General features: G+C 41.2%; 8 protein-coding genes and 1 long non-coding RNA gene across 20 annotated transcripts in view; 4 read left to right on the top strand and 5 right to left on the bottom strand.

The window, feature by feature from the left end:
• The window catches only part of sec63 (SEC63 homolog, protein translocation regulator), a 14,128-nt gene extending 821 nt beyond the window's left edge, over positions 1–13,307 (bottom strand). Inside the window, exons 1-19 of the mRNA XM_044049261.1 lie at positions 13,042–13,307; positions 11,564–11,663; positions 9,418–9,532; positions 9,221–9,333; positions 9,064–9,125; positions 8,652–8,710; positions 8,436–8,486; positions 8,212–8,320; positions 7,906–8,000; positions 7,658–7,790; positions 6,883–6,975; positions 6,483–6,628; positions 6,250–6,397; positions 5,985–6,067; positions 5,738–5,806; positions 5,487–5,642; positions 5,217–5,390; positions 4,462–4,662; positions 3,035–3,139 (exon numbers count right to left, since the gene is read on the bottom strand). Of these exons, the coding sequence (XP_043905196.1) occupies positions 3,035–3,139; positions 4,462–4,662; positions 5,217–5,390; positions 5,487–5,642; positions 5,738–5,806; positions 5,985–6,067; positions 6,250–6,397; positions 6,483–6,628; positions 6,883–6,975; positions 7,658–7,790; positions 7,906–8,000; positions 8,212–8,320; positions 8,436–8,486; positions 8,652–8,710; positions 9,064–9,125; positions 9,221–9,333; positions 9,418–9,532; positions 11,564–11,663; positions 13,042–13,165 (2,136 nt within the window). The 5' untranslated portion in view covers positions 13,166–13,307. The remainder of the gene's footprint in view (positions 1–3,034; positions 3,140–4,461; positions 4,663–5,216; positions 5,391–5,486; positions 5,643–5,737; positions 5,807–5,984; positions 6,068–6,249; positions 6,398–6,482; positions 6,629–6,882; positions 6,976–7,657; positions 7,791–7,905; positions 8,001–8,211; positions 8,321–8,435; positions 8,487–8,651; positions 8,711–9,063; positions 9,126–9,220; positions 9,334–9,417; positions 9,533–11,563; positions 11,664–13,041) is intronic.
• Positions 13,308–15,329: 2,022 nt separating this feature from the next.
• On the bottom strand, positions 15,330–18,868 carry iyd (iodotyrosine deiodinase). The gene is made up of 5 exons (XM_044048630.1): positions 18,610–18,868; positions 17,927–18,133; positions 17,655–17,814; positions 16,661–16,817; positions 15,330–16,312 (listed from the first exon to the last, which is right to left on the bottom strand). Exons 1-5 carry the CDS (start codon positions 18,746–18,748, stop codon positions 16,130–16,132), a joined length of 846 nt encoding a protein of 281 aa, XP_043904565.1. The 5' UTR covers positions 18,749–18,868; the 3' UTR covers positions 15,330–16,129.
• A 2,853-nt stretch (positions 18,869–21,721) lies between these two features.
• Positions 21,722–37,227, top strand: ppp1r14c (protein phosphatase 1, regulatory (inhibitor) subunit 14C). The gene is made up of 4 exons (XM_044049728.1): positions 21,722–22,061; positions 33,859–33,942; positions 34,850–34,882; positions 36,313–37,227. Exons 1-4 carry the CDS (start codon positions 21,825–21,827, stop codon positions 36,385–36,387), a joined length of 429 nt encoding a protein of 142 aa, XP_043905663.1. The 5' UTR covers positions 21,722–21,824; the 3' UTR covers positions 36,388–37,227.
• An 8,192-nt stretch (positions 37,228–45,419) lies between these two features.
• Positions 45,420–67,439, top strand: map7b (microtubule-associated protein 7b). 6 transcript variants are annotated; one of them, XM_044048773.1, is made up of 19 exons: positions 49,117–50,324; positions 55,815–55,979; positions 56,107–56,184; positions 57,131–57,294; positions 57,732–57,849; positions 58,759–58,869; positions 59,527–59,622; positions 61,010–61,129; positions 62,092–62,267; positions 63,150–63,283; positions 63,482–63,720; positions 63,809–63,959; positions 64,057–64,216; positions 64,315–64,419; positions 64,522–64,572; positions 64,666–64,699; positions 64,838–64,952; positions 65,062–65,243; positions 65,916–67,439. In XM_044048773.1, exons 1-19 carry the CDS (start codon positions 50,156–50,158, stop codon positions 65,924–65,926), a joined length of 2,379 nt encoding a protein of 792 aa, XP_043904708.1. In that variant the 5' UTR covers positions 49,117–50,155; the 3' UTR covers positions 65,927–67,439. The 6 variants fall into 6 exon arrangements, 1 of the variants encoding a protein (XP_043904708.1); XR_006362105.1 differs by lacking the exons at positions 49,117–50,324; positions 65,062–65,243; positions 65,916–67,439 and adding exons at positions 45,420–45,514; positions 58,226–58,327 and having other exon boundaries at positions 64,057–64,419; positions 64,817–64,841; XR_006362101.1 differs by lacking the exons at positions 65,062–65,243; positions 65,916–67,439 and adding an exon at positions 58,226–58,327 and having other exon boundaries at positions 48,902–50,324; positions 62,116–62,267; positions 64,057–64,419; positions 64,817–64,841.
• Positions 67,440–67,449: 10 nt separating this feature from the next.
• armc1l (armadillo repeat containing 1, like) lies at positions 67,450–70,380 on the bottom strand. The gene is made up of 7 exons (XM_044048776.1): positions 70,304–70,380; positions 69,858–70,012; positions 69,311–69,402; positions 68,976–69,159; positions 68,759–68,875; positions 68,247–68,321; positions 67,450–68,043 (listed from the first exon to the last, which is right to left on the bottom strand). The coding sequence occupies exons 2-7, from the start codon at positions 70,008–70,010 to the stop codon at positions 67,849–67,851; spliced, it is 816 nt and encodes a 271-aa protein (XP_043904711.1). The 5' UTR covers positions 70,011–70,012; positions 70,304–70,380; the 3' UTR covers positions 67,450–67,848.
• An 82-nt stretch (positions 70,381–70,462) lies between these two features.
• mtfr2 (mitochondrial fission regulator 2) lies at positions 70,463–74,639 on the top strand. Of its 2 annotated transcripts, XR_006362106.1 has the most exons (9): positions 70,463–70,642; positions 71,288–71,470; positions 71,757–71,861; positions 71,944–72,068; positions 72,156–72,364; positions 72,464–72,794; positions 73,208–73,391; positions 73,925–74,122; positions 74,296–74,639. XR_006362106.1 is itself a non-coding variant. In XM_044048775.1 (8 exons), exons 2-8 carry the CDS (start codon positions 71,399–71,401, stop codon positions 73,976–73,978), a joined length of 1,080 nt encoding a protein of 359 aa, XP_043904710.1. In that variant the 5' UTR covers positions 70,463–70,642; positions 71,288–71,398; the 3' UTR covers positions 73,979–74,639. The 2 variants fall into 2 exon arrangements, 1 of the variants encoding a protein (XP_043904710.1); XM_044048775.1 differs by having other exon boundaries at positions 73,925–74,639.
• Positions 74,640–79,147: 4,508 nt separating this feature from the next.
• Positions 79,148–106,734, top strand: LOC122784442 (cAMP-specific 3',5'-cyclic phosphodiesterase 7B-like). Of its 3 annotated transcripts, XM_044049721.1 has the most exons (13): positions 79,148–79,492; positions 83,419–83,479; positions 93,418–93,510; positions 94,463–94,626; positions 94,726–94,789; positions 94,920–95,015; positions 95,979–96,079; positions 96,525–96,656; positions 96,772–96,863; positions 96,979–97,123; positions 97,453–97,549; positions 98,400–98,480; positions 98,608–99,304. In XM_044049721.1, exons 1-13 carry the CDS (start codon positions 79,472–79,474, stop codon positions 98,790–98,792), a joined length of 1,332 nt encoding a protein of 443 aa, XP_043905656.1. In that variant the 5' UTR covers positions 79,148–79,471; the 3' UTR covers positions 98,793–99,304. The 3 variants fall into 3 exon arrangements, with proteins under 3 accessions (XP_043905656.1, XP_043905655.1, XP_043905654.1); XM_044049719.1 differs by lacking the exons at positions 79,148–79,492; positions 83,419–83,479 and adding an exon at positions 87,525–88,233; XM_044049720.1 differs by lacking the exons at positions 79,148–79,492; positions 83,419–83,479; positions 98,400–98,480; positions 98,608–99,304 and adding exons at positions 87,518–88,233; positions 105,660–106,734.
• Positions 106,735–119,952: 13,218 nt separating this feature from the next.
• On the bottom strand, positions 119,953–121,402 carry LOC122783825. The gene is made up of 2 exons (XR_006362093.1): positions 121,020–121,402; positions 119,953–120,892 (listed from the first exon to the last, which is right to left on the bottom strand). It is a non-coding gene; the product is annotated as an uncharacterized LOC122783825 (long non-coding RNA).
• Positions 121,403–130,036: 8,634 nt separating this feature from the next.
• Positions 130,037–137,983, bottom strand: myb (v-myb avian myeloblastosis viral oncogene homolog). 4 transcript variants are annotated; one of them, XM_044049854.1, is made up of 16 exons: positions 137,870–137,983; positions 135,915–136,032; positions 135,693–135,764; positions 135,405–135,497; positions 134,367–134,587; positions 134,035–134,263; positions 133,861–133,929; positions 133,645–133,749; positions 132,953–133,228; positions 132,640–132,816; positions 132,290–132,402; positions 132,072–132,186; positions 131,878–131,973; positions 131,672–131,770; positions 131,489–131,572; positions 130,037–131,378 (listed from the first exon to the last, which is right to left on the bottom strand). In XM_044049854.1, exons 1-16 carry the CDS (start codon positions 137,890–137,892, stop codon positions 131,268–131,270), a joined length of 2,001 nt encoding a protein of 666 aa, XP_043905789.1. In that variant the 5' UTR covers positions 137,893–137,983; the 3' UTR covers positions 130,037–131,267. The 4 variants fall into 4 exon arrangements, with proteins under 4 accessions (XP_043905789.1, XP_043905788.1, XP_043905791.1 ...); XM_044049853.1 differs by having other exon boundaries at positions 130,037–131,381; positions 137,870–137,982; XM_044049856.1 differs by lacking the exon at positions 132,640–132,816 and having other exon boundaries at positions 130,037–131,381; positions 137,870–137,981.
• Between the last annotated feature and the right edge of the window lie 4,251 nt (positions 137,984–142,234).

The raw sequence follows: 142,234 nt of genomic DNA, 5'->3' as shown, positions 1-142,234 counted from the left end.
GGAAAACACGAGGGGACACAAAGTTTAAATGTCGAGGCTACGTTCAGATTACCAGACTGAAAGAACAACGTGTTTCGTATAAATCATAAGACACTGACACAGTAACACTTTTAGGTATGCAATAGACTTTTATTTTATTTGGATAAAGCAGATATTTTAAAAAACACATAACTGTATTATAACGCAGCATGAAATCAGCTTTTTGTCAAGCTAGTACACACAAGACTGTAAAAGACAGCGTTAGAAATTAATAGACATTATATTGACTTGAATTCATTTATTTGATGTGGTCTTATCCACAAAACTACCTTAATGGCAAGGTGACGATTCTTCTTAATATTGAGAATTAGTTTTAAAAGGAAAACATGAAAGCCCTACGTCCCTCTCCATGGACACTGCAGAACGAGTGGAATTGTCTTCATCAATCTACTGGCTTTTATCTGAGAGACTGCTGATACAGGAGTCTTCCCCGTCGCCGCAAGTTAAGTCATCAGACCACCTCAATCCCAGACTACTTATTTCCACATCATCCTCTTCTTCACATTGTTTTGGGGATCCAACAGACGGAGGGTTATACGGTTCACCATTTTGGTTGACTTCCACTTCAGCCTCAGCATCTAAGAATTGTAGTATGTCGCTGTCATCAGTGACGTACGAAAAACTGCTGCTATAGCAGTCGCTGGAGTTCTCCTGGTCGCCAACAACAGATTCATCCTGCCACATAAATCCTGAGCTACTACTTTCCTCATCCTCATCATATTCTCCTACAAAACACTTGAGGCATCCATGAGGCAGTGGGTCGTCCTGCTCAGCTTTCACGTCGACTTGCACTTGAACCTCGGCATCTTCTGGGGATTGTTGTACTGCATCGTTGTCACTGACGTGTGAATACCCACCGACATCGCAGTCACATGAGTTTCCGCTGGCACACGAAAAACTGCCGTTTTCCTGGTCGCTAACGGTAGATTCATCCTGCCACATGAATCCCATGCTTCCATCCATGCTTCCATCCATGCTTCCATCCATGCTTCCATCCTCGTCACATTCTCCTCCAAGACCCCACATGTGAGGCAGTAGTTCATCTTCCTCGCCACTCACGTTGACTCGCACTTCCACCTCTACAACCTCCTGGGAACTTTGCACTTCCTCGTCATAACTGGCACACAAACTGTTTTCCTGGTCGCTAACAATAAATCCTTCCTGCCACATGAATTCCATGTTACTACTTTCCTCATCCTCATCATCACATTCTTCTCTGAGACGCTTTCGGCACATGCGAGGCAGCAGGTCATCCTGCGCGCCATTCAGGTGGACTTGCGCTTGAGCCTCTGCAACCTCCAGGGATTGTTGCACTTTGTCGTCATCACTGGCACATGAAAAGCTGCCGTTTTCCTGGTCGCTAACAGTAGATTCATCCTGCCACGTGAATCCCACGTTACTACTTTCCTCATCCACATCACATTCTCCTCGAAGACGCTTTCGGCAGATGCGAGGCAGTACGTCATCCTGCACGCCATCCAGGTCGACTTGTTGCACGTCGATGTCACATGAACATGAATAACTGCCGACACAATCACTGTCAGAGGAGTTGTCCCAGTTATCTGGAAGTCGACCCCACCCACTGAATTCCACTTGATCAGCATCTTGGAAATCCGAACTGAATCCACGACTGCAACGTCTGCAGTGTCCAACGTGCTTGATGTTCCTCTCTTCAACTACGGCAAATGGAACAGTATTCTGATCATGGCGATTGTCGACGCCGTCACCATTGCCATTACAGTTGACGGAAACACTAAAAAGTTCATGTTGCACACGAACAGTGAATTGACGATGAGATTGACCTCTTCTCTCCATTGTAGGCTCAAAAATCTTTAAAAATTGTGCATGGGTTTGAGGTATCTTGTTTCTTTCTGCATCCAATCGTCCAGTACACTAATCTTCTGGTAATGTCCAGGCTGTAGACTGTCCTCTACAGTTTAAAGTTCTTGTCTTCTTGGTCTCTATATACCCCCTTCTTTATTACACTTCAAAGGAACAAAGACAAAAAGTGCTTCAATTTGTCTTTGAACTATATTTTATGTGCAATAATGAACTGAGAAGGGCAGTATTACGCCTCAAAGTGTACAGAAGAAGAGGTGAGGGCAGTATTTCACAGATCAAAGGACACAGTTTAGTTTAGTCCTTATGTCCGTTATTTAATAAAACAAACAACTGTGGCGAATAATTTCATACTGTTTAACTGTGGCTTGAGAGCTTCCAACTGTGAAGGCAGCATTACACCTTTTAGTGCACAGCCTGCCAGATATTATTAGGAATTTAGCACAAGTCACTTTACATTCAGATCCCTTAATCACCTTAAATGTTGTGGTCCCTCCTTTCTAGTTTGCCTTGCTGCATCAATATTTTTTAATGTTCATAGTCTGTCAGCCTATGCTGCTTCTCCTTATTTGTTGATGTTGTTATTAAATACTAAAATACTAAATACTTATTATTTTAATTACCTTTTCGTTTATGTATTTGAATGTTTCATCATGTTAATCAATCTATGGCTATAATCTAGCATATGTACACATTGAAATAAATATGAGTTAGTGGTGTTGTATGGCAGTTGGCATCCATACTGTTGCATTACTGCCCTTCCAATGTGAACTCAATCTATAATATGTATGTAAATATATATGTATTGTATATATACATATATATATTATATATATACACACACATATATGTATACACACATCTCTCTCTCTCCCTGTATATATATATGTATGTATATATATATATATACATACACACATACATACATATACACACATACATATACACATACATACATACATATATATATATACACACATACATACATACATATACATATATACATACATACATACATACATACACACACACACACACACACACATATATATATATATATCCTGAACATAGTGACTCAATGCTGCCGATGGTGCTCAACTCCATGACGGTGGAGAAACACACACCGGTCAACTTGCTCACACACAAACACACGCACCTTCAGTGGTTTGATCTGGTCCAGTCCCAGGAAGGAATCAGAGCGAAGGATGACAGAATACTGGTAGTTCCCTGTTTTGGAAGGAGCTGGAAACTTCAGCTCTACCTGCAAACATGCACACGCACACATTAGATCTTAATTAGAACTGGCTTACTGACACTACTCCAACTACACTTGCTTTGTGAGCACTGTCACCAAGCAAACCATGTATCCTAACATAGACCCAAGACATTGTTGCCAACTATGTTAATGATCAATTTATTCATCCCCTACATGAGGGTTTCTGGAGGAGTTAATCCCAGCTGACATAGGTGGGGTACACCCTGGACAGGTCGCCAGTCCATCGCAGGGCCTTAAATCTATTTAATTAATCACGGTTATTAGTCATTGCAGCACCACTAACATGTAAAGATGATAAATGATTTAGAAAATAAATAAATAACTCACTGATGACACATAATCTAGCTGCACCTGGATGTAGTGAGGTAGGTTATTAGAAATTACCCACCGCACAACGATCCCAGCTGTAAATATTAGACCAACATAACCCCAAGCTGTGATTACCGTGTCGTACAATTACGTATCACAAACATCCAATTATTAGCACAATGGTGCTAATTATTATGCAGTGTGAGTGAGGGGAATGAGCACAGCTGCAATTTACTGCTCTGATTTATTTATGAAAGCAGCCCGTCTGTCTGCCCTCCCCAAAAACACATCAGTCAGACGCAGCACATGAGCAGTCGTGCGAACACAAACAGAAGGAATCACTGAAGTCACAGCAACGGACTGTGAATACGTAACATATGTGCGGGTCACCTCTCGCTATTACACTCCTTCAGAGCAGGAACAGCTCGTCAATCAGAGCAGGCCTTTATTAAGCTTTTACCTCACAGTCAATGCTTGCTGTTGCTGGAGAACAGCAGGATCAGCGGTGCAAATTAAAGACACACTTGGGTGTGTGAGAGACTATGAATTAAGCGGAAGAATACTGTATTGATTCTATGAAGTGCAGTATTCATATGGAAATATTCTCGACAGTGGTTATGTGTTGTGTTTAAACCTCCAATCACTCGCTGGCAAAAGGCTTTCAAGCACTTGACTCTCTCCCCCTCATTCCATTCCTCACACAAGACAAAGAAAGCATTATATTATTTATGCCTACAATTTGGTCATTTTTACAACAGGTTTTTCTTTAAACAGACTATCTTAGGAAGAAATATCGTAATATGAAGCCATTCTTATAACATATTGTAATGTCACCTGTACATAAGGGTATGTTAACAACATTAAAAAAAGAGATGATTTAATCACAAATTATAATGCCAAACTGTACCAATAGAATACCGATCGTCAGTCAAGTCAGTCTACTGCTAAGCATCAACCTGTCCAAATAATTTAGGGATCTAAAAACTATACACACTCACCTCCTCTGAGTCTTTAAGTGTGCAGACATGGTAGGGAACAGAAACGAGGGTCTGATCCCGGCGGTCAGCGATGTAGAGCCACCACCACTCCTGCTTCTCCTCGGGGAAGTAAAGGCTGTAGACGGGGTGCGTCACCTTTGATTTGGTCTCGAGCAGGGCCCTTTCTCGCCGCTGAATGCTTTGCTGCAGTGCTTCCCACTCCTGACAAGAGATGCGAAAAGTGAAGGCTGACTTTCTTTTCCCTTTTCCACTCTGGGTTATATGTGAATGACAATCGCGAGTAATGACGCATTCAAAAGCAGCAACAACGACGACAAAGAGTCTCATTATGATATGACATATAAAAGGGGACCATCATGGCCTTACATACAGTAATACTACACCGCATTCATAGCGTGTACACAATCTCCAATTGTCCGAGCTGTGATTTGACTGGTGCCATGACACTTTTGCCATGAACAAGAAATTCACCTGCACACACCTTGGATGATACTAGCTGTCAATTACACTGATGTCCACTCATATGTTTTTACCATCTGTTTTCCTCTAAATGGGAACATCATTTACAAAATTGACATGATGTTCTATTGAAGAAGACCTGAAACCACAGGTTGGGAGAATTAACTCCTCAGGAAAAAAGTAGGATGATTTCAACAGCAGAATCAGCCCCTGTCGTCTAAACCGGACGACCTCATCCCTTTTTATGTACAATATATGACTACAGTAAAATGCACTCCTATATAAAGTTCCCTGACCTCCTCGTCGTCACCAGCAATCTCATCCACCTCTGTGTCGCTCTGCTTGTCACTGTCCTCATCTCTTTCACTGGGAGAGTCCTTGTTAGTTTCGCCCTCGTCTGACTCGCTGCCTTTGTCTGAGGCATCCTCCTCCTCCTCCTTTGCTGCTGCCGGCGTTGCTGCTACGCTGTCCTGCAACATTAACGTGGACAGTAGGAATTTATCAAACAGGCAGTGAGTGTTTTCTGATTATATGAGAGTCTTATCGAGTTGATGCTGGACACGTACATTTCCTGCCACGTTGCCGTTGGCCTGTTTGGATTTGGCAGGCACGGGAGTTGTCTTCTTCTTGGTTATCTTTTTCTTCTTTGACTTGGCTGTTTTCTTTGCCCCTTTGCCCTTGTTCTGCCACACTTTGGTTTTGGCTTTATTAGCATCTGCTTGCTTCACATAAACATACAGACATACACAAAAAGGTCAGGAACACTAAATGACTGAGCTGTAATATGTGTGTGTGTGCGTCTGTGTGTGATCCTTACTGCTTCCTCTGTAGTGGCGGCCTCCTCTCCTGTACATGGTGTTGAATCCTGCTCTTTTTCAAACATGTCCTACACACAGAGAAGCAAAAAAATAACAGTGCACTGTGTTAACTGTGTTAACAGTGCACTCTAGCGGTCAACCATGGAAATACATGCACAGGAGAACAGTATTTTTGTTTCATATAAAGACAAATAATGCTTTATTTTGACAAAATGTCAGCGTTAACCAAATCCAAACATTCCTTACCGCCATCCGTTTTCTGGTTAAGGTGACGGTCACTGTGACGATAGAGCCTGCTGTGATGTTATTGCTGTCTTCATCATCAAGGACTGCAGAGAGAGAGAGAATAAAAGCAGCTTTCACAGTTTTCAAACTTGTCTTCATGTCCTAAATTATTCAACTCACATCAATAAGATCTTCACCATACTTTATAATTAACCAGTAGCAGCAGACTATCTGTGCAAGTGCTGATGAAGCTGAAAGAGTGCTATGTGTGGATTCTGGGACTAACCTTGCAGTTTCGTGTCCATGTGGATGTGAGGGAAGCTGCTCAGCACAGCCATGACCTCATCGTACTTTTCTTCCCCCAGGTAACGCAACATGCTGCGTCTGTCAGAGTCCTTCAGACTCACCAGATCCTGAAGGCTTCGAACTTTATACTGGAGGAGTGAAGAATAACAAACATTTATTATAAAGTTCGCCGTCAAACAGTATGTGTGCACCAGGCAGGTACGGGACAGGTACCTTCTTAGAGATGCAGTAGCGGAGGTGCTCCTCCTCAAAGTGGGGCAGCTGCAGTAGTGGTGATTTTGACTCCTGCAGACCCTGCACTATCATCTGGGTCAGCTTCATACAATTCTCTATGGTGACAAGTCGAGGAGCATGGAAACCTGAAACAACAAAGATTAGCATTAACAGAGCATCAAATCTTGACTCTAAAGAAACACCAAGTTCAACTTTTGACACATATTTTCGTCGGGAAGCCTCTTTCAGATGTACTTAAGTGGGCAAACTGGTTGACAGTAGTATTGCAGATACACGGGAAGTTGCATGTTTATTTGCCACCACCAAATGTTTTTAAAGATTCAAATTTGTGACGATCCTATTGACAGGATTTAGATATATGTTTATAAAGTGCATTTACCTCCTCTACTGTTGGCCATCATTGTGAGCTGACAGCCAACGTTGATCATCTCCTGCAGGAGAGCCGGACTCTTCCTCACCACAAACCTCTGATCTGGGAGCAGAAAGACACATGCATACCATGTTCTAAGTAACCTGTTGACTGACCTGCAGCTTTTAAAGAAAGAATAAATATTTAGAAAGATTGTGGTTATGAAGAAATCCTAGGGCTACTGTCTCAACATTCATTTGGGGCTGTGAAACCATGACATGGATTTGAAACCACTTTGTAAATATAGCTCTGAATGCATTCTCCCCATAAATGAAACCACAACCGGATGGTGCAGACTGAATGACAGGATGACTTCTTCTTTGTGTGTTTACATCCTTAAAAAGTGGGCTAATTAGCATCTTTTATAGTATACAAAAAAAGGACTTGTTTAGACAGCTAGTAATAGCTGAGCTGCGGGGACTTTTCCTCTGTATAGCAGTACTCCTAAAAAAGTAAACAAAGGTGATTGTGTATGTTTTCTCGAAAATGCCTGTGCAGCAACTCTGGAAAAGTAAATGAGTTGTTCATCTGCAGCCTTGGAGAAGTACAGCATCACATGGAGCTACACATGCAAATTTACAGTGAACACATAAACACACAAGGTTTAGAATTCTGAGGTAGACTGTTTCAATAGACACTGTTTCTGTTTCAAGAGAACATGTTTAAATTTATCAGCTAGTGCCAAATATTGCATGAAGACTTACAAATATAAATGGCAAATATCTATTTATTTTTGGTCTCCTACCTTCCTCCAACTCCTCTGATATATCCATACGAGCCAGGTGAGCAAGCACTAAGACCCTGGCCTTTAAACTGTAAGGATAACAGAATGGAGGCTCCTTCTTCTTTACGTTGATATTTCCTAATTCTCGGATCAACTGCAAAAAAAGGCAGGACAGGTTTGGATTAAATGCCCTCTCAAATGATTTACTTTTGATTTGTGGACACACAGACGCAAAAGTCGAAGCACACAGTGCTGGTGTTGTAAAATACCTGTGGCACTTCAATGTTGTCCGTTGGTCGTATGGTGGCTTCTTTATTGCTGCGGGGGTCAAACTCAAATGCTGCTGTCAACACCATACCCAATCCTGTGGTTCATATAAAGTCAGAAATTATGACAGGTTCCAAGAGGTTGACAAAGTAAGAGAAAAATGTCACGTGTAAAGTGGATCTCAAGCTTTCTGACAAACACAATAATTATATTATTCCTAAAGTAAACCACTCTGACAAGGTGATGATTAACAAATACAGTTCTAATCAAAACTAGAATTGATAATCAAATTATGAAATTAAACTCACGCTTCATGTTCATGTTTGGTGTCTTGTACATAAAGTGCATGAAGAGCTGAGTAGTATTGATGAGGATCTGGTCTCCACTGTAGCGGATGGAGCGGTACCACCATGTGCCCTAAGGTGGGAAAAACACACCGGAAAGCCGACAAAAGATATGAGGTATAAGAAGAAAACTGGGAGCTATTGAGAACCTTCTGTTGTATGGAGACTAACTTTAAATCATGACTTACCACAACAACAGGAAGGATGACCATAAATGCTAACCCATACACCAACAGAACCTGCAAAGAAAACGAAAAGAACCATCAGACCAAAACCTGAATTAAATCAAACTCAAATCAATGTCCACAGTGATCCAGGAATCATTAGTGTCTACTATTCAAATACAAAATTTAGGCGAATGAAGGAAATGTTCAACTACAATGACATAATCAGTGAATACATACCAGCATTGAGTTCTTCTGGTCAACAATCCAGGCGGGCAGGGCAATACCAAAGCTGGTAGCTAGAAAAAGAGACACAAGAGACAATTGACCAGAAAATCCTGATAATGTACAACTTAGTAATAAATAAGCTGCAGTGCTTCAGTGCATCTGCAACTGTTAAAAGCAACCATGGCTATAAGAGGTTGAGTGACTAACATCAAGCACAGGAGGTGTGTCTATACATTAAAATTTGGAATCAAACAATACTCAGTATCAGTATTGGTCTGGCACTGAACAGATATTAGAAAAGGAAAGATCACATACACGTTCCACTAATGGCAGATTGTAAAAATGTAAATTAAAATGGTGTCAGATGATAAAGATGCAAACATCATCCCTAATAAAAATGCAAAATCCAACTCCCACTACTTACCTCCTGGACCATCAGGGTTACCGTGAATTTGCCAGTTCTGACGCGACTGTTCATTGGTCAGACTGTGGAGGGGTGCAGAAAGTGATCACTGTGATTACTGAAATCAGAAGCAGTTTGGCTGTCCAGATTATGAAGTCACGACATGAATGACACTTACGCAGCATGGGCTTTGCTAATTCTCATGAATGTGGCCTCATCACCACCTTTGTCAGGGTGGAACTTGAGAGAGAGCAGACGGTACTGCTTCTTGATTTCTGACAGAGACGCACCCTGGAGATACAAATAATAAGATAATTACAGCAGCTCTACTGACAGATGCAGTCAAATCCAACTTTTTTTTTTGAAGGTCTTTACCGGGTCCAAGTTGAGGACCTCATAAGGATTGTACTCCTGGTACTCTCTGTCCAGCTTGGACACCTTGTACGCAAGCAGCAGGAACACGGCCCACCCAAATAGCAAGGCTGCTTTCCTGAGAACAGCAGCACACAAACAGGAAAGAAAATGTCACACACAAACATCTGCATGCCTCATTTTTGGTAGACATGTTCTTGCTGCGGTTCAAAGATAAGATACTGCTAATTATTCAGCAGAATCCACAAGCATGATGCTGTAATTTGATCGCAGATTAAGAAAGCTCATCATAAAGATACAGGCAGGACAGTTTCATACTGTTGTTTAGTAAATTCATCCAAGTTGATCTTGTTTCCATGACAATGGAAAAATCTGATGGCCTGCTCTGCAGCGTCTGTTGCCATAACAACGGCACTCTAGAGTTGTCAAGAGTATCTTAACCAGAAAACACAGGATAGATGATCACCATAATTATGATACAGCTGTGAAGAGAAAAACCATACCAATACGTTTTATGATCCAAAGAAAACCATGTTGATTCATACCACTGAATAAACATGACACACACGCTTCAGTCAGAAATGCAACAATTTAAAGAAACATTTTATAAATAAAATAAGCAAATGACAGAACCAGAGCAGAAAGTGGATGCATGAAGTGACACAAGTGACAAGGATAGGCACAGAACAAAGAGGATACTCAGACAGACGCACTGTAAAAGAAGGCTAATGAGTGAGAGAAAACAAGCAGAGCACTATAACACCCACACTTACATTCTGTAAGGAAATGGGGTCATGTTAAGTGCAACATTGAGTTTACACCAGCACCATGCGTCAATGTAGAGGTTTACACAAGAGAGTAACTCAAGCCAGAGGACTATGCACAACATGAACAGCATGGTCTATGGCTCATCTTCACACCACATTGTCACCTCTTCATCACCTGGGAACACACACTGAGACCATGTTCATAACTGAGATTAACATCCGTCCTCAGCTATGCCATCACAGCAAAATGACACTGTACAGGTCTGAACAGTCCTAATGTGTCACAGAAACCACATTCCTAAACGCCCTTGCTTGTGGGCATGCAAAAATACAATCGGTCCTAAGGATGGATTATAGACCACCTCCTCAGCTGCTGTCGCCTGACCAGAGGTAATTTCACTGTGTTCTTACTCTAATCTATTTGCAGCCTCAACATTAGCACTAATTGCCATATGATTTGTTTTTTCAAATGGTTAAAACTGTTTTCAGTGTCAGGAGAGTTTGATTAACTGCAGCTCTTCTCCTTGCACACACACAAAAACACGTCGACATCAGACACGTTTGTATGATCAGACTTAAAATCTTGCAAACAGTCATTGCATCAGTGTGTATTTAAAGTAAGGGCATGGGAAGTGTTAACAGGAGACACATTCAGAAAGCATTTTAATGTAAACAGTCATACTTGGCGTGACATGGCCATGATCGGATCACACATGTTAATACCAGATCTGAATTGTGCCTGTGTAATGTGTTGCACAACCAGCAGCAGCTCCAGTGATGAGAGGAGGATCACTGAGATTTCACAGTGCAAACAAACAAAACAAGGCAGGTCTCAATCAACAGAGGTGACGTGATGTTTGGCAACAAATGAGAAGGAACCAAACCTGTTATTACACTGAAAAGTGAGCAGAGGCAAACCACTCAAATTTCAAGTGGTAATCCATCCAAACTTACACTTTAATTAGATCTATCGGGTGAACATTGTTCCACAAATACCTATAAATAATGCAGGGGCCATATCAACTCAATTGAGTGAAGCAAAATTAATGCTGCTGTCAGCAGTGCTGTATTTTGGCTAACTCTATGCTAACTTCCTGTCCATTGCTGCAGCTAGCATTCTCCTCCTTCATTCCTATGTCATACCATTAATGTGTTTAGTGAATTGAGGGTTTTTTTAGCAACAAACAGCCCAACTTCAGGTGTCAAGAACACCACCTCTTTGTGAAGTTCTGGCTCCTGATTGGACGCAAAGCAGGGCCCAAGAGTGCTATGGAAGAATTTTTGAGAAAAGGAACCCTACGATGTTGACAATCATTCTATTTCCCAAAACCAGCATGCATCACGTATAATTCCACAGCAAACCACAAATTAACTGGACTTACTTTAGTGTTGGGACTATACTCTGCTGTGACTTCATTAACCTGAGACGGTACCACAGACATCTGCCATGTACCCTCCTCAGGCTCTTTAGACGTAGTTGTTCTGGAAAGGAAGGTGGATGTAAAGAGATTATTCACACACACAGTCAAACCAGTCAATAACCTAGAAATGTCTTATGTTATAAGCAGCTAAATAAGCAGCATAACTCATAAGCATAAAAGTAAAGGATGGCTTTAAATAAAATGTTCTGGGGATTTAGGTTATGGCAACGGGAAGAAACAACTACATTTAAGCGACAATACGTATCAGGATTTTTTATAAACCATTTTTAACCTCGGAAGATAGGGAAGTGTAATATGGGGATAGCCTTGATGGAGCTTTGCAATCTCTTGGTGCTTCTTCTAATGTGGAAGTGCAGTTTGAAATCAAGGTAAAAATTACATTTCTACCGAGTTGTGGATATACGTTACCCAGGCAGGATGAGGAAAATTACTTCTTTCAATAGTAAAAAGTAAGTCAAGAGATTTGAATACATTTGTTCTAGATCAACTTGAGAGAATATGTACTGACACAAAGTCATAGATTATGATTTAATAAGGCCCAGAACCACAAGGCAGGCATAAGGAGGTTTAGCCCCCTTAATTGTATTTTCAATACATGATGTGACTACAGCACTGTACTGTGCCTGTGACTTCATTTGTAATATTTGAAGTCATGTTCCAATTTAATATTGCTGTGTAGATCCAAAACATGGATTAACCCAAAATATACATTTTATGATGTAATGCAATGGTGAGAATTTAAAGACATGAACTGTTAATAATATCAAATGCTGACCTGGAACAGAACACTGTTGTGCAGAGACACAGCAGATGACATAGGAGAAATGGGAGTTGCAAAAACCTGTTTGTGCTATGCTTTCTGACTTTGACTGAATTGTCACCATTAATGAAACACAAGGCTTCGACTGTATTTTGGTGCTTTTGTAAGTAGCTTATACTCCAATTAATCTGTATGTAACTTTGAAACACAGATCTCATTTTGCTTAGCCTTTCCAAACCCAATCTGTTACATAACCCATATTGATACGTTCAATTGTTGACAAACAGATGACCACATAAAAAGATAAAGGCATATGCTAAAGCTTTACTGATTATTTAAACAAAATTGATATGAAGGGAATGTGTGAGTTAAGGTAGGTTGATAGCTGATAGTGGGTAAAGCAGAGTGTCAACATTGATTGACTTGTTTTAAGAACATCAGTGAGTGAGTCGTGGACTGGCTAACATCAAGTTAGTACATCATCTAGTTTAGCCGTGTAACCTCCGCGTGAAGCAGGCAACTAACCAGATTAACAAACAACGCTGTGGTGAGCTTGGACGAGCCATTGTGTTGTGTAAACACTTCACGGTGGCACTGGCTGGGGTTAGTTAGTCAGTGAGTTTAGCTACGTTAGCACAGACCAGACATTGGGCCTTACCAGCATTCTGATCCCGGGGCCAGATGTAATATGTGGCTGGGATCACAATAAGTCCGACGAAGGACGTTAGAAAATAGAAAAAGGTGTTGCCGCTGTCGTCGTACTGGAACTGTTGCCCGGCCATTTCGTAGCGGGGCTTGGGTCTCCCTTCTTCTCCACCACTGCGCTTCCCCTCCTAACCCAATGTGTGCGACTTGACAGACCGTTAGCTAGCCAGCTAGCATCAAGCCAAGACCGCTCTGTCTACTCAGTGGTGTACGTGGTTTACGCAGGCGCAGTGTGGATATTCTTCTTCGTTGTTGGCCGATTCACCTCTTTCACCCAGTCGTGCTGACACCTAGAGGTGACGAGGAAGACTGCAACGTCATTCTTATTAATCAAAACTACAGCTACGGATATCTGCAATTCAGTTTTTACTGGTCAAAATGACGTCACATATATCCGTAATTCAGTGTTTACTAGTCAGAATGACGTCCCTTTTGCCATTCATGTTTATGGGCTTTGTCATTCTATCTACAATTCAGTTTCAGATATCTACATCGTTATGACTAGCCATAATTCAAGTTCAAGATGTATTTAACTCAATTTATCCTCAATTGAAGATATCTACATTGACCTTTTTATTTTGTGTTAGGTGAGGGGGATTATGATTGTGTGTTGTAGGCCTTGGTTGCGGATTTTGAGGCCTTCAGGACGGGGGTAGGGGGCTGACAAATTTTGACAAAACCGACAAATGTAACGATTACTGTATGCATGGCCACGATATAAAATCTAAAAATTAAATATTACAACTAAAAGTAGCCTCCTGACTAAAATGGACTATGCAACGATGAAACAGTCAAAAAGAAAATTAACAAAAACAGAAGATGGAACTATGACTACACTAGTGTAAGGACAAGAAAAGATAACAGAATAAGCCACCCCCTTTCTATATCTTTTTCAAGTAATTTCATTTCAAATGTTAAGAGGTTATTATGTCCAGTTATTATGTATCGTATATGTATTGTTCTGTGTAGCAGAGTAGCTCACAAAATAGTATCCGTGCTCCAGTTTCTGTGATGAGAAGTAGCACATACAGAGAGGTGTGTTTTCTCCTGTTGGCCACAAGGTGGAGTATCTGCTAAAGTGAGCACTGCTCAGGAGATAAGCACACGTGTATGGCTTAAGGGACTGAGTACTTCCACCTGGGACTGAGGTGATGAGAGGAGTTTAAGAAAGAGGAAGAATCCAAATGGATTAAGGAATGAGGATGAGAATGTAGGAAAACCTTGAGCTGCAAATGAGAACTATGGACAGCAATGAAGAAGGATGGGAATATGCTGGGACAGAGGAGATAAGAACGATAATAAAGAACTTCAAACTGTGGAGGGCAGCATTACACCTCTGTTTACAGCCTGTTGGATATGATTAGAAAAAGAAAGATGGCCCCTTTAATTAATTGAGCAAGACCATATATATAATTTCTAAAACACATGAACACAACACATGAGTATAAGAATAAGGTGGATTAAACGGTTGCCATGATGTTACATCACTGCCATGTCTTCTTCATTCCAACTCGAAGTCTCTGGAACTGATTTTGTTCTTTTGATCTTCTTTGTTGTGATTTCTCAGTTGAAAAATACCAGTGAAAATGGCTTAGTGCTGCACTGAGGAACTTTGAACTGCACTGAAGGACTCTGGACTGTGATGACGAAACGCACTCAGCAAACAGTAAATGGCAAAAGGACAGTTTCAGGGCTTCTTACAATGTATATGATTATTAATATGTGTTAAGTGCTAATTAATAAGTGCTAAATTGGCTCAAATCTTACTTAGAAGATTGTGACTTCTTTGTCTCACTGGGTACTTATGAGGGAGCAAAAATGACATGTGGGGTCCCCCAAGGCTCCATTCTTGGGCCACTTCTATTCAACATCTATATGCTCCCACTGGCCCAGATCATGGAGTATCATAACATCTCCTACCACTCGATGATACACAACTCTATATTACAGTGTCACCACATGAATACACTCCATTACAGTCGCTGTGAGTGTATCCAACAAGTCAATCAGTGGATGAGCCAGAATCTTCTCTAGCTCAATGCAGAAAAGACAGAAGTCATTGTTTTTGGTCCCAAAAATGCAAGGCTTGAGGTCAATGACCAACTTGACTCAATGACACTAAAAACCACAGACCAAGCCAGAAATCTTGGTGTAGTTATGGACCATCACTGAAGCAGCCTATTATCATCTCAAAAGCATTGCACAAATTAAAGGATTTCTGTCTAAACAAGACATGGAAAAACTTGTTCATACATTTATTCTTAGTTGGTTAGATTATTGTAATGGTGTCTTTACAGGTCTCAGTAAAAAATCAATCAAGCAGCTGCAGCTCATCCAGAATGCTGCTGCCAGCGTCCTGACCGACAGCAAGAAAATGGACCATATATCATTGCACTGGTTCCCTGTGTGTCAAAGGATCGAGTTTAAAATCCTGGTCTACAAGTCACTGAATGGTCTTGGGCCTAAATACATGTTAGAGCTGCTTGTTGGTATGAAGCATCCAGACAAATAAGGGAGGGCAAACACAAAAAAATGTAATGCTTTAAATTGTTTTATTTCTATACTTGATTTTTTAAAAATTGATTTTGTTTTAATTTCCAACGTATTTACTTGCTTCTGTAAAGCACTATGAATTGCCTTGTGTAAGAATGGCGCTATACAAATAAACTTGCCTTGCCTATAAAATAAATTGCTTAAAGGAGCTATCATGTGACTAAATGAATCCATTACATGCCAACACGACAAATCTTTTGTTACTGAATTATAGGATATTGCTGTTCAAAAGTCATATTTTTTTCCTCATATGAATCACTGACTCCAAGTCAAAGTGGAAACTATTGCTTCATTAGACAAACAGCACACACATCCTTTGATTTTAGATGGATTTTAGTGCATCCTAACTTTCAAGGGAATATTCATATTTCAAAAGATTACAATTTTTTTCAATAGCTTCTCGACCCACCGAAGATTACAAAGAAGAATTTATTCAGCTTTTTTTTTCATTATACTTCATCCTATTTCCTCTGCACAGACTGAGTCTGTCACATGTACACGCTGATTTCATCCAGAGGCTTGCGTCCAAAATCAGGCACGGTGGCATCTTGTGCAGGGTAGCCAACAGGAAGCAGCATCAGCAGCTTCTCATTGACTGGCCTCTTGAGGAGCAGCCTGAGCCGGGGACCACAGTTGAGGGGAGTTGATGTGACAGTCACAAGACCCACATTCTAATGCACAAATAGAAATAAGAGGTAGTCATGTTTCATGTGTTCCATGATCTTAGGGACGGAGCATAGTAACAAACATCCGTATACAATATACAATACACAGAAGCTGCTCCCTTGGCTTGTGATAACATATACATCTTTTTTTTTTGACAGACAGACAGTAAAACAATTCACACGCTCATTTAAGAGTGGCTCATAAAAGTTTAGTGGCAGTAAAATGTAAACCAATGTAAATGTTGGTCTGAAGTGCATGGCATGCACTGCTTTGTACAATATATGGAACACATTCATGACCAATAAAACAGAGATAAAATGACCTTTGTTTTTATGTGTGATGTACAATAATACCTGCAGCGCAGCCAGTAGTATTCCGCAAGATATGGAGACACTGATTTCATTGTAGTAGTGCGTCTTTTTCTTGTTATTTGGTAAAATGCCGTATGTCTGTTTGAAGATGAGGATCAGGTACGGTGCAACATCCAAGTACTCCTTAACCCAGTTTGTCCTGCACAAGTAAATCAAGATGTGTGAAATTAGACTAAACTAATTATTTAGTAATATTAGTCTAACTACTTTACGTACATTAAAATTCACTTTTGCTTCCGTGTGTAACTTCTGGTAGCAGGGCCCCGCTCACACAGAAGGAGCACACGTTTATTGACTCAAAGACAATAAACGTATATATCTGATAGCGTCTCACCAGTTACACAAGCTGCTAGGAGTAAAAACAGACATGAACTTGAGCTTCTGCAGTGATTGACAGAGACGCTGCTGTGAGGAAGACACATCTTTTTCCTGATGCAGCTTTGTGAGAGGGGAGAGGCAGAAGCTGTGGCAGTGGCACAGCCTGAGGCTTTGGACTTGTCAGCCAAGAAGGCGGCAGTGACATCAGTCTTTCCTCAGATAAACCAGCAAGTCTGACTCCAGTCCGACTAAACGTATCAGATTATCAGATTAACATGTTTACATGACATTAAGAAAACCGCATTATTGTCTTAATCCGACTAAAATCTGACTTTTAACATGTACTGAGTGTCTTTGCCTCCATCCTCCCTCCATCAGTTGTGACTTAAAAACACATCACGCTGTGTGCAGCATGGGAATGTCACCACACACACACACACAAACACAAGGCTGCTATGGTGAGAAACACAGAGAAAGTCGTGTGGCGCTCAATCAGCATTGCGTGAACTCACGTGACATCAAATATTCCTGCAACTTCCATGACCAGTTCATCTTTGTATATGCATAGGCAAAGGTTGCGTAAGATATTTTGGCCACTGAATGCTGTGAGTCAGTGATGTCAGTGCAATAACATACAAATGTGTGGAGTAAGTCTTACTTTATTTTGGCCAAATCATGGACCCACTTTTCCCCCATCCTCTGACGGTAGTTCAACTCCTCCTCGTCCTCCACAATCAGCCTGATCTGGTGCTTCAAGTCTGCGTCGGATACCACGACAAACGTCCAGGGCTGTGTGTGAGCTCCACTGGGGGCGGTACCTGCCCACAGGAAAGAAAGGTGTGCAAGGGGAGTATTTAAAAATAAATAAATACACATTTCAGTATTTATCTCAGGTTATAGCACATTAACAGTTATTTATTTTTGATGTGCCTGCAGTGCGGATGACATTGTCAATGACGTCTCGTGGGACCATCTCTGGGCTGATGAATCGAACGCTCCTTCTCTGTTTCAGCATCTTGTAGAAATCCTTGCTTCTCTGCAGCATCGTTTCCTCAGAGTAGTGTTGCAGGGAGTAGGGCACCTGTGGATGGTCCTCCTCGCTGCCTTGTGAGTCCACACACTCGTCTTCCTCTAAAACTGATGACAGACAGAAAATACATACCCACAAACAGTATCAGCATTTTCAGCCTAATATTATGAGTTATCAGTTATTAGTGGGGAGTCTGATACACAATTTAAACAGAAAGATTATTTTATCAAAGGCTTTTAAGTCCATCGCTGCTCCCAATTGTACAGCCATGGAATATTGGTGGGTTGTCACTATTTAAAGTTTGTACTTTGTTCTCCCAGTGAGTCTAAACATTGCAATCTGAATGGCTTTGTTGACTTTGTTTGTTCTGAACATTAACATTGATTTACGGTGCACTGGACACAACTTTCCTGATGGACCAAGTCACTGTAGTCATATTATGAGTAATCTAAAACCTGAAATATGGCAGTTTATTCTGAAGGTGTCTAACTCCAGATATGGTCAATACGTCATGCATCAACATTGATTAACCGAACTGCAGCTAAAAGGATTCAACAACAAAAAGTTCCTGCTCTGCTCTTACCGTCGTCTCCATCCTGTAAATCGTCATCCACCCACGGTCTCGTGTCTGTCTTTGTCTCCCGTGGCTTCACCAGCATGAAGCCGATAACCATGCACAGGATCAGGAGCAGCACCGGCGTGAGGACGGTGAGCAGAGCCATGACTGTCTGCGGTACAGTCAACTGCTGTTCGGTCGAACAGCCGCGGTTGGATTACTGCTGCGCCTCTAGTAGCGTAAATGTGGTATCTATGAGGTCCTTAAAGGTACATAGATATACACAGACCTTCCTGATTTCTTATTTTTTAGCATGTTTGTTGTCACACTTAAATGTTTCAGGTCATCAAACAAATTTAAATATTAGTCAAAGACAACACAAGTAAACACAAAGCAGTTTTTAAATGAATGTTTTTATTATTAAGGGAGGGACAAAAAATCCAAACCTACATGGCCCTGTGTGAAAAAGTGTTTGCCCCCTAAACCTAATGACTAGTTGGGGAAAAAAAAGCAGTAGCGATAACTTGCAATGAGTCTTTTACAACACTGTGGAGGAATCTTGGCCCACTCATATTTGCAGAATTGTTGTAATTCAGCCACATTGGATGGTTTTCGGGCATGAACCACATTTTTAAGGTCATGCCACCGCATCTCAATAGGATTCAGGAAGTCTTCATTTTGTTTCAGAAGTGGACTTGCTGGTGTGCTTCGGATCATTTTCCTGCTGCAGCACCCAAGTTTGCTTCAGCCTGAGGTCACGAACATTCTCCTTCAGGATTTTTTGGTAGAATTCAGGGTTCCATTTATCACAGCAAGTCTTCCAGGTCCTGAAGCAGCAAAACAGCCCCACACCATCACATTACCACCATTACACATGCGGTGTTACTTTTACACCAGATGTAATGGGACACACACCTTCCAACTTTTGTCTCGTCAGTCCACAGAGTATTTTCCCAAAAGTCTTAGGGATCATCAAGATATTTTTTTGGCAAAATTGAGACAAGCCTTAATGTTCTTGTTGCTCAACAGTGGTTTTCGTCTTGGAACTCTTATGGTGGAGTCATGAACACTGAGGCAAGTGAGGCCTGCAGTTCTTTAGATGTTGTTCTCGGTTCTTTTGTGGTCTCTTAGAATAGTCGTTGCTATTGGGGTAGTTCTTGTCAGCTGGCCACTCATGGGAAGGTTGCCCACTGTTCCATGTGCATTGCAACAACGATAACAACAACAATAATAAGGTACAGCATCTACCCTCATCAATTGTTGACAACGAGCCTACATTATGGAAACATCAGGTTACTTTTTTATCTGCGCCGTTCTTTTTCTGTAGCCTCTTCACTTGGGCCAAAGGACAATTCTGTTGCACAGTAAAAAAAAACATTTCTCTCGGTGCTGCGCCTGCCAGCTGACCTGTATTATATCTACGAGTAGACCTATGCTCACTTCCACTATTTCTCTACTTTTCATGTCCAGATAGGCAGCAGGCAGCCTGTGGAGATGATCTCCCCAGAGACCCCAGTGTACTGTATGAGTGAGTGACAAATAAACACTCTCAAATCTAAAATCCTTTCTCCAGTATCCTTCTTAAGAGCAAGTACAGTAAGCAACACACTGTATTTATCATTTATTTATTCAAGGCTCCAGGATATAAAGGGATATTGCTCAGTATAGTGGTGTTATTAAGGGCTTGCATGTTTGTATGTACATCAACGAGTTGGCACAGTATCTATGCGCGGATTATAGTGGGCCAGTCTGATTGTCCTGAACAGAATATAGCTTGCATAAAGGCACAACAGCTCAACTACAGAGAAATGTAGAGAGGATGGGGGGGAAAACTATGCATCTTTAAGGACCTTCGGATCGCTCAGAGGTGGCCACTACCGTATTTTCACTACTATAGCAGCAGCAGCAGCAGAAATCCAACTGCGACTCCCTTTACCACGTGCAGGTGAATAACGGCTCACTTGAGCATTTAAGTGCTGGATATGCTTGCAGGAGAAAGTGTGTTGTCATAACACCAGGGTCAAAACCATGACACAGCATTAGATAAGAGAGTTTGTCTAACAAAACATTGTACCATGTCATTAAAAAAAACAAAAAACAATTTAGGTTTTTTAAGTGGAATACTCCCTATAACCAACAGAGGGCGCAAAGGTACTGGGTTCATATTAAAAACATCTTCTTAAAATGTGAATATTTTCTGGTTTCTTTGCTTCATATAACAAAGAAATTGTGGACAAAACAAGATATTTGAGAGCATCATCATTTCCAGGTCTGGGAAACAACAATCAACATATTTCAGTATTTTCTGATATTTTATGGACTAAACAATTAATAGATGAATCGAGGAAAGAGTCAACACATTAATTGATTATGAACATAATAGTTGCAGCCCTTTTATTATTATAAACTATTGTACACTACATTATTATTGCATTATACTTATTAGAAACAGATTCAGAGTTGTGATTATATCCTCCTAAAACACTGGGCCTAATCTTAATCTGATTAGAAAATTGTGAGTTGGGGCAGCCAATGACTTAGTGGAAAGGGAACTTGCCTTGTAACGTGAGGGTTAACAAGGTTGGGGTACCTCTGAGCAAGGTATCCAATCCCCACTGTTCCACCATTGATTGGGTTAAATGTTCACGCTAAAGCAGAGGTGTCAAACTCGTGGTCCACGGGTCACATGTGGCCCTCCAATTGATTTCAACGAGCCTGCTACTTAATATTAGAGTTATTTCTGTATGATTTTCTATTAATATTAATTTTGCATCATAAATGCATTTTTATTGTAAACTAGTTCTGGATCAGCAAAAGTGCTTTTATTTTGAAACGTTGCTTTTTCCAATCACTTATTTCATTAGACTGGTCCCCTACAGACCAGACTAGATGCTCAGTGGCCCTCAGGCAATTTGAGTGTGAGACCCCTGCTCTAAAGCCACGATGGGGCCTCATCAGTGTACTTTAAATGGGAGGATTGCGCCAGGAAGAACATCTATATGCGGATCACTGAAATATATTCATTTTTGGGGAAACATTGACTGTAATGTGTCTGTTGGTGGCGCTGATGCCCATTTCTTGCAGCGTTAACTCCGCCTTCTGTCTCCGGCGCTGCGCTTTAAATAGCAGCTGTTTAAAAGCAGCTCTCCACTCTCTTGTCTGCAGCCGTACAGAGCGCACCGTCTGTGAACGCTGCAGTCCACGCTCATTCATCTCCACCTAACAAGAAATCACGTCCCGCAATGTCGGCCGCCAGCACCGAGACTAGTGCCCCGCTGTCCACAGCCGGCAGCCGCGTCTTCTTCCAAGGTGCGCCCGGGGTGGGCTGCGTGGGCTCCGGCCCCATCACCACCGCGGACGACCCGGTCCAGAAGAAGCAGGGCAAGGTGACGGTCAAGTATGACAGGAAAGAGCTGCGGAAAAGACTCGTCCTGGAGGAGTGGATCATCGAGCAGCTCAGCGAGTTGTACGACTGTGAGGTGAGTGGAACTGTCACAGACACATTTAAGACCTTGGAGACAGGTGGGGGAAAAAACTGGTGCTGATTCCTTTGTTTTCTGTCAGTACCTGAATCAGGACTGCAGCATGGCTTTAATGGACCACAGCATCCTCCGCTGCAATAACATGTGTTCTTTGGTGTATTGGCGTGTCTTTGTCCTGCATGTGCAGCACCGACGGTCTGTTTGCTGCTGACTGAATGGAGCAGAGGAGTCTGAAGCGACACAAAGCAGTCTGGTCGCTCTTTGGACTCAGATGCACTGTGTCCTCTCCTGCCTTGAAGGCAGAGAGAGACAGAGAGAGACAGAGAGAGAGAGATGATGATGATGAATGGCTGGTTCAATGAGGTCGAGAGAAACCGCATGTTTGCGCGCTTTTACGCACCAACCTTTTACGTAAAATACAAGACTGAGCTCGAGAGAAACCGCATGTCTGCGCGCTTTTACGCGTTTTTACGCACCGACGTTGAACGAAAAATACAGGATGTGAAAACATTTAACCTTATTAATTTAAATACTGCGTCGTCGTCCTCGACACTAAAAGGTTTATTAAACCTTTAGCGCATGACAGTATTGGAATTGGCTAATCGTTTCTTTGGCGGATTTATGACCTTATTAAAGGAGGATCTGTCGCCAGACAGTATTGACAGCCTAATTATTTTTACGCTCTCACGTTCACAGGTCGTATTCTTTAACATTTACAGAAGGGGAGAAAGAGGTAGTGTGTGTGTGTGTGTGTGTGTGTGTGTGCATAGGCAGCATGCATTGGCAATATGCTGCCAGAGCCAAGTGGGGGGAGGTGTTGGACTGGAGGACAGAGAGGAAAGAAGGGCAGTGGGTTAAGGATGTGCTGATGCTGTGTGACTCTCTGCACCAGCCAATCATCTCCTCTGGCTCTGACCCGCTTCCTTGCAGCAGAGGGTCTGCACAAACACTCACATATGTGCACTTACACACACATACATTACTACAGTGTATGTATGCATCCACATGTGCATGCGCACACACATAAACCCATCAGACTATGCTGAGTTGACGGTTATGCTTGCAGGGATATGCATGTGAATGTACACTGGAGAGAGTCTCAGCCTCAACATACACACTAGTGTTCATGTGGTTATTTATTTATGTAAGATACTGCATTTCTAAACCACTGCAGTGAGTGTGTGTGTATGCAGAGGGGAATTACCTGCACAAATCACAGCAGGACACTGCGTGTCAACATTGATTGGAGGGCACATTAGTGTCTCAGTAGCTTGTCTCTATAAAGCTTTAAATGCACATTTCCATAAACACACTTTTCAAACCAAGCCTGGTGCTCCAAACGGCATCCGTCTACTGGAACACCATCACCAGGCGTTTAACCCTCAGCTGTTGTTTTTGCATCGTTCTTTCTTTCGTCCTCCTCCTTACTTTATGGTCCTGCGGCTGTGGCTCTCACTCAAGTTGAAAAGAGCTGTATAGCCTGTCTGAGAGTATGAGAGTGGACTGGTTTACATTTCAAAGCTGGCTGGGCTCTTGGCCGTATATTGGTCGGTTGTCAGCAGGTGTGCTTGATCTACAAGTCGACCCCCCACCCAACCCCCCCCCCGACACACACACACACACGGTTGGACTGCTCTGTTTGATGTTTCAAAGAGAGCTCTGGAGTGCACCAGCCCAATGTTGATTTTCAGACGGTCACATCCCCAACCGTGCAACATTAGCTTTTCTCTCTCAGTGGATGAATGGTTTGATATAGCCGGAGGTGATTTAACCGAATTAAATTAACATTGATATTTAATAACTAAAATCACAAGATTCTTACCGTGCGGTGGTTTCCCAGATTTACAAAAATCAATCTTTTTATGTCACTTTTGTAACATTTCTGATCGCTGTACTCCCCTGTAGTGATGGGAATTCTGTCGTACATACTTCGGTATTGATATTCCCAGCAGCAAGATGCCTCCTCATGTCGTGTCTTTTACACGACATATTAGATAATAGTACATGTAAAAACCCTTTCCTCTGTGGTGTTGTTATCAGTCTCACAGATGATCTGATATCATGCTGGATGCTGAAAGTGGCACAGCGCTGTTTGACAGTAGGAAGACAGGATGGCAATGAAACAAGTACATTGTTAGTTTGAAACCTCGCCGCTGTGGTGGATTGTTGAAGATTGTCTTTTATCTGTGCAATGCCTCAGTCATGATGTTTGGTCACGTGATGCGGAAATCACAGCCACTTAATGTCCTTTAACACCTCTATGTTTAGACTGTGTCATATCTGCCAAACAGCAGCTGAATATCATCAACCCGAAAAAGCAAGCATGGCCTTAAACACACATCCAGTTACATCCATAGACACAGACATGAACACACACACACACACACACTATAGGCCTGAGGGCAGTGCACGCTGTCTGTGCTTGTACACATGAACAAGCTTCAGTGAGCGGGGCTCCATCAAAGCGGAGGCATCGGAAAGTAGGGCATACAGTGTCTCTCTCCCCTTATTCTGCATTTTCCACCCCAACAGCACACAGAAAGCCGTGGAGTTAGTGAGTCGACATCAGATTTACCACTCCATCCATCGCTGCCACTATAGTTCTCTCTCTGACACATACACACACACAGCAGCCTACATCGATTGCGTTGTGCTGCGCTCTCAGACAGACAGACTTATCAATGCGCTGACACATTCTGCCTTTTAATCAGCTGGACTTGACCTCAGCTTTAAAAGCAGTCGTTTACAGTCTGATCCAGACTCTCACACTGGGAGAGGGGGAGTGGTTTTTAGTCGCTTTTCAGTCCCAGAATTCCCACAAAGCAGTGAGACGTGAGGGACGTGCTTCAGCTAAGTGGCAGACTAAAGGTACATTTACATGCCAATATTCTCACGCTAGCTTTTAGAAGTAAAGTGAAAAAATTACCCACTTAAATTGTAAAATGGAGGAGATAAAGTAAAGCCAAGAAGAAGAGACAATAAGATCTGTTTTTCCTATTTTTTACTGTATTTGTCTAAGAGCTGTGCTGGGAGCACTTGGTTGCTTGGTTATCACTCTTCTTCCCCCTTTATCTCACTCTCTCTTTCTCTTCCTGAGCAGAATCCCTCTCTCTGTGTTCTTAAAAGCAAAATGAACAAGAGACATTTCCCAGGAGAGCAGAGGGGCATCCATCTCTGACACACCTCACCTTCTGCTGTCCTATAGCTGAGAGAGTGACAGAGAGGTTGCTCTGAGTGTCTGAGTTCGAAATCAAAGTTCCGTCCACAAATGAAACGCACCATCGATCTCATTTCCCCCCTTTGCCCCGACCACTTAGCGCTACCTCTCATATGTGTGCTTAGGCTGTCCCAGTACGTGTGGAAGTAAAGACGTAGGATGAAGTGTAAGTGGCCCTTTAAAGACACATTTAACGGAGGGCTAAGGAGATATTTCGCAGAATGAAACAAATTCATGGAAACTAATGTTACATAACTGAAAGAAGCAGAAGGATACTGGACTGAGGGCGACCTGGTCCTGCTACTGTTGGACTAGTAAAGATAAAATGTTTGCTCTGTGTCAGTCCGTGTTATTGAAGCATCTCGTAATGTTCTCTGGTATCAGGTTTTCTCATGAAACAGATACAGAGACTGGAGACAGGCAACCACAACACAGTCAGTGTGCATAGTTGGAGCAAACGGAAGTGGTGATCATCACGACCATCTTCTCGTGCATAATCCTGCTTGAGTTGATCACATGTTATGATATTAATCCGAGTTTGCAGATTGGTGGACCTCGGGATGCTACCAACTACACACTTGGTTCAATAAATCGATCCCCCCCACAAGTGCATGCACACGAGGACAAGATCAGTGGTTCAAGTGAACGCCACAATCCTGCTACAACCATAGTTCAAGGTAGTGAGTGTGTGTGTAGTGGACAAAGGATGCTGAATTCTCCTTAGTAGGAAACAAAAATGGGCATCTTCATCTCTTTTTTCTTGCCTATATCTCCCCCACCCCCCATTCTCACTCTCTCTCTCTCTCTCTCTCTCTCTCTCTCTCTCACTCTCTCTCTCTCTCTCCTATGCCCTTGTCAATAACCTCTCCCCTTGCTCGCCTTTCATGTTTCTTCTTGCTGGGAAAGACAATGGAGATGTATCATGTGAACCTCACTGGGTAGCAGAGGACGAGCAAACAGTGCAATTCAAGCCAAGTCATTAGCAAACGCTCAATAGGTTTAGAAATAGCATGCAAGGGAATGAGCACAGCAGCCACAGTGACACGCACACGGCAGATGCCTAATGTTACCATTGAGGTTACTGGATATACTGTACAGTTCTGTGCATATATACTGCAGACACACAGGTGACACACAGCCCATGCTTAATGATGTGCTAATGTTGCAGGTAAATGGGAGTTGTCATGTGCATCCATCACCGCTGACAGTTGATGGATGTGATCAGTCGAACAAATCTCACATTGATTGATGCCATGAAGTAGGGTAAGCTTGATTACGCTGTCCATTTTAAGATGCACTCTGAAATAAAAAAAAAAAAAAGGATTCAGAATGACGACCATTATCTAGGCATTGGAAAATTTCAACCCTGCTGTGTTTACGGAGCTGGTGGCGACGGAGGTCATTGCAGTTTGTTGCGTATGTGCTTTGGAAGGCACTTTATCTAACCAGCCATTTAAATTGCGGCGACAGAAATAGTGACTTGCTTCGGCGTCCGGGCACGTGTTGACACATTTCATGTCGCACCTGCAGACACATGCGCGTGCTGCTAAACAAATCCGAGGTGTTGACAAGACAGCCTCTTAGTGAGCGGATACCCAGCAGCTGCTGAAACAGACATCTATAAAGAAACAAACAGTGGAAAGGTGTCACATGTCTCTCTTTTTAATAAACAAAACCAAGGACACACAGTTGCAATGTTGTTCACTCCCTTTTTTTGTCGTCTCCTTTAGTTTTGCCATCATTCGCTGCTCTTTTCCTCCTCTCCCTTGTCTCAGCTTCAGCCTCTTCAAGACACCCACTCTCCTGCTCCTTATCCTCCGCCGCCGCTCTCATTGTAATTTCCCCTCCAGCATTTGTCTGTCTTTCTGTCTGTCAGTGTGACTTTCACTGAAATGTAGATCAGACGTCGTTTGTCTGTTGTTGACGGTGCTAATCAAACATGACGAGTGGCTACTTGGGCTGTGAGACATTAACCAAACGTGTCCATATCAGTCAATATCAATTATTATCATAAGGGTCAAACGGTTCACTGTGCTTGTTATTATGTCGATATATACACATTGAATTCCTGCTATTTTTGCCATTGAGGAAAAGTATTCAGTGGTGATTTTTTGTTATGGTTTTATCAACTACTGAAAAAAACACAAAAGTACCACAGTAACCAGGAGTGAGGTGAGGTGAATCGCAACTGTAAAAGACCGTAATCGTGAGACCACATTTGGACAATCTGCATTCTCCATTGCCAACCAAAATCAAATTAATATCAGAACTAAAACTGTTTACAACGAAGGTTAAGTGCTGGCTAAAAGAAAAACAGACCTATAAGTGTAGATATTAGCAAGTTGTATCATACTTTATTGTAGTGATTTATGTTTATTTAAGTGTTATTGTGTGTACTGTAGTTTAGCTTGTTGTTATGTGTATGGATTTACATTTTAATGTGTTATATAATATTAGCATGTAACTCTGTGTTTGAGTGGAGTTTTAACGTGTTTGATCATGTATATGTTATTATACTGCTCATGTAAAAGCCCAACTAGGGACAAGAGTTACATTATTTGTAATGAAACTATGTTAACTTTATTGTCTCTGTTCTATTCTATTATATCATATTATATTCTATATCAGTCAGCCCTAATTCTAATATATCCATTACATGTCTACATGGATAATGTGACAGACAATTGATCAACATTTTCTGAAATGAAATGAACACTTTCCGCTTTTATCTCTCGCTTCTTGACTCTTCCTGTCTTCTCTTAGACCTTTGTGGTTTCCCACTCTATTAACCCTGCATGCTGTGTTTATGGGCTTAGCTGGACTGGTGTAATGCTTGTCATAGTGGTTGTAGATATTACTGCCAACCCTGGGGAGGCTTATGGGTCTGCCTGCTGCCAATTGGATAAAGCAAAAGAAAACAAAACCATGATATAATGGTATTTTGTACTGTAGTTCCCTTTTTGTCCTTGTGAAATATTCTCCTCACATATTTCATGTGGGATGTCAGCTACAAAGTTAAAAGATTGATAGAAAAAAAACAGTCCAAGAACGAGCTGCAAAGTGTGTAACCAGAGCTGCAGAAGCCACCGAGCCTGTGAAAGAGGAGATGTTGACGTTTCACACTCACACACTGATTTTCTTGTCTTCCTATGACATCTCTCCCCATCCTGAGAGGAACCAGTTAATCACTGGTTTCACTGTCACAGTCCATAAACTGGCTGTGCACAAAACACTGACTCACTCTCTGTGGCTGGTCACTGTGAAAAGATGTAAAACACAGTCTGCATTCACACGTGTCTGAGAGAGGGGGAGAGAGAGAGAGAGAGAGGGGAGATGAGAGAAAGACGGAGAGTTAAAATGATTGTTTTGACTTTCAAAGTCAGAGGGGTGTGTTCAGGTCAGGGTGTGTTGTTTACTAGTGAACGACCTCTTTGCTTGCGTTGAGTGACTCTGCACATTGTGGAAGTGATCTATTAATGTCTTGAACCAGTTGTCATGTTTGCTGAGTGACTGAGAGACCAGATTGGCTCGAGCTGTGGCTTGGCAGAGGGCAAAGGTCAACATGGTCACCAGCTATCAATACATCAGCCTGAGGCGGACACTGTCTGGTAAATAAACAGTGAAAATCTGTTTCTCCAAAGACGAAGGAGACAATTTCAACTTATTTGTATAGTGGCATCCATATTCTTGTATTCCACTGTAGAAACAGAAACATTAGATGCAAAGATTGCCATTTTTATATCATGAATTGGGTCATGATGGTTTGATAGCATTTTTAAAACTGCTCTAGAATGCAGCTGAATCAGCGTGGGAACGACCTTGCTGCCGCAGCTAACTGTAGAGAAGCCACTGCATCAGTGTTGTATGGTTTCAGCAAACTGCATTGCTGGAGGGCCAATGGGGAGGAGCTGGGAGATGAAGGAGGTCGGGGTTTAAAGAGGAGGTAAAGAGCTCATGAAACACATTTATTTTTAAAAAACATTCTTTGCCCTCTTGGTCGTTGTAATCCTTTGAGCCTCCCATCGTTTGGGTTGTCTTGTCCCATCCCCATCATTATTTGTCATGTGTCACTTTCACACCCTCACCCCACTCCTAAGAGCACTTCATCCAACCTTGAGCTCCTCTGTGCTTTGATGTGACACAGCATTGGTGGTGCAGAGAGAGAGAGAGAGGTAGAAAGCTGAGCTGTGAGGATGTGCTGCTTTTGCACAATCCTCCTCTTCCTTCCTCTCTGCCTCATCATCACAGTGACACACGTACCAGTGTGCTCCCCATCTCCCTTTATCTCTATGTTCTCCTCTTACGTCGTCCAATTGCTGCTCTCTTTGTTTCTTTTCACTCCCACTTCCTCTTACCTTCCCCATTGATCTCATATCTCCTTTGATTGAGTAAATCTTTCCCACTTTTTGTTTACAGTAGCTTCCTTTCTTTCAAAATTCTCCTCACATGTCCCCGTCATATTGCGATGATCCTAAATTCCAGTTCACTCTTCTTTGAAACTGTATCAGCCAGTATTTTCTCTGTCGCGCGTGGGATCCGTCAATGTCAGCTACATTTCTGTCCGTACGCTGAGATACAGTCCGCTCGACTCAACGTTCCTGCTCGCATGAATTAAACGCGCACGCAAACGCGTGCATGCGCAGAATGACCGGAGAGAAAATGACATCTAACTGACAGCAGTATCATCGGCTACACCTTGACACTTGACAGCTGCCATGATCCTCCTGACAAAACCATTTATCTACAGTAGCTCACACACACACACACACACACACACACACACACACACAGTGAAGCTACAGAATCAGGGGGGTGGCTCATGGCCTAGTGGAAAGGAAACTTGGGTTTTAACTGGAGGGTTGCAGTTCAAATCCCGACAGGTTAAGGGCTAGTACAATTTGGTTTGACAATTTGTGGCCGTTTGTCCGAATAGACTGCGGGCGTTGAAGAAACACCGGTTGCAAGGCAGTGATGCTTTTCTGTCCCCTAATCAGCTGATTATCATGGGTTTAAGCTCCACCCATACCGTACCGTACCATTACACTGGTACCCTAAGGGAAGGGTGCCGAAGAATTAAACGGTTGAGGTCGGTTATCTTGGTACTATTCCTAATGGAAATGCTTATACAGTAACGAACTGTTCTACTTGGGTGGAAACACGCCATAAGATACCTCCCCAATGATTGAATGTACGCCAGCATACTCCAGTATACTTCTAGTTCTGGTCCCAAGCCCGGATAAATGTGAAGGTTGCATCAGGAAGAACATGTGGCATAAAGATCTCCTCCAAATCATGTATGTGGATGGATTGCTGAAAAAGCAGGTGATTTGCTGTGGTGCCCTCTAGAGAAGAAGAACAAAACGGTAGAATCACACTGAAATAGTAGTATAATTTCTTACAGTATAATCAGTGTAATTCCAAGTTCGAAGTGGTTCCAAGTGGTGGACATGTAGAACGTTATGCTACAAAAGAAAGCGGTTGCTGATCTAAGAGTCTTGTTATAACTGGTATTTCTGGTCATATAGATTATAAATAGGCTGCAATAATAAATCACTGAGCCAAGTGAAACCGTTCCCTGTCACGAGGGGATTGCCTCTTTGTTTCAGTGGAGTGTTTGAGTACAGTTTGTGGTGAGTCACAGGGTCAGGGCTGTTTTTACATTCGTTTTCATTCACCTCGTCTGATGAACCAGACTGAAAACGCTGCCGGCTCCTCAACTGTCGGTGAAAACAAGTCTAACACACACACACACACACATAACAGACACACTGGATGACTCTCTTTTTGCTTGTAGACATGGTCTAAAAACAAAGTCACTCTCATTGCAACAAACACACAGCTCCTTGTTATCTCTCGTGCACACATTATCCTCTACACATAACACACACACTATCTCTTTTCCTGTTTTCATCACTATGTCTTTCTTCTGCGTATAAACACACACACATTTGCCTTTCAACACACAAACACTCATTGCTTCCCACTCTCACACTACAGCCACATAAACGAAACAATAATGTTGATAGATTTCTACTTCCATTAGCACACAAATACAACGATATTTTATTATTCAGTACTTTCTGCCTTTGAGTAGCATCTTTATTTCACCGTGGACTAATGTGCCACTACATCCCCCTTGAAAAAAGTATTGTTTGTCCTAAGGGTAGCATTTTTTAAAAATAAATATAATGTTATTGCACTATAAATTCACCAAAACACAGGTGACATTTAAAAGTAGTTTTCAGTTTCTTTATATCTGTCTGGATTACATTGTTTTTTTTTCTGTATGCTGCCTCTGTAACGTTAAAACAACTCTGTTTTTTAAGGGTGTGGTATGTGTATGATTTGTATCTGTAACTGTCTAAAGAGACCGGTTTCAGGGTAAGGTAGTTAAAATGTGATAAATATGACATTTAAGAGGGGTAAATATTGATAAATATGTGTGTTAGTGTTAAGTTCATCACCAGTCTTAATGACAGAGGGTTGATGGACTGCATGCTGATGAAGTGGAATCGCCAATAACACAGACAGACAGAAAAATTTATGTTTTGTTTTGTTTTTTTTTAACATGCACATTTAATGTTTCAACCAATGTCAAAAAAGAAAAATAGCATGTACAATTCATTGTGTGTTATACTCATCATTTCCTTCCCTTAACCCATTTTTCTTCTCATTTCTCTTTTCATCTCTTCGCCCATTTATCCCTCTATTCTTTGGTTTCCCCTCTGATGTTTCTCATTTGCATATATGCAAATTCCAGTCCTCAGGATGCACACACACACACACACTACTAATACTAATAGTTGACAGGCTCTGATTTGTCCTGTCACGTTCCCCCTCTTCTCTCAACCTTTTCGTTGGTGATTCCTTAATGCGCTGTGATTTCAGAGCAGAGACCCCTTCACTAAGACACAGAACAAGAGGTGGAAGGGGACGCTAGACTTGTCTGCAGAGACACTGAGACGTTTTAAATGCCAGTCGTGTAAATGCCACTTAAAAAGGCTCAGGAATATGATGTGTGCGTGTGTGTGAGTGAATAAATGCAGAAGAGATGATGCAGGTTTCACTGATGTCAAGTAAAAAAGGTTTGGTCTCATGATTGGACTTTTATGCTTTATTTTTATTCTCATTGTTAATGATTTGCATGAGAAACTTTATTTGCACTCGGTATAGTTCTGTAGTCTTGCTGTCCAATACACATCACCCTGCAACTTCCTTACATTTAGTACTAGCATTTCGTCCAAGATGGTGTTGGTATAGCCCATATGGGTAATGACCATTTAATGTTCCAGTATTAGATACCATACAGTTTAAATGTATATGAAAGAATTGCAAAAGCACAGGAACAGCTTTAGGTTTCAGCTGAATTCATGTGTTTCTTTCTCAACACTGTTGAGTAATTCTAAAGTCGACTGTCACTGATGCTCGTGTTTGTGACTCTACGCAAACCATACTGGGCACAATTCCTTGTTATCTTCTCTTTTAAAAAATGGGAAAAAACGGAAGTCATGATCTTTGTTCCTTGGATATCTTGAGATTTATTGTAAGTTTCAAATGAATTAGGGAAAGCTTTACAGTCTAATCTTTGACGAGGAATGAGTTTCAAACTGTGTTCATGTGCAGGTTTTAATGTTATTATTTGTTAGAATTTTACTTGATCTTAGTGGGACTAAACTGGTTAAATGAAGGCTTATAAATAAATGAATGAATAATTAAATAAATAAACATTTCACACATTCTCTCAATGCTGTAATCAGTGAGTTTGTTCTTTGGCAAAAATCACTATAAAGTTGTAGAAAATTGCTTGCAAATGAACACTGGCTGCAGTAATACTAATAAAACTCTTTTTTTCAGTTAGGGAAAAGACTGTGACTCCTGTTAATAAAACAACAGACGTCAGTTACAGGCCTGAAGCAATCTGTGGTTTGCTGCATTAAAGTGTGATACAGGGATACCACCCACTACCCTGACTTTCACACCATATGTTGGCGTTGGACTTAAATTTTGACGCACACTATCGTCCAACGTGCAGATTTGCGAGTTGAACTTGAGCAGTATGGTGTAGTTAAGCTGTTGGTCATCACTCGGTCACAGAAGCTGCACTTGCACGGGAATGCTATGGCTTCACTTCCTAGAAAAGAAGAGTATGGAAGATCCGCAGTAGCTGGGAGGGAAGGCTTGATCCTCCCTGCATGCCTCTTCTGCACACGCCTGTGGTGGAATAGAATGAACCAAGGAAGCACAGGACCTTTGAAGTGGGTTTGAGCTGAAAACAGCCTCTAACCACTGAGCCACTAAGTGGCCCTGCCCTGGCGCAATGACATTTCCATATGATGCCTGCTTCTAATAGGCAAATATATGTTTGGGCACTTCGGGAGCTTTGAGTGCAGCGATTTGAGAACAGTGTTTTTAATACAGACTTGTGCTGAGATGTGTAATTGGATTTGGAAGGGGGTTGGTGTCGCATTAAAGAAAAAAAAAAGATTATTATAATATGTGCCAATGTTTAATAAACCTATTGTCCCCAAAAGAAAGTGCTTTAGCAACTCACTAACCAAGAGCATCTTTATGTTCCAGGAGGAGGAGATGCCAGAGGTGGAGATAGACATAGACGACCTGTTGGAGGTCACCAGTGATGACGAGAGAGCCAGCAAATTACAGGTACTGTACACCCCTGTGACTGTGTCTGTCTTCATACCTCATACTTCATGTTTTTTATTTGGAGGAGCCACTACAATATAGAAGTGTTAATGTATTTATTGGGGAGAGGAAGGAGTTATAGTTTAATTCACCAAGCCGTAATGTTTGCTGTTCATAGACTGTATGTGAAAATGAACGGACAACAAACTCCTGCTCCTGAAATTTGCTATTTCTGTATCAGTTTTTGACGTTCACAGGTGACAATGTCCATTTGTATCTACAGTCTATCGTGCCACTAAGAAGAGGACGATATGATCGAGTGAAGCCTCCCCTATAGTTTTACATTTATTTCCAGAATATTAACTTCCAGCAAACAGTTGTTCCCCCTCAGTGGGTGGTTTCAACCACGAGTAGAGAAGGTTACAATAAACGGTTATAAAAGTGTGCTCAGACAAAACATGAAGCAGTACATTTTGTGTTTATCTAACGACTAAAGACTGCACGGACGTCAATCAACTCCTGTCTTCTAATCGACTCTGCACATGCGGTATCTGAATTGTGCTTCTTGTTTTGCCTTAACACACCTTAAGAGCAGCAGGTTTTCCGGACATGCATGGTGAGTCAGTGAAAGAACTGGTAGCACTGGTATCAAATTCTGTAACGCTTGTTGTTTTGATTCTATTACCAAAGTCTGGAACAACTCAGGAGTCAGACAAGTTAACCATTTACTTTCCTTTTGCTGTACTGGACAATAACGTGGAACATTTATTTGCCATTCAAAGCTTCCAATTGTAATTGAAAGCTGTTGGTAAAAATGTAGATTTTTACATAAACTACTAACAAAAAAGAAAGTCCTGCTGCTGCAGAGACAAGCGTGAACATGTCTAATCCCCTCAACAACAACTTTCTGTTTCTCCTCTTTGCACAGGAATCGTTAATAGACTGCTACAAACCAACAGAGGTTAGTATGTTTCATGTCTGTCATCCATACATTCAGTATCTATGACCTAAACATTATTGATGGACTGCATGTTGATCCACCGTGACCCAGATGACACACACTCTGATCACAATGCAACTTGAAAAGACTGAAACCTAAACACACCGTCTGTTTACCCGTTAAAGGACTTGAGTATTGTTCATTGTGCGTGTGTGAACGGGTGTGTTTTGCATGTGTGTGTGTGTGTAAAAGTGTTAAGTGTTTGTATTGTGTTGAAGTGAGGAGATTATAGGTGACACACACACACAATTCACATTACCTCCACATACGGCAATGTTGTCCAGCCTGGACTCCCCCATCTGTCATCTGCGTGCGTGTGTGTGGCATTAGGTCAGCCTGTTACATTACCATTACAAGGTCATTCAAAGTGTCCAGCCAGGTTGACAACCGCTGATAGCTGTCACAACTACACACACACACACACACACACACACACAAACTGTGATCCCCTGATTATGGAGCAACACAGACGCCATGTTGAGCTTTTGTCCACAAAGTCGGCATCAGCTGGGGGATAAACAGTGAAAGACAGACACTACGGAGAGAAAAGATGAAGGTGGCGAAAGACGAGGCATAACGAGAGCCATGAATGAAAACTGTACACTTCAATGGGTGCTGATGGGAGTTATGTTGGATATAGAAGCCATTATAGAGAGAAGGGAGAGAGGGATTCATATATATATATATATCTATATATAAAAGGACAACTAGATGGAGAATGACAGACCATAGTAACGGAGGCTGTCTATCAGTAATTGGGTCATGATGAGCAGTGTCCCTGCGGTGTAATGAGTGGGATATTTTCCAGCACATTCTCCACCATACAGTCACTAGACTCATTTGTCCTCATTCGTACCGTCATGTTATTTGCTTGTTGCTGTATGTGTTTATTTTCCTGCTCTTCCAGTGTCCCTTTTGGCTGTTTTTGTACATGCACGCAGCACAAAGTGGATGTTTCTGAGTAAAGACTGCCCCCTCCCATAATTCCCTGCAGTGGCAGCAATGCCAGAACATCTCTCTTTTTTTTGGCTGGATGAAGAATGAATTAGGGGCTGTTTTGTAATGGGTTATTTTTGGACGTGTCTGGCTTTTGAAGTTTCCCTTTCAAAGGAATAGTTAAACACTTTAGGAATCATCTGATTTCTTCCTGAGAATAGAACGACATGAGGTCTGCCAACTGTACAAAAGAGTGTTTCCTAAAATATAAACTCTTAATGATCTCTACATTAATGGCCGCACTAAATCAAAACTAAATAGAAACTAAGTCAGGACTGCCATCTAAAGACTTGGCGCAGTATTTAATAATCAGTTTTGATAGCTTAATTGTATGTCATTAACTCGTAGTGAGTTTTTTCTCTCCGTCTAACTGTTTATGTCTTTCCTCCCTGCAGGACTTTGTCCGTGAGTTGCTGGGCAGGATAAGGGGAATGAGAAAACTCAGCGCACCAACCAAGAAGGGCCTATAATGGCTGTCACGCCCGCCGTCAATCAAACATAAACGACATCATCCCGGCTCCACCTGCTTAACCCACTCAACATGGACTGTCGTCACATTAAACAGCATTAATAACTACTCTGCAAACCACAATCATGCGCCATTAAATCCATGCACATAGCCCCACAAGGTGAATTATAATATCAGACTGTTGAAAGGTAGAGAGTAACAAGAGTCACAAGAAAAGGTCAAACCCAGCGAGTTAGAGCAGCAACTGTGCTTTACCGCCTAATCCCACATTTCAGAGCCATTTTTAAGTCTTTTCAAGCTGATGCTATAATCTCGACAGCCATACAAACTTAGACACCAACAAATCACATAAAGGGAGGTGGTTTTAAAAAATATTTGTACTGAAGTAGGTGTGAAAATTTGCTCTAGCACTATTTAACCAGTGCTTCATGATTTTGTCTTTTTTTTTTTTTACTGATGTGTTTTGCTGTTACTTTTTTTAAAAAAAGGGTACGTGTTGTAGTTGTTTGTTGTTGTTTTTTTTACTTACTTTTGCATTTTAGTCTTGCAAATGTGAGGGACTAGTTTCATTTTCAGCACAACAACTTTGTCCTTTTGTGATGTACAGTATATACATTTCCGGGAAGAGTGGTGACCATTTTAGCAAACAGGGGCAAAATAGTGCGTGATGTGTTTTGCTTTTTACCCACTGCTCAACTTCACCTCAACCTTTTCACCACAACAAGGCATGATGGGTGTTGCAGTTCTCTGTATGACGCCTGTATGATTGGCAGCCTTTCACGTCTCACGTTATTGCGGTTCATTGTCCCTCAGAATACATATCAGTTGATTTAAGCACAAAGCCCAAATATTGTTGGTTGTTTTTCCTCACACAGGGTTTCACTCTGCAAACTGGCCTCTTTATTATATTGGTTGATGTTGCCTTTAAGGACATTCAGGATCAGTTCCCCTTTTACTCAGCACTGAACCTTAACTACTGACAACCAAAAGGCAAAAAAAGTCAGAACCTGAAGACAACTTGAAACACACACCTATCACATCCTGTAAGTAAAGGTGTGCCAAAACCGGTAAGTGGAGTATGACATCTTACATGTTACATGTAACAGGGGCGTTAATGTGTGACACAGGGATTGCGCGATTAAACTACCTTTCGAGTGGGTGCAGACAGAGTTTTAGGCTGTTTGAAATGTCCTACAGAGTTGCAGAAAAGACGTTGTTATAGTATATTCCCATGTTTACGAGCTGTATTTAGTTAGTTATTGTTATAAATTACCTATACAAACACACACACACCGACACACAAACCTTTACACTCTGGTACAGTCATGACTCTGTTACAGGGTTGGGTCCAGTGAAGCAACTGGAATGGGGCAGAGATAAATCTCCACTTATATATATGTATAGATATATATATATATATATATATATATATATATATGTATATACATATATATATATATATATATATATATATATATATATATATATATATATATATATATATATATATATGTATATACATATATATATATATATATATATATATATATATATATATATATATATATGTGTGTGTGTATATATATATACACATGTATATATAAAGCCTCAGCTGCCAAAGACAGAAACAGGCCAATGTTTGGTATTGACACTTGCAAACCACCCGCCTCGCATGCTGTCGACAGATAAGATAAAACACTGATGAAGAGTACATATATATTATGATGTTATTAGCTTATAATCAAGCAAAAAAAAAATACTTTTTTGACTTAGCTACCATATATGACTTTGTAGAACCTTTTATGTTGAAACAACGACGTGATGGTCACGTTGCAGAGAATCCAGGAAATAAAAAAAATAAATAATTATAATAATAAATGGTGCTGTTTTTGATGTTCTTCCCAGGGTTTTGGTCGTATATAAAAAGGTGTTTACACTGTCGATTGACTCCGGATGAAATGTGTCTGTCTTTACTGATGGAGTGCATTCAGTGTAAAGTGGCAGCCTCTTAGCATTTCCTCAGCGCTAGCCTGGTGGATTTATTTGGAAAGTCACGCATTTTCTGGATCACTGAATAGGGAGGAGAAGTTAAAGAGGAAGCCATTACAGCCAGCTGAGATGCATCCAGCATTCATGTTGAGGTACTCGCAGAAGTGGTTCAGTTCAAAAGGCTGAAATTTTATAATTTATGGGGTTTTGTGTGTTTCTGGAAGTGTCCATACTAGAAAGCTTTACATTTGCATGCGTTTTTAAAGTAGCATGTCGAAGGGAACATTTTGTTTGCCCAAAGGTTTTTATTTACAAAGTAAAACATTTTTCCTTTTTATACCTTTTATTATTACTGTTATTACCAGTAGAATTATTATTATTGTTATTCAAACTAAAATATTTGTTTTTTTGTTCATTTTGTTTTTTTTTCTGTACATCCACGATAAGTGTACTTGTTTTTAAAATGTAATGTGACGTGTGGTTTGTTTTTGCTGATAATAAAAATGCAGAACGACTCTGTACTGTTTGAACACATGTCTGCTTTTCTTTTTCATTCGTTTTTGTGGATACAGGATAAGTTCCCTAAAATAAACTGCAGATATTTGTGGCAAGAGTTAGATGAGGAGAGCCAGGTAAATGAACCCGTACATTAGAGCAGCCTGGTAATTGTAACCCAGTGACGATACAGGGGAAACATTTAAAGGAATACCTCACCAATTTGCATTTAGCTTTGTATTACTAGAATAGGGGTAGTATTTTTGAAAAATTGTGCTTCCCAACCTCAGTTTCCCCTGAGGGTAACTGTCTTTGTTATGTGCCCACCAGTGACACTTGGTCCTGTTAGCGTAACTGTTAGCAAAGCTGGCCGACACTGTTCACATTCTGGGAATGATGTCCCGCCCCCCTACAAGTGGGTCTAAAAAGTGCACAATTAGCGTTGCCATTTTAAGCCTCAGACCAAGGCTCGGCTCAAGTGTCATTGGTGGCCACGCAACAAATAAAAGAATGAAAAAATGTCTCAACTCAGGGGAAACTGAGGTTGGGAAGCACAATTTTTCAAACCCCATATTCTAGTAACACAAAGCTAAATGCAAATTGGTTAAGTATTCCTTAAACCTTGCTGTGTCTGTATGCAACAGTACATCTAGCTGACTATCTCCAATTGTATATCTAGTTTTATCGACCCCTTAATATGTAAAAGGTTGAAGGACATGGTTTGATTCCCCACCCAATGGCCAACTATTCCTTCAAATAAAGCAGGAAGATTTACAGATTTTTTTGTGTGCCATTACTCAGATGTGTTGACATTTGTGTGCATGTGCTTACACGTGCCCTGTACGAAGGCCATAGTGAAACATGATGGTTGCCAGTGTGCTCCCTCTCAGTGCCACAGTGTGGCAGTGGCTTAGTGGGACACTGTTAAGAGCTCACCAGAGCATGACATGATCGTTTCATGTATGCATGAGTATTTTCCCTGCAGCATGTCTACTCTCATATGGAACCCAACCTACTGTACGTCGTTGCTAGGTAGAATGCGTTCATTGATCCGTTGCGCGGGCCTTTGAGAGAACAATCATAATGACAGTTAATGCTACATGATCGCTGATCTGTGAGGGAACAAGCGAACCTCAAAGCAAAACAAAGCTTGTGTGTGTTTTTTTTATTTCTGAAGGCAAGTCATGTGGAAGAATAGAGGCCAGTTTATAGAGGAGACAGACAGACAGACAGAGAGACACTCAGAGAATGCACCCCAGGTTTCATTCCCACATAGAATATGATAATGAGTGGCTGTTCATTTACTGACACACTCCCAACCAGCCTTGTGACAAAATTGCACACACACGCTTCTGCTGCTACCATGTTTCGGACGGAAAGGAAAGCCAAAACGGTGGCAGTGTGACTGTGGAGCATGACAAGGCTGTGTGTGCCTTTAAATTCCATGACCCACTTTTCACAGCTGGAGCTGGCGGGCAGTGAGCGCTTGTGCACGCTGCCTTGAATAATTGGAACTGCAAGGTGAATGTGAGCAGAATGGCTGAGGGTGGGAGCTGCCTCGCCGTCAGCCATCAGTTTGCCTGGTTCAGTCAGCTGGCTGCAAACCAGCGAATCTAACACCAGTGCAGTCCTCGAGCTGCTACTGGTCTGGTCATGGTTTTTTGAAAGAACGTGAATGGATGTATGAAATCAAATCAGACTGGCAGGAGTGAGGAGTGATGAAGCCACTGGAAAATTCTTAATAAAGCAGACATCATATTTCTCTATGTGGAATCGCCCGGCAGATCCTACTGTAATTTTAATGTGTTCCCATCCCCCTCTTCATTTTGCCATTCCATCTCTTGATCATGTATGTTCCTCTCCACCCCCATACTCTCCTCATACTTCTCTCTTCCCCCCCTCCCTTGTGGATGAAGTGATCCATCACTCCAGTGCTTCAGAAGCAGCAAGAGAGGGGGAGCATCTTGAGAATGTGAAATGACAGACAGATACTGTATATGACCAGGGTGGTAAAGACAGAGACATGAGAGTTCCTTCAGCTGGAAGAGAGATCCCATCTCTTCTCCACTGCTGTGGAACCCAAATGCAGTATCAGATAAATGCTGGGGCGACGTGTCACGCTCCTGTAGCCTGATCGTTCATTCACATGACAGGCAATTCAGCCATACAGCATCACTTATTAGAGAATAAAAGAAGGGAGGAGATGTTGTCGTCTGTCACCTGCCTGACACCGGGGTGTTTAAGCTGCACACTAGACCTGCTTGCTTTGAGGACATGGCACACACAGTACTGTCTCCCTACTATCTCCAACATAACTGAAGCTGAAGTACAATGGTAGTAGCATAGAAACAAACAAACAGAAAAATAATAAATTTTCAGCTTTGGATACTTCCTGAATATTATGCTAAATATCTTAGACTGTATATTGCACCTTTATTGGCTATTTTTTTTTACATTAATTTTGCACACATAATGAATTTATCATGTACATAACGTTTTAAGATGTTGGGTAATATAATTAACTTGTTATTAATGAAACAATTTATGCTTCTTAGTAGGAATGTTATACACGATATACATCAATAGTAACAGACTCAAATTTTATGAATTATTAGTGGTTATTGATGTATATATAATGTTCTCTAGACAGAGCGTATATTAGCAGGCAGTTATACTGAGCCTAGTTGTTTACAGTTTATCTGGCTCCTAAACGTTACAACACAATAAATACATGGATATCGGACAGTAAACCCTGTTATTATAATCCCTGTGCATCACTATATCCACTAGCAGGATTAATAGAAGGGGTTTAGCATTGAATATGATAGCACTAGGTACTTGGGTCACAGAAACATATGTCTGCTGGTCTGTTTGTGCATCAGTGTGTGAGGTTTGTATTTTCTCCGTTGTAAGTGGTGCACACCCAGAGGGTTAGGTTGGTCAGAAGTAAAGGGTATCATAGCTACAGCATGCACAGGCGTGTGTGTTTGTGTCTGTGTGTGTGTGGGTGTGTGGGTTTGTGTGTGTGTGTCCATTTAGACAACATTAAGTCTTTCTCTGCAGGGTGCACGTTCAGATTCTCCATAATGCCATCTGTTTTACTACTAAATTATGAGATAATTAAGAGGCTATTATCAATAACCCAAAGCAACAAAGCCTACACGACAAGTGCCTCACATGTGTACAAATAAAACCAGAGGTGTGTAACGGGAGACATGTTGCAAATTCAGCGAAAATAAATAGGTAACGTTAAAGTAACTGACCTCAGCTGTTTTCTCAGCAGCCTGCTTCTGCTCCTGCTCCTACACACAGAAAGAGATAAAAAATATATTATATTAATATTCTCAAAATCAGAGGCATTAAATACAAGAAAAAAAGTGATGGGAGTTGTGTGAAAATTCACAGTTAAGCTGTGAGTATCCACTGACATCTGTTCTGTAGGTGATGTCAGTACAACAACTTCTCTCCACAAGCTGGTTTGAAATGCATTGTCAGCCTATGTAGTGTTTAGAGAGAGACCACATCACTCCTGCAGTATGTAGTGCTCCCTCCACTCGCTTCCTATTGGTTTTAGGATTGATTTTAAAATGTTACTGTTGGTTTTTAAAGCTCCTAACGGTTTGGCACCATCTTCACACCCCATCCTGAGCTCTGCTTTAACATGTGCCAAAATTGAACCATTGAAGAATAATAGTCAGCCCAGATACTTCTATCTATTTTTCTGTTTTAGTTTTCATATTTTTAATTGATTATAAGTTGTATACCTTTTATGTTGCTGTGCCTTTAATCCTGTAAAACACTTTGGTCAACCTTGGTTGTTTTAAAATACATTTCTAAACCTCATTACCTCCTGAAACCTGTGTGTTTATATCTGCTCAGCATCACATTATTAGTTATTAGCTGCTAAGATCCCTGCAGATGGAGGAAATGTTGCAATTATATGTACATGGGATGACAATAACAGTAAGCACATGGAAACCAAAGATATATTCTGCTTCAATGTTTTATGATGCTTTAATGCAAGAACTGTCGCATATTGCTGCTGATTGAATCAGCCTGCTTAACTGTGAGACTCATCTGATCTCCACCATGGTGTCTGCTAGCCTGTGCCTTGGATCTAAATTAAACAAAATGAACCAGCGAGGAGCAAAAAGGCCACTTGTCCTCAAAATCAATCCATTCCTCGATCTGCTTATTCGCCAGCAGCCCACCCCCACTCTTACTTGATTATCATCTTTCACGAAGGGCCTCCAGCGTTAATCAACAGAGGATCAGCATCCCAGTGTGCATACGTGTGACATTCATTCACCTTCACTCTTGTGTACGGTTAGATCAAGCAAAAAAATATCGTCTAGATTCCTCCATCACTTACTCTGTGTATAAAGTGAATAACTATTGATGAGCAATCAAGGCTCTTCTTCAGTGCAGGGAGAAGCCCGACGTCTAATTCCCCTGGGATCCAATTACATACAGTTGGAGAAGGGTTTCATCATGCACATATGAACACACTTAAACACACATGACCCTGAACCTCAGCCTCCACCCCCCGGCTTAACCACCACCCACTGATTTAACCCCGCACCAACCTCCATGACTGACCTTCAACGCTTCTGACACAAACAAAACAGCAAAAACAGTCATAAACACAAACAAAAAGAACACACAATGAGAAGATAAAGCAGGGGGTGGATTTGTCTGGGGTTTTTTGTTATTTCTAATTGAAAAACAATTGATGTCCAGAGGAGTGAGTGTGTATCTCTGACTTTCTGCTTGTCAGTATTTGAGAATTACCTGCAGGCTAGTATCTCCTCAGTGGAATTACCAAACTGCTGGTTGCCATGGTTGCAGGTTCCTGAGCACCAGTCATTTGGTGTGTTACTGGGGGTCTGGGAGTGAGGGGTAAAACCTGCACAGTCTGGTAAACAGAAACGATTGGAGCAGAGATTAGCAGACATTTAGCCACAAACAGTAAATCCAGGCTCAGATATAAGTGGGTTGTGAGTTGAAAAAACAACGATGTGTTTAATTATTGAGTCACGTGTTATTTGGTATAATCGAAATTCTGTCACTAATGTTTATATTTGGGAAGAAACGCTGTTCATATTTTTACATTTATTCACCCTGTTATTTTAACTAAAAATACAGACTTTGTACCACATTAGTAGTAATTTGGAGTAATGCACGTTCTAGTTATAAATAATAATACTCTTATAGTTTTTAAAATTTCTGAAATGAGTTCAATCTTGTTATTAATGTATGATGATAATGTACATTAATGATGTCTCCTGAAAATGGATCTGGACCACAATACTGGAATGTAGTTTTAATGAGTCAAATATTTTGAACGTGTGAAGATAGCTCCATCTGCTGGTAGAATGTAATAATACAGAATACAAAATGAATGGAGAGTTTGCAGTGAAAAGGTGTGTTCTTTAGTTTTTCCATATGCCTGTTTGTTACATCTTTTTATGTTGTAGGTTTGCACTTTTGTGTGTTTGAAAGACAGCCTGGAAGTTTTATTTGTATTAGTGGCCAATAAAACATATTACATATTAGTATCAGCATTTCCTGTATATTTACCAATATGCAGATATTATTATTATTTTGCAATGGGAAACTTTGTCATTATTTCTTATTTATTCTATGTTTAAAATGGGTATCAGTACAACATTTACAAAGGTGTTTACTTTGCAGAAAAGAAGTACATTTATGTTTTTTTTTGAAGTTCATCATGTGTTTGGTCATGCTTTTATTTTCATTGTATTTATACAGTACAATACTGTATTCATAATACCATGGTTATGGTTGAACTGTAAAATATCACGCCTCAGTAAGATTTATTTGCCATAACATTGATTTGATAAAGACTTCTCATGATTGTCAATAAAAAAGTAAACATTTGTGCTTTTTTAAACAGCAAATACAGTATATTGATTTTTTACTGTCTTCTCTTAATACCTAAAATGTAGTAAAGAAACTAAGTCATAATTATGAGATATTAAGTCCTAATTTGAAATAGTATATCACAATGATGAGATTCTAAGTCATTATAATGAGATACTAATTCATCATTTGATAAAGTATCTCATAATTGAGAGATTCTATGTAACTCTATCTTCTATCTAGAAAACACACACATTGTTATTGATCTTGCTCAGATACCAAATTAATAGTCAACTGACTTCACATTACTGTTGTAGTCTAACTGCCAGTAGATGTCAGCACAATACCTTTAAATGGACCTGAGACCCAAACTAGTCTTTAGAGGTCAATAGAATTGAGCTCTTGTGGTCAGTTATAATAAATATTCTTAAGTTTTTATTTTGTATTCATTATCTCATTTATTTACCTTTTAGTTTACAATAATTTGTATCGTTTCTAAAGTTTTTATAGTTTTTCCACTTAACTGTGCACAGTATTGTAGCTTTTACGTGTCATTTGTCCAGCATGAATGTTGGTGTTGGTGTTGGCCCGCGTCGTCGTCCTCCCACCTGACCGTGGAGGGAGGGCCGGTGTCCGGCCTGCGGTCAGGATCAGTCCCGCTGCTGCTGCAGGTTCCTGTCTCTGATCCCTCTCAGGTGACGTCACGTCAGGAGACATGGCGGACCAGGATGGCAGCGACTCATCTCCTCCCGGGTCCCAAGGTGAGTTGTTGACACACTCGGGAAACTTTACTTGGACAAACTTTTGTTTGAAAATAGACGAAGACGGAACGACGCGGTAACTTGTCAGTAAGTGAACTTCCTGTCATGTTTGTTGGTGGTTTGAACGCTGAAATACAGAGCGAGAGAAACTCAAGTCCTCGGAGCCGGTTGGTCACGGGAGCGGGATTAACGATCAACCGACTCACTCACCCGGTGGTTTCGCGTATATATAAACTCGACACGGACTTTAAATCATGTAAATACAGTTTTAGTTTTACCTTTGTTGACGTTGTTTATGGTCATTTCGAGCTCATCTCGTGCTTGCCCTGACACCTGTTGCTGACATTTTGTCGAAACGCTCCTTTACTTGATGTGACAGGTGAATTCATGTGACTGAGCAGAGGCTAAAAGGAACTGTGACTTATTTATCTGGCTTTTACAAACAGTATTATTCCCCCTCATCTTTTTATCCGTGTAATTGTTGACTTTTTGCCTGGTTTGCTATTTTCCTTAACTTTTCCATAACGTAGTGTAACCGGACACCTGTGTGAACTCCTAATGGTGTCGACTGTAAATGACAGCTCATGTAGCTTTAAAAAATTGTGTCGTATTCAAAAGTCTTGTTAGGCCTTGTGTACAAATGTTCCATATTCTTTGTTTTCTAAAATAGTACATAGTGCATTGCTTCCACAGTACAAACAAACTTAAACTAAATATAATAACATAAAATAAAACAAAAACTGTTATTGTAATTCAGTACTGCATTTTAACTGGCCTAGTTTACATTTCTTAAGGGGTTTAAAATTACAGGTGTATTTGAACGTTTCACCTCTGGCCACACCTCCAGTTAATGATGACACCACAGGTGTTTTCCATCAGCTGTTATTGATGTTCACCACTAAGTGCTTTTTCAGACTTTCAGGATAACATTTTCTGGTTTGTCCACATTTGTCTTTGAAAGCATGAATAGAATAACAAATGTTATCCTTTACTGTGTTTTAAACCCCATTTGGAGGGGCTTTCATCTGGTATGTCTGGACCTAAAAATATGATTTCATGACTTGCAATTAATGGCTATTAACATTTAACCTGTCCTAATCATCAGTGCAGTGCAGCAGACTGTTAATGTCCAAATTAATGTGGCATTATTACTTTAGATACTTTCAAAGCTGAACTTTATCACTCTGATTAAATGTGGTCAGTATTGAGGATGTCCACTTTACAACACATTTGTCAAACCTAATTACCTCAGTAGCGATAGATCGAAAGGTATTTTGAATATGCATGAAAAAAACAGGTAAAAACAACACCACTTATTCTCCTTTCCATTGGAATTAGCAGTTGAAATTGGTGACTGTTCAGATTCAGAAATATGAGCTCAATGGTTGAGTTCATGAATTCAACTTAATTTAGTGGCTTTTTCTCTCTCTTGTGCAGGAAATGCAAATGTTGTTTTCTCTTGGCATGTTGTATTAGGCTAATAAGGGTCACAGAAGTAGAAGGAATGGTTAAAGAACATGTCAGGCAGTTTTTCTTTCCTTCTTTCTAGAAACATCACAGTTTAGAAATAGCTCCACCGTGACATGTTTTACTCATTAGTTTAAAAATTGTGAATAGTTATAACCGCAGGGGAATCCAGCTGTTTGACAAGGTGTCACTTACAACGTCCACTAAATATAAGCCAGCTCTTTTACCTTCGGGGCAGTTGTCGTTCAAGGGAAACTTGGACTTTTTAAGTTGTTAGCAATGTTAGCGACGTTCGATGTGGCTTAAAGTGACAAAGGCGATTCAAATTGAAGCGTTGTGAGGGGACAAAAGTGGAGCACTGCTGTGCACAGCCTCCATGAAATTCTATAATTCCTCACTAAATGCTCTTGGTAATCTCTGCATTGTTGGCTGTCAGTTTACTGGAAATAGTTGGGCTGTTTTGTTGAAAACCATGAAGAGGCTGTGCATATAGTCAATTGGGTCGGCTTCAAACTCAGTTTTCATCAGCAAGTGTAGTTTAAAAGGAATTATACTCTCGAAAATACATACGGCTTTTACACTTGTCTTTGTACCCTGGTCATTAGTCTCGTTCCTCATATCTATCCCCACAATTATCGTTTACCTTTGGGTTTTCCCATTATTGCTTGTTTCACTTTAAATTCTACTAAATCTAATCTGTAACACTCCCTCCACGTCCACTTTTGGTTGTAACATTTTTGGCATAAAGCCAGTTTCTTTTTCGTCAGCTCATTGGTCTTGAGGTGTGATCTGTATTGAGCCCTCAGTCTCTGTACATCTTCACAGTAAAATGGTACTCTTGTGTCCTATTAGTGAAAAGCACTGCCTTTACACCTGCTGTAGCACCATGATATTGTTGACTCACCTGGAAGGCTGAGATGTTTGGTCCTCACAATTGGGTCATCCTGTGCACATAACCCTAACCGTGACGTGTGCTGAAAACCGGTTTTAAACTAATCCCAGGGATGTTATTATTAACATAATTATACAAACACGACTGGATTATTAAAAGTTGCCATTAATCAGCTGATACATTCCTAAATCTGAAAAGGTCAGAACGTCTGAGCTTCTGCTTTGAAAATAATTCAGTTTCAAGTAACTCAAAGCAGTCACAGATCTAGTTATTTAGGGGCTGCAGCCAAACGACAACGTGTATTAATTGTAAAATAGTCTAGTCTATGTTTTTTTGAAAATAGCAGGAAATGTAGACGTAATAATGTACAGTATATATACTTTATAATTTCTAACTGTAGTCAAACAGGTTCATTTGTTCCCATTTCTGTGTCTTGCACACATTGAATAGGTGTGAGAAGGGTGTGTTGCCAAGCCTATCTGGTTAAAGTCTGAGTGTAGGATTACTCTATCCTGCAGGGACAAAGATCAGATTGCTCTTGGATGAATATGTGTGTGTTTGAACAACATGTGCACCCTGGGGAGATGAGGCAGTAAGTGTTTTCCTGAAGTCCTCTATATATTAAATATCTCTTTATTGTTATATGTAAATAGTATGTTTTTCTATTATTTTGCACATGTAAGGCCAACTATATGTAATGCATTTGAGAAAAGGAGACAGTCGGATGCTTTGTCTCGAATACTTTAGTCTCCCTGATGTTACGAGCCATAGCTTTTATGTGGCTTTATGATTTCCAGCTGTCATGCTGGTTGTTTAATCTCTGTGTGTATTTGCTCTGGTGGATGTGAGATAAGCGTACGCAAGCTCACACCACGAGTAAAGGTTGTTCAGGCCGGTGTTTGTGTTGTTAATGAACAGACCTCCAATAGCTGAGATCATTTCCCTCCCTTTCTATGGCACCTGTCTTCTAATGTGTCAATTTTCCCACTTCTGAATAACCAGCCATATTTGCATATAATTCAAATTAGATTAATGTTTATTTGATCAATGAAATAATTGTTACGTGCAATGGTAAAAGCGACATATGTGTTTTAGAACATTTCCAATGTTATAAATCACAGAGAAGTAGCAAAAGCTCATGCTGGTGAAGAAATGCTGGTCGGTGTTTTGTGTTTAATTGAACAATTTCACCACTAATGTAGTGTTCTCCCGATTTACTGTTAACATGTGTCCTATATTTGTGTCACCCTCCCTTTAAGGACATGTTGGGTATAAACCAGTGGATTTCCATATTTACTGTACAACTGTGGTGGCACTTTAAGAGAGGAATAAGGCGGAGACATATACCATGTGCTTTGTGGACACACCCCCTCTACGGATACTGCTGTAGTGTGTGTGTGTTTGTGTGTGCGTGCTCTCTGGCTTCCACTCTCCCACTGCGTCATTGGTCCATGTGCTACTGTTGTTAAGGAAACCCTTTACTGGTACCGGCTCATGTTCCACCTCTGGATTCCCACTGAATATTTTAACAATTGTGCCACCATAGTTAAATGTGTGCCTGAGTGATGAAATTCTGTGATGACAGTTTGTATCTATAGAATAGGATGTAACCACAGAGCATTGAGGATGGAGAGTGGCACTGCAGCAACAGTAGTGTCAGCAGCAGCAGCAGCAGCATCTCATAAGGAGTGAGGGAGTCAGGAGAAGTGCAATCCTCCCAGCTCTCCACCGCGCCAGTCTTGTGGATTAAGTCTTCTTTTCTAAGCCCAGAGTAAAAGAGCTCATCCTCACTCTGTCGCACTCTCGCTGTCTTTCTTCCTCTTTCCCTCTCTATGCCAGGCAGGCACTACCATCACAGCCAGTATGGACGTGGCACAGTGAGCTTCTCTGTTTGTCTCATTCATTCTCTCCTTGAGCATCACACTCTACCCAATTATTTGTCCATCATCTTTACCTTCAAACCTTTCACTCTGCCACATTTCGTTTCTTCCATCTCTCCAACTGTGTTTGTTCTGTCCTTCCCATTCCCTCTTCCTGTCTGCCGTCAGATACAGAGCTGCAATGTGTGGTCGGAAGAAATAAGCTTTTAGTGTCAGCTATTAGCCGATTGCACTCTCCATCCTCTCTGAGAGCAAGGCTCTTAGTAAGGTGACCTCGTCATCCACCATCATCTCTGGTCCATCACTGACCTGCTTCCCGTCACTGCTCACCTCAGGAGGTTGGGATGGGCAGGAGGGTGGGTGAGTTAGCCAAGAGCTCAAGGGTTAGCAATAGTGTAGGTGATGCCAGAGAGTAAAGGAAGAGGAAAAGGAGGATGTACAGGCGGATGCTCACAGGGCAAGTGGAAGCTGAACAAGGGAGGCAGCCGCTCAGCCATCCCGGCACTCTTCACCATCACTGAGGAAGACGAGGGACGGAAGCGGAGAGGTGCTTGCAAAAGGAAGAAAAAAGGTATGGGGTATAAGGGTGAAACTGACAGTGGAGAACACAGGGGATGCATATGTTTTGGTACCTTGGGCAGTTTGTACGTGTTTGCGTGCTTTTTTTGGACATAGTAGTGGATAACTTGCGTGTGTGTGTATTAGGGTCGGGCAATTTGTCCAGAAACAGTATCCCAATAAAAGATTTTCAAATCAGTTTATATCAATAAATATCACAATAAATGTCTGATAATTAAAGATGGATTTTGCACCTGAATCAAAGTTGAAGAAACCAGTTAATTGTTTTTTGGAGAGAAAACAACAAATATCTAAAGTAATGATATGGGTATTTGGGTAATGCATAAACATAACATTACATACATACATTGTGATGTCATTGGTTATTGAATTATTGTCCAGCCTTAGGATGTTAATCAAAGAGAATAAGTATTGGATAGTAAGAAAAGTATTATAAATTGCTAGGTTCCTTGGCTGTGTGTTGCTTGTCTGCTTGCTATTTGTGTATATGCAGACACTCAGATTTCCAGGGACAGGTGTCTGTCAGGTCTGATGAGGAAGCACAGTGATGATGTGTGGGTTTGTTTGTTTGTATTAGGAAAGCAGCTGACAAGGCATGATTAGGTCAACACAAGGACAACAGATGAGTGAATGTGCAGTTCACCACTTCACACGTGTATGGGGCTTTAATGCATCAGTAAGCAGATCAGTCAGTCTGCTGGACAGCGAGTCACAGCTGGTATAAATAAGCAATACATTCACTTTCTATTTCCTTTACCATGTCTTCCAGAACAACCTATAGAAAAAGAGAGGGGTGGACTCAGGAACCTGTTTCTGTTTGAATTACCTCCTGGTCTTAAGGCTAAGTACAGAACAGAGTGGGAGAAAAAGCCTATGAGCAATGGTTTATGGTTGGTATTACAGAATAACCGGAACTTTTAGACATTCATGGATGAACAACTGAATGAACAAAGAAAATGAAATGAGCTTTTCTTGTTCCTTCTAACTGGATATGATTCCACTGCTCAGCTGAAAAGTGATATGCTCAGAGGCCCTTGAAGTTTAATACTGTTTGATGACTTTTTGTCACTTCTTTATTATGAGGAGTTACTGGGTTTTATGCATGGAACAAGCTTCATTCATGGTGTGTAGAAAAGTTACATTGCTCATTTTGATTCCTCAAGAATTGTGTCATCTTCACTAAATCAGTGAACTTGCTATGTGCTTCTAGATAACAAAGTTTGGGTGTATAAATCATCTTTGCAGTACATTTGGATGGACATGAGGTCGAGTTGTGACTGACAATTGTCAGTCAAGAAGGCCCATCCTCTGTCATGCCCTTGTCTGTTATTTTAAATCAACTTTGTGTACAGATTAACTATTATCAATGCCAGGTTGTTAAGTCTTTATTTTAATAAATATTACACCCGCTCAAAATATCATCAAAAACCAGGACAACATTTCAATAGTTGATGGCACCAGTTTCTATTATTAGTGGCATCCAATGCTGTAGTGAATGATGACACTCGCTTTTTAGCATAATTAAAACCTGAAAGTGCTGTCTGCCATGAATGCAGCCTCATGTGTCATTAGCAGCCACCACTTTTGCACCTGTTATCCAGTCCTGAAAGGCCTGTGCTGGCTGGATCTTAGCGTTTAGCTTAGCATTAGCGGAGGCTAATCCTCTCATGCAGGCTGCAGTGAAGGCAGGAGACACACAGCTTGCTTGCGTCCTACCCACTGGCCCCAGACAGCACAGCATTAATCACTAGCTCTGACCATGTAATCTGAATGTAGATAGATTGGGGGTGGGGAGCAGGCATGTGCGCCAACGTGAAGGGAGGGAGGGCCAGATTAAACAGTCACACTCTCCTCCTGTATCACTCTTTTATAAACACACACATATACACACAGTGACAAAAGGATGGGGGGGTGGGGACACCAAAACCTGTCTCACACAGTCAGTTCTCAACATCAGTGACACTGACAACTGACCTCTACCTCTTTCTCGCTTCCTGCCTTTACTCTGGTAACTCTTAAATTTCGGGTGGATTTTCATCCTTTGCTCTTTCTCCCTCGCCACTGACCCCTCAGTGCACCATGGACTGTGATCTTATCTTGCATCTTTCTCTCCTGGAATCATGAACCAAAACCCAGGTAATGGCTTGTGCAGGTGTCATTTCTGAATCAACATTAATTAACGGGTGCAGGGCGGTAGTAAATTAGAGTGCAATTTGTAAGTATCTTTTACTTTATACACCAGCACACTTGAAATGATGATTACTGAGGGATCAAAGTCCCTATTGTTAACCCAGTACAGAGATTTTACATCCTTAAATGCCTTTGAAGGACTGCTTTTCATAATTTATATGTTTTGCCAGATTAGAGCCAAACATATAAATTATGTTCAGTATACAATTTTGAAAATATTAGGGTAGAGCTTACAAAAACATGGCAACAGGTGGGCTGGGTCTTTATTTATTATTTATTCGATTGAATACATTAAAATGGCTACTGTGAAAAAGGCTTATTAGTATAATGGGGGCATCTTGCCCTTATTTACACTGTAAAATATTAATGTGAATATGGACAATAACAGATCTACTCTGATTTACACATAATGCATACACCTTCATTGCTGCTTTATTCATCATATTCATCATTCCTCCACGGAACCAAGTTTCTCATAAGAATCCTAACAGCCAGTCAATATGGAACTAGGTGTAAAAATGAAAAAATAATTGTGAATCATCTTTTATTGTAAATGCAATAGGATATTTTTTTTTCTACTCATATTTTTCTCCCTCTTGTTTTCTTCCAGGCTTTTCACAGGAAAGAAATAATTCTCTTTTTGTGTGACTGAGAGTTATCCAAGCTCTTTTCATTGGGTTGCTCCAGTTTAAGCTGTCAAATGAAATGAAGTAATGCAGTACTTTCCCTGTCACCACATGACTGAAGTTACGTACTCGGCCTGTTACAGTGTCTACTACATCATTCTCCCAGAAGTTATCTAGCATTTTACAAGCTCCCTACTTTGTCCTTTTTAATGGCCATGTGACCTCTCATCCAGAGTTCATCTCGCTTATGTTATTGGAGCCTATTCACCAAGCCAATTCCTATTTCAATATTTGTCTGCATGACATAATCCTCATCTCTTAGAGTCTCTCATTGAGCAAATCCTTTGTTTGCATAAAATGATTTTAGGGGAAGGATCAGACCGACTTCATATTATTGTAACCTGGCCCAGCCAAACCTTTGCTGTTTATAACAATAGCCATTATGAAACCAGTTCCAAAAGTGGTGCACCTGAGGCAGGGAAGGCTTGTTAATACTGATTGCACTCCTCTATACCTACCTCACAAACTGTGGCAGGAAATACCTTTGCAGCTGTAACCTCATGTCTTTCATCATATGACTATGATGAATATAATAGGGTGGAAACGGCACCAACAGTTTGCATTTATATAATTTTCTGGAGCATCACAAACCACAAGTGTAGAAGTAGGTGAAAAGGATAATGCATTTCCCACAAAATCCCCATGACTGAGCAAAATCTGTTCACAGATGAAAGCCAGGACTGAGCTAGCAAATTGTCCTTGAGTTAACATGAGTAACAGCTTGTTTTTATTTTGTCAGGAAGAGCAACACAAATGCGGTTACTCCCTCATAGACTTTATCTAATCCAACGGTATTTTATTTTTGATACTGTACACTGATCAGCCACAACCACAGCTCAATATTGTGTGGGTCTCCTTTGTGCCACCAAATCATCCTCTTACCCTTCGAGACATACCCTCTAGTGACCACAAGACCTCGAACATGAACCCCATGCTATCAGACACTGAGATGTCAGCATCAGTAGTCCTTTGCATTGTGACCCACTGCATTGTCCAATCCATAGATAAAGCTCATCCAGACGAGAGCTGAAACAATTAATTGATTATTAATCGGTTACTACAACTATTTTGATAATCGATTAATCGGTTCAAAGCTTTTTTCATGATTAAAACAATATTTCCGACATTTAAGCTTCTTAAATGTGAGTATTTTCTTAATTTCTTTGCTCTGGATAACAAAGAAATTCTTAAAAGTTAATCATTTTGGTTTGTGGACAAAACAAGACATTTGAGAACATCATCATTTCCAGGTTTGACGAACACTGATCAACATTTTTTAAGGTTTTCTAATATTTTATGGACCAAACGATTAATCGAGAAAATAATCGACAGATGAATTGATTATGAAAATAATCGTTAGTTGCAGCTCTAATCCAGACTGATATCTTGGATTCAACACATTTTGCTCAAACCGTACCTATCCACACACTTGACCCTTGCATCTAACATATTGGAGATAAAGAAAAACAGAGACAGAATAGACTGTGTGCCTTGTGCTATTTCAGGTAGAGTCAATCTGTCTTAATTTGTCAGTGTAGTCTAGGTCAGAGTGGCTGATTTAAATTGGTCTTCAGCTTTCTGGGACAGATTTGTCTCTGTGGAGACTCCACATCACTGCATGCAATGAGGAGCAGTATGGTGTATAAAACGGTTATATAACTGTGTACTGTGTACAACTGTGTGTATCGGTTACTATGGACTGTTTGTTGCTCCATGTTGGATTCATCGTATAGTCATGTCAGAAAGTTTTCCTAATATTTGATGGTTTGTCCTTGACTAATTGCGTTTGTCTTCTTCACAGCACAAAAGTGTGTGCATGTTTTAATTTTGGCAGGTTTGCGACAGGTCCATCTGTTTCTGCACAAAGCCCATGTTAAGCTCTCTGTCTGTGTGTCCAGGAGGCTGACCTGAAATTGCTGAGTCACCCTGAGCCTTGCAGTGCCATCAATCAATAGCCTAGTATGAGATGAGTTGAAAATGGGGCAACACACTGGGAACGATTAAGAATACAGGAGATGCAGTTTATGTTTTTTCACCCCATTCTGTTTGTTTGGAAATATAGAAACTGATCTATCCATTTTTTTACCATAGTTTGTCTTGTGCAGCTTCTATTTTCATTGTTTTTATGCCTCCACACTGGTGAAAGTCCTGGCCTGAAGCATCAGTTTTCAGGATGTCCATTTGTTTGTCCTTCCATTCTTGTAAAGTGATATCTCAGGAACATTTTAGCATGAATCTCTTTAAATTCGACACAGAACTTGAACGGAAGAATCTCAAGGATTAACTGATTTTGGTGGTCAAAGACCAAGGTCACCGTCACTTCATGTTGTGAGCAGAGTGAATCATCTGATCACAATCTTTAACTTGAACTCGGGGCTTAACTAATTTAATTTTTGTGATCAAATTTCAAGGTCAGTGTAAAACTTTGAATAATTTCTAGAAAATGTGCCACAAACATTGACTTGGACATGGAAATTATTCGTATTCGTAAGGTCACAGTGATTTCACAATATATACACAAAGATAAGTAAGTCTTGTCAGATGTGTGTGATGATACCTTTTGTTCCGGTTCAGGAAACTTCAACAATGCTTTGTTTTCCTTTCAGTTTCTTACTCCCAGTATAAATCAGAGGATGGCACGGTGTCATCAGCTGCCCGTCCGGGTTCCTCGGGCTCTGGACAGATCTACACTCCCAGCCCGACCTCAATCCCTGCTTCAATCCATAGCCACACCACCACCAGCCCTAGTAACAATGCTGCTACCAAACTGGGTAAGTCGCTCTGGTTTACAGGTTTAACAGAGGTAAACAAAAGACATAAAATAAAATAGGATTTTGTCTGTATTCACCAGTTTTAAACACAGTTTGTCCTGCTCTTTAATTGTTGTTTGTGCTGCAGACTCATTGCTCTTCAACAAGATTGACGAGAGACAGAGGCTGGCCCGTGAGCGTCGTGAGGAGCGTGAGAAACAGAATGGTGTGTTTAACTGTGTGTGTGGTAGTGGAGGTGGTGGTGGTGTTTGTGTGTGTGTAGACTCTACATCAGTGTGTAACCAGTCTATAAATGGGGGTATTTAGATGCACCACTCACTTGGTGTTTTTTTGTTTTTTTCCCCCACAGCATATATCACTACTGAACTTGGTTTGTAGGGTTTGTTTCTCTGGTTGTTACATAAAGTCCTGGCCTAAGCCGGGTCACCCCGGTAACCATGGCACCCATGTTATGTAACATGTTGGGCCATGGGACAGATTTTAGGAGCGTATTGAGAGTGAATGATGTACCACAGGTGGGGTTTAGAGAGTTGTAGCCTGTTCCTGGTTGTATGTTGTCACTCGTTTCCATACACATTTAAGTTGAGCCGCAGTTGTAGCTCGACGACACTGTTCAGTTGGACCATTGCCCTTGTCCCAGCTTGTTGGTTTTAGGTTTTCAGTTTAGCATGCAGCTGGTCATTGAAAATATCCAGTTCTTCAAAAAGACGGAGCATAAAATCTGTGTCCAAAAAAGTCAAAACTGAAATATACATTCAGTAGTAGCTCAACTCACATTGGCTGGGTGAGTTAGTCCAACTTTGAGAAATGTGATTTAGTGCAGTTTCAGTCATGTTTACATGTATTTTAGGAGTCTGCTTTTAGTTGGACTAACACGATCATTTTTGTTTCGTCCCAATATAAACTGTGTTAGTGTTGTACAGTGGTGTACCTCTGGCCCCAGCTGAAGGACTGAGGGATTTGCTTTGTGTTGAGAGCTAAAGCTTGGTCACATGGTGTTCAGCTGACCCTTTACTCTGCTGCTATAAGCCTGTGTGTGTGTGTATGTGTGTGTGTGTGCGCGTGCACACATGTGATTGCGCATACTGGGCTCAGGTAAATGTGCATCAAATCTTTATCGACTATATGCCCATGTCCCCATTATGCCTCAGCTATCAAGGAGGTCCAGTGGCAGGCACGTGAGGAGCGAGCCAGGCAGCACTATGAGAAACACCTGGAGGAAAGGAGGAGGAGGCTGGAGGAGCAGAGGTTAAAGGAGGAGAAGAGACGGATCGCCGTCGACGAGAAACGGCGGCAGAAACTGGAGGAGGACAGGGTACAGAGCGACGCATCGTGTTCACAAATCTGTGCAGGCAGATCTATTTATGCCTCATATCAACACACAGACACAATCGTCCATGCACACTGTTTCAAAAACCCACAACAGAATTCTGATGTCTTCACAAGGTCAGATCCTGAAAACCTCACAAGAGTTATTTACTGTTCATTTTTGGAGTATTTTAAAAATGTTGAAACTGCCAAGAATTCAGGGCTTTGCAGCAGCCCTGAGAATGTCTTAATTTCCTGGATGCTACACACTTTACAGTAAATGTAAGATGCAGAGCGGGGTTTTGCTTTCATCTTAAGTGTTATCTTAAGTGTCGTCTGATAAGGTAAAACTGGCACACAACAAACAATTCAGGGCATTATCATAACATGCATCACTCTTTTATGTGATGATGCTGTTATTCTTTTTTTTTTTTTTGACCAAAGGTTCGTCATGAAGCAGTGATTCGTCGGACATTGGAGAGAAGCCAGAAAACCAGTCAGAAGCCCAATCGCTGGTCATGGGGAGGGGCTCTGTACGCAAACACTCCCAACACACCAGCCGGTACTTGAACGCATCACACATCTTAACAACAGACTACCACTGTGTGTGTCAAACACAGGTGGAGTTAGAATTAGAAAGAAGTGCTTTCCGCTCTCTGATGCATGACTGTCGTGTAAATATGTCCGCCTGCATCTGCGTGTCACTTTTGTTCAGCTGTTTTTATATTTGAACGTTTCAGATCCTCTGCCCTTTATTGTTACTGCTGACTCACACCCTGCTCTACCTTTCTGCCTCTCCCTCCCTTTCTTTCTTCCTCTGTTTCCCCCATTCTCAAACTCAACCTCTCCCTGTCTCTCTCTCTTCCTCTTCCTCGCTCTCGGATCTCCCTCCTCTGCTCTTTGTTTCTCTGCCATTGTCCTTCCACCTCCTGGTCCAGGTTTTGTCGAGTCGGCTTTCCTCTATCCACTCGACCTTGCTGGACTGGAGCACATGCAGAGTGCTTTCAGTCTCTACCGCAGATATGGATTGACCTCCCAATGTGAATATTATAGCAGTGTGCCAGTTAGCTGGCTAGTGTTAGACTGCTCACTGTAGCACTGCAGCTGTGCAGCACCTTTGTTTTAGCACAGTGGCATTAGTGTAAATGTAGACCAGTGTGAATAGCACCATTAGAATTTAGAATGTAGTAATCCTCTTTGTGACTAGAAGTTATATTGTAAGACTTTTTTTTTGTTAAACATTAAATAGAAAAATGACCCATATATTTAATATTAAATATTATATTTGATATAATTTCTAACAACATATTTGTAGTTTTTCATGTTTAATGTCATTTAATTAGAATTGATTAACCCTTCTGTGAGTGAATCCCGTCTCCAGCTGCCTTTCTCCCCGTCTGTCTGTCTTGAAGTGCCTGACTTTAATGGTATGCCATTCATTTACTTTTATCATGTTGCTCCTTGTTGTTAGATGGTGACAGACGGTCAGTGTCCACAGTGAACTTATCCAAACACGCAGACCCCGTCATTACCAAGCGCCTCTCCTATTCCTCTGCTACACTCCTGCACTCACCAGACAGAGGTAATGACAATGAATGTTGCACACAAATAACAAACACTATTCATGACATTATTCACATGTGGTGGTCTGTGTTTGGTTCCATTTGTGGAAATGAAGTATGTCTTTAATCTTGTAACCACTTTTGTTTTCTTTTAAGTTCAGGGGAAAGAAAGCACTTTTGCAAGCATGGCTAAATAGTAAACATGAAGAAGAAGCCAACTAGCTTAGCTCAAATAAAGAAACTGGGGTAACAATTTACCACTATCCACTGTCCCAGAATGACCTACCAGCACCTCGACAGCTAATTAAATGATGCGTTATATCTGAATTTTAACTCCAAAAACCACTTAATAAAATATAATGTGTCAGTACGTGAACTTTCGAGGTACCGTTAGGTTGGATTTGTTACCACTGGACAGCCAAGCAAACTTACCCTCACATCTATTAATAAAATAAAAACTATTCTCAAAATATCAGTCAATTCCTTAGTAAATGAATATGTATATATATATATATATATATATACACACACATATATATATATATATATATATATATATATATATATATATATATATATATATATATATATATATATACATATACATACACATACACACACACACACACATGTCTTTTCATTGAACACCTAGTCATGTATTCTCATGTTGCTGACAGGCTTACAGATGAGAACAGCCTCCTCTCCTGTCATTAACAAAGCTCAGTCCAAACTCCGCCTGCACCAGGGAAAGACCCCCCCGCAGAAAGGCACAGGTGTTTCCTGGGAATCTTTTTTGTCAATTAGTCGTTCATTTTTGTATATGCTATAAACTTGGTTGCACAGCAAACAGATCACGGGCTGGAACCTGTTTATATAATAATAATAGATGTGAACGTTGTGTGGCTGAACCAGCCATTTAATAGAAAACATTTTAGCTGCCTCACCTTTGATGTTAACGCCTTGATCTATTCATTGATGTGATCTCAGATGATTTTAAATGTCCACACTCTGCTAACAGAACATACTGTAGTACAGTACAGTAATGTGTTTGCCCTTGTGTGTTTCATCAGAGGGATCAAGACCTCTAGCGTGACCCTCTTTCTCTAATCCTCTGTGGGATAATCTTTTTGTTTTTGTGGGAACAATTTTTTTATCCCAGCTGAAAATTTGGCACCCACATTTCCACAGACATGTAAATAAAATGACACTGTGAGAACGACACTGACCGTATTTCCTTCTGCTTTAGTACAGAGCAGTGTATGTTAGAGATTCAGTTTCCAGCCCAGTTGTATCTCTGCTCACTGCGATCCCTGCAGCCTCTTTCTACTCTGCATGATTAGCAGAGCAAGCAACACTGCATGTTTTGCCTTAGAAACTCTCCTATGTTTTTTAAGTGGCAAATCAGGATATCATAAGGATTATTTAATCATTGCATGATTCCTACCCAGGTGCTAGGGACTCTGCATGGACCAATACTGGTAACACCTTACAATGCAATACAGTAACCATATGGTAATAATTTTGTAATTGGGACTTAATATGATGGTAATAACCGTGTAATCAAGTGTGTGTGGGAGATAAAGGAGGATTATAATATGGTAATAAATCAATTTTGATTCACAAACGCTTTCATGTGAAGATATTACACTGATGCTCATTATTACCATTGTTATTACCAAGCTGGGAATAACTTCAGCAGATGTTATTACCATTATATCAAATCTGAATTGCAATATTATTACCGTATCATTTTCCATTCTGCTATGTAAAGTGTGTATCCACAATATTTTAAGTTACTTGCTTTAAAAACTTTAAATGCTTTTTGAATAATTTGCTGGATTCATTTAAAAGTTTAAATTACAGATGCAATTATCCTCTGTGCTTGTCTTCGGTCTGGGCTTCACTTTATGCTGTGGTGGTGCATGCAGGTGTAGGTGTAACAAAACAGCCTGTGCATGTTTTAAGACGTCTCTTAAGCCGTCGCCTACACGGTTGTCCAATGCAAGGGAAGCAACTGGAAACAGCTACAGTAAAAAAATTATTACATTAAAGCATCGATTATCATCTGCTTTGGCTGATTTCTTATAATAATAAGTGGGAGGTAAAAAAAAAAAGAAGCTTTAGCTGTTGTCGAACCTCAAATGTGTCATGTGCGTCCAGGCCCGCGTCGCCTCCCGCTGACGCCGTGGGAAAGCAACGTGGTGAATCGCCTGCAGCAGCCGACACACTCCTACCTGGCCCGCAGTCGCAGTGCCATGAGTCTGTCTGGAGAGCAAGCAGGTAACATCCCTCACTAGGGACCCATCGTTATAATGTGTGCGAGTGACTCACCAAAACACTCTGAACTATAAGTCACTGCTCATAGTGCTCTAACATATTTTAATCAGATTTGGTCAGGCTTAAAGCATTATACTGTCTGAAACTTAACTCACCACCCTGTGACAGGCACACACACACACACAGTAAGCTATTAAGAAAGCATTCTCATACAGTTGCCATTCTTTGTTTCCCTGAAGGTCAGCTTTAGCTGAGTTGTGGGGTCAAGCACTACATCGTGATTTTGAGCATATTGTTGTTTCCCAGAAACTCAGAATAGCCTGTTTTTGTCTTTTGTGTTTATTCTGTATAATCGTTCTCTCCTCATCAACTTTACTCACACTAACATGCAACACAATTACAGCTGTTACTTCACTCTTTTCTGCACTTATGTGCAAATGCACCTGTTTCGTATTAAGTTCAGTTGTCAGTTGTGTGTGGTGTTGAGTCTGGTAATTGTACTTTTGCATGAATGACTAAGTAGAAATGCTTCCTGCACTGGGGTTGCTTACAACAGGTATAAGACAAGCACAAAATAAAAGATGTATATCTTCTTTTAAGATTGTATATGTTGTTAGTTTTTCTTTTTCTCCATTTCTGATCATCCATACTATACGTTTTCTTTAAAAAAAAAACACACATTCATCCTTCATTGATTGTCGAAAAGTGTTTGCAGCTGTTCTTCCAATCAGTAAATCTAATATGTTCTTTCTCCTCTGTTTTCACCAACACCGTACCTTCGCTGGTTTTCCCAAACCCCTCGGCTTCTCTTTTATTAATTCCTTTGACATCCTTCTCCTTCCTGTCTCTCTTGCTTCTGATTATCAAATACCCCCTCCTTTGTGTCATAAATCCCCACATTGTCTTTGGTCCATTACCCTCCGCAAATCTGTGCCCAAAAACCTCCCACCTCATGCATCACATAGCCATGCCTGTGTGTCCTCGCTCAGTGTCTTGCCACCCGATGGGCTCCGTGTCCTTCAAGGTTCTGCAGGCTCAGCCGCTGCCTCACTGCCGCAGCCATGACAGGAACCTCAGCAGGGAGACGGCCTCATCCTCCTCCACCACCACCCCACGCAGGAGGACGACCGGAACCACACAGGTAACTCATGACACTAACTGGCACATGTGTCATTGGCTGGTTATCTAGAACAGTGTGATCTGCAGTCACCTGGTGGGCTATGAAGGTATTGCAGGTGTGTTTTAAGAGGTCGATAAAAAAGTTTATTCTCTTTTACTGCAGCAACTGAGCTTCAAATTACCATCAAATTGTTTGCATTTATTTGGTTTATTATAGGCTCTGTCTGAAATCTGATACTTTTATTGATATTTAATCACAGTTTAGCCACAGAATTTCTAGGTTTGTGAATCACTGATCTAGTGAATAGTGTTACAGCAGCTTTAATAGTAATATTTATACTAAAATGTATATTATAAAAATGTCCAAGGAGTGATACTATCAATGTGTTTGAATCCTAAAACAGGTGCTTGTGCACATGCCTTTGTATTCATTGCTATTTTTCAACGATGAACAAACATTTTCTTGATGTATTTGCTATTATTGATATATTCATATCCTGTTTTCCATTCATACCAAATACAATGCAGTCATTTGTGTGATGTAACATGTGTTATATTATCTTTTATTTCAGTGTTTATGTCTGCAGTGTTAATTTCACTTTTCCTCTTTAATTTCAAGTAACGGATATTAAGATGAGAGGGTTTTTTGTTAAACTCGGCTGGTCAGAGATTACATGTTGTCAAAGCAAGGTTGTGTTTGAGTCTAATCCTTTTACTCATCGTCATCTGCTGCTGCTGTCGCCAGTTAGGGCACCTGGACCTCGACAATGTCTCAACCACCTGATTACTATGTATTGCTATGGACAATGCTACCTCAGTGATGTTATGTCAGTTATTAACTTTCCTCCTGGTTAAGTGACACAGAATCATCATTATTAATCAGTGGTTTCTCCTCCACCAACAGCGAAAGGACCGCGATAACGTCAGGAAGTCATGGAGCAACCTTTCACTGCCACTGGCCCCCATTATGATGGTTCCTCCCAACAAACACTCCTCATCGCTAGGCAAAAAGAAAGTGACAGCACCCTCTCCTGGCAGGTAGGAGAAGTTTTTGACAACTGCTCAGGGACATAAGCAGATTTGTGACATTGTAACTATGGTTTATTCAGAACAGGAACTGGGTTTAACTCTTTGATCAGTTTTTGTGCTTTTTAACTGTGACAAATGCCCATTAGTAAGAGAATGACATTGGTATCAACGCTTGTAGCAAATTGCAGCCTTTCTTCTTGCCCACAGGCCTCCGCAGAAGACACCAGTGCGTCCTCCAACCCCCAAGCTGCTTAAGTCCCCCGGGGCAGAAGACACGGGTAACCTTCGTCCTGTAAGAATCACACCCGACAGTCCCCGCTCCCCGACTCCCACCAGAGCCCAAGAGAAGGAGCAAGAAAGGGTCCTCAGCCCTCCTGAGCCTCGACCTCAGCCACTGGGTCAGAACAGGACATCAAATGAGCAGACAACAGCAGCAGCATCCAGCGGTCAGTCGCCACTCTGATTAAGCATAAGCACGCAGCATGGATCAGTCATTTCATTCATTTTTCATAAATTTGACTTAATGCCTTTCAGAGAACATAAGCAGTCCTCCATCACAGAAGCCTTCAGCAGGCACCACAGATCCAGAGGAGGCGAGTCGCATCCTCGCTGAGAAACGGCGGCTGGCCCGTGAGCAGAGGGAACGCGAGGAAGAAGAACGCAGGCTACAAGAGGAGCAAGCAAGGTAAGAGTATCTGCAGGATCTTTACAGAGCAGGCGGATGATGATGAAGGTGTGTTTATGTGCAGCGTTGTCTTTGCACCACGCGTGTGTCCGCACAGGTTGGCGAGAGAGGAGATCGCTCGCCGAAAGGCCGAGGAGCGAGCGAAGAGAGAGGAGGAGGCTCAGCGGCAGGAGGAGGAGAAAAGAAGGAGGGAGGAGGAGGAGAGGAAGGTGGAGGAAGAGAGACTTCAAAAAGAGAGAGAGGAGGCAGAGAAACAGGTTAGAGGGACTATACAGGGAAAGAAACTTCTAATTCACCGGAATAATCTGTTGATCTGACAATATATAATGAGTGCGTCTGAATGTCTGTTGGTTAGAAAGAGGAAGAAGAGTCTCGACAGAGAGAGGAGGCAGAGCGGCTGCGGCAGCAGAGAGAGAAACACTTCCAGAAAGAGGAGGCTGAACGACTGGAGAGAAAGAAGGTGAAACGTGTTCAATTCTCACACGCATCATTATCATTAATTCTTTAATAATTCTCCTCATGTGCAGTGCATGTAAAACGCGTTTTTTTTTCTAATCGCCAGCGTCTGGAGGAGATCATGAAGAGGACAAGACGTTCAGACACAGCAGAGAAGGTAAAGACGCGGAGAAATGTGGCTTCTCACCAACTCTGGAGAGTCTGTTGTTTTTCAGTGTTCAGTCTCTTTTCCTTGTTTCCCCAATTCTAGAAAGTTATTCCAAGCAGGAATGGAGACAACACAGGTAATTAAGCGTCATCCCTGTGTGCAGTCTTAGAATTAAAAAGATCAGGAGTAGCTTCTGTACTTGTGTCCATGATGGCTGTATCTGACAACTGTGTTGGTCTCTTGTCATCATCAGCTGCTCCTGCTCCATCTGCAGTGACAGTGTCACCTTTACACAGCAGCAGCAGCAACAGCAACAGCAACAGCAACAGTCGGCAACCTGAGCCCAACACAAACCCCAGCACTGCAGCACTGAGCCTTCCTGAGCAGAGGTACAGCTGTAGGCCTGCATCACAAATGTCACATTGTGGTTTATTGTGGCTTAAAAGAACGTTTTTAGAAACTTCTATTCCATAACTGTTTTTTTTTCTTTTTTTCCAGGGAGAATGGGGAGTTTGAGGAGGTGATTGTCCTGCCTTCACATTCCAGGTTGTCTCCTCCCGAGGGAGAGGAGGAGCAGCACATTCAGCAGGAGGAGAGAGTTCCTGTCATAGCCTTCAGGGAGAACGGTCTCCTCAAACCTTTGACTGGAATAGAGGATATATCAGCTCAGCAGGGTCCAGGTCAATGAGCTTCTACCTCTACTTCTCCTCTGCTTCTTTGTCCTCCCCTGTGGTCGACTGCTGTGATCATCAAACATAATAAATGTGATAGAGTTGGTACTTCTTATCACTTAGGACAGTTACTGAGCTCCTAAACAGTTGTAGTTTGTCCGCGTCAAGGATGGACCCTGGCTTTTCATGTCAGTTTTTGAAACTGGAAGTTCAAAGATGTCAGTTTTAGTCGTCACACTTGCGTCCACTTATTTTTGCCGTGCTTTAATATCTATTTTGCTCTAAATTGGTACATAAATGACTAAATGGACATCATGTTCTTGTTGAATAGCTGAAACTAGCTGCAGAAGCCACCAGTTTCCTGACCGTATTAAATGAAGTAGGCTTGTTCCTGTTGACTCCATATAAATTGACTGCCTTTTGCAACCAGCAGTATTGCCCCCTGGTGGCTATACAATGAATTGTTACTCCTTGGTGAGACTCACCTTGCAAACATGCAGTTTTTTATATGGTCCATGGGTTTTTACCAGGTTTAAAATCCATGTTTTGTTCAAAACATGGCATCACTGATATGCTACAGTGTAAGTGCAATTTTAACAAGGTAGAAGGTTTCTAGATCCCTTTTCTACCCCAGTTTTCACTGCAACTGATGTTATTTGTTTGTCCGCCTTCTGTGTTTAGATGTCGCCTGAGTCATCGTGTGACCCAAGATGATTCTACACCTAGTGAGACAGGAAGAAAGGTGGAGGAACACGGAGCAGCTGCACTGAATCAAAGGAGGGACCTGCAACAATTGGAGGTTTATTATCTTGCCCGCCCAAAAACAGCAGAGCACCACAGCCACGTCCCAAAGATGGCGTCTCCAAAGATGAAACTGAATCCTCTCCAGTGAGAGCAGAAGTTACTTTTCTCTTCAACACACTCTCTGTGGAACAGGTAAACGTTCTGTCTCTGACCACGTTTACACTTCTTACACCCGATTCTGAAGTCAGCAGTGGACAACAGACATTTCTTTTGACCGTGTGCATGTGTATGTATAAGTGTGTGAGAAGGACTAATGGTAATAAAAAAAGAGATTAGTCATAATACTTGAAGTGTGTGTGAATCAGTACCACAGGTTCACGTACATTAGGTTTCATTAATGTGTGTTTTCCCTTTAACTGGAATGTTTTAACATCTCTATTGAAATGACATAGAAGAGATGGGATGAAGGATTGATGTCATTGTATGATCGTTGTATAAAGACTACAGTACAGGAAAGGTTCACGTCACTGTGTCATCAGTGTTTGAAACTAGAGGTTATTCTTTGGATGAGACGGCAGCAGCAGTATCATGGAGTTTAAGTTAAATAATGACCTAATGAAAAATGCTTTTTTCTCAAACAACTGAGAATTAGGGTGTAAACTACTGTTTGTTTGTTGTTTTAATTGCTGTAAATTTGAAATGCGTTTTTGTCTTGTCCTCATCTTCCTGTCTTTACTTTCTGTTGAGAATGAGATAAAAAAAAAGCATCCTTAACTAAGTCACATCCCCTTTTTTTGTTAATGAATAAATGCTGCTAATTCTGAAGTTCCTTTGCCTTACCACATTGTGGGAAGAACTCATCTGTACTTAGTTTCACTTTAAATTAAAATATGCATTCCCTGTCTGAGCTTTGATAGTCTGGCCACACACTGAAACTCTGCGTGAGCTCCCTTTTTCTTCATTTCTGTCAGTCGTGAGCTGTAATGTTTCATAACTGAATCTGTACTACAGCTTTCCACTGTGACGGGGATTAAAGTGAAACACTGGAGCCCAACACATTTACGCTGGCATGAGCCTCACTTTTCACACAATTCTCAGCAAACTTGGCATTTAGTTCTCAAAGATTTGCAACAGCACAATCGAAATGTAACTTCAAATGAAACGTGTTGGTTTTGAAGTGCTGCTATGGAATGCTGTTATCAACACGGCAACTTGGCGTAGCTTGCGAATCACTGCTGTAACACGAGCAAAACATCTTGCATTTAGAATATTACACATAGCTATATAATTGATGTATAAATGTTTATATTTTACTAAGACTGACCATGAGGACTTGAGAAGTAACAAGCCCTTTACTTCAGAGGACAAGATCTTTGAACCGCTGTAAATCTGAAATCTTTGTACAACAGTTCAGCTGTACTGTTTGAAAAGAAAAATTAAACTTTTTGAATTGATTACCTACTCACTGATGTAGCTGTACATTTTTTTTTTATTACTTTTTTTTAGAACAATAATGAAATACCTGACATGATCATACAGGGAAAATACATGTCCATCTATTACAATTAGCAAAGACTTAAAACATTTTTACACACCGAAAGAGAAAATAATAAAGGAGGGAAGACAAATATTTACACTTGAGAAAAGAGGAAAGTAAACACCACAGATAAACATGTGTCTCATTCAGTTCAAAGTAGAATAGACTATAGTCAATAAAAATCTCAAGTGCTTTTGAGAATATTGATATTTTAAGTTATTCACAGGAACTGATGTCAAGTATATGAAGTGTTGACTATTCACACAAAGTCAGGATGTGTTCCTGTGGCGTGCTCACTCAAACAGCAGCAGAGAGCAGTCTTTAGCTCAAGTTTCACCAGTAGAAGGTTTTCGTGAGGAAACTGGCGGCAGTGTTGAGCCAGCTCCCGCTTGCATCTTCCTTAGCCGACGTGCGGGAAATTGCTCGGTCGACCTCCTTCACTGGGCTCTCCTCTTCCTCGGGGAGGTAGTCTGGCAACGCCGAGTTCTGCTGTACCTTCACCCCAGATGTGTTCAGAGGGATCAAAACCTAAATTAAGCAATCATTAGGACAGGAGAGATCATTAAAAATGTTATGATATCTCAAGCATTTTATCCAAACACACTGGTGACCTTAGAAAGTCTCCTGCTAAGTTTGAAGCCTGACGAACAACCTGTTGGGAAAGCTATGCGTGTGTGTGTGTGTGTGTGTTCCTTGAATTTATACATGGATGAGTGCTCAGTGTTCACTACCTCTTCTCCTGTTTCATTCTTCACCACCTGCTGGGCCGACAACACCTTAGTGGCAGCGATGGCTGAAGCCAGACTCTGCAAATGAAAAAAGACCGTGGAAGAGAGTCAGTACATTGGCAGGGAATCAATTTATTGAATGAAGTGTTTGACCACCCCAACTATACTTGGTGGTGATATGCCAAAGTTTCAGCTTGTTAATATTAGGAGTTTTCTGTTTGACCTTTCACAACACACATAAAAAACAATTCAATGTACGTTTTTAATGCAAAGCTCCATTCCTAACATCCAAAATAATTAATTATTTAAGCTGGCTGGTGTGTTGAGTAATTCAATTTAGTAAAATGTCAGTCTGACCAACAGGTATGTATGCAAATCTGATTTAAGTCTGACTAAACAATCATTTTATTGGGGTTATTGGACATTAATCAGAAAAGATACACCATTTCCTTGAGCCTGAAAACTGCACCTAATAATCAAATGCATATATTTTAAAAATAGAAGTTGTCGGTTACCTCAGTAGAAAGATCAGAGCGGATTCGGACAGTGCATCTCTTGGAAGCCATCTGGAATGTGAAGCTGATCACTCCTCTGACCTTCAGAAGAGCCTCTTCACACAAACCTCGCTGGTCCTTGGTAACAGAGCGAGATTTGTTCAATTAGTGTTGGGCTGGAAACAGCAATATATACACTCATGCACACGAGTGTGTGATTATCAATCAGCCTACTCACCGTGCTATCCAGTCCTTGAATGTGCAGAGTGACCGACTTTGCCTTCTTATTGGAGGAGTTGATAAAAAACTGCGGTTTCTTTCTCCGCTCCCGCTCAGGTGTGGGAGCTACTGGATTAGCTGGTGTACACAGAATGTCATACACCTCCTGAGCCAAGGCTGTGATGTCAACAGACAGGCCGTCTCTGAAAAGAGAAACGTATATGATGATGCCGGGGTCTGAAGGCATACTTTTTCTCCTGCACAACATGAAACATCTTAAGTGTTACTGGAAATGACATAATATGTACCACATATGATATGTGCATGGTAGAGTAAAAACAAAAATCATATCACCTTCCCATAAGATTCTCCAGGCTCACCATCATTCCCAGTTCATTATTCATGGTGGGGATGTTGGGAGGCAACTCGGCCAAGTAACGCAGGGTCTGAGAACACACAAAGGAAGAATAGAGATAAGAAAATAATACACAAGTTTGTTCAGCACAGACATTTTCCAGATTGTCTGCAGGCGCTGTATATGTGAATGCTAATGACACACAGCAGGAGAAACTCCAGCCAAGTTACAGCAAGTGAATGGAGAAGTGTCCTATAATGTGTTTATCCAATTTGGTAGACACTGTGTGTCACATCACATGACTTAATGGCCATTTTCAATAAATAATAATAACAGGAAACATGATAATGTATTTTAATGTATTTAATGATTCTTTACACTAGAATCCATCTTAAATTAGTTGAGTTATGAACAGCTTAGCATTCAATTGAATAAGTAAACAGAGACTGAATATGGAATATTGTTATTCCATTTTGTACCGCTTTATCCTCCACAGGACCAGTATGTCCTGGCATCTAAGGCACACACGCTAACTCTTGCACTCACCTGAAGAGTTGCGAACAGAACCTCGCTGTTCTGGTGGTCGAGGAAAAGAACCAGTCCGGGCAGACAGCCTTGATCCTGGACTATCACCGCACGATTCTGCGGTTCCGACGCCAGATCCCGCAGCTGACTCACCACTGACAGCGCGTCCACCATCTCTGCAAAGTGAACCAGACATTTGCAGCCACGTCAGTCGTGATGCTCTGGATATATACAGCGACAGAGCTGCACCTTTAACAAGTTAGCATGTTTGCTAATGCTAACATCGTTGCTAGCCAAAGAGGCTAACTACTTTGTGTACGTTAACGAAAAGCGGAACAACTGACCGCGAGGATGAGTTTATTCGTTTTCGTGAGTCACAACCACGACTCCATAACAACTACGACATTATAAATGCGTGTATGAAACTAAGCATGTGTCATAAAAGTATTTTAATTCGGTCTACTTACTCAAGAGGAGAACCAGCTCGTGGACAAAAATACAAATTTTGGTGCTCCGTTTTCGCGATACCTGATTGGCCGCTCAGCCGTTGCTCACGCATCTCTATCAGTCCCGCCTATTGGCTCCTCACATTCAGTTGCTGTCAGCTGCCAATCAGAGAAGATCTTACTACTCCGGCTTTATTTGACTTCACAGAGTTCCTGTGTGAGCGAGCGCGTGAGCAGAGAAGTGTTTATAGTAGTCAGTTTATTTCTGTGATTATAGTGGTGTTTATTGTTTTATGAATGTGTTTGTGGTTGATATAATACAGCGACCGATGCCCGTTTTGACAAGGAAGCGAGTGCAAGGTAAGTACACCTGTGTTTCCCACTTATGTCGCATGTTCCTTTCCACTGCGGTGCTTGTGCGGTAGTCGCGTCCCCTGCACTGCACTGCTGTAAACTGAAGGTTTTGCTCGTTTTGTGGAAAAACTAAATCACATAAACTGTGAACCATTAACTCCAGGCTGATGCAGCAGCAGAGTCAGCATCCAGAGGCACAGGCAGCTGTCTGTTCTTTCTGAGCATCAGTGTGTGTGATACCACCACTTTCGTGGCCACGTAGAATTTATTTTAAATATCACGTTCATAATATTATTTATTTTATTTTATTTTTAAATAAACGTACCAAGCTCTGAAACTGTCAATAGAGTTGATAGAGGTATGTGTTCTGTTCTGTGTCAACCTTCAAGGACAGTTCAATTCAGCATAAACAAGAAATCTTAGGTTTGTGCATAAAAATAAGGGATTAGTTGCCGATAATATCATTCATCCCTAATTATCAAATATTTGTGGAGGACGAGGTGTGATAGAAGGACGAAGAAGCTGTTTTTCAGTCCTTTGGTGCTGGATCTGATTCACCCAAACCTGGAAACTGGTTTTTAGATTAAAGATGAGTGCTAACTGTCATTGGTTCTCTTTCATAGTTGAGTCCTGTGTCTTGTTTCATTTCAGGCGCCCAGTATGTGACTCAGTGACAACCTTCCTGTTTTGGCCTCTTACCAAGTCCATCAGCAGAAACTGGAGCTTTGCAGTTGTCAGCTGGTGCAGGACAAAGTCTTCCCAATGTCTTTAGTGGAGGATATTCTGCATGTGTTACACATGGTCATGGAGTACTTTGGAGTTCCTCCAGACATGGTGAGATAGATTTCTGTTAGTGACTGTGCATCTGGTATTCATGTATGATATATGTAAAATATGTAGTGTATGAAACTGCTATCGAAAATCCAAACATTGGAGAACATGGTTGCTGAAGAGAATTGACAACAGGGAGCTGCACTTTTGTTAGGTGTCACATTGTGTTTGTTTGGTTTTATTAAACTTCAAACCTATTTGGTTCATTTTCACTGGTCAGCAAGAGGTGGAAAAGTTAAAGTGTGTCTGCTCCAAGCAGCAACAGAGGATTTGTTTTTTGTGTCTGTAGCTGGTTCCAGTGTGGGACAGTCAGTTGTGCGGTCAATATCGCAGCGTTGTGCGGATGATTGGGACAAATCTCCCACTGACACCAATTCCACGTATCCACTTTCAGGTGCAGTACAACTTTTTTTAGCAAGCTGAAAATGATCTAAATCTAAATTTAAACGGTGTTAAATGTTCACGTTTTGCCATAGATCCCTTTGCTCACCTACAAGCCCCATGGCTGTGCTGATGTCACTGTGGAAACGCCTAACATCCCCTCATTTGCTGACGTACTGTGGGTCTTAGAGGATGAAGGGGACCACTTTGCAAAGACAAGGTAAGCATGTTAACATGTATTACACGAAAACCACGAGACATTTTTGCCCCTCTGACTGTCCTGAAATGGTGAAATGTCCATTGGCAGGAACCATTTACTTACAAAGCAGCAGAGTGCTGTAAATCGAGATGTGGTGAAATCCTCGGGACCAACCAGGAATCAAATCCAGGGAGGAGGCAGACCAGTGAAACAGATGGTTGATACAGATGCCATGAAGAAGATCACAGCACTGGAGGATGAGCTGCACAAACTACGAGCTCAGATAGCTATGATCGTAACCACTGTTCCGGCCTCAGGTACACAATATTTGTACCTTTCTACCTGAACAATAAAGTCAGTATTTTCAGTGTGTCACGCAGGTATGAGTATCATTTTTGTCTTTTAACGTGTTTTAGGTCTGACAGAAATTCCAAATACCCCAAGGCCACCTCTGATGTCTCCACTACCTCACCCAGCTCTCACCTCCACACCACGCACTAGTGCTCCTCCACCTCCACCACCACCCCCTCCACCTCCTCCACTTCCTCCTCCCTGCCCTGGCTCCTCCACTGAGACGTTATCTGTAATAGAGCTGATCCACAAACGCAGGAACAAGGAGACAGACGGTGGTAAGGGTCATCTCAAGTCCCAGGGCTCAAACCGCAGGAGTTTGGAAGTTAAAGGGGTCCCCTCCATGATGGATGTTCTCAAGGACTTGACTCAAGTGAAATTGCGCTCTGTGGAGAGGTAGGGCATCAACATTGAGAGAATATAAGTGTGTCAGCATGCATGGTTGAGTTGTACTAATATTAACGTCTGAGACTATGATGTTCCAGAACTGTCTCCTCAGTATGCCACTACCTTCTTTTATTTTCTCATATTTTCATACTGATTCATTTAAGTATGTTTTATATCTTTAGACAGAGACTTTTGTTGTTTTTCACTGAGTAAAACAGTCTGTTGCCATGGTAATAGTGGAAAAAAAGACATACTGTCAAAAATGACTACATTTAAAAGTCGCTGTTCAGGCCTGCTGCATAGAGACAGAGAGGAATCAAGACGACCATCACCAATCTGGTGGTAATTACAAAAGGATGTAATTAGTTGTGGTATGAATTACTGCTCTGTAAATTTCCCTAAAATATGTCTTATTCTTCCAGATCACCCGGGGGCACACCAGTCGGTAGGAGACACAGTAAGGGACAAGCAGCGCTGCTCAATGACCCAGCGGCTCTCATTGCAGAAGCGCTAAAGAGGAAGTTTGCCCAGCATCGCCACAATAACTCCTCTGACAAAGAAAATTCTCTTCAACTCTCACCTTTCGGCAGCCCGGAAACACCCAAGGTTTGTTTGTTTGTTTGTTTTGTTCTGTTTTTTTACACACACAGCCCAATTTTCACCAATATGTATAGTTTTGATAGTTTGGTACATCATGCACTGAGAAGGGTACAAAAAATAACTGATATGTACCATCCCAGTTTTTGGCAGTGAAAGCTGTATCCACCCACCCAGTGATTCACCCAAGAAAAACTGGAGTTTTTTCATGTACACCCAGCCTTCTTTAAACCTAAGCAGGTCTTCTTCTTGTGATAAATAGCAGCACGCCAAGAAGCAACAACAAAGAATGCTGGATGTCCTCCATCGTTGCCCTTTGTTCAGTGTCACATTTTTCTTCTTTATATTATTCTTAATTTTATTGATATTTATTGCCGCGCTCCACTATGTCATTTACTTATCTAACCCACACACCCGGTGTTGGAAATGCTTGAACTGCACTGTTTCGCTTGGTGGGAATGAGGCCATACTTAAATGAACACACCTTTTTGTTTGTTTGATAATCTGCATGATCGTTAACCTGCTCAACCTTCATGTTCCAGATCCCTCACCTCACCAGACGCAGTAAGGGTCGCCGCAGCCTGTTGGCCCATTAAATGAGGTTGGGTCAGAATGAAAGAGCGCCTGTCAGCCATTACAGCGCCCTTGGACACAAACTTCTTTCTTTATATGCAAGTTATTGTCTCACAATGAATATGGCGCCTGAAATTGTTACGTTTTTCTACGTCGGGATGTTTAAATGTATGTTTTTGTAAAAGCTGATGAGTGACCACTATTATTGTTTTGTTTGTGTAAATCAGAGTTTTATGATTTCTTTGTCAATGTTAATGTGGGTGAAGCTCCTTTCAAAGGAGACGATGTATTTAAGCAGGTCTGTATTGTAGCTTTTCGCTGCATGTTTCTAAAGTCACTTTGTGAGGCCTTGATTCTCTTACCTCTACCAAAGTGAAACGACCGATGAGTTTTGAGATAGTCCTATTCTATGCAACTGCTGTTTCAGGTTCAGGTACACTATGTTTTCTTTTCCTCCTCGTGCTTCCTGATACTTCAGTTTGTGTCCAAATCCGGTTGATGTTACTGTTTTTTTTACATTTGAACTGATGTTCAAACTGCTGCAGAAGAGTGAGTTTACAGTATTGTGTGCATATTTCATTTCAAACTGTTGAATTCAGGATCTTTTTTTTAAAGAAACTAGATGAGCTAAGCAGTGGTGTGGCACAATAAAGCAGAGAAAGAAATCTCTTAACATTAATCCCAGATGTTACTTCTACACTGTGTGTGTTTGTCATTGCTGTCCAGTGTATATTACTGATGTGGATTTAAAAACGTCAACTTTACTCTTCACGAAACGCCTGATACTGAGAGAAGACTACAGACATGAGACCTTGCTCAGACATATGGATAACCAGATTACAGCCACACACATTCAAACATTTTTATTTATTTAACCATGAATATCACATCGCTTAATAACCTCTTTTTCAAGGGTGTCCTGGTCAAGAGAGGCAGCAGCAAATATGAAACATAGTTACAACAGTTACACATTTAAAGCACAAACGCAAACAAATAAAATAATCCAGATTAAATTAACATGCACTTTATGAAAAACAAGAATTTTCAATTTGTATTTGAGAACACTGAATTAACTCAGTGTCCAGTCTTTCTGCAACATATTCCATGCAGAAGGAGCAGAATGACAAGAAGCTTATTTCCAGAGTTGCTAGAATGATGTGGCTGAGCAGTTTATAAACTGTGTTATAACCACACATCTCATGCACAAGTCATCATTGATGCAACTCACTGGTCAAATTGGGGCAGGACTGGACATCATCTATATATCTGTAATTGACCTTTTCCTTGTATCACAGTATGTTCTCTGAGAGAGTCATGAATTGACATATACTGGATATCTACCTCAACATTAAGACAATATTAAGAAATATTATCAAGAGTGTTAGTGAGTTAAAGCAAATTAAATAGCGTTATTCATCTTCTTCAACCTCCTGCAGACTGTGGAAAATACAAGAGAGTGATTTAGTGACTTATTATCGTTATATCTTAATTATATACATATTTATGATATCTAGTACAGAATGTATGGAAACGTGATTAATAATTTAATCATTCACAGAGTAATACATACTCTGTGAATGATTCCTTTCTCGAGTAAAATAAAATGTTGGTCTTATTTGGCCTTCTTTTACTGAACAACTTGTGTGGTTTACCTGGGGTTTGGATCCCCGTCAGTCGCTGGAGGTCCTCGGGACATTGTAATATCTCCATCATTCGCATAACAGGGAAACTGGAACACTGTCACAGACCTGCAGTAAAGCAGAAACTTCAAATCACTAAGTTCTTATGTTGAATTTAAAAAGCTGTAGTTCACAGTAAAACCAGTACCTGCGACGGCCTTGTCCATCGTTGTTGGCCGTCTCCTGTGAGGGCCAGGCAACAGGAAACAAAAAAACAGCTCAATACAATGTACTTAAATATACAACATTGCATAAAAAACAAATGTTGAATTTAAATTTGAATGCAAATTTTTCAAATAGCTGGTGGTAAGCTCACCGGGTGGGAAGAAATATGAAATGTCGCGTCGTCATCGTCATATACGACGATTCCAGAACATACATCTGCATCGTCCACACACTCGACAGACAACTTCAGAACCTGGAAAAGGTTTCATAAAAATGCATCTTACGATCTTTCACGAAAACAGTCCTGTTGCAAAGCGTGCCACTTTAAAATGGACCGGCGTCTACTTGCTACTTGCTAACAATACTAATGAATTAAAAAAAGAAATAGAAAAAAGCTAACCAACTGTTTCAAATAATAAAAACTCCAAGTCAACAGAACTCCTTTACTAAACTTACCAACATACTGTACTATGGTCATTTTATTTAAGCTTTAAAATGATCAAACTTACTTCCGAGTCAGCCATTTTAATATTTGTATGTTTTGTCTGTATGTATCCTACGTCCCAGTGTTGTCATCACCACTGTGCATGCGCACTGTATGCAATCTTAATGCTGCAGTATGTTCAAATGTCGACTAATTCTTAGGCATTTCATATTTAAATTATAACATAAAACCTCATAATAACATAAAATTAATTTCTGATGGGATTTTTTTCTCTTCATTTTTTTTGTTTATTTTACGAAGGGAACAATTTACCAAACTTCTCTCATGAAGTGAGATTGTCAAAATAAAAAATAATAACTTATATAATATTTTTTATTGAAGAAGAGCTGTATAAAAACAGCATCACATCTATGCTGATGATATATGAATCTACATGTATTAACAAAATCAGGAAATACAATCAACAATTTTCCCACAGAACCATTAAAAATCCTACCTTTTTTTCTTCTTCAGATCCTTGTACAGAAAGTAAAGTATCTTCTTTTCATGTTGAATCATATTGGTCCACCGTTTGTGACCAGGAGTTCACAAGATAAATAGGATCCATCCTCGTTGGTTGGAGAGAAATGCCTGTATATGTTCTTCGGAACAAAGGCTGACGTACAATCTAAGATTATTTCAGCGTTCAAGGAAAGGCAAATGTGTTCTCAGAGATGAAGAAGAACAATGACATGTGGCTGTCGCTTTCGGTCACCACATAGAGGTTTAAAACCTGCGCAGTAAGTGAATAACAACCACCCACAGGATGTTCTATCTGACTTTGCAGCAACTGTGTAGACATGTTAATGGTTCACCCACTTCTAGTGACATTTTAGTTCTGTTGATCCACACAATCATGAATAGAAGATAATTGTATGTGCTTTTTTTTTAAGTGATGACTTTTAAGAGGTCACTTTTTGTTATAAAGTAAACAGCACCACCTATCTCCAGACTTTTAAACAGCACAGGTGTCAAGTTGACCACGTTTTCAAGAAGCACAGCACACGTAACTTTTCAATTTATCACACTCATTCACCATTCCTATTTGTGACAAATGAATAATATTCATGGCTCAATGCATGTGCTTGCATATGCAAGTATCTATACACGCAGCACAAGCTCTCTGCCTTTCTGTGTACATAACAGGATATGTAACATACAGGGTAGGTGTAAAGTTTGAACCCACATCCTATTAGAATTAAAATAAAAAAATGTAAAGGATTAAAATTAAAATGTAAAATTACATTTACAGCCGAATATATGGCGAATATAAGTGTACATCCTCCAAATGTTTGTGTTTGTTTGTTAAGGATCATGTTAAATATTAAATATAACAACTTTAAATGTACCTTTAAGTGGAAAAAGTGGAGCTGTGAGTGAAACAAAAGCATATTTTAAATAAATCATCTACAGGATTCATTTTCCGATGTGGAACAGTAAACTGTGGCATACACATCATCGTCCCTTTATCTTCTTTCTTTATGAAAACAAATGATAACAAGAAATAACAAGAAACTCCACTAGTCCTTGACTAGGGAAATCAATTCAAATCCACATCTATGTGTCAGTAAACAATCACATTTTACATTGTTTTTCAAACGTTTTATATCACGAACCACCTGAGAAAATATTATAATACTGTATAAAAAATATAAGGAAATATAAAACGTGTTCTCAGTGATGAAGAACAAAAATGACATATGACTATTGGTCTTTTCCCCTTTTGTTCACCACAAAGAGATGCTGCTCTGTAAGTGACTGCATTATCACCAAGGTTAGAATACAGTGGTGTAAATAGGCCGAACAAAGTCGGCTATACAGACTTTTTCTCTCTCATCATCCTCCTCTTCCTCACATATACTTCACACACTGGTTCAGTGAAATTAGATTAAGACGGAGTGAGACATAAGGTGACTGTAATTATTATTAATTTTAATTCATTATCATTATTTTCTCATTTGTTTCATTTCCTAAACACTCTAGTCAATGTTCCTCAGCTCCACTACGATCACATACATTTTCCTCCAAGTACCACGAGAGGAAGCTCAACTGTTTGAGAAACAAGGATATAATACAAAGTGTAGTGAAGATAAAGTGTTATAAAGTCCTTCTTCTACACCAGGTGTCAGCATTTCCTCTTAAGACAAGATTTTCAATTGTCAACATTACAGATGAACATTTTCATAAATTATGGCTTCAGCCAAGGGTCCATTTGTGCCTAATATTTTGTTTAATTTCATTCTAAAATGCTGACTGAAGTATTTAAATGTGGTCTCATTGTAAGCATCACTTTTATGCAGTATTGTATAAAGTACCTTAAAGGGATACTTGAGTAAAAGTATCTTTCCAGAAAATGACTTTGGTAGAAGTTAAAGTCACTTTTTATACACTTAATTTAGACACTTAACCCCATGTTGCAGCGTGTGAATGGGTATGAAAGATGTGTGAATGGGTGAATGGCAAAACTGTAGTGTAAAGCAGTTCATATTTATATAGAAAAGCTCTATATAAATATAGAACATCTCTCTCTCTCTCTCTCTCTATATGTATATATATATATATATACCCATATATGTATATATATATATATATATATATATATATATATATATAAATATATATATACATATGGGTATATATACATTTCTGCTAGCGAGCTACCTACCAAACCTACCTACTCTCATAGTAAATTAATCAATTTAAACCAATTTAACTGTGGACAGCCACTTGTACTTAAAGCGGTGAGTGTATCCAGCGATGATTGGTTCATTCCTCTCCATGTCCCGCCCCCAGTGATGCTACAACCAGCCCCGCCCCTCTCCTCTCGCTGCGGCTCCTCGACGTACGCGCTGAGTGCACGCGGACACAGGCGCGGTGGGGCAAACGAACGCGGCAACTTCACCTTGTCTCTTTAACAAGCAGACGTTTGTGAGGTCAGACACTCGTGCGGGAGGAGGACGGAGCTGTTTTCCTGCTTCTCTTAGTGTAAACAGTAACAATGATGGTAAAAACAGGTGTCAGACAGGACACGGTCACCTTTCATCCCGCGGTGTGAGGTTCAGTCCTGTCCAGTGCTGCCTGCCTGTCTGCCTGTCTGTCTGTGCTTCTTCACCGTGACATGAAAACACTCAGCACGCGCCTGGATCCGTCGCATTCACTCGCTGGCCACGAGGAGCCACGATGGTTAAATGTCCTGTTTAATGGTCGAGGTATGTAGACTGAACGGCACCTGAGCCACACACACACACACACACACACACACTCAGAAAACACTTGTTTTGAAACAGGCCTGGTACGACTTGTCGGTACACCTGCCCTATAAAGTCCTGTAATGATCATTTTTAAGACCTTTAAAATGTATTAAATGCTCACTACAGAGTCTGTGATAATGATGTATTGTAGTTACTGACAGTCTGTCATGTCGTTTTTAAAACATGGATGAGGTTGAACATGTTAAGATTGCGGGTATGTGAGTATATAGTGACCTTGGGGTCTAATGGTACAAAATAGAAGTTTTTCTAGTCATCAATGAAGAGTCCTAGTCCAGTCCACAGTGTAGTCCTGAGTCCACAGTGTTCAAGACCAAAGTCAAAAAAAGAAAAGTCCTGAGTCCTTTTGTGTTCAAGTCCAGTTCCAAGATGTGCTGTAATAACTGTTATATGAAAATACTGATGGGACATGCATGAATTCACATTTGCACAATTATTTGGCAGTTAAGAAAGTCCTTGTCCCCCAACTTCAGGGTCTGAAAGGAGTCAGTTCTTGAGTCATGGTTTATATTATCAGTCCTAGTCCTGAATACCTGAAACTAGTATTATTTAGTATGCTACTGTGTTTGATTAGCTGAACTGCTGGCTACAACACTCAGCCTGCAGCCTGGACACTGCCAACCTCATGTATACATACAGTGTATACATAATACTTTTATACATATATTTTCATTTGGCTTGTGTGTGTGTGCAAATACTTTAAAGTTACTGTATGTGTACAGGAGATAAACTTGAGTATATTGTGCAGTCATTGCATTGTGTTAAAAAATGGTTGATTGAATGGCAATTGGGCATGCAAGTTCTTTTATGTTTTAAAAGTCTAGATGTTCCAGCTTGGATCAACAGGGAGGTAACATGACACCTAGGTGGATTCATGTTTTGAAAAATGCCCACTTTCTACGCTGTGATGTCCTACAGAGCACAAGCACATTGTTAACACACCTGTCACCTGTCCAACTGAGCTGTACCAACCCATTGATGACCCATTGTATTAGTCTGCACAGCAGCTAGTGGAATTTATTTTGTTGGCGGTATTTATTTTTGTTCTGTACACATGGTAACTCAATTCAGTACTGCTTTTTTTGTGTCTGTAGAGGCACCCACAGACCCATAGGCAGCATTTCAATGACGCTGTCTCCGCACAGAACCAGAACTCTCCCTATACCCCATATAATCTCTTTTGTTCCTAAAATATTGCCGTAAACATAGCATTGTTTGAAGAAATGTCTTCCAAAATGACTTATTGCTGTAGTACACGTGTCAGGCCTGTACATGGCACTGTAACACTGCTACAGAAATACACAAATAAACATAGAGGGGAATCAGTGGTCATGCACATAAAGCATGAAGCATTTCAAGCTCCTTTTTCTAATTAAGTTGTATTTGAATAAGTATACATTACAATGTATACAACCACAAAAAAGGAGGCAGAATAGACCAACCAAGCCAGGGGGTCAAAGGAAAGAAAATAAAAGTCATCAGTGTGAATCGACCAAACATTCTCCAAACACAAGAGGAAGGCGATGACCACATTTGGAAAAATTAAATGAGTTCCCCACATTCTCTCCGGGACAGGGACATCCTTTACAGCACAGCTTCACTTTTTATCACAGAGATGGACATTTTCTATACAGCACTGAATGTCATTTCCTCTAAGGACACCCAAAGGACACTGTCATGTAGTGAACTTCATAACACCACCCTTTTTCATTGGAAGGACACCCATAGGAAATTAAGTTGCAAGGGCATCTTATAGGGCACTGCATCACTTTCCTCCACTACAGTGGGTCTCGCGGGATACACATCCTGCACGTTTTAGAGGTTTCCTTGCTCCAACACACCTGATCTGAGTAAATGGGTCGTTATCAGGCTTCTGCAGTGCTTGCTGATGAGCTGACTATTCGAATCCGGCGTGTTGGAGCAGTGAAACATCTAAAACATCCGGGTCCCCAGGACCAGCAATGAAAGACCCTGCTTTAGAGGCCACAAATGAATGGCAGCCAGTAGGGCACTTCCTCATGTTTTTACCACTCTAGAGGGTACTTTAGCGTGTGTCTTGTGACTCAAGAGGGCACTTGAGCGCATGCCATTTTTGCCCATTGTGATCCAAAAATAGCTTTTCAGTGCTCCCAAAATGCTGGTTCCGTGTGGATAAAAAGCCAATTCAATTAAAAAAACAAGAACCTCAAGAGAGGCCGGTGTTGTGAGCCACTTAGCATTTGTTTTGGTCCTGTGTTAGGATGACATCTAGTGGCAGTGAATATTGTGTGTAACAGTTACACTATTGTATTATTCAATAGAAGCTGAAGTCTATAACTGTGTGTGTATATGTATAAAGAGGAGATGTGAATAGTTTGACAACAGTCAGTCGTAAATAAACAGAAACGGAGATGTGACTGCAGGACTGTCCAGATCAGGTGAATAATAATGACGTGTGCTTAGAGCTACAGATCGTGGAAAACAAAAAAAAAACGACCAGGGTATAAACATGCAAGAACCATGTGGGCTGGATGAGTGAGCAGCCTTTCCCACTGGTTTGACTCCATCTACCCATTTCCTTTCTGCCAGTAAACAGCACTGGGCTAATTAAATGTTAATCCACCTACTCAAAATACTTGTTTATGACTCTTTTTTTTCCTCCAGAGAAGTAACATGGAACATGATATAACACCAGATAACAAACACATGTGTATTGGTACCTGCCCCGGTCTTCATCACCATGTCTATCTACACTTTGCACATAGTCATTGTTCCGTTATGATTATCATAGCATTAATACTAGCTATTATTAATAAATGACCTCAGTTGGAACATGTACCAGTTTGAATCTAGCTGAACTGTAGTGTAATTAGGCTTCAAATCAGAGTAGCACATTGCTACACTGATAATGTAGTATATTTAAAATTGTTGATATGGACAAGGTGTTATTGTTGCAGATTCAAAAGAAGGGCAGGGCTGTTGTTAGAAAATATTTGTCCATCACCACTTCTTTTATTATGCGGGGGGCTGGGGTTGTAGCGAGGCAGCAGACATCTTAATCATAAATAGAGGTTTGACATGACTAAAAGTTGACACAATATGTCAGTTGATCTATTAGCTGATCTTCAGTAAAGCCATTTTAAATGGTAAAACTGGTATTCTGTGACATTCCTCATTACTTACTATTGCTCTAACGTTTAGTAGAATCAGGGTATTATGGACAAATAAATGTACTAAACTGTTCTGTGGCTAAGTCTGACCTATTTGCGAAAAGCAAAGCTATGATTTGAACATGACACAACACACCTTTGATAGAAAATATCTGAGAAAAAAAAAAGACTTAAGTCTGCAGACCCTGAGGACCAACCATGCAGAAGCATGTGATTAATGTGTGATTTGTTGCCAGTTTATGCCACTTTGTTGCTTGACCCACTTTTTCCGTGTTGACGGTCTACACACGCACACACACACACACACACAAACAGCAAATGCCACTGTTGCTTAATGCACTTACTTTCTTACACTTTGATGCTCCCTGTAATCCTCTTTCAAATTCAGGATTCAGATTGAGATGTTAATATTAATTGCAGTGACTGAGTGTGTGTGAAAACTACAAATTACACTGATATTAGCATGTGTTTTTTTTGGAATTTTAAGGTGAAAGATTGACTGGATCAATTAAATATACATTTATTATTGAGTCAATGTGATTTTTTTAAGGGCATGTGTGAATGAAAATGGTGCTGACTGGTTGGATGGCACACACACCATGTCTTTAAGCCAGATTGACTGATGTTGTGTGTGTGTGTGTGTGTGTGTGTTTTTGGGTGTTCTAATATTAATCCCGGCTCTTTCTCTCTCTCTCTCTATCTTTCTCCCCACCACAGAGGTGTGGAGCTGTCACGTTTAAAAGGTCGGCGCAGAATGCCACACAAGTTTGCATGCTGGGTAAGAACTCTAATTGACCTCAACAACCTCTGTGATAACGGTTGTTAATGTGTAGTCAGCTGGTGTTTCCAAATGTTTGGGAACTCTGCTCCAGGTTTACACTAACCTTTCACCCCTCAGGTAATCTCTGTGTCAAACAGAAATGTTATGCTATGTTTGCTTTCTCCCCACCCCCTTGTTCAGTTGAATATTAAAATTTTTAGTACATTAAAATTAACTTTAAAAGTTGAGAATACTGTAAGGCTTTTTTTTTTTTCTCAGTCCTGTTTTTTTTTGCTCTCGTGTTTGGACTGGAGACACTAAGATGTGGTCTTGTTAATCATAACTACTGTCTCAGACCTTGATGATTCAGACCTTGAGATGTAGCCAAAGCAAAGTTTTTTCCACTTGATTAAAATTGTGAAGGAAACGTTTGACTAAAAAGGTTTTTTTGTTTTTACTATGAAAGGAAAAAAAACAGGCCATTTCATTCAGCGACTGACCCACTTATCTACAGCAAGCTGCCAGAAAATGTAGCCATGATGGTGGGAATCAGAAATAAGATCAGTCACACACAGACACACACACAGCAGAGTGCAGAGAGCAGGTAACGGGACAGCTCCTCTATTTAGAGACAGTATTGGTAGAGGTGGTGAAGTAAGAGTCAAGGAATTCTATAGACCATGTTGACAGGGTGATCCACATTGTAACTCATATTAACAGAGTGAGAAATTACATATTGTTACATCACTGCTTCACCACTGACGAGACGATGAACACATTGTGTTTGTGCGTGTCTTAATTTGTAGCTTGTCAACATTCTGTAACCTCATTCCGTCCTACTTCTACCGCTTTGTCCTCCACGCGACCCGCTGTGCCAGTCTCAGCTGACATAGGGCGAGGGTTCGCTGGACGGTTCGCCAGTCCATCGCAGGGCCACATCGAGACAACCATTCACTCTCACACTCACACCTACGGTCAATTTAGAGTGTCAAATTTCTTTTCTCAGTCTTTGCTTTTTTTGTTTGCTGCTGCTGTTTTTCTCCCTGCAGCTCAATTTCTCATCTGTTAAAATCGCATAAGAGTCGGTCCCGAGGGAACACAATAACCATCTCGACCAATGAGGTCACTGCTGGTTAATTGATTATGGAGATCGTCAGAGATCTCATGATGTCACTACATCCCACAGGAAAAAACTAATGTTTTACACTAATGTTTTATAACTGCCCGACACCGTGACAACAAAACAACTGTAAACTTAGCACATAGCCACAGTGTATTTTACCCAGCTCCACATCTCCTGCTTTGCAGAGTTTCCCACAGACTACGTCTATTATCTTAACACTCTTTGTCTCGAGATTTCCCGCAATCGTTTCTTTTTTTTTTTTTTGCGTCTGATATGCGACAGTCAAGGCTATGTGCCGTCTGTGCCACTGCGTGTTTGTCAGCCTGCGACTGTTTCTCAAGGGAACATTCCAGGGGAAAATGTAGCAGTTGCATCCTTTCATGATTACATGTCGATCTACTCGCACTCACTGGATTGTAGTTTACTAAGTGACTTCTGGTTTTCAGCAGCCAGTAAAGCCCATTCAGTCCCATATAATGTTTAGTCCTGACTTAGGCCATTTGCAGATAAAATATCATATCTTTACTTGTTAGTCTTACCTTTACTGGACTGTCTTGGAGTCTTGTCTCTGCAGAGTTAACAGCCTTTACCTCCTTTTGTTGTAAACATTTTTTACAATTCACAGTTAACAGTCCATCAAGCAATGTAAGATGGCAAAATCCAGTTGCATTTGAAAGACAACATCTAAAATATCACATTTTTGTCTAATCAAGTGACAGCTATTTTAAATGGAAATGAATAAAACCATTGGTTTCTGCCTCTTTTGCTCTTCACATGGACCATTTACTTTCAGGCAGAACTGGGCAATAAATAAATGCCGATATAGTGCTATATAGTTTTCTTTAATAGCAATATCGATATCATGTTTATGCGTTGCACACTTTCAAGGACAGCACATATTATGACTTATGACCACAAATTACAGGACGCCCAGGCCCAAAAATGTTTTCCCTTACCGACAGACATATTCATGTACAGAATCCATTTTTACAGAGATTACATCTGCAGTCTGAGTCTCTTTGTACTGTTCAGCATGATTCTTGCACATGTAGTAGAAGAGGTCAGTGGTGATTTGATTCCGTTGTGGCGACCAAACAATACAAATGTCATACCTTTCATACCCAAACCATGTCCATGTGACAGGTGGTTTGGAATTGCCATGTTCTTTCTTTGTTACGTTCATTCTGCTTTTATTGGTTGGAGTTTCCCTCATGTGAAATCCCTGCCTGCATAAGTGGATGTTTTACTTAATAGAACTAGGGATGGAATGATACCACTTTTTTGTGTCTGATATCGATATCAAAAACATGTGTATCTACCGATATACCAAGGGAATCAATACCGATTCCCTTGCCTAAATGGAATCTACATATCATCCATTGAAACACACTGAATGACCTCAGCTGGATCGAACATGATGTACTTACTCGCCTTTTTCCATTTTTCCACTCTGAATATGCGTCCGCTGGTGAGAACAGTTAATGTTTTGTGAAATGCAGATAAAGTGAAGTTATTCTAACCCTTTTAAAGTGGTCGAGTAGTTTTGACGTCTTGTGTCCAGAAGTGCTGGCTATTGTTCAAAGTTTACAGTGAGTACTTTGAGAGGTATCTGACTGCGTAACTAAACCGCTTCCACGCTGCTGATGCTGAAGAGTTTTCAGCCTTTTGTACGACACGAATGAAAGAGAGAATCCTGCTGTTGGTGTGCGAGTGGATCTCTAGGATTTGCTCAGTGCATAACGGACGTCTTCAACATCGATCATAATGGTCGAACGGTTCTTGCAGCGTTTTTACTATTTGTCCTCTAGAATTCCTCTCTAATACCCTCTAATAATGTATGAGTGGAACAATTCCTGTGTTGTTTCTTTCTTTCAGTTGAAGTGCTAGTTGTGTTTTTCAAGCCCAAGGCTGCTTAGTCACCTGAAATGGAGAAATTGGAGCAAATAAATGAAAACAAACCCACCCAAGTGTTTTTATCACAGCACAGCCTTAATGGAGAGTGACTCACAGTACGCCATGTACCTAATTTTACCTTCGAGCAGAACAAGTCCATCAATTTGTTCTCACTGTGTGCTTGTGTTATTAAAATATGCACGCTAACAAAACAAGTAGACATCAGACAATTGATGTGTTGCTCAATAAATGATTTATACGATATATTATTACTACGCTCTGCTCTCAAATGTTGGATTTTTCTTATTTGGCTCCTTGTAATTTAAAGGCATAATATGTAACATTTGAATCCGTCTGTAAATGACGTTATCCGCTTTACCGTCTCTGCTGTAACTGCTGCCGCAAACCTGAGAGCTCCCTCCATACAGTGCAAATGCATAGCTGTACCAAACAAGGCAAAAAAACACAATCCCATAACCCCACACTGCTCCATGACATCATCACACTAGATCTTTTGTTACTGTTTTGACTGAGCGAGCCTTCATAGCAGAAATGATACTGTGCTTTTGGTTGGCTGAATAAAACAATATAAGGCCCTCACGTTGGGCTCTATTACATTTTTATTGACATTGTTCTCTATTTCAATTGTTTTGGTCACATGGAGCCATCAATTGCTGGGTAAAGAGTGGACCACAGCTTTCGTTCCTATGAGACAGAACCTTAATTTCTTGTTCGGGTTGGAGGTAAGGTTTTGTTTCGGCTGCAGTCACTGCAGCGTGCAAACAGCCTCAGTTGTGCAAACCGGTGAGTGTCTGTGTTGTCAGTGTTCACCTCGTATAGCCCTCTTTCCACTGACCTGACCGTTAGACAGAGGACATGTCTGTGAACTCAAAGGCCCCCTTCCACATATTGGTCCGTCGCTCTGGGAGCAGCGCGCAGGCATGGTTAGAGAGAGCTGAGTGCAGAGTGGGGATGGAGGGAGGAGGGGCTTTTACTCTCCACAACAACGCAAGCGAAGGAGAGACAGTGGAGGGGAGAGAGAGAATGCGGCAGAAAGAGGGAGCAGACTGTCAGTGCCCAACTCTGGAAGACAGGAATACAGACGGATTCTCTTTCCTTTGTTCTGGCTTTTGTCTGCTTCGTATTTTTGGCTTTATTTCTTTCATCAGTGCACTCCGCTTTACTCTCAGTCTTTCTATCTCTCTTTCGTTCCAGCTGAATATTCTTTCTCTCCCTGCATTTTTGTTATTCCTCTGTCCGACATCCAGACTTCCCACTATCTATTTCACTACCACTACCTGAGGGTGACTCTTTCTACTCTGGACTTCTTGTCCCACCGTTCCTATTTTTCCTCCTCTTTCTCACTTTCTCCGCTCTCTTGGCTTTAATCTTGCATCCATTCGCCTTTTGTATGGTGTGAGGATGCCAGTGTTAGAAGGTCTCTGGGGCCCAGATGTTAGAATGCGGGATTCAGGTCTTGGTGTCGGGGTTGATGTCGGGGTCTGTCCAGATGAAGCTGCCCACTCACCAGTGTGGGGTCCACTCAGGACTCCTCCTGTCACCTGCGGGGGCCTGTCACTGGCCCTGGAACTCCCTGCTCTCATACGGCAGCTGCGGGCAGCCTGGAGGGCGCGCAGGGGAGGCCCTCGAGGGTCAGAGAGAAGTGAAGCGAGCACATGGGTGAAAGCAGAGGAGGAGGGGGAGGAGGTAGAGGAGTTGAAGCAGGACACGGAGAACAGAAGCCCCCACCTGGAAGGTAACGTGCATGTACAGTAAAGCATCAGCTCTCTCATAAACGTCAGTCGTGCCATGTTTGTTTATTCTGTCTCTTGGAGCGAGCAGCTCTCCTCTTAATGTGTGAACATGCATTTAAGGGACATTGGGCACATTTCCGTCTTTAAACGTAATGATTTGTGGAGAATTAGGTTTTCGTTTGTTGTACTTAAATGACCTTGTTTGGTTACGCTTAACATTAATAATGGAAGAATGTGTGTGTGTGTGGGACATGAGGAAGGATGAATTTCATCCTACATTATAATATGGTAATCACCAATGCTGATTCTCATTATGAAGCTTTTACGTGGTCATTTTATGTATTACATATTGTTATCACCAAGCTCATTTACAAATAAGTTGGTATTACTATAATACTACCACTATATTACACCATACTATTACCACGTTGTTACTATACTCCTCTGCATCCATTGCTGTCTGTCAATGTGCACATTTTTAAATGTTGAGAAGTGTGCGTTTGACTGACGGTGTATCTTTATAAAGCCCGCCTCCCGCAGCATGTTTACGCTTAGTTGGTCAGCAAGTGCCACGGCTGGAGAAGTTCAGCTGGGTGGAAGGAGGGGATTTGGAGCTGTAAAGCCAGAGTGTGTCCATTTAAAATAAAGCGGAGTAACCATCTGCTGAGCCACAGCTGCACTGATGACATCGATGTGACGCCATCAATCCGGCCCTTGTCTGTCTGTCTGTCTGTCTGTCTGTCTGTTGGTGGCATAACACGGATTATGCCAAGTAACACTGGTGACAGTTTGGCATGAGTTACTTTATGGAGGAGTGATGATTTGACAGTGATATGGTTGATGACGGTGATTAAAAAAAGCAACAAGCGACTGTGGGAACATTTTTACCATTTGCATTGAGGGATTTTTTTTGTCTTCTTTTTTATCTTCATATCATTAATAATGTAAATATCAAGATGACACAAGGACTGACTGACCTAATCATAACAAGCTGATCCAACAAGCTGATAAAAAACCGGTTCATTATTGGTAGATTTGAATGAGCTTTTAAAGACTTAAGGTGAGAAGGTGATTCACACTTCGGGGAATTACCCGTGCGCAAGTAATGACTCATAAGGTAGAAAAATAGATTTAAAAAAAAGTGTGCTTGCTGCTCACTGCCTGTGACCTTCCTTTTGAATCACGATGGCCTCATCCATACAGAGGGTGAAGAATCTGTCTGCACAATATTTAATGTCAAGCTAAACAACGTGTGGAGAATAGACGCAGTGAGACACATTGTGTGCGGGGACAGTGAGTCATTCTGACATTTGCTGTTGCAGGGATGAGCTGAAAAGGTCTGAAAGTTTACATGGTTTACATGGTGAAAGTGACTCAGGTTTTCAAGATGTATCTGGTTTTTTTTATTGCCTAAAAGTAATCACCATCATATTTTCTTTTTCCTACATATGACATGGACTATGGTAGCTCTCTGAATTTCTTTTGTTATGAATTAATAAAACCAAATGTCCAAATGTGCTTGGTTCTGGCTCCAGGTGTAGATTAATTGATAACCAAGATTAATTGATAATGAAACCACACATCCACATTTCTCTCTAAGTACTAGTGTTTTTTTGTGGCTAGTTGTATGAAAAAGCATCAAATAAACCAATAAAATAATTTATATAGAGTTTAAACCTTATTTTAGAAAGTCTGGGTGCAAAGCATGTAAGACCAAAGCGCCATGCACATTGGCTGATGTTTTTACACCCTACCTACTTTGTGATTTAACTGAGATTCCACGGCGCTCGATGTCTTTCGACACGACGCGTCCATGTGTACAAATTAAAAGCAGTAAACATCTGCTACTGTGTTTGTATATATTGACATATTGGCAGCGACGTGTCTTTCTGGGAAGGAGAACTGCACAAATCACAATTTGTGCCTTCAAACCTCCACGGATTCAGTGAATATATGTGTGTGTAATTATGTGTGGGAGCCGTGTGTGTGTGTGTGTGAGAGAGCATGCATACATATGCATGGCGAGGTTACATGTGCACTGTTGAATCATCAAACCTCTTTTCCATCCGATTCATGTTTTCATTCTAAATGACCCAGTTCTTGCTCAACATGGAGACAATGACCTATTTATCACTTAAAAGAGACGTATAAGAAGACGAAGACAACAAGGAGACGGAGAGGTGGGGGCGCAATGAATGAGAGGACAGATCAGATGAAGATGGGGGTGGGCGGGGGTTGGGGACAGTGTTGATGTTGAACAGGAGGAATCAAGGATGGAGTGGAGAGTTATATATGGAGAGAAAGAGGAGATGTGGAGGCAGGATCCAGTGGGTAGGAATGAAGGATGGAGAGATGGCTTGAGCAAAGGAGGAGAGCCAGAGGGCTGATGTGTGCGTGTGACACACAGAGAGAAGGAGGTGACTGTTACTGCCGTGTTTTGTTTGTTTTTTTTCCACATGATGCATTTCCTCGTCTCCTTCACCGGCAGCTTGTGAGATAAAAAAGCAAAGGTTTTCCCCTGTTTCCCCTTTTCTTTGCTCATACAAGGCCAGCAGGACTCTTCTGCCTCACTTCTTTGACAGACTGAGTCACTTGCCCCAAGTGGTTTGAATTTGTTTGTTGGACTATAAAATGCATAAATAGGGAATGATGCCTGTTTTTTTTCCACTGGATGTTTTATGCATAGCCACCTGGCCTCCAAAGTACACACACATACACATACACTCACACACTAGGGCTGAACGACGTGGGTAAATTATCATCATCATACACAATTTGCAATTTGCGTAGTTGCATTTTGATTTGCAGCATTTCCTGTGTAATAGATTTAAAGAGAGCACATTAATTCACATTCTATAACAAGAGTTGGATTACATTTGACCATGTATTTTATTTTTTCATGTATTTACTCATAAAACTTGTGTAGGGCTTTTATTTTCTTTGAAGGAAGTGATTTTGACGCCGACTTTTTGTTAATTTTATTAAATCCCAACTTCCTCTGTTGTTGTGGGAATGAGATGTGTATCTTTGATCCACTGTCTGCTTGATCAAATAACACATTGATCTCCAGAAATTAGTATAATACCGTATATTCTTTTGGTGAGGTCACCCTTTAAGCCAAAAGCAAAGTGGCTTAAGCACTTTGTCACCTGCTTTTATTGTGTAACAGCACCTGACATTTTTACATTTTGATTCACTGGATCCAGGGATCTGGATCTGTGTAGAACTGTACACTTTACATAAGCCTGACAAAGGTCAGTCTGATCTGTTTAGATGTCACTTGAGATATCTGCATCTGGGACTTCCGATGTTGAATTTAAATTGCCACCCAGTACATTAAGTGGATCAAACCTGGATGAAACTTGGATTGTAGAGTGTTTTCTCCAAGACTAGTTTCACAGAAATTCAGTTATGCTTCATTGGGACCAGGTTTTGTTCTCCATGAGGACAAAACCTGGGGAAAGGGGGAAAGATCCTAAAGACTTTGACCAAAACCCCCAATACCTGACTGCAAGCCCTATCCCATGTTAACTTTAACCCTATCTACAGATAGATAGCTCTTGACATAAAAATGGTGGGGACGTCTGCATCACAGTGTGCTCCAGTTCCTCACGTCTGATATGTAAATTATTCAGTGTTCCCATAGTTTTTAGTTTATTCAAGTGTAAATTTCATGCCTGTGCATGTGTGCTCAGAGTCAGAGTGTACTTTTGTTGTGTACCTTGTCACCCGGCCTCTGGGTGTGTGGATTGTGCATTTAAAAAAAAACGAACTCCTGCTATTCATCATTCAGTGAGCCATTGTGCTGTTGTGTTCCCTCTTCATCTGATAAGTGCTGCTAACACAGCCAAGGATTAAAACTTAAAAGTTTATCTCAAGGACTCCAGACGTCTCCAGCAGTAGACAAAAAAAAAGCTTGTTATCTGTTTTCAGAGAAAACATGCTGTCAACGTGTCAAGCAGTGGAGAAATACACATTTGTTTCTTCCAAAACATTTGTTTGTAGTTTAAATAATGGATTTCATGTTGTCAGAGTCTTCCAACAGAAAAGCTCTTGTTTGGCAGGAGTGGGAAAAAAACAAACCTAAATATGACACACACACTGGTCACCTTTGTTTAAAATGAACCGCATCAAACGATCACGCTGCAGTACGTGACGCGACACTAACAACAAGGATAGTTATACTGGGAACAGAGTGTACGCATTGTAAGCATCACCAATTTGTTAAATAATAAAATGTTCAGACGTGCACCGTCGTAACAGCTGCACCGAGGCATGAAATCCTCTCTCCTCGGGCGGACTCATACCAGGAGCATGATGTCCTGGTGATTCTGTCAAAGTCAAAGATCCTCTTGTTCCGTCGACGCCGCTTTAGAAGCGACTCTCAGTCCGCTTTCATGTGGCTGATGTTGTCGAGTTTAAGTGAACACTGAGCTCTGTTGTGCTGCTATCGCCGCGCATTGGCTGCACAACTTAGCCTTCAGCCATCAACCCGTCTGTCGCCTTGGTTTCTGCGATACATCTTCTGTACTGCTCCGGTTTTACACGCAAATGGAGAATGCTGGATCCATTTTTATTTGTCTCGACAGGCAGAAACCGAAACCTTTGTAAACAATAATAATAATAATAATGATGCAGTAGAACTGAAAGCTTTTGGTAACAGATCTAACTTTTAGATATTTCTCTTCGCTTCACTGCAATATTGTGTTACGGAATTTAATACAAGAATTGGCACAGGAGAAAGTCTATATTCTCAAAATATTACATGATTATAATGCAATGATGAGAACTTAAAGATATGAAGTGTTTCAAACACTTCTGAGATTTGCAATTTGCAATTTGAAAACGGCTCCGTTAAGTTTCACCTCATAATCAGTGTCAAGACAAAAACCTTCACTTTTAATTTTCACCATTAGCTGCACTTTCTGAAACAAGGGAAACATCTGCAGATAAGAGGATCGGCTTCCTGTTTGCAACCAGCACACACGTACAGAGAAAATGAACATGTTGGTTGTGTGGATGTAGCCTTAGTCTCTTCACTCTGAGTTTGGTTAATAAATGATGGGATTGTCCCTGCCAAAAATGTTCAATTCAATGCATCTGTAAAACAAATAAAATATTTATTATTTCTTGCCTGTCTTTTTCTCCCCACCCTGTCCTTACCCTCTTGTCCTTCTTTCATGTAGCTGATGATGGCAGACTGAGCACTGGTCATGCTGGTGTGTTGCTGGCTGAGAGACGAGGTTCATACCCGCTGATTGACCTCCGCGTCTTGAAAAGTAAGTCTCACAACCACATAACTCTCATCTATGCATTCCTTTAGAAATCAAAGAAAAAACATTTGCATCCAACATTTCTAAAGTTTATATAAGTAGTTTGGTGAGTTTATACAGTGAGAAGAAAAGCATCATAGTTGTCATTGGTTGTCTGTGTTATTATGAATGTGATACCTCCATTAACTACACTAGAGCTGTGTGACCAGTCTGTTTTTAATTGTGCTTTTAAAAGATTTAAAAAAATGTAATTGATGGCATGTTTAATCATTTTTATGGATGTGGTTAGTTAGAACTTCTGGTCTTCTTGTTGTTTTTGTTTGTTAATCATTACCAGTGATGCATTATGGGATACAGTAAAGTCAAGTCAGGTACATTTTTAAATTGATATAATACAAACAAACAACCACATTTGACCAAAATGCTGAACCAAGCCTGAAGTACAACAATAAAGGAGTATAAAACACAAAAATACCCCACAATAAAAACAATAATGCAGAGTAATAAATAGATTCAACATGTTAAATGCAAAATGATTGCACTGGCTGTTTTGAAGCCCCTGCGACCGTGTAACCCTGCAGTTAACTTACAGCCACGCATGTCGCTGTCGAGAATTAACATTGGAACTTCAGTGGTTGCCCCTTGAAGATCCCAAACTACTCTCTCAACTACGCTGTCCAAGAAGCAAACCAGTCTAGCTCATGGACAGAATCTGCACAGTTGTGAATTATATGTGAATTAAGCCTAACTGTGTTTTTCACACACACTTCTTTTTTGGTTTACTTGATGCAGCAGGGGCTTTCACGCAAACATCTGGATATGAAAATGCATATATTAAAGGAATTGCTAAAACTCCACCATGCATCCAGCACCACTTACATCTCATTATGTTCAACACATGTAAGGTATTGTGGTTTTTTTTTTTGTCTGTTCAAATGTCTCTTGTGTGCAATTTCAGCCAGTGCCCAGCAGGGGGAGGTCGAGTCCAGCACCAGGAAAAAGCTGAAGCGCCTGCTGAGCTTTCAGCGATACTGCCACGCCTCCAGACTGCTGAGAGGCCTGATGCCTCACACCCCCGGGACCCTGCACCTGCTGGACGACGACTACCTAGGACAAGCTGCGGTGAGGACCTGCACTTGCCTGCGTGAGCACAGCACATGTACACCACATGTGAATCACACAAAAAAACAACTCATTTGCCTTTTTTTTTTTTGGTTACAGCACATGTTGTCAAAAGTAGGGACTTGGAACTTTGACATTTTCCTCTTCGATCGTCTTACAAATGGTAAGATCACAGATCGACCTGATTTCCTTCTGCACACGCTCGACCACTAAGTTCAATAAAATGTCATCTCTGGAACATTAGATGTGTCTGTTCAAGTATGAATATTTGTGTGTGTGTGCGTGTGTCGTAGGAAACAGCCTGGTTACTCTGATGTGCCATCTCTTAAATGTCTACGGGCTCATTCATCACTTCCAGCTGGATATGGTCAAGCTGCACAGGTTTCTGGGTAAGAAACCTCAATGTAATCTAATTTATGTAGTTAGAACCCACTCTATTATAACCTGTTAATGGTGACGTATCCTCCTACACTCAAACATGAAAACTGTCCCAGTTGTCACCTCTGAAATCACCTGCTGTTCAACAGTTTCACCCGCGGTTGTTTTGCCGCGGCAGAATAATCTTGAAAGCCGAGCAGGGTTTAAGGTTACAGAAAATCCCAGGCTGACGTCGACTGTCTTTCCTCTGCAATCAGTCATCACAAAGAGGGCACCGGCTTTCTTGTCCCCTACAGTAACAAACAAATATGGATGAAATAACAGCGGGGGCATTGTTGAAGGGAAGGAATATGAATCCACAGCTTGCTGAATGGCGGTGTCACGTACAGCAGGACAATAATCGCGTGTGTGACGCCGTGTCACAATTTTTTAGCCAATGAAAAGTGAGAACTTGTACAGTTATAAGGGTCAAAATATGAACTTTATTATCATTTGATTATAAATGATTAGTTTCTCCCTGTGTCAAACATGTCTAACCACTATTTGTTTACTGTAGTGTGAATCCTTGTTAGAGGGACAGTTCAGGTTTTGCATTGTGCTTGTATGAGGTACTGACTAGGACTGCAACTAACTTTTTTTTATTAATCTGTTGATTATTTTTTCGGTTAATCGAGTTCTTTGGTCTGTAAATTGTTGAAAAATGTTGATCAGTGTTTCCCAAACCTGTCCACAAACCAAAATGATTCAGTTTTAATGATTTAATTTGTTATATGGAGCAAAGAAACCAGATAATATTCACATTTAAGAAGCTGAAAAATCAGAGAACTTGTTGTAATTATTGAACAAACACTCAAACTGATAAATAGTTGTCAGTTAAGTCTGTGATATCTCATCCTCAACTTTAGGCCTTCATTGAATGCTCGCCTTAATTGCATTAATATCTTTTTTGACCTCATGTTCTTCTATCTCACCAGGTATGGTGCAGGAGGACTACCACTCTCAGAATCCCTATCACAATGCTCTTCATGCAGCAGATGTCACTCAAGCCATGTACTGCTACCTGAAGGAGCCCAGGGTAATAAAATCTACTGTACTCTTTCTCTCTCTCACACACAGCTACTCGGGCTGGGTATCACTGCTGATTCTGGATCGTAAGGTGCTGATTTGATTCAATTTTCGATTAGATATCGATTCATTTCAAATACATTTTACATAAAACAGTTACATCAATGCATCTTTCATTTAATATGACAACACAGTGATGATTTAAATACTAAAACGATACCCACTGTAAACTATACCCATCCTACAATCGCCATTAGACATTTCAAAATAATTAAGTTGTCCAGCAGAGGGTGCTGTGAGTGCAGCTTGGCCTGCATCCAGAGTAAATAACAAATCTGCAGACTCAGCAATTAGTCAGAGGATCACATCTAATTTTTATATAAGGTGTCTGTGTTAAACACTATAGATTCAGTGTTTTTCTTAATGTGGAAAGGTTGACCGTCCCTGTGTTGTAGTTGGCAGAGCAGCTGAGCCCTCTGGACGTGTTCCTGGGTCTGATGGCGGCGGCGGCTCACGATGTGGACCATCCTGGAGTCAACCAGCCATTCCTCATCAAGACCAGACACCACCTGGCTTCACTCTACCAGGTACACAACACAGGTGCCGCTGGGCATGTCTGTGTCTTTCAGTGTGTTTGAAAGGTGTTGGTCTCAAAGACCGAACCAGAGTCTGTTTTTTGAACAATATTCTTTTTAAACTCAGAACACATCTGTGCTGGAGAGTCACCACTGGAGGTCAACCGTGGGCATGCTGCGAGAGTCAGGGCTGCTGTCTCACCTGCCTGCTGACATGTCGTAAGAACACACTCGCTCAGTGTAATCCAGTTTATTAAAAATGTCTTCTCCAACTCATTAACTTATGTCATATGGTGAAATGTGAGGAGGGTTTATCATAGTTTTTGCATCGCAGGCAGGACATAGAGCAGCAGCTGGGATCTCTCATTCTCGCCACAGACATCAGCCGACAGAACGAGTTCCTGTCGACCTTCAGAGAACATCTGGACAACGAGGATCTGGATCTTCAGCTGGCTTCACACAGGCATTTTATGCTGCAGGTACTGTATACTGCACACTCACCTCAAACACATTTTGAACATAACGTCGCCTACTATGGATTTTTATATGAATATTTTACTGTGGGAAACTATTGACAACATTATTGAACATTGAGCTGATTTTCCCTTTACTTTTCTCAATTGAAAAAAAAATAATCACCAAATAGTGATATGAATATATGAAACTTAGGCATGTGCATCTTTATTAGAGTAAGAAAGAATTTGTGAGAGAAAATAGGAAGAAATGTGCCATTTTGATTTTTAATTGCAATCAAACAATGTGTATTTAAATAGTAAAGCTGCTTGTGAATCCGTGTCTGTATCGTTAGATTGCTCTGAAGTGTGCAGACGTCTGCAACCCATGTCGGGTTTGGGAGATGAGCAAACAGTGGAGTGAGAGGGTGTGTGAGGAATTCTACAGACAGGGTGAGTACACGGAAACATACATTTATCTACGCAATCTTTTTTTTTTTTTTAAGTTTTCTAGAAGCACGAAACACCCAAAATGACTCTAAACGCCGTAGTACATATGCCGAGCCTGTGAGTGGCGCTCTAGTGCTGCCACAGAAATACACCAAAAAGAGAGGAAACATAAAACAAACTTTTTTTTTTTAAATAAAGCTTTATTGGAATAAGTATATGTACGTCGTGGAGAACGACGACGGAATGATCCAAGCCATTGGGACTAAGGAAAGAAAATAAAAGTTATCATAACGCGAATAAACCAAGCAATCTCCCAACACAAGAAGAAGAAGAAGAAGAAGACGACGACAAGAGACGACGACAGCAAATGCAAGAGCAAGAGAGAGGTGGGATTATGGCATCACCGTTTTCCCAAAGTAGTGCTTTGGATTTAAACACGAAAACACAAGGGTGGCATTTGGAGATTTTGGAGATTAGTGTTTCAGTGCTCACAAAATGGTGGTTGTATGTGGATAAAAAGCTGATATTATAAACAAAACCTCAGCAGGTTCTCCTGAGCTCGTTTTTATGTGACACTTTTTTTATCTCTTCACTGTTAAATTCACTGTGATACATTTTGAGGGACATTTTAAACACAATTACAAATGAGAAACTGTAGTTTTCCACAGTTTGTATAGTAAAGCATTCAGTTAGCCTTCTCACAGTATCTTATCAATGAATATGTTTATATTTGACTAGAAGAGGGACAGAGTAGTGTGACATCAGAGAACAGTTGTTGCCATGTAAATACTGTCATTTTTTCAGTGGGTTTTTTTTTCCAATTTTTTTGACAACTATCGTATGGATATTACAGGTGACCTGGAGAGAAAGTTTGACTTGGAGATCAGTCCTCTGTGCAACCAGCAGGCTGACTCTGTCCCAGCCATCCAGACAGGTGAGTTCACTCAAAACACCAAGAACATCCATTAACCTCATGTCCCCGTTTAGAAGATCTGCCTCAGCTCAGTGAGTAAACCCCCACCAACCCTTGAGTTTCAAGCTGCCTTTGCTCTGCGCTCCAGGTTTCATCTCCTACATTGTGGAGCCTCTGTTTGAGGAGTGGCAGCGTTTTACAGAGCCCAGCCCGCTCAGTCAGACCATGATGGGTCACCTTCACAAGAACAAGGCCCAATGGAGCCGCCAGACGCACTCTCACACTGAGCCGGAGCCTGAAGGAGGAGCTGGAGAGGAAGAGAACATCCCTTAATCTTCCTCACATGTTGTGGGATGTTAAATCTTCCTTTCTTAATGGAGAAAAGGAGTGTTTATCCATCTCCTTATTTGTCCTCCAGTGTATTTCCTCCCCCCCCAGGGTGTTCATAGTCTCCTGAAAGTGGGAGCACATGGTCAGGAGTGTGGCCTGGAAATGGCGTCCTCTTGTGGAGCAGAGGCGTGTTTGCACTGCAGGGGGGAAATCCATGGCAGAGCAGGTGGATTGATAATCTTAGTAAATAAATGCCAGTTGAGCTTTTGCTCTTTAACCCTGTGAAATCAGCTTCATGGAGATGACCCAGGAGACGCTAGGACACGGATCAGAGAAGACAACGATTAATGTGTTTGCACATTGCTGCTAGAACAATAAAGAAAAGCCAAAATTATATATATACATATATATATATACACTTCTAAAATGTCAGCTGGACTGTGCTATAAAACATGCCATTAAAAGATAATATAAAAAAACCCAAGAGGAATTATATGATTATATATATAAAGTAGACTATGCTTTTTAAACTTTTACACTATACACATTCAGCTCTTTTCACTTTTTTCTCTTTTTTTTGTACAGCACTGCTCTCGGACGCTCCTCACTATTAATACGAGCGTGTCCACTTGTCTACTTTTACACTGAAGTGCGTTTTAACTGGAGCTGTCGAGTTCTTGTCAGGTGTAACACGTCGCCTGTCGATGGTGTAACCTGGTAGACTGACACAAAGTGGCTCCAGCTGCCGCTGATTCTGAGCCACTTGACTTTAAGCGTCAGCTGGATGTTTTTGGACCTGTGCGCACGCGGCGACTGTGGATTTCACATTTCACAAGCAAGAGCCATTTAAACAACAAACAAACAAACAAACAAAAAAAGTTATAAACAGTACTATCTGTACATACTGTGAGCACCTCAGCAATTCACATGCCAAAATCTCAGCAATGTATGGACCTTTGTACTGGTTTGGAACCACTACTGTCTCTCACTGATGTTACCTTTGTAACAACTCGACGGGTGCATTTATTTATCTGAAAACCTCACTTTTCAAGCCTTAACAGCAATTTTGAACTTTCTGGACAAGACATTTTAAAATACTGTTTGAATGCATTTCTTACACGATCACGTTGTTGTTGTTGCCTGTCTTTTCTTCTTTCTTCTACCAGCATACCGATACACTCCTGTCGCCATTTGTTTCACATTTTATTTTTATTATTCAGATTGGGACGTTTCACTCACATGTTTTCCTACATCTTCCCACTACTTTCACTGCGTTACCGCTCCAAATTTCTTGTGTCTTATAAGCAGACCCGGGCCAATTAATAACTACACATACCTTTTCATTTTTAATTTGGTCAAATTGTGACAGAATCCTATACTCATTCAAACTTTGTACAGTAATCTTTTGAAATGGCAAATGCATATATATATGTATCATCTCAGTGGTGAAACTGTTTCACGTGTAGCCAATTTTAACGTACAGCAAAGCATATAAAGTATTTGTAAATATGACTCGGTCCACATGTGAACTGCACCGATGTGTAAAAAGTATTTATTTTGCCCACTCTGCTGTGTAGATGGCGACGGGCACGGCCAACGTTGTGCACACGGTGCTAACAGAGGCCAAGGCCCCCACGTCTTCCCTGAGATGAGTAATAACCAGAGCTTAATGTTTCTGACAACGCAGCCGTCACATGGTATGTTTCTACGTACAATGTGGTGTGCGCTACAGGGTTGTCTAAGCTCAAATATTCAGAAGTTGAAAAGTGGTTAAGCAGTGATATATGAACACATTTCTATAAGGTGTTTTTAAAACGTGTGACATTCACCTCGTCGTGTGAGGTGCAGTGCAATAGTTGAGTCACCGGCCAAGTGTGCAGTGCTGTGCAAGAGCCACCATTTGTTGTTTTAGCAGTGCTGTAATCACCACAGGGTGTAAATACTAGATCAAGATGTCTAGAAGTACTTAGTTTGACCTACACTTAAAGGGATACTTCACCGATTTGCATTTAGCTTTGTATTGCAAGAATAGGGGTAGTATTTTTGAAAATGTGTGCTTCCCAACCTCAGTTTCCCCCTGAGTCGAGGAAATAACTTCATTCTTCTTTTTTTGTTACATGCCCACCAGTGACACTTGGTCCGAGGCTTGAAACTGCAACGCTAACTCCGCACTTTTTAGACCCACTCGTTGGGGAACGGGACCTCATTCCCAGAATGTAAACAGTGTCCGCCATCTTTGCTAACAGGTGCGCTAACAGGACCGAGTGTCACTGGTGAAGAATGAAGATATTTGTCCACTCAGGTTGGGAAGCACACTTTTTCTAAAATGCTACCCCTATTCTAGTAATACAAGGCTAAATGCACATCAGCGAAGTATTCCTTTAAGCAATAGCACAAACCCATGCTTTATTCAGGACATGCTTGATCGTTACACACACATGTTGAACTAGTTTGTTAATAAGTAACAAAAAGTCCAACTTTTACTCACGTCATTCTAACCCAAAGGCTAATGATTACAGAATTGGAGCGACATAAAAACAACAAATCTGATGGTTGCCGTGAGACCTTTGCACAGTACTGTAGTATAGCTGTAGTTGCTATTTCTGAGCTCGCTGAAACTCCTATTATACTGTATGTAGGTTGCATACTTGTCTCAAGTGCACACACTGTGTTTTTGATGTCTCTACAGTTCTGTGCCGTTGCAGACTCTCTCTGAAGCCTGACACTTTTACCCAATGCACACGCACACACACACGTTTCCTCTCTAGTCACTGATGGAGTCTTACTAAGTGTTTTTCCTTCTTACAAATACCGTTGTTGTTTTTTTTAATAATGTAATTCAAGTATAAACACAATGTGAAACAACACTTAATGCTACCTAAAACTGCAGTATATTACTCTTTGTACTGCCGCCATGTCGTGTAGAGCTAGTCCAGATAGCAGGCCTCGGGCTGCCTTGTATTTGAATACCTCTCACATTCAGTAATGATACAGGGTGTCTAAGCCATACTGGTTTTACAACAAGTACAAAATATGTGCAGTATGTCTTTAGTACAGTTTTTATATATGTATATATATATATATATATATATATATATATATATATATCCGAGGGATTATTAATACCAGATTACAATCTTTATAAGACATTTGTCTCGTAAAAAAAAGTGACTGTGACTGTCAGAAGAGATTAAATCACGACCAACTGGTGTGCTAGTTAATGTACAGTGCCATTATCATTTCATAAACGGAGGATTTTAGCAGAGAATTTCAACGTGTCTGTATGCTATGAACGTTTGTATGCATATGTGCTGAGGGAAGGCGATGTTTTCCTCACATTACGGTACAGAAACAATATGGTAATAATTCTGTGACTGTGAAAGTAGTATCATGATAATGCCATCATCATAACAATGGGAAATGTGTGTGGGGATATAATGGAGGGTGAATTTAACTTAATATGGGAATTAAAGTCATTTTCCTTACTAAGCTTTTACCTGGATATTGCGCTAACATAACTTAACATGGTGTTTCTATAATATTATCTTATACCATTGTTATTCACAAGTTGGAAAGTGCATGACATCACCTCCCTATTACATCATTACCACCCTATTACCATGTTGTTATTGCACTGCAATGTCATTTTAATAAGCGTCATGTGGTGCAGTTTGAGTTTCACTCCCAGTAAGAGATTTTAATCTTTCAAATGTCGTGTAATCCGTTGCCCGATGTTTTTTTTTGTAAAGTTGTTGTCGCAGTAAATACTGAGAAGGAAGTGGATATGACACTGTGAGGACAAAAACAGTCGTGGCTCTGGTGTTTTTTGAGTTGTCCTGGGATTGTAGACGTTCCAATGTCCATTTCCTCTGAGCAGGTTTTTGCTGGCTGAAGTTCAGAGATCTTTAAGCCTTTGTCTATTTAGATGCTGGGTTTTTTTTATTTATCTCGATAAATGCTACCTTTAAGGACTTAAAATATCAGATGAGTAAATGATAATAGATGATTTGTTTTGAGCTTTCACCTTTCATCTGATGTCTTGACTGTATTTCTGTTCTGACAACCAACCTCTGAGCACTGTGAACAAAGAAAAATAAACCTTTTTTCAGTCGACATCAGAAAGCCTATTGCTCTGTATGTCTGTTTATCTCCAATTTGACTTTTCACGTGTGTGTGTGTGTGATTGACCACTAGATGTCAACACATCCATTGTAAGTGGCTCTGTGCAGAGGAGACGAGCCACATGGGGGCACAGCATCACTGCTCATTGTGTGTGGAGATACCTGCTGCTTTGTTTACAGTATAAATACAACGGATGGCCTGCAGATCAACATGGCATTTTCTGTGTTGTCAGCAAAGCCCCGGGGCGAGGGGATTTAAAAGAAAGAAGTAGTAAGAAAGACGGGGACTGAGGTGTGAAAGTTTAGCTCAGTTGTGGTTTGCAGGATGAACAATAGAATGACTCTGAGAGACTGTAGTATAAAGTATAATGAAAATATTTTTCAACACCAATATGCTGTAACCTACACTGCTGACAGGGAGCGGAGAAGTGGTAGATTCTGTCCGTGTTGCCCTCATTTGCATGCGTCTGATTTGCAATGTAAATGAGGCTTTTGGAGTGAGACAGAGGCAGAGTGCACATGTTGATTGGTCACCTATTAGATCACATTACACTGAAGCCGCTGACTTTTGACATAATCTTGTCGGAGGCTCTTTCAAATGCCACAGCTCAGTTACCCCGGGACATGGTGGGCAGTGCTCTTTAGTTGTACAACACTGGGACTCTGTGGGTGCTGCTGTTGGATAGATAAGAAAACACACACACACACACACACACACACACATTCTTAGCACTCTGCATTGACTTAAACATTAATTCACAATTCAAATCTTTAGCTCAAAACTTAACCACTTCCTCAGAAAATGAGGATCCACCATGAGGTCCTGACAAGGTCAGTCTTTATGTCAGAAAAGCTCCCAGAGAGGCAATAAATACATAAATGCACACACACACACACAGGGTCCCTGAGTAAGTTGTGTTTTTAAAACTTGCATCTGTTCATCAGAGCATGACATGTGACATCCATTTTACTGATAATCCTGTCTTTCTCTCTCTCTCTCTCTCTTTCACACACACACACACGGCAGTCGGTGAGTATTCATCCAGCATGTGTCACTGTAAATATTGATACTGCAAACAAAAGCCCCCTCTTTTGCCCCTTAAATGACAGCCGACCAATCCAACCACTCCCTCTGTAACAACATTCACTCCATCAGCCCTTTGTGCTGATAACATCTACCTCCAAATGCAAACCTGTAAAAAGGCGCTGTTTGGCTTCTTTTTCTTTTTTTTTTCATCGCGGGCCCTGTGAGAGTACACTTCATGGGGATCAATTGTCGCAGTATAGGGACTGCACCTTTATTTGTGTATTTGTTTACTTAATTTACCAGAGAGTGTTTGAGCTGATGATGATGTCGGGTGAATTCTGACACCTCCTCGGTCTCACTGCTGCAAGACGAAGAGTAATGACTTGGGTGTTTGGAAAGTGAAAAATGAAACTTAATGGTCTGTGGCTGTCTGTGCTCAGCACTGAAAGGGTTAACCGTCAGTATTTGTGAACTCGCTACTGACTCAGTCTCTTTATTACCTTTTTATTTTAGCAGTATGTTAAAAGTAAAAGTATGTTTTTTCCATCAAAAACAAAGCGAATCCATTATTGTTCTTGGTGTCACATGAACACGCGTGTGACACACGGGAACGTGCGTTCTTTTTCTCTTATGTTGCACACATACTTTACATACAGTACATATTACACGACTGCATGTCACACTTCTCAAAATGTGGTGCACTTACTGTAGGGGCATGTGAGGACAAAAATGCTGATGCAGCATGTACATACCAATACAACGACAAAATAAAACACACAAGTGAGCCTTTGGCTGCTGTTAATAGGGTCACATTGAAGGAAATTCCCCCCCCCACCCCAATAAAGTCTAATCAGAGACTGTGGAAATACCAACAAAATTGATGTCCTCGTGTGCTCACCTCTGACCTCAGGTGAAGCAATGAGAGCACTAAACATACATGTAACCCTAATCCCGTCTGTATTTTACAGTTGGTTCCACTCCTTTCCAAAAAAAAAAAAAAGAGTCATGTATGACCTGCCAACTCATGATCACAGTGCTTTCTAAGACGCCGCAGTTCACTCGAGCAGTTAAATCCTGTCTATCTCAGTGTGTTGCCGCTTATCACTAATGGTACATTTTGTTCCCATCACTGCTCGCTGCATGACAGACACTCATGGACGTCTGTACCGACAACAGGTGCTCGTGTATGAAGCGCAGTGCAATAACGACTTCAGTGTTTTTGCACTTAATGCGCCCGCACACTTGTATTCTTCAAATTCTGCGCATTATTTGTGTTTTCGCCAGTGCTGTATCTGTGTTTTACTTTGTTATTTATATTTCTCGCAACTTGTACTTTTACTCCACTACATTTCCTCTAACTATCTTTGTTACTACCAAGTAAAATCAGAAGAAGAAGAGTTGGTATTATGGTCTGTATTTATATAGAGCTTTTCTAATTTTGATGAGTTGCTTTACACAATGCAACATGAGGTTAAGTGTTTTGCTCATGGACACATATAGACTAGCCAGGAATTTAACCCACAACCTTCCAGTTGAAAGACAACTCGCCCTACCACTGACCCACCACGGCTCAATCTTAACTCCTCACCTTTTTCAATACTTTTTTAATGACTTTTGATACTTAAGTTCAGTAAATGTCATATACTTTAAGACTTTTACTTAAGTCATATTATAAAAAAGTGACTTCAACTTCTGGTAAGATATGTGTACTTGTACTTTTAGGTACTTTCCTGAGGAACTGAGGAACAAACAAAAACTGAAGAATGAAGTTCCAAACAATCCGGTGAGATTCAGCGAACACATTTACGCAAAAAATGCACATCTACATTGGACACGCAACATTTAAGATCGCGTTTCATATTCTTTTGTGTTCAATTTTTTAAGTTTTTTTTACAGAAACCGTACACATTTAGGTCAGACCGACCACAGATTATTTTAAAGTGGATTTTCATGGGTTCACACTCCACTACATTCCTGCATCTGTGCGTCTCTGAGCAGCAGGTGGTTTCCAAGCAGCACTCGGTGTCATGGAATGACTAAAGTGCAGACGGCGAGGGGGGGAAATAAAGGGTTAATGTCTCATGCAGCGTTTGTAACTTCTGACACCCACACATTCACAAACACTCTGCAAACAAATATGTACACGATCAATACCCAAGAGCAATAAACTCTCACTCTGTGTCTGTGTGTGAGTGTGTGTGTGTGTGTGTGTGAAATGTTAAGATCTCTTATCTCAACCCCTATCCATCTTCTGTCTGACCTAAAGATACACAACCCCCACCACACCTGTCAAATTTCACCTGCTCAGTTTGTGTGTGTGTGTGTGTGTTGCCTCATTAGGATCATTTTTTTTGGTACAAACACTTTTTCTAGACTAGAAGAACTCATGGGGACCAACGCCTGCTCCCAATGAGGCAGAACCTCATTTCTGAAGCCAAGATTAAGGTCGGATTTGTTTTTTTCCTTTTCTTTTGAGGTTACATAATTGTTGGCTGCTTTTGTCAATTTGCATTCTGCAAACTTGTAAGACTGTGTGGGCAGATGAGACGAGCATGCTTTTATCAGCTGAAAACGACATGATTTGTACGCCGTATTGTGTCTTTTTTTTCCCCTCCATGTTTTCTTCAGATCGCTATGTGATCAGCTGCAGGCAGCTTCAGGGCCTTACTGTTCCTTATCACACGCACACACAGCACTCTAAAGTGTTTTCACCAAATATACAGTATCAGTAGCATCCTACATGGTTTCCTGTCTTCTTAACACACGTTGACCTTTGAGCTTTACACACAACGTTTGCGCTTGAACCCCCTGTGAGGTCAAGCTGACTTAAAAACACCTGCAGTTTTCATTTTCGTAGCGTGTTAAAGGAGCAATCCAGCAAGTCTGTTATTTCCCTTTCTATAAACTCGAGATACTCCAAAAAAAACAGTTAGATTTTACGCCCAATCACAACACATTACATTCTCTCACGGCACTGTACATAGACAACATCAACAGTTCACACAATGAGCAAGCAGGCATCAGTGGAGAGAGGGAAAAAAGTCCCTTTTAACAGGAAGAAGTCTCTGACAGAACCAGACTCAAAGATGTGCGGCCATCTGCCTCGACAGGTGGGGGTGAAAGGCAAAATGGGGGACAGAGGAGAGGTATTATTAGTTTAGACAGGACAGTTCTGAGACGGGGACGACTGCTCGAGCCGCCTGTGATGATAAAAATGGACAGAGTGAACACTGAAGGGAGTATTTGTGACTGTTCTAATATAAGATACTTTGTGGAAATGTTGCCTTCAGTCTCCAAAAGTAAAAAACTAATGCCAAAATACTCTTTTGGTGTTTCATACACAATGGAGATGCACTTCCTCTTCAGGCCTGCTGAGGGAATACTGCACAAGCGGCTTCCCTTCGCTCACTCACGTCTCCTCGTGTTATTACAGGTACAGTCCAACCTGCTCGGCCTGTTCCTCTGGCTCTGTATCATTAGTCACATCATATTGCTATCCGAGTCATAATTATTCAAGCTCAGAGATATTATTGCAGCTATAAACATGGTATTTGGTCTTTTGATTCATCCGTGCGTGGCTTTATTTGTTTTGTTTGGATTTGCGGGATTTGTGGATGAGTAATGTTTGTGGTTTCTCATGGCCCATCTTTTATTTGTGGTCGGGTTGGGTTAGTAGTTTTAGTACCCGCACGCTATTTTTAAAAGATCTAAAGATCTTGCCTTTTTAATGACATGATAATGAAACGGCGGTGGTAACAATGCAAAAGTATTCACATAAGTCATGTTTCCTTTAAAGAAATGGGATCATCTTTCACATGAAAGCAGACAGGATGCCATGGCGGGGACACTGACACTGACCTGGAACCTGTAGAAGATCCATTAGAATCCTCCTCACCCAAAATACAGTAGAGCACAATTATCTTTATTAATTATACTTTAACGTTTTACTTTAAGAGTACACATATTTGCAGATGCTAAATCTGCAGACTTTGCAACGCTCAAACAAAATGACTCAAGGTTTTCTACCGTGATTATTAAACGTCACTGTCAAGTTATTATACATACACTAGTTTATTTGATTTATTTTACTGGCGGCCACGGCATGGCACTGGTGCAGTGATTTACAACCTTCGTACATGTACATATTGGTATTAGGGTGAAAAATAAACAAGCAGATAGGATTGTAAATAGGTACTCATCAGCTAAAACTCATCAGCTACATCAGCTAAGGGGAATACATGTAAACACATAATAGGAGGAATGTTTTTTTTTTACAAAAAACAAACATACAATGAGGATCACAGTCAGACTGTATCACGCAAAGCAAAAATGTGGCAACACTTTTATTTCAACAGTCTGGCCCGAGGTGATAAGTGAAAGTTTTGCTTCCATGGATGCAAAAAATATCCCACCTGACCACTTCCATCCTTGCCCAGGTTTATTTAAAACAAATAAATGGTGGAAAATTGGCCGCAGACTTGTCTGCCTCTGTGTCAGCGTCAGTGTCCGTCTGCCAAGTGTCTGTATGATGATGATGATGATGATGATTCAGTTTGTAAATGTAGCATCACAACAGGTTTGGAAGGATGCGGTGACACTGTGGTTGACACGATGCCCGATCACCCGATAGAGAAGTGGTTAGGGTTCATGTGGGTGACACGCTGCGGGCAGTTGGTCATTGGTCATTTTCAATTGAGAATACAAGTTCAGCAAATAAACGATCGTGTTTGAAGATCGCATGAGTGAAACCTCACTCCAGCTTTGTAGTGATGAAAACAGCAGTTTGCTTAGTGCTCTTTAACTCTTTTATTGTATTTTCTTCTTCTTCTTCTTCTCTCATTGTAATGTAGTTATTTGACAAGTGAGCAGAGGTGGAAAATAATATTCTACTCAAGTAAAAGTACTACTATTTTGATAACTTTTTGCTTAAGTACAAGTAAAAGTACTGGTCTAAAAATGTACTCAAGTTAAATTAAGAAAAAAAGTAGCTTGTTTAAACTTTACTTTAAAGTTAAAGTTACTTTTTAACAAGGTTCTTTCTTGTGTCAAATCAAGGCAAACCTTTACAAATGAAAGTGCTGACAAAATAAAACGTGTAAAGGGTCAAAAGGGGTCAAAGGTCACAAATGTCACTCACTCAGGGACCCGACCTTGACGTCAATTCACCTGTCCTCATCATTCACTGCCAAAGTTTCCAGTGTGTGAGTTTAGTTATTTATATATTATACATTTCTAAACATGTTTTTACTGTAGTGTGATTTACAACGTAGCAAAGTACAGCGCTTCCAAAAAAAAACCCACCATACTTAAGTAATATCTGTACACAAAACACCTACTCATTTACAGTAACGTGAGTAAATCTAATATAAACTCTACATACAGCACATCACTTGCATTCTTTGTATTGGAACTATGTTGACTCTATTTAAATAAAACTTTAGGGGTGACTCGGGTACAGCAGTGGATGGAAATGCACTTTTTTCTTTTACAAAATTGAAAATTCAGTTTAATTTGGAGCCCATGCTCCATGAATCACAGTAGAGTCAAAAAAAGGTTAACGTATATAGAATAAAGTCTATTTTTGGGGGAGAGTCTCTTTTGCCCGGGGCCCCTAAAGTCCCTTGCAATGCCCCCCAGGTGTCATGTTTACACCACTGCTAATTAGGACTCAAACGCCAGTGTCTCACACATTGAAAGTCACGTAACCTGGGAATGAATGCTGATTGTAACCCTTTCACACTGAGGATGTAAGCCAGCCAGATGTTGGTGTTGTTGGTTAAGATGAGGGGAATTCTGGGGGAGTCGGTTCTCCAAAGCGACACTCCCTCTTCCCCCGCGCATCTCATTTGACTTGCAAATTCCTATGCAAATCTGCCTTGCCAGTGAGGTGGACGCAGGGAGTAGACGGGTGACCTGGGTGCACGCGGTGGGGTGGGTCAGCTCAGGCGTGTGTGTGTGGGGAAGAGAAAGAGGGATTCTTGCCTGCGTGCTCCATCATGCCCTCCCAGATTCCTCGTTGTCCCAGGGCTAACAAGGGTGTTTTTGTAATGAAAATGTTACCCAGGGGATCCGTAATATTTTGCATACAAGATTGGATAAGAGACCGAGATTATGCGAGGCCCGCAGTGTGAGAGTGTGCGTCCATTGAATTGTCCGTGTTGCTTCACAAAAGAATGAGTGACACATGCACCTTCCTCTTTCTAGTTGCAAAACTGTTCTCCTCTAGTTCTCTCTCTCTCTCTCTCTCTCTCTCTCTCTCTCTCTCTCTCTCTCTCCCTTGTGTGTGTGTGTGTGTGTGTGTGTGTGCGTGTGTGCAATGTGTGTGCGTGTGTGTGTGTGTGTGTGTGAGTCTTTCTTCATTCATATTCAGCCTCTGGTAGTGAAAACTGTGGGGAAGTTGTCACAAAGAGGGGAAGTGTGTAGTAAAAAATATGTCAAGATATGTAAGTATTGTTCACCTCATTGAAAGAGAATTTCCTCTTTTCTCTTTTGTGCATGTGCCGCAGGGCGGGTGCACTTGCGCGTGTATTGTTATTTCGTGTCTGTGCGTATTGCATTAAGACGGATACACCCAGTGTTCCACTACTAATGTCAGACACATATATATATATATATATATATATATATATATATATATATATATATATATATATATATATATATATATATGTATATATATATATATATATACACATAGATATATACATAATAAATAAAAGACTGGATATTGCTGTTGTTGTTGTTGTTCCTCTGTTAAACTTCCTCTAACGGAAGGTTCTCCACAAGGCGATGATAGAATACATTAAAGGACACTTCCCCCTTTTTGAACAAACAGAGTCTTTATAAAAATATGTTACTTTTACGGACTCCCGTGCTGTGAACATAACCGCGGCCCCAGGTTACATCACACGTGCAGATGAGCAGAACGAATTTACATGTGAAGTTACAGCGGCGAAAAGCAAACACTTCAGTTTGATGTGCAACTGTGGTTGTGTCACCACGGTGTCATCATCCTCCTCATCATCATCATCATCATCATCATCGTCGGCGTCCGTGTCAGTCCATGAGAAAGCGCACATATATGCACACACGCGTGTTTGATTAAGGTTCCCAGGAAGTGCTGCTGCTGCTGCGTTTTTTCCCAGCTGACTTCACTTCCTGTCATCTCTTCGTGTCCACTCTGTGTGTGTGTGTGTGTGTGTGTGTGTCCATTCGTTCTGACTCCAGTGTACGGAATCATTTGCTCTGCTCTGTGGAGCAGAAGGACTTTGGCAGCTGTGTCGTCTCAATGTAGGTCTGTGTCGCGCTCGCTTTGCTCAGTCCACACCTCCTTGTCCTCACTTTTCGTCAGTCTTTTTGTCTTTCTTTCATGTTTTGAGTGTCCACGTCCCATGCTCGTCTCTGTGTCTTCTCTGTCTGGCTGTCCTCGTGCTATCAGGCTGAATTTGTCACAAAAGCATATCTGTTTCTTGGTTTAGTGTACTGGGATGTGGAACAGCTCTGCATCTTTCATTTGAAATGCAACACGTGTACGTTGTATTGTAATTTGGACTGGGAGCAACTCAAAGTGACACATGGTTCAATGCTGGGGAACTAGTTTAAACTTTCACAATGTCAGGCTATTGTTGTCGAGGTTGATTGTGTTCAATATAGAATGCACACAGACACACAGAGAAACGTGTTCACAGGCAAAGGTTCCTCCTTGGCTAATCATGTTTCGTTTTCACTTTCTGGGAAACAGGGAGAGGAGAAGAGGAATAAGGAAGTTATGGGGAAGACTTTATCTGTTTTTTTTTTCTCTTTTCTTTTTTTAAACAGAAACTTTCAAATTGCTAAAACAGTTTAGTGCAGCATCAAGTGCAGAGTTTAGTGTCACCTGAAATGTTTGTGTTGACCAGTTATACCATTAATTGTCAATAGTGAGTGTTTACTTGCATGTATTATTTTTTTAATTGTTGCTTTAATGACTTGAAATGACATTTTAGCCGGTGCATTATGTCACTTGTGCATGTTAAATCGTAGAATAAAGTTGTTTGTCTTCTGTGCTGATGAAATCATTAACCGCACATCATGTGACTTCTGGAAAATGTCCTTTGTTTGACTGGAGTGGGGAGTTCTGTGAAGTAGTTCTGGCAGCAGAGGCGATGCAGATATGATTGATCTTTTTCTGTATGAAAGTATTCATTTGATTTAACCATTGGTAAAAATAATGATACAATATTCCTTTTTAGTTAATATTGGAATAAACTGACCAAAATGTCATTTGAGCTGACATTCTGCTGTGTGTGTGTATATATCTAAAAATGAGAGGACGACACTGAAAGAATTATACAGAATGATTTAAAAACACAAAGTGATGTATAGTTAAAGAGCCAAAGACAAACACAGTCTGCCAGAAATAGTGCATAGGTCGCCGTGTGCAACCAAAACCCAAGGATCCGGCTGAGCGAGAACTTCACTGCGAGTCCTGACATGATGCTGGTTGTGACACCGAGCCTGGGATGGGATCGTGGAACAGGGAGTGAGTCTAAACCCAGAAAAACGGGATTCCACTCTCACTCCCTGCTCACGGAGCAACATACTTGTACGAGATTTTCCCACGAGAAAAACCTCCGGCGTTTTTCGGTCTAGGAGAAGCAGGACAGGGCACACATGGGGGAGCCAGGGAGATATAGATATAGATCCAATGTGCATGCATGGAGACAAGCGTATTTTAATGTCTGACAGGTGGGAATCCTGATTGAGACTGAGTCCTAGGGAGACGGAGTGAGATTCATGAGGGAAAAAAATGATCAGTAGGCATCAGCTGACCAACTCTGGGCCCAATATTTCATAACTTGCTCCTGAGCTTTGTTCAGTCTGGAGACGGAGACGGGCCGCCGGTGCCAAGACAATACCTGACTCAACAGAACTGGTTGAATGCACCTTTACAGTCACATTCGCACAAAATACCAGGGCGTGGTTCACCTGCCGCGTCTCATGTGACCCACTCATTTGCCTGGAATTGTCATCGACGTGAATGAATTTCACTTCTCCCCATCTTCCTCCCCACGCCTTCATCCCTCGCTCGCTCGCTGGGAGGATACAGTTTTAGCCGTCCGACCTGTTTTTTGTCTCAGTTTATCAGCTGGATCTAAAGGGATGTCTTTTCTTTACCATCTCTTCCTGTTCTGTTGAGGAAAAACACACTGTAGTTACTCGGTAAGAGCCTACGCGTCATGACTCAGAAGGTTTTGGCCCAAGAAAATAATGTTTGTTTGTTTCTTTTCTAAATGGGGGGCAAAGTGGCACTTGGCGGAGTTTCACACTCTCTCACTTTGATCCCTTTTATTTACTTAAACGTAAGCCATGCGCATGCTACAAGGGATGAGTTCAAACAAGCACCTGCTCAGACAAGATGCCCTCCAGCGAGGATCCTAACTGTGGCTGAACCCGACCTTTGACCTCACAGTTGAGGAAATAACTGAAACATAAGCCATGAATACTGTTTAAAAAAAAACAGTTGGGTTTTTACATACAAGATGATCTCAGTTGATTACGTTTTCATAACAGAAAAAAGGAAAGTAAATCCATTAATGAACCGTTTTTATTTCAATATTAACTATAACCGTTAAATATTATCAGGGGTCATGGCTCTGTGTTATAGTTGATCATTTTGATGTATGAAAAAAAGATCATTATTTACCACTGACATGTAGTGGACTAGAGTTTGTAGAGTAATAGAAAGTAAAATAACTTAGAAAGTACATGAAAAACTACTTAGTTACTTACATGACTGCATGTTGGTGTGACCATGGTGGAAACATTAGGACAGGGGTTGTATTTAATTGCTCACTATTGTGAAAAGGTGTGTCTCAGCCAGAGAGAAATTTTCCATCATAGTAGTGACTCACTCTTTGCATCTTATTTGCATAGATTTGCATGCTGCTTCATTGCTTGCCAACTTACCCACTCTGTTTTATATCTATAAGACATATAACATTTTTTGCATGTCCCTGACGCTCTGTTTTAAGATTAAGTTAATCTCCTAACCTGAGATTTTTATCTTCTTGGTCCTCTTTGCTTCCTCCAGTTGAAAGGTTGGCAGGTTTTTGTGGGTAAATTCCCCTCCGTGGGTACACTGTGGACCCAAGGCTTACACTAAAGGATCTGCTTTTCTGCAACTTCATCTCTTGTGCAAACACAAGAGAGAGAAAGAGAGAGAAAAAAAAAAGCTGGGTTGTTTGCACAACTACATCCTTCTCCAGAGAATCCCCCCCCACACATAATCGCCCTACCACAGAATGCACTATTAGTTTTCCCATGATGGCAAAGCCAAAGCCGTACCTTTACATATCGTGTTCCTCTTGAGTGACAATGGCGAGGTAAATATTGATCACCTTACTCACAACTTTTATTTACCCTGTTGTGGTTTGATTGTTGTTTTGGGCATCAAGAAACCAGTTGTGTTTCAATATTTGCGTTTTATTATTACTCTTCGGTCGTGAAGCAACAGTCGGCGCTATTCGTGTCTCAGGTGGAAACAAAAACACCACGGAACTATTGTTTCTTCAAACTCTTAATCCTCTTCTCCCATTTGCTAACCTGTGTTTCCCCAATCCAGTCCAATCCAGCTTAATTTATACGGCACTTTAAAAACACACCAGGGATAAATAAAACTAATGAAATATAGAAACACAAGACCTAAGACGCCTTCAAAACATACAATAAAACAATGCTGTAGAAAATATATAATATATGGTACAAAAACAGAAGCACAAACATCCATATTTAATAAACAATGGGTGCAAACAACATGACCAACATTTCTGCACACCAGTTGTGAACCTGTTACGTGCACCAAATCACCATTTATGTGACTGACCCAAAGAAAAACAATAGTATACAATAAATGTGAATAAACAAATATTGTGAATATTAAATCTACTGAAAAGTCTAAAGTGTACAACCCAGAAAGATGAAAAAAATACTACTAAAACAATAAACAAACTCATACAATTTAAAAGGGACGTAATAGTGACAAATATATGACGGAAAAACACATCATAAACAGTGAGAATCAATCTTTCTGTCACTAAACACAATCATGCATCACCATCTAACATGCTGAAATGTCATTTCATTACTCTAACACATTTCAGTTTCACTCATTTTAAAGCCGGGATGACACAATGTTTATTTCCTTTACATTCAGTTGCAGGATTCTTATGAATTAATAATGATTAAGTTATGGGGGGGGGAAAAATTACAGTAAGATTTACCTTACAGAATCAGAGGCACGTGCCGTGATGATCGGTGATTAAACTGAATAAAAAGGAAAAAAAAAGTAACCATAGAGACCATCACGCCAGCTGCTTGTCTATCAACATGTTAATGTCCCAACCCATGAGTGCTCAGCAGTCATTACTGCATCATTATTATTATTATTATTATTATTGTTATAATATCATAAGCCAGTGCAGACCACACCCATCATAGAAATCTTCATTCTGATCTCAAATGCACACCTTTAAGTTCTCGTGACTCCGTGTCTTTGTGTGACAAAAGAAAAAATCTGTCTACAGACATAAACACCTGTCATGTACTGAAAACCCTTCACATTTTGCCACACACACACACACACACCGTGACAGGGTGAAGACACTACCGGGCTTCATGTAACAGCTGTAAAACATTCATTAGAGATCCAGCGTGTGAGAGAAAACAACACGTCACTTCTTTAATTACACTATAGGTGCCAGATGTGAGCATTATGTGTCTCGTCTCGCTTAAGTCAGAGCACACTTTTATGTGAAATAAAGTTACAAAACGGCGTTACGTCAACGGCAATGTTTTGTCTCCCTTGTCTGGAAAAGCGATTTTTTCTTGACTGTAGCACATTTTGGTGAATCCAGGTTTTGGGTCTTAAGCTTAGAAACCACGGACAGAATATAACAAGAAAGAAAGAGAAGAAAGAAAAAGATTTGGATATAATCAAATAATATGACCATTTTTTTTGCTTACAGCCGCTTCGACAGTAACTCCCTCATGACACGACCATATCATATTTCAGATGAAGTGTTACACTCTCTGTCTAAGTGCTGCCTGACCGGTTCAGCATCTGTGTGTACTGTGTCATCACTGGCTGATGTGTGCGTGTCCAAACTTGCCCGGGATTCAAAGAGAAGACAACAATGTGTCAAATGTGTGTGTGTGTGTGTTAATGTGTGTTACACAACACAAACAGAGAAGATGAAGAGGAGGAGGAGAGGCTCATCCATCACGTTACTTTCGTTTATGATGTTCAACTTCACTTTTTTTTCTGTTGTTGTTGTTGTTGTTCCCTTCTGGTACCAGTTTGTCCTGCAGGACGGCTGAGGACCAGTTCGCCAGCAGTGCTATCAATCACACTTTGTAATCATATCGGCGCGTGCTAATGCATCATCCTTCATCCTCGCGACAAACACGCATGCACATATCCTGTACTTACTGAAGGGTGCAGATCTTCGGGGGGCCCATGTTGCTCTTGCGCACACACACGGTCGCCATCCAAGGTGTAGCATCTCCACACACACTTATGTCAGTGCAAGTGCCCCCTCACCGTGTAAGTGTGTCTCTCACACGGTGGCTGGTCCTCACAATTTGAAAGGGTTGATTTGGTTTTACGGTTAGAATAAGGTTCAGTTTAGGGGCTATAGGGAATGCAGTATGTCTATGAGTGTGTGTGTGTGCGTGTGTGTACTATCAAGGCCCTGTGTTTCCTGTTTTGCAATCCTCACCATGTCCTTCCACAAAACGTCTCTGGCTGCTTCAGGAACAGCGTGCAGAGGCCGACATTCACCACTGAGCTACATTAGATGTGCGTCTCTTCACAAAGCATTCGTCTTTTCTCTCAGGCAATCAACAAATTAACTCAACACGACAAAGGCGCACAAAGACGAACAGCTTTCAGTCGGTTAACTTAAAACTGATGTAGTGCAATAAAATCGTTGTTACTGACGTTTGTAACAACTCACTCTCCCTGGTGAGTTTCTGTAATAAAGGATTGAACTCATTCATCATCTACGGCTTTATCCTCCACGTGAAGGTCATGGGGGTCACTGGTGTCAATTCCATCACAGGGACACACAAACAACTCTCACTCTCACACCTACGGTCAATTTAGAGGGTCCAATTTTGCCGAATCCCCAAAACTCCATGCTGAAAGGCCCTTGTTCCACTACACCAGCCGTGTTTTCAAATACCAAAATCACAAAACAAAACATTTGAACTCATTGTTGAAGGCAACCGTGGATCAGCACCTGTTTACCATGATGTAAAAATCACGGATTCTGTCTCTATAGACTTTGGCGTGTGGTGATTAGTTTAGAAAGTGAAACAAACTTTGGTCTCCAGCTAGAAAACTACTGTCCAAAGGGAAAATCAGGGGTCTTATTCCTAAAATACTATAGTGTCATGCTTGTGTAGATTTTTATGAAGTGGCTTAACCTGTTTTTCTGTGTGTCCCTGCTGGCACAGTCATGTTTTCATCAAGCGTGAGCATCCCTGTCTCAGGCAGTGGCAGCATGCTGGAGCGTGGACGAGTCAAAACCTCTTACAGTCACACTTTCAAAAAACCTGCACTATCGCTTTAACAGTCAAGCACACACTTTTCTGTCTTTTTTTTCTTCATTCAAATAAATAAAGTGTGTAGAATCTTGTTATCCCTGAGGTAAAAACACAGACAGCATAAAGTGTATGTTGTTGGCTTCTTTTGAAGGTGAGAAACGATCACGTCATCCTCCCACGATGCATTCGCCAGACACCATGTTATCTACCCTGGAAGCACCTTTATTAGCGCATGTGTGTTTGCATATGAAAAACCTCACCTTGCCTCCGAGATATCTGTCCAGAAGGCTCTGTGCACCTGTACTTTACGACAACTCACCTGACTGGCGTGCCAGGCCATAACGCTGATGACACGTGAGTCAGGCCAAATACCTCCACGTGGTGCCTGCAAGATCTAACAGTGGGGGGTTTCCTGGCTGTATTTTTTTACGGCCGCCATTTTTTTTTGTTATCAGGGATAATCAATTTATTCAAGGCTGTGCATGCTGAGGTGGTTTCCCCTAAAGGCAATTCTATGCCTCTTTGCATATGTGTAAATTTGTGAATGAAGTAATACACAACTTTCCCCTTACCAATACCCATGCGCTAAACACTCAATAGAGACGTCCCTCATAGACACGATGCATTCCCCAGCCCCTTACCCTAACTTTAAAGGTAGGGTTGGAGATCCTGGGTAAAAAAAACAAATACATTTTGAATTTCAAAAGTCCAGGAGCACAGGAACACGCGAGCACTGTGCGGCGTCTGTAACTTGCGGTACTTTTCGGTGACGCTACGCTTCACAAAGACATACAGGGTAACCTACCTAGAAGAAACAAAGCCACCATGCTTTGCGTTGTCGCCACTGTTCAAACGCAGCACCGACGTTCCCTCTGGTCTTGGATCGCTCTGCGTCAGCCTTTTTCTTGGCAGTAACTTTCCCAAAACCTGTTTTTGTTTGCGACCAACACCTGTTGTTGGCACCTTTTTCTACCACTGTATGCTCACGGGGGGAGGTGGTTCAGATGGCAGTTTTTTGATTGATGCATCCCATTTTTGTGACAATGCATTAAAGGCCACATAGACCGGAAGCTCCAATTAACGCTGCGTTTGTGTGTGTGTGTATCTGCGTCATTACCTCGTTTATGAAACCCTAAAGTTTCAGAACAAACAGTTCAGCCACTGCTGAGAAAATAGTGTTGTATTGTTTTCCTGGGCTCTGCGAAGCGGATCGGCACTTCCTTAATTTGATGTCGTCATCAGAAATCCTCACCACTCCTCTCACCACTGTAGCGCCTCCTGGTGTGGGCACTAGTCCGGGCACATCTGGTTGCGTACATTCAACCGCAGAAGAAGAAGAACTACTCTTGTTGTAGCTGCTGAGATGCAGAGCATCCACCGTGCCAGAGGGGGAGCTGTGTATCTGAGAGCTGGCCTATCTATTACGTCACTTCCAGGTACCTGGCCAATCACAGGACAGTGGGAAAGCTCTCGTTGGCTGGCCAATCACAACACAGTCCACATTCTAGGGGTGTGGTTTTGTTCTGAAACAGCGCGGCTGACGAGAGTGTCAGTGAGGAGATATTTTGATCGGCTCGTTTGCAGCGACTAGGAGGTTTTTAATCATGAAAACAAGTTCATATATGTAAGTAGACCTCCATAACTAACATATATGTGTGATACAAGCATTCTATGTCACCTTTAATGAATTGGTTTTTAAGCAACACAGTAAGAAAAATGCTCCAGAAAATGATCTCCCACCCTACCCTTAACCATAACAAATAGATACCTTACCCTAACCCTAACCCTGACTTAAACCAAATTCTAATCCAAACCCTAAAACCAGGTCTTAACCCTGAACAAGAGGGAGGACCAACCAAAATGTCCTAATTTTCCATACAAGAAGACACAGAGCTCCTACGTTCTGACAGTCATTGATGTTTCTCTCCTACTTTTAATGTAGCGTTACTCATGCAGACTGTATCGTTGTTGTGTTCAGCACATGCAGGCACTTGTTTAGGGAGTCATTTATTTTCTTTGCGTTCTGTTGGCGGAGCATGCATTTTCAATATCGGACAATCGTGTTTGTGGGATTGTGAAGCCTGTACCGATTGTCCAGGTTCACGTTTAGCAGTAGAATCCACTGCTAAACCAGCTTGAAGCGGTCTCGCTTTACTGGAGCTGTGCGCTTCTTCTTGTGTGAACTCACTAGACAATGGCTTGAATGTTTCACACGTTTGTTTAATATTCAAAGGTTAGCTTCAGTAGAGTGCCACCTCTACATTGACATGACCTCTGTCTTACACAACAGCAGGGCTGGTCCAGCACGGGGCCTCTAGGTGTGGCCATGGCTTCTGCTGGGGGCAGGATTAGTTGTACTCAAATGTGGTCAAGAGAAGTGTTACTATGACATTCTGACAAAATCAAGTTACAAATTCAGACGACAGTGTGTGATCAGCCTGTGGGTTTATTGTCTCAGATTGGGTAAAGTGTACCAGGAAGCTACACCACACTTTTTCCAAAGGCTGAATGTTTCCACTCCACAGCAGAGATGTGATTATACAGAGAAGTTGCACCACGAGAGGAGACGGTAGAAGTCTGCATCTAGTGATGATGGAGACTTAAATGTAACCACTTCACTGCTTTAGGACGACATTTAAGGTGTTTGAAGAGTTGACGTGCAAGCCCAAGCTCTGCACATTTGCCCAGTTGACTATTTTTAATGTCAAACCATCAAGAGCACGCGTGCTGATTGGTTAAATGTGTACCAGTCGGAAACAAAACTTTGAAAAAAAAAAAACACTTAATAAGAGGACGTTGTCCCCTGACGTTTGGGACCCGCCACGTGTGTGCATTAGAGCACGCATGATGAAGGTCGCTGTGTTGGGTTTTGTTGTTATGGTGCAGAGGTGATCCCTCACGTCTGTCTCGGTGAGCAGCTGTCACTCTCTGCACCTCTGCTGTTGTTGTTGTCTTGATGAGGTACTTTCCCTCCTTCGCACTTCCTCCCACAGGACCCTTTGTTTATGACAGTGTGTGTGTGTGTGTGTGTGTGTGTCTAATACATTTGGCACCTCAATGGCTCATTTCTCCCCACAAAATACCTGCGATGCCTGTGCACAGACGCACACACCAACTGTATTAGCACATTTCTTTTCTAGTGTTCAAACCATTTACGAAGCAAAGCTCTTTTCTTGAGGAAAAAAAGCACCGCCATCATCGTCTCTATTACCCCTCCATGCTCATTGTGTGACAAAGTCGTGCCGTGTGATAGTTTTTGCATAACTCCTGCTTCTCTTTTCCTCTCACATGCTCTGGTCTTGTTTCCCGTGGCGTCCAAATAGCCCCACTGTCCTCTGTCCACTGTCCGCAGTGGTGGGAATGTCCTTCTGGGATAAATAAAGCATTTCTTCTGGATGACAGGAAACGACAGGTACTCTCTGTGTATGCGTATGTGTGCGGAGGGGTGTGAGTTTAGACGGAAAGCTGTCAGCCAAAAGACAGAATCTTGCTTACCTCAGCTGAGCCACGCTGCAGAGTTGTTGGTCCGCTCGGTGAGAAAGAGAAAGTGTGAAAGAAATGCAACAGCTTTTGCTGCTTTGTTTCACACATTTCGTGTCTTACGCCATCACTGCGCCAGTCAGATTTGTCCTCATGTGCGTACGTTAATACGGTGTGCGCAGGTATGGTGCTGCATGTCATGTCCTTGTGGCTACGGTGTGAACACGCATGCGCGACCTGGACTACAATCCTCACCGCTTATTTGGATATCAGTGTCATGTGGAGCAGCATTCGCTCCCTGGCTCAACTCTGACACTGTCTCTCCTTCTCTGGGAGTAGTATTATTATTCAGCACCATTCTGTCACCATCCAGCTTTTCTCTGCATGTGCTGCACGTGTTCCATGCTTAAATCACAGGCAGTAGGACTCGAGGCAGGAATCGGGAACCCCCTGCAAACGGCTCTTTTGATAAAAGAAAGGTAGAGGGCTGCACCCAGCAGATGGTACATGGTGAGTGGATAAAGTCTGAACATGACAGATGCACATTATTAACTCGTGTTCTGCAGAATAAAAGAGGCTTTACACTGAATTGTATTGTATTATATACAGTAAATCAGATTACTGTACCATGTGTCTCGCTGTATTTTTCTGTTAAAAAAAACTGTTTTAAAAAAAAGTTTTAGTTATGTTGAGCAAAAACAACGTTTTTATTCCGTTTATGAAAGCAATATTTTGATCATAGATGTTCTTCTTTTACGTGTAACTACTGCCTGTTACTGAGAAGTGTTCACTTCACACACACACACTCTGACTTTTTTTACATCCATCTGTTGTTGTTTTTTTTTTTTTCTCCCTCTTGACTTACAATCCCACAACTTCTTATCTCTGTTCACGGCTGTGCTCCTACCAGCCCGAATCCTGCCCCCCTCTCACACTCTCTCACACTCTCCACATCCTCACACACACACACACCTAAAACCTCTCTTATTCTGCTGTGATGAGCTAAGGCGCCTCTCTGTTTGGTCAAATTACCCCAATGTTGTAGCCAGATAACTCTACTGTGGTTTGTGTGTGCGTGTGTGTTTGGGTGTGTGTGTGTGCATGTGTGTGTCTGTGGGGGAGAGAGAGAGTAAAAGAGAGAGAGAGAGAGAGAGTAGTATTCTAACTATTTTGCTGATGTTGTTAGTTTGAGACTTGAATAAATGAATTTGCACCAAAAGATTTGTTGTGTGTGTGTGTTTTTTTTTAAATGTATTTATTACATAAACATTTATTACATAAAATGTATTTATTACATAAACATTCTTCCACAAAAAAAAAAAATATGTCAAATGTAAAAAATAACTTGTGAATTATAGATAGTGTAAAACAGCTACCCAATAATAAACCTTGTCTGTTAAAGTCACAGTGGTTGAAATGTATATATAAAGGAAGAGGAATAGATAGATCGATAGATAGATAGATAGATAGATAGATAGATAGATAGAGATTCTCCTGTATTGCATAATCTTTTTTTTTTATTGCAGTGGTGCACAACATGTGTACCAGCGGTAACTATCCTTGCGTTGGCGGAACACACCTTGTACCCCTCTCTGATGTCGGCCGCTCTTATCTTTAAAGGGACAGGTGCCTCGAGAACCTGCCGTCTTCATCCCTCAGTACATTTGTCACTCCCACATGCTCGTATACAGAAATGTTTGCTCGGATTTTCCCGCCATTGATAACATGACTTCTCTGCAGGGGGCGTATGCAGATAGTCCGCACAGGGAACAAAGTGCATGTATGAATGTATGTAAGTAAGTAAGTGATGGAGTCGTTTTAATATTTACCCGCTGTGGACTGTGTTCGCAGCGTTTGTCGTTTCTCGTTCTCAGTTCCTTTGTCTTTGCCCTCTGAACTTGTAACAACAGCTGAAATATCGAAAATATTTCCTCAGTTTTTTGAGTATGTGTGGCATTTGGACAATAAAGAGTTTGACAAAAAAGACTTAACCCCTCCTCTAGGCCTTTTTTAATAATTTTACGCCAACGTCACTGGTCACTGTTTATGTTATGGTCAGCGTTTTCGACTCTTCCTGTCAGTTTCCAAAGAAATTCAGCCACGTCCTCATTTGTGAGGAAATTTAAAGATGAACTTTTTGTGTGTGCGTAATCGGTGACAAAAGGGACTAAATCAAAGCTTTGCCTCAGCAATAGCCTTTGTACCAGTCCACATGTCTCCACCAATGACCGAATAACAGAAGTGGTACTTGGGTGCACATGACTTTAGTTTACAGTTTCTACAGCAAGGGGACTTACCGATGTGATAGCATTGTGAGTTACTATTCTATGCTTTCCACCTAGCACACGTTTTGTTTTTTGTTTTTTTACCATTTTTCGCCATTTTTGTCCAGTTCTGATGGTTGATTTGACCATGAATTGAAGCTCCTTAGACTTCACTCAGGGGTCACGGGGGTTCCAATCCCAGCTGATATAGCGTGAAAGGTGGGGTACACCCTGGACAGGTCAGCAGTCCATCACAGGGCCACATATAGAGACAAACAACCATCCACTGTCACACCTACGTCAATTTAGAGTGTCCAATTTTGCCCAAGCCCCAAATATGCATCTATTAGGACACTGGAGAGCCCTCGAGAACCAGTCAGGTCTTCTGGTAGTCACCTTTTAATCATCTATGACAGGCATATGGTCAGGCATCACTTACATCTGTACGAAAAATGCTATTTGAAATAAAGATTGAGTTCATCCTCTCAGTTTGAATCATTACACACCATCGTCTCCTGCGGAGCCCCTATTCAATTTTGCATGAATGTTGTTGTATGGGTTTTCGCTTTGTGTTACAGTGTGTGCATCCATAATGCTCATTACACAGACTGTAAAGGGGCAAAGATGCATTTCCCTGCCAGCTGTGCTGTGTTTCTGTTTTGCTTTGTTTACCTCACTGTGTACTTTCCATCCCATATGTCGACTCCCAACGAGGAGAAAAGGGGGAAATGTTCCCGTGCAGAGGAACATTTGCTCGCCTCAGCTGTCTGACTCGGAACAACGATGATGTCAGAACGTGACAGTCATTGCTCTATCCACCCGTTTATTTCATAACAGGTGTCATACACACAAAGAGCAAGTGTGTGCGCGCCTATCTCTCTCTCTCTCCCTCTGTGTGTGTGTGTGTGTGTTTGTTTTCTCTGCCTGTCTGTGTTTCGGACTGCAGACCACAAACAAGCCTGCAGTCTGCGTATTGTTATCTCATTGGTGCAGCTCTACCCACTTATACACACACACACACACACACAACTTTCTCCCCATTACCTCCAACCACACCCACTCTCTAAAATGAGTTCAAGGGCAACAAGGGGTGTGTTTCGGAAAAGTGTGTGTGAGTGTGTTTTAGAAGGATGGGGCTGGGGGCTGGCAATTTTATTGATGGCTAGAGGAGGCCGGTGACAAGTGGTCTAAATCGGAGCGGTCAGGCGTGATCATCGCCTGTGAATTGACTTGTCAGGATCACTTAGTGAAAACAATGGAGAGGATGAGTAAGATGAATAAGGGGAGAGCGAGAGGAGAGGAGAGGAGAGGAGAGGAGAGGAGTAGAAACTAATAAGTATTTTTTGTGTGATTGATTCAGAAAGAACTTAAATGTTTGCATCTGTGTGCAGTTGCAATGTGGGTGCAGAAGGGCTATGGTTGTGTGTGTGTGTGCTGTGTGTGTGTGTGTATGTGCGTGCATGCGTGTGTGCGTGTGAGTGTGTGTGTGTGTGTTGTGAGAGGCCTTTCCTTCTGCTCTATTTACCCAGGTGAATAGGGAAGCTGCACCAAGCCTGAGCGGGAAAACATGTCATTTTGTACTGTGTAAATGTGTGTGTGTGTGAATGATGCATTTATGGGTTTTTCTGGGAAAAGACCTACTGAGTCAGGAAACAGAGTAACAAACCTGACCACAAATTCAGCATCAGAGGGGTGTGGCGATGCGTGTGTGTGTGTGTGTGTTAATTTCTGTGAATGCGTTTATGGTGATTCACATTTGCTCTTGTTTAACTCATGACACGTGCTTCAATGGATCTGATTCACTTGCTGAATCGATTGATCTTTCCGTTCGTTTGCGCGTCATATGTTCTTTGGACATGAAAGTGATATATACGTATATATATATATATATATTTCCTTTTCATACATATTTTTCTCCAGTCCATATTATAATAGTTATAAGAATAACATTTTATTTTCTGACCAGGCCTGAAACAAATCAGACAGAGGCCACACGGTGGGTGTAGGGATTAGCACGACCCGACCCGACCTGACTCGGGTTCGCGACACAGTTGGAACAAGGGCCTTTCAGCCTGGACCAACTGGTGAAATGACCGCAAAGAGGAAGAATATGTGGATTAAAGGATAATATCATAAATCATCCGTTTTGCTGATGCTGATGCTGATGTTCGCAGTGCATAACACACAGACTTGCTGATTTTGACTAAATGTCCATAAAGCTGTGTCTGCAACAGGACTCATTTTCATTAGTCATCATAGACACATGACTATAGTTGTACATGATGAGTGTTATCTTTTCATATGTTTTTGTTATTGCTCATTATGCTCTTAACTCAAATCAAATGGCCTAAACAACTTTCCCCCCCACCACGCCTGCTCTTTGACACTGCTGGCACTACTTCTCCTGCCGTGACCTACTTTTTGAAATGTTTACAGTTATTGTTTTGGCCTATCTGCAGCAGGCACATTGCTCTATACATTCTTTTTTGTTGTGTGTGTGTGTGTGTGTGTGTCATGAAAAACAACAACACAAACGGCCAACCGAATGGCAGCCAAATCTGAGAGGACTGTAACTGTTGGAGACGAGTCTAATCACCTCAGCAGCAGCTCCAACAGTCCTCCCTCTCTCTGTGTCTCTCTGTGTCTCTCTGCCTCGCTCTCCCAGTGTGTTCGCCACTCTTACGCTCTTATCTCCCCACCCTCAGTTTTCTGAGGTCACATATTCTGAGTGTTCTGGTTGTGTGTGTGCGAGCATGTGAAATGTATGTGCATTGTGAGTCAGTGAGTGCATGCGGGTCATATAACATACTGTCCCCTGGGTTGTGGTCCTCGCGGGGCCGCAGACAAACTCTGGGCCGGGGTCCTGCACCTTTACCTCTACCTGCAACTGACAACAGAAAAACTGTGTAAAACCATTTTTATTCCAACTGTCCGTGGACACCAGAAGAAAAACACTGCTCAATTGCAGTGTAGATACATGTAAATACAACTTTCAAACTCTATTGTACGAGAGGGAAATACTCATTGAGTCTATAGATAGATAGATAGATAGGTAACTTTATTTAACCCATGAGAGCAAAAAGCACTCAAAATGTTTCAAATCGGATTGAATTTGTGAAATTCAGAAATACGTCACAGTTCAAGGTTCGTTTTTATGAACAAAAAGGAAAGATAAATCGGTCTAATTGTGCGACTTTTGCACACTTATTGCTGCTTTAAATCCCTAAAAATGCGATGAATCAAAATGAATCATAACTTTGACTCAACAGCACGAAAGAAGACAAAAAAAACACATTTTTTAAAGCCTGAATCTGTGACCATAATCTCGTTACGTGAGTTGTTTGAGTTGACTGATTGAGTTAAGGGAAAAGTATGATGCCGCTGTAATTAGAGCTACCGAGCTGGGAAGTAAAAAAAAAAAAAGATCTAGGCTGCATTTCTGTAGAATTAAAGGAGTATTTCACAAACTAATATGCGTTAGATTCAAACTGATGACTGAGTCTATCAGCTCCACATGACTCTTCCTTTGTTTCTTACTGTGGACCTTATTGCCCAGTGATATTCCCATGCTGCACACAGGAAGTGGTTCACTTATGTCAAGACAGACAGACAGACAGACAGAGGCAACAGCCACACTGACTGACTGAAGCATCCATGACAAGTTTGAGAAGTGAATTATCCTGTTTTAAAAAAACTCCCACATCTGCATTTCAACAGGATAAATGCTTCTTCTGCCTGTATACACAAACTTTTAGGCATCAAGGACAGCGGTCTCAAACTCGTGGCTCGCAGACCACATGCGGCTCCTCAGTTGATGTCCTGCAGCCCTACACTTATTAATTAATAATAAATGATAAAACCTTGCCAACAGTGATCAATATTTGTATAACAATAATACATTTGGTTATGTTCATCACATTATTAAATTTAACATTGGGGTTTTTTTGTGGTGAACTATATATCAAAACAATACTTTGAGATATCAGACTAGAAGTTCACTGGCACCCAGGTCATTTTGAGTTTGAGAAGGTTCTGCACCTGCTTGTTGTTCATGAGAAGCAATTACCAGATATAAATGTTAGTGTGCAACAATGACATTTACATACTGTGTAGACTCAATAGACTCAACCTGCAGAGTTTTACTCATGTGACTTATGTCTCACATTCTGCAATTCTCTACCATAAACATCTTTCCAACCCCAGCATCCGCCTGCAGTAGATGTTCATCACGACCCATTATCTCTATATTAAGACATGACTTAATGGGATTAAATTAGTCCATCTTAAAAATTTGATAAAACACTTTGAAACAAGATGAAATACCTCATTAATTACGTTTTCCCTCTCCTTTCCACTGGGATTGAACTGTGCGGTTCATTATGTTATCCCTGTGTTGTGTGTGACAACGCAAACACTATGAAACTATAAAAACCCCTAAACACAGTCAATAAGCCTACTTTTACACAGCTTCCACCACTATTTTTTTGTTGATGCAGGATAATAGACCCGCTCATCTTGTTTTTTGCCCCCAGCTGGTCTCCTCATGGATGGGTAGGGTAGTTATCAGGCCCGGACAGCCCAGCCCTGCCCTCTTACCTGACCGCTGCCAGCAGGGAGCGGCTGCTCTTGCCTGAGTATCTGTGACCACAACAGCACCCAGGGAATGAGGAAATCAGGCTCGAGTAATCTATGCGGGCCCAGCGCACGCTGGCCAGCATGTGAGTGCATGGAGGTTGAGTGTTATGTGAGTATGCACGCGCGTGTTCGGGAGCCCGCCACTTCTTCTGCAACATCCGGCTATAAATCTATTGTGACACGTCAAACTGAATTTATGAGCCAATCTGCTTGCGACAGACATGTTTGATTCGAAAAGGGAAAGGAGGATGGAATAACATTTAAAAAAAATAAAAAAAAACAACAACAGTGTTTAAGTGACATTTGGCGTCTGTTGTGACTGTTATCATACGGCAACAAATCACTTTTTAAAAGATCGTGACGCTTTGAAATTGTTGTTGTTAGAGTGTTGCAGGGGGTCAAATAAAGTCTTATCTCACGACACTGCAGAGTCTTTACATCCTTGTTGCCACGGCGCCCTTGACCAGGTGAACCAGAATCCATGTAGGGAACAGGAAACACCATCACATCATCTCTCAGGGAAACATACAGTACATGTTAACCCGTCTCACTACTAATAAAAATACAAATAACAGCAATTTCTGGCCAACTTTACTTTGTGTTTAATGTGAAATAAGCTTGGCACTCAGCAGTACACATGATAACACATCACATTCCTCCACTATTGTGCTTAATGTGACACTTAATAAAATGTTTAGTGTTTTACTCTCAGACTGTGAGGTCGAGTTTTCTACAGTCGCACGCTGAATGGTCCGCAAAGCTCTCTTTACAATAGAAATCTAATGCTTTGCAGTGTCTTTAAATATTCATCTGGGTCCATATTGTTTTTGCCAATAAACGATCACACACACACACACACTCTCGCTCTCTCTCTCACACACAAATACACGTACACACACACACACACACAGGCAGCTGCCTTCTTACCCAGTGGAAGCAGGTGTCTGTGAATCTCGTGGGGTTTGGGGGTTTTCTTTTTTTTTTCTTCTCGGTGCAGTAGAAGATGGTGAAATTCCCAATGTGAAAGTCTGCTTCTTGCTCTGGGCCTCTGTCCACAAGACACACACACACACAAACACACAACCCACACAACCCACACATCCTACAACTACAGACAGTGTCTGAATTGAAGAATCCCTCATCGAACCTTCGCCATCACCTCTTTGCAGCTTGTTTGCATCGTTCATCGCACAATATTGTATTATTGTATGTGAATGTAGTTGTGTACAGAACACCCGGTGAAATAAGCAAAAATGCATCCCATAGGAGACTATTTTTGTTTGCCCCCACCCCCCGCCTCACATGTCACAGTTCCTGAAAGCCGTGTCTATAATGATGAACATCACTTCTGTTTATGTGTCCCTCTGAGACCCCTACTTGAGACCAGAATCCATGTTTGAGGGCACTGTGGTGGGTATATGAGCGGTGGGGGGGGTTGCAGTTTGCTGGAGAGACCGTGGGGGGCCAGGGGTCGGTGGGGGGGGAGAGGTTGTAAATATAACTCTCGAGTCTGGGCCCCTTGGCTTTCATGGTCTCACAGGAAAACAAGTCTCCTCCGGGGACTGAGTGCGTATAGCTCATACATGTGTGAGCACAACAATGGGGATTTTAATACAGTAACTGTGCACAGCTATTTTTTTTCTCAGATTGTATTTCTGTCACATGCACATGAAAATGCCCCCCCCCCCACACCACCACCTCTTCTTATCCAGAACAAAGAAATATAAAAAAAGGGACATTACCTTATTAAGAAACAATTGTGGTAATTGGCAAGTTTTTTGAATCTGCAGCTATGTGGGAATGTGGTGTGGAGGCATGCGTGTGAGGGTGATAAACATTTGAATACTACAGATTAAACTACTTTTCTGCTAGCGAGAGCAAACACTTCATTCACTGCAAACAGAGCACACATTAGTGTGTCTTCACAGCGCTGTTTGTGCAAATATCTTTAACCACTGCAGGTTATTTGTACAAGTTTTGATGAATAAAAGCATACAGCTTAAATGTGTGGATTTGCATTTTACTGTAGATGGCCCATTGTGTGCCTTGCTGTGTTTTCTCAATTCCCACCACAACTTCTCTCAACTGTTTTTGTCCCTTTTTTGAAAACAGAACGACGCCGAGCACAGAAGCTGTAATAAAACAACACACTTTATTTACTAGGCAGTTTAGAAAAGTATAAAAAGACATAAAAAAAACAAGAAACTTGGCATGTATAAATGCTTTCATAAAATGACTTTTGCTCAAAAGCTAGTATAAAAACAAGGCATCAAAAATACGGTAAAACAAGTCGTCTGCTAAGTGTGTCACGCGGGCTACTGCAGTCTCGGTATAAAAACAAAATGCTGATTGAATATGCGTTACAAAAAAAATAAAAAAATACACAAAACAATTAGAAAAAAAACAAAAACCATACAAAAGTTTCGACTGGGCTTTTGTTTGTAGCATAATATAAAATATCAGTGTTTCGTACTCTTGCTTTTTTTTTTTAATGGAGAATATAAAACTCAAGTGCATCTTGGTCCTTACTTTTACTGGGTAAAAGCTCATGGTTTCAAACATGAAAGAATGTAACGTCATAGTCATGCGTCGTACATGAAACGAATTATATTACTGATAGCAAATTGATTGTCATAATTTAATAATTAATATGTATAAATAAAGGTGCCCCAGTGGCAATTAGGTAATACTAATAAGGCCTCTCCTGCTGTAAAAAGACGTGGTGATTTGTAGTTGAATAACGATGTGAAGGAGAGACGTTAACTGTTGACAAGTTCAGTAGTACGAGGTCACGAGGTGGCACGAACGTTTGAAATTTTCAGTAGACCCATTCAATCCATTTGAACAACAAACAAAGCAACAGAAAAGTTTCAGAGGTCAGTTTTGAAATCATTAATATGCCATTAGATATATGATAATGCTAAGAGGGCTTAAATACTTAACTTAAAAACACTGCTCCATTGGCCAATTGTAAAAGAAAACATCAATAAAGTCATAAAAAAAAAGAAATAAATTAATCAACTTGTTCTTTATATTAATATCAAAAATTCAGAATTAATAATACAGCCCAAATTATATAGCCACCATATCCCATTTATAATACAACATTGAGAATAATACAATGATAGGACCAAAATTGAGAGGACAAACATTATAAAAAAAAAAAAAACCCAAAGCAAATTCTATGTAAAAGATATATATAAAATAAAAAAAGGTATAGTCTTTGGTTGGTTGAAATCCAACAAGTGTGAGTGTAAAAACACCAACTGTTGTACCACAACAAATATGAAACCCGCCACGCTGCGTCCAGCGCACTGAGTGTTGATGTTTCCAGTTCAACGTGTGTGTGTGTGTGTCCCTCCATCTACATGACCAGTGTCCTTGTGGGGTAAGTGTTGATGTATTTGTGGCTCTGCTCCGAAGACAACGCGTGCTCCTCCGTTTTCCCGCAGGTCGTCTGCTCCCAGGTGCTGAGCTGCTGGTGACCGAAGAAGAAGAAGAAGAAGAAGATGAGTTTTCACGTTTTATAAATGTCTAACTATAACTACGTGCCGTATAAATGTAGCGTGGTGTACAGCCACATACCTGTAGTGGGCTGCCCATGCCTCTGTGGGTGAGGTGGTACGTTTTGTGTCCGTCTTCACTCAGCAATGAGCTTGTGAGAAGGTCCTTCACGAGAATACAAAAGAATTCATGTTACTTACACAAGTACACGACAGTAATAGCTATTAATTAAATGTGATTTGAGGGAATTCAAGGAGAGCTTACAGGCACTTCTTGTGCAGGGCCGTTGGGGGAGAAGAGCTGTGTGTGAAGGTCCTGTGCTTCCCACTGCATACACGGGCTCCTCTCACATGGTGATTCCACCTAACACCCAGAAACACATCATGGTCATTTACACGCCCATGATAAGGGTAAACTGAAAGTAAATGAAATTTTTCCACTTTCTTTCACTTTCTGAATGGAGGACATACCTCCTGTTTTATTTTCTTCAGAGGAGGCTGCTCGATGGCGCACTCAATCGGTTCCTGCTTGATGGAGTGGACCATCTGCTGCTCCAAAGGGATGTTCTGCAAAAGAGAGAGACACAAACCCCCAGAGTGAGTCTCAGGCAAAATATGGAAACAACGGCAATGTTTAACCGACTCATTTGTAAAGTTTGTCTTACCTGTAGTTTGAGTGGTCCGTACTTGGCTTCCTGCAGCGCCAGAACTGATCTGAAAGGCGTTGGCGTCTGAGGTGATGACTCCAGGATGGAACGGCAAATGTTTGGAGTTCTGAACCTGAGAGGAACAACAGACGGAGAGATGTTAAAAAGAAATTTAAAATACTAACAACAAATCTTCATTACACTGTAAAACCAGTCAAGGACAGAGAGCGACTTACATTTCATTCTCTTTCTGCGGCTTGACATCGATCAGAGGCTTGGTGTCCACGGGGGAGTTCATTGGTAAACTGTCGTTGTCAGAGTGTTCTGGGCTCATGGACTGGCTGAGAAACTGTGACACAAACAAAACAAAGCGATTAATGAGAGAAGTTTGACAGGTTGAAAATTGTAGATGGATTGCGTTTGGCGGATCATGCGAGATGGAGCGAAAAAGAGTGATTCTTCAAGTTATAGATGGGATGATTGCAAACTACTAATACTGAATGATTTGCTGTTGATTCCATCAGATGGCAAGTTTTTGAAGGGGTGATTGAATGGATTCTTATCACACAGCAGCTACTTTAACTACCTGTGAAGGTGAAAAGGGGAGATTTGTGACTGGTGAAGGCTTGGGTGTTGAGCAGATGAAAGCAGCCCACGCTCCGTGAGCAGCTCTCGAGCTCTGACTGGGCGAGACCCTGTCTGTTCTGTGAGCGCTCCTACCCAAGAGCCCACTGGTAGTGGCTTCACCCACTGAGGAGAGGCTCTGAGGAAAGGGCGGGAAAATGGGGATCAGGGCCCACGACTGGGAGAGACCCATTTTGCTAATTGCTACGTTGATGTCTTTGTCACGTGGACAGTTGAAACAAAAATAAATACATGGGGATCAGTGTAATACTCACTGAATCAATGACTTCCATGGATTCCATGAACTCTGGAATAGTATTTGAGAACGAGCCACTGTGATGACGGTTGCTGTTGTTGTTGTTGTTGTTGTTGCTGCTGCTGCTGTTGTTGCCGTGCGCACGTGTCGCAGAGGCGCTCTCCTCTGGTAGGCAGCTCTGGTCCAGGGGCAGGGTGGGGGCCGCTTCCTGGTGTGGAGGGAACAACATGGCCACACCCTCGGAGCTGCTGGTCAAAGGGCTTTGGCTGGCCCAGGTCGGATATGGCAAATTCATCTGGAGGAGAAAAGGATGTGAAGATTTGAGAGGGTTGAAAATAACAATATGTGCCGTGCGCGCACACACACACACACGAGCAGAGTGAGTTTAAAAAGTGTCCAAAAAAAAACCAAAAAACCTCCCATGTCAAAAGTGAACAAGTGCAAGAAAGGGAACTTTAATGTAAAGGGTGACAAAAGTGTTGAGTGGAAGGTTGCACAAGGGGTCGTGCACATGCACAAAAGTGGTGATAAGGTCCTGTTTCATCACTTTTGCAGAAACAGACCCCCCAGATGTTTCCTCCTCCTCCTTGTTCACACCAACACATGTCTAACCACTGTCCTCAGAACCAGGGTCAAATGCACATAAACTAGGCTGTCATACTTTGCACAGACACACACACACACACACACACACACAAGCAGAGGACTCACTGGTAGTGATGGCTGTCCTCTTAGTTCATTTTCTGTTGACATGAGCAACAGTTCAATCTCCTTCACCCTCTGTTCCTTCTCGGGGTCTTCCTCACTATAGTGTCTCTGAAAGAACGAGAGCGGGACGCAGGTTTTAGTGAAATGATCCATGTTGTCGTGTCTTACATTACTCCGTCAATCAATCGTTTGATTTGAGACGACTCGCTTTGCTTTTACCTGTATAGCAGCGGTCCCACGCTGGGGAATGTTCAGGATGTTCAAATGCAACGCCATGGGGAAGGACACCTGTTATAACCCAATCACAAACAAAGTCCACGTCAAATCAGTGAATCTCCTGCAGCCGCACAGTCGGTATCGAGTCATGTTTTCCGTCAGCATCTTCACACTTACCCTGTGTGTGTTGGAGATGTAGCTGTAGTTGTGCGGTGACAGGGGAGGCAGCTGCGCTTGACTGGGCGAGTGACTGGGGAAACCCATAATGTGACTGTTGGTCTTGACGTAGCCGTGGTTGATGGAGAGCGAGGAGTTGCCGTTCTTCGACGCGCTTTGAAGGTAGCCTTCCTGCTCCACCTTCCGCCTCATGGTGGAGTTCCAGTGATTCTTTATAGCATTGTCAGTCCTGCGCGTCAGGAAGGACACAGAGTTAATACATTGTGCCGCCACCGAACAGGGGCTCAGTGAGTTCCACCTTTCTTTTTTTTTTATTTCAATCTCCGCCTCACCTGCCAGGGAGCAGCTTTGCAATTTCGGCCCAGCGATTGCCCAGCTTCTCGTGCGCCTGATAGATGATCCTGTCCTCCTCCTCAGTCCAGGAGGTCTTCTTCACCTCCGGGTTCAGGTGGTTGTGCCAGCGCTCGCGGCACTGCTTGCCAATTCGTCCCTTCAGGTGTTTGGCGATCACCGACCAGCGCTTGGCTCCATATTTCTGGACCAACTCGATCACCTGGAGTGGTTTATGTGTGTGTGTGTGTGTGAGAGGGGGGAGCGAAAGAGGAAAAGCAAGAGAGGAGGAGGAAGAGCGTTGAAAGGGAAGAGAAGTTAATAATGGTGGAGGGGCATGAGGAAAGAGGAAGGAAGGAGCAATAACAGGGAGGAGAGGGAGAAGTAGAGAAGTACAGACAAAGAAGAGTTACAAGGTAAGTGGGAGGTAGAGTAGAGAATAAGAGAGAAAATAAAAACTTGTTAGTTCTCCACAAAAATTCTCAGACACTCATATCTTGTATCCTGAACACTTCCCCTCTCCTTCCCTCCTGTCCTCCCTCCTTCCTTCTTTCTTTATCTCTCAGCTTTGAGGAGGTGATTGAGAACACCTGCTGGTGAGCACTGAGGGAGTTTCCAGTGGAACGTTAGCCACTCCGCTAATCATTACAGTGGCGTCTGGGTGGGAATATAACTCCTTAGGGCGGGCTCAATAAATACTGCCCAGGTCGTATCAGACTAGACGTGTTTCTAGTTGAGTAACATCACACTTTTTTTTTTTTTGGGAAATAAAATGTGCAACAGGAGCAAAGCAGTTGCTTCAGAATAGTTGCTTTAATCACACAGGAACATAAAGAAATAGTTTCTTTTCTTTCTTTTTTTTTTTTTTAACCCTGAATGACTTGATTGCCTGCTTCCTGTGAGTGGTCAAGTTACTCAAAATGAGTGTAAAAGTCACCCTAATGGCTCTCAGGAGGGAGGCATCTCCATGTAACTATAATATGGATCATTTAATTCCTGCTACCATGCAAAAATCCTTTTCTAAAAGATGCTTTTCTTACCCTCTGGTCCTCCTCTTTAGTCCATGGTCCTTTGATGAGTTCTGGGTTCAGCACTTTCTGCCATCGGTGCTGACACTGCACATCTGTACGATTCTGATAGGTCAGACAGCAGGGGATTAATTTATCGTCCTCGCGCAGAGTGAGATCACGCGCAAAAAAACAAAACTGTGAATCAGCGTAAACCAAACAAAAAACATCTCGTCGCCGCTCTGTCACAAGCCTGTGTTTTCTGATGTTTATGTGCATGCCCTTGCGTGTGTGTAAACAGTTTGTGTGCACTTGACTTACAGTTAATAGGCTTGCGATTCGCTTCCAGTCGTCTGATCCATGAAGCTCCACAAGTTTTTTCAAATTCTCATCCTGAAAAAAAAAGAAAAGAAAATGATGTGTTACAATTTGTATTTTACACATGAACATCTTTCACAGCAGAATGGTCCGGATGAGTCAGAGTAGGTATTTTGGAAATGATTCATTTCTACCGAGCGTGTGAGAACCAATTATATTACATACCTCTTCTCGTGTCCAGCGTGTTTTCCCGAGGTGGCGTTTCCCCGTCTTGGCTAGTGATCCATCATAGTCGTGTTCATACATCTCGTTCTCCTCCTCATCCTCTTCACTACTGTAAACACTGCACAAAGAGAAAGAGGGAGAGCGCATTTTAAAAAAAGGAGGTGGTGACTGTGTGAAAAAGAACAGTGTTCTTTGGACAAATAATAGCACATTAAGTACACGTCTATTTCCAAACTACTCCCTAATCATCTCTTTACAGAGTGCATGAAGAACTCAGCCCACTCTTTAACTCATCAGGTGTCAACACAGAGAGAACCAGTCATACTTGAAGGTTTGGGTGCAGGGCTTTTAGCCAAGACACCCACAAGGGGAGAGAGTGAGAGAGAAAAAAGAGAGAGAGAATGAGAGGAGGGAGGGGGGGTATGGATGAACAGGTTCCAGTGTTTTTAGTTTCCACAGATACTGGGAATGGCACATGCAATCATAATTTCATGACCCTAACGTGTTCAGACCTGCACTGGCATTGTACAGCACAGCCTTGCCACGCACACGTGTGCATGCATGTGCGCACACACACACACACACACACACACACACACAGAGGTGTTTTTTAACCAATCAGAATGTGGAGCATAAACAAAGTGGAAGCTAGGTAGGGTAACAGTGCAACAGGTGAACAGGAACCCCACTGAGGTGTGTGTGTATACTGTGTGTGTGTGTGCTTGTTTATTAATACGGACCATCTTCCTCTATTTTTCACTCTTCAATCAAGTATGTTAACCAGAGCAAGGACCATATGGAGAAAACATACTGCACACAAGTATTTTTTTTTATCAACCCATGTATATATTTAAGACCAAAATAATACAAATAATAATACATATACCTCCACACATAAAGTAGAAGCAAACACAGGATGATGAATACATCATACTGAAAATGATAATCATTTAAAACTGCATCTTAAAGCATCAGCGCGGTTTTGTGTTCAAAGGACTCTTCCTCGGGTTATTTACGTCAAAGCTTGGGGATGAACTAATAACCAATATTAACAATCAAAGGGGGGGAACCAAAAACTTGAAGCACAAGCTTGATGCAAACAACCAGAGGCTTTTCAGAGAAGGATGGATCAAGCCAATGGATTCCCTTGAAGGCAGACAGTGAGGGTTCACTTTGTGTGCAAACAAAAACCCCAGCCTCCACTTGAGGACAAGTGCACACACGCACGCGCACGCACATACACAACAGTGAGCGCGCTTCACTTCTTCAGATGCTGCGGCAACATTCAGGTTCACCAAGGTCAGATAATGACGATCTATGTTTCGGTTTGGTAAGTTTAATACACCAAAAAACAACAACAACAAACCAAAAAATATAACGTGAATATTGCCAAAAACTTCACAAAATAAATGTAAAATTGTATGGGAGCTCGCGTGGACGGTCATTGTGTTTATAGAGGCTCATATTAAAGCAAGTGTCCACGCGCCGTACAGCGACCAGCGTGGCACGCGCCTGTCCGGCCGTCTATAGTTATTCAAAAGTTATTGATGCGCGCGTGTGTAAGTTATTGATGCGCGCGCGTGAATGCTGCCCGTGAGACTCCCGTCTCTCTTTCTCTCCCCGCACTGACAGCAGCAGCGCGAGGAGCGCACATGCCAGATGACCACCTGTCATGAGCGCGCGAGCGAGCGAGACACCCACACCGAAAAACACTCAGCGTTAACGGCTTACACAAAAGCACCAAAGGAGCACAAAACACGAGCAAAGTAGCACAAGAAAGAAATAACACTGCATGTCAACAATAATCATAATAGAATAAAAACGTAGCCCCCCTTTAACCTCACGCCGCCGTCCAATAGTAAAGAGGGGGAACAGGAGGTAAAAGTGTAACGGAGAATAAGACGCACATGGATGGATGAAATGATTAAGTTGGAGTCATAGCTGCGTGGACTCACCTGTTTCTCGGCCGCCGTGCCATGTTAAAGGGTATGTGCAGCAGCTCGCAGGTACTTTCGCTCTGTGCTCTGAGTTAGTTCTCCCGGCGAGCAGTCAGGTTGACATTAATTTAAACTACAGCAGCCCCTGCGCCAGCTCCTCCCTCCTCCCCTCGCATCCCGGTAAATTTGGCGCTCCTGAACTGCGCATGCTCAAACTTTTGAGTACTTCAAGGCCCATCTAAGGTGTTTGAATTCGAGCCACGGTTTGCACTGAAACACGAAAAACACTTGTAAAGTCAGCATTCTTTTTCATATTAGAGGAAAAATCATTATTATAAAAATAATAACTAAAAATACATCACGTAAAAATTATCTTTTATTTTGGAATTACGTTGTATCACGCAAACCTATATCTGTTTTCATTTCCTAGCAACAGCTACACCATAACACCACAAATGGCACATCTCTAACAGCTGCATAAAATGTTGCAAATATATTTGTATTATTAATTAAATGCTGGTTGGATGGTCGGGGTTGCTTTTATTACACCGCTGAGCGACAACAAGTAGTTGTTTCGAAATATATCCGAGGCGTCCCTGAAGGCACCATAGCACAACATCGTAGATTACGTTCAGGGAAGGCGCGTTTTGCCTGTAGCTCCGCGCTAAAGCGCTTTTCAACAGATTTCATGAGTTACTTCTCCTCTGGTGAAAAGGAGAAGGAAACGTGTGTATCTGGACAATGTAAACAATTGCGGAATGAGGGGTTTGACAACTGAGGGAAGCAGAGTTGCTGCAAAATGCGCTGTGTGTGATACCTGTCAGTCGTGTGTGTGTGTGTGGAGTGGCTGCTGGTGCTGGAGATAGCGGGCTGCAGATGTTTCACCGTGATAAAAACACAACAACAAGGCCTTGTCTTATCCATTCTTATCGTTAGAATTAGCCTTTGTGCTCGTGTGGGCAAAGTCAGTTAAAGAAATGCAGGAAAACATAGTTAAGCACTGAATCCCACTTGCCTAGTTTGGCTACTTTTTGAGTTTTGAGGCCAGCTTGCAGATAATGCGTTTATATTTATTCTGAATTAAGAAATAAGTCAAGTTCAGCTGCTATCTTTTAAACACTTTTCTTACAGTAATAGTAGCTATAGTGTATTATTAGCATACACTTATGCTGCCACCATATGCATTTTCAATAAGTTCACATGTTAATATCTATCTATCTGTATTAAAAGAAGTGTCCACTGTGTCGGCCTAGTGATTATTTTTGTTTTGGTTGAGTTTTCCTTCCTCCTAGTGCCTAGACTGTAGTCACTGAACCATTCATTGCATTGTGGAGGAGGGGGATTAGTACTTTATTTGTATAAATGTGTCTTCTTATTGTATTAGTTCCTCCATACGCGACCGTATTGTTCTGGTCACTTGTAATTACCATCGCCCCAGACTGGCCTATTGTCCCAGGGCAGTCATAATAGTGGCCTGATAAAAGGACACACACATCCATCCAATCATACACACACACACACATGGCCGTGGACTGCACATTTCACTACGAGATGTAACAGAGTGTGATCACTGAGGTGAAAAATGAAGATGTTTTCACTGAAATACAGAAGATATAAAACTTGTCATGTGTTACTTACACAGTGTGATGATGCTTGTGCAAAGGCGGCACATTTTCAACATTAAAAACATGTTGCTGTGGTTTTTTTTGACTGCCATAGTTGCGGATCTGTGATATAATGTGTGTGTCACATGGTTGCCTGGTTGCAATAACCTGTAGGCTTCAAATCCTATACACACCAGTGTACACAAGCTGTGTTCCAGTCTTCTTCTTTTTTTTTCTTTTTTCGCCTAAAGGAGCACGGCATTTCTGGTCTTTTCATATCAAACAATTATATTAAAGCTATCACACAAGACTGCACTCCAAAAATGTAGATCAATGGGAAACAGGGTATACAAAAATATTATTGAAAAGCTGTACAAAAAATTAAATGAAACTTCATGAATGAAGTATTCCCGTATGTGCCTTTAGTTGCACTCCCCCACAAGCTGTAAATGTGTCTTTTCCTCGAGGATAACATAAAAAAATCGAGGTTATCTGAAACCAAATTAAAGGAAGGGAGTCAGGGTATGCAAATACCCCTGTACTAGGTTCAGCAGGAAGCCTGAGACCCATTGACTATAGCTGAGGACATTTGCATGGGCGCGATTGGACAGGTTAAGGGCAGGTATTGGGATGGCTGCCCCCTTTGTAAAGCTTTGTGTGCACAGGTTGGTTAATTTGAATGATTTTTAATGATGGCCCCTGGGTTTAAGATATCCCACCAAGCTTTCAAACCCAGTGCTGGGAAGACCTTGTGTGTATGTGCAGGTCTGTGTTAAAAAAGGGATCCCCTGAAGGCAAACAGGAAAGGGATCCTGAATGTGCATATGATGACTGACTGCAAGTATCTGGCAAGACATGTAAACATGTACATTGCTTTACAGAAAGCAGCCCATATATATGAAAACGGATGCATGTCTTCAAACATTTTTTTTGTTTCAGAATAAGGCTCACTTGTGAGTTATTATTGAGTTGTTCAGACCACCTGCCAGAGACTACAGAGGTTGTACATTTTTGCATTTTCCCTGGAGGTGAGTTGCTCTTGTCATGATGCCTACATTATGTAAAGCATTACCTCATACCCACTGCCAACTTTTGGGTGGACGTCACCCCTTAACCCCTTTGTACAAAGGCTTTGTCTTCTACAATTACCCCAGGATTAATCTATTGTCAGATTTATATGCTTTTGTTGACAGATTTACCATCATTTGCTTTCACTTTAAATAAATTAAATAGATGCTGTGTCATGAACAACATATTTCTGATAACTATTTAGCAACATCGCCTAGAAGTTAGTACAACTCAACTACAAAGGAAATATGATGCAAACCATATTTTTATCATTCAGTAATAGAATTTATACATGATTTTATAAAAAAGAGAACACCCACTGATCCTCTCTTTCTTTTAGCAATCTGTCCGTCCATCTGCTTAATCCATGTTAATCACTCCAGCATTAGATCTCTCTCACAAACCCTTATTGCCCGCCACTGATTCACCTTTGTGAAATCTGCGAGCAGCACAGATTTGACCAGAGACTGCACAAAAGATGTTTGAAGGAAATAAACGTTCAAATCCTATGCAGAGGTGTGAATAGTCACACCTCTTGCAACACAAACACATACTTAAATCATATCGACATAAAGAAAGCAGAGAGGCTTCCAATACAGACACCAAAAACAAAGCCAAAGAAGTACATTTGAAACTTGATAAAGTTGTGGTGTTTTGGTAAGCAGGCTTGATTAAGATTATGTTAAACAAGATCAATGCAAGAGTAAAGAGAAATTGCACTTTCAATTGTTATGACTGTTTCCACCTTTTACCAATGCAACATGTTCCATTGCCATCACGGATCAGGTGCCGCTTGTTGCCTTTGGTTTTAAAATGTCCTAGAAACATTTAAGTGATGCAAAGGAAGAGTTCCCTTTCTGTCACCTGTGTGACCCTGTAAAGCGAGCATCTCTGTGTCAGTATGTGCATGCCTTCCATGTATACGCAGTTGTTTATATTGACATATGTACATGTGCAACTAAGACTTCAAAACACAGGAAGTGGAATTTTAGAGGGGAAACCTCCACCCACTTAGATACACACATGCACACACTCTTAACCAAAACTCTAGGCACAGTAAATAATAAACTCTGCGATTAATGTCGCTTCCTGATATGAATGATCTGCTCCTCTGTCAATTCAAGTTGCTCTTCGCCAAACTGCCAGTTGCAATATGAGCCACTTGTTGTGAAAAGGGCTTTACAATTACCTAAGCATGATGTCTTTCTTTATTCTGCTCTATTTATAGGTTGGGGAGACACACCAAAACTCATATTTCACTTCACCGTGCAGATGTGCAAGTGTACTTCACCTGCATCACTGGTATCAGATTAGTGTGTGACATTTTCAACTTCTTCTGTTTCACTGGTGCATGGGGTGCAATAAATGAGATGAGGACAACTCATTGTATCAAAAACCACACTTTTGTGACTAGAAAGTGCATGTGTGTGCAGAGGCTTATTCACAGTAAATGCTAAATGCACAAGCACACACGTCTTCATTTCCTCTTTGTTGATGATAGGCTATAAGTTTCTTGTGGTACAAAGATAGGGGGAAAACAGTATGTCACTACCTGGGTGTGTTAGTGTGGGTTGAGATGGGCTGGTCTCTAACCATCGGGCATAACCTTTGACAGAAATGTTTTAGATATTCACACAGACTGCAAGTGTATTTCATGTAACAAGATTCTGTCCCGGTCTAGCAATGCACTGCTGATTACCTCATCAACATC

The sequence above is a fragment of the Solea senegalensis genome, linkage group LG17 (assembly GCF_019176455.1).
Source record: "Solea senegalensis isolate Sse05_10M linkage group LG17, IFAPA_SoseM_1, whole genome shotgun sequence".
NCBI classification, from domain to species: Eukaryota; Metazoa; Chordata; class Actinopteri; order Pleuronectiformes; family Soleidae; genus Solea; species Solea senegalensis.
Note: the sequence above shows the minus strand (reverse complement) of the source record. Positions and strands in the feature narration are given on the sequence as shown.

What these genes read in the sequence shown, in the direction of transcription:
- iyd (XM_044048630.1), bottom strand. Translation starts at nt 18,748, where the DNA reads ATGGCTCTGCTCACCGTCCTCACGCCGGTGCTGCTCCTGATCCTGTGC. An exon ending in CAATGTCATCCGCACTGCAG is followed by an intron (nt 17,815 to 17,926) that starts GCACATCAAAAA and finishes TCCTGTGGGCAG; the next exon opens with GTACCGCCCCCAGTGGAGCT. An exon ending in CATGATTTGGCCAAAATAAA is followed by an intron (nt 16,818 to 17,654) that starts GTAAGACTTACT and finishes TTACTTGTGCAG; the next exon opens with GACAAACTGGGTTAAGGAGT.
- ppp1r14c (XM_044049728.1), top strand. Translation starts at nt 21,825, where the DNA reads ATGTCGGCCGCCAGCACCGAGACTAGTGCCCCGCTGTCCACAGCCGGC. An exon ending in AGAGAGCCAGCAAATTACAG is followed by an intron (nt 33,943 to 34,849) that starts GTACTGTACACC and finishes CTCTTTGCACAG; the next exon opens with GAATCGTTAATAGACTGCTA. An exon ending in ACTGCTACAAACCAACAGAG is followed by an intron (nt 34,883 to 36,312) that starts GTTAGTATGTTT and finishes TCCTCCCTGCAG; the next exon opens with GACTTTGTCCGTGAGTTGCT.
- map7b (XM_044048773.1), top strand. Translation starts at nt 50,156, where the DNA reads ATGCCAGAGAGTAAAGGAAGAGGAAAAGGAGGATGTACAGGCGGATGC. An exon ending in TTGCAAAAGGAAGAAAAAAG is followed by an intron (nt 50,325 to 55,814) that starts GTATGGGGTATA and finishes TTTTCCTTTCAG; the next exon opens with TTTCTTACTCCCAGTATAAA. An exon ending in CAGGAATGGAGACAACACAG is followed by an intron (nt 64,700 to 64,837) that starts GTAATTAAGCGT and finishes CTCCATCTGCAG; the next exon opens with TGACAGTGTCACCTTTACAC.
- myb (XM_044049853.1), bottom strand. Translation starts at nt 137,892, where the DNA reads ATGGCACGGCGGCCGAGAAACAG. An exon ending in CTAAAGAGGAGGACCAGAGG is followed by an intron (nt 134,588 to 135,404) that starts GTAAGAAAAGCA and finishes AAACCACTCCAG; the next exon opens with GTGATCGAGTTGGTCCAGAA. An exon ending in GCATGGGCAGCCCACTACAG is followed by an intron (nt 131,382 to 131,488) that starts GTATGTGGCTGT and finishes TTCGGTCACCAG; the next exon opens with CAGCTCAGCACCTGGGAGCA.
- mtfr2 (XM_044048775.1), top strand. Translation starts at nt 71,399, where the DNA reads ATGTCTTTAGTGGAGGATATTCTGCATGTGTTACACATGGTCATGGAG. An exon ending in TTGGAGTTCCTCCAGACATG is followed by an intron (nt 71,471 to 71,756) that starts GTGAGATAGATT and finishes TTGTGTCTGTAG; the next exon opens with CTGGTTCCAGTGTGGGACAG. An exon ending in GACCACTTTGCAAAGACAAG is followed by an intron (nt 72,069 to 72,155) that starts GTAAGCATGTTA and finishes GTCCATTGGCAG; the next exon opens with GAACCATTTACTTACAAAGC.
- LOC122784442 (XM_044049719.1), top strand. Translation starts at nt 87,900, where the DNA reads ATGCCAGTGTTAGAAGGTCTCTGGGGCCCAGATGTTAGAATGCGGGAT. An exon ending in GCTACCTGAAGGAGCCCAGG is followed by an intron (nt 96,080 to 96,524) that starts GTAATAAAATCT and finishes CCTGTGTTGTAG; the next exon opens with TTGGCAGAGCAGCTGAGCCC. An exon ending in ACCTGGCTTCACTCTACCAG is followed by an intron (nt 96,657 to 96,771) that starts GTACACAACACA and finishes TTTTAAACTCAG; the next exon opens with AACACATCTGTGCTGGAGAG.
- armc1l (XM_044048776.1), bottom strand. Translation starts at nt 70,010, where the DNA reads ATGGTGGACGCGCTGTCAGTGGTGAGTCAGCTGCGGGATCTGGCGTCG. An exon ending in TTCAAGGACTGGATAGCACG is followed by an intron (nt 68,876 to 68,975) that starts GTGAGTAGGCTG and finishes TCTGTTACCAAG; the next exon opens with GACCAGCGAGGTTTGTGTGA. An exon ending in AGAATGAAACAGGAGAAGAG is followed by an intron (nt 68,044 to 68,246) that starts GTAGTGAACACT and finishes TGCTTAATTTAG; the next exon opens with GTTTTGATCCCTCTGAACAC.